The sequence below is a fragment of the Xiphophorus maculatus genome, chromosome 18 (assembly GCF_002775205.1).
Source record: "Xiphophorus maculatus strain JP 163 A chromosome 18, X_maculatus-5.0-male, whole genome shotgun sequence".
Taxonomy (NCBI): Eukaryota; Metazoa; Chordata; class Actinopteri; order Cyprinodontiformes; family Poeciliidae; genus Xiphophorus; species Xiphophorus maculatus.
The window spans coordinates 13,081,579-13,189,200 of record NC_036460.1 but is presented as its reverse complement, the minus strand read 5'-3'; the positions used below and the strand labels follow the sequence as shown (position 1 = coordinate 13,189,200).

Sequence of the window (107,622 nt, the reverse complement as noted above, 5' to 3'; positions counted from 1 at the left end):
TTTTCTGATTTAATTACCTCTGCTATGTTCATACTGATGTTTTCCCTACACCTTTTGTGTATATTTGTAAATATGTGTCAAGCCGTCCTGGATTAGGGGCAAGGATCTTGTTTTAAAGCTCTGTGTGGGAGTGTGTGTATGCAGGAGAAGGCGCATGCTTTAGAATGTGTGTTTGCGTGGTAAGCCCGACCGAGCAAAATACGGCCTGCTGTAAGCTCAGGCATGTGGGATTTGTGTGATTGGGTTTAGTTCATGCTGATAGGCGACGTCTTGGGCTCTGGATGACCAGACACTCCATGGACAACGCAGACTGCCCTGCTAAAAATACTAAGGTAAGACTTCACAGTCACCCTGACTGGACTCATTAGAAGCAGCTTCACCATTACCAGTTGTAAACTTGAAATTTGTTGCAGGACCTGATATGTTGTTTTTAAATTCGGCCTTCTTTTAAAACTGCATCTGAAATCACAACATGAAACTTGTTATTTAAAATATAAATTTTATCTGGATGTGTGTTTTTTTAAAGGGTTTATAGGTTTTAAAACTTAAGTATTTGTTTTTAGCTAATCTGAACGATTAGAGCGAGGTTACGTTTCACACTCTTAAGATCCGGCTCTGCCTGAGGGGTTGCGGGGTCTTCATGTTCTGTTGAAAATGCAATTCCTGGGCATTAAGCTGTTCATCTTCTAAGGAACTCCTGTCATAATTAACACAATGGCAGTCATAACCTTTCAACCTCCCCCAGGCTGGGCCTCTGCCGCTTTTCAAAGTGAATTCTCTGTAGCTCAACGCTTGAGATTTTTACCTCAGGAATCTTGCTAGAATGGAAATGTCAACCTAAGGTCACCGGGGTGTTATGATCTACTTAGAGCGGGAAAAGAATATGGCAGCGATTTGCAAGCAAATATTGTGTCTCATGCGAATAATAGGGTTAGGGTTTATGGTCACTCCAGCTCCAACAGTCACAATACTGCTCTAAGCTCTTAGTCTTGGCACCTTACGGAAAATTAAATTTCAATATTTGAAAACAACTATAACATTACATGTCAGTTTTCAAAGCCACCACTTTATATTTTTATGTCATATATTATTATGTTTTTCTACTTTTTTCAACAAAAATAGTCCCACCTACTTATCACAGATAAATCAGTGTCAGGTCTAAATACCTACTAGAGACAATTAAACAAATACAGGAAAGACAAGAGAGTTAGATTCTTTTATACTCGCGAGGAGAGCAGACAGAGAGATGTTTCCAGTTACAAATCTCCACCTACTCTGGAAACACATCTCCCGCTCCCTCTATTTTATTGATCTTTAGGAACCCTGCCACAAGGGGCGCTGCAACTCTATGGGGTGGGGTCAAAGCATTCTCACATGGTTGCAGCGCTAAATAACATTCACTTCTAGACACATGTTATCTATACTCTAGATCCCTTTTGCTCCAAGAACGGCGTTGAATAAGACACATTGCATAGCTTCAAAGCAACGGCTTTGTATCACAAAGAAGCACAGAGCAGAGTTTATTGTCAGGCCTGTAAAACTCTGCTGGGAGCAATTAACACCTCTGTCTTGTAGGAAGTCCTGCAGGGCAACAGCTGCTGAGAGTAGCTGTCACCCCTATTTCCCAGGGCAGTCTCAGGATAGAATCAAAGTTATTTAACACACAGAAACATTATCTAAATGTAACTACAAGGCTACATGATACAACAAATATTTGATAATTACTAAAAATACAATTTACCTAACAATCAGCCAATTAGCTGCTTCATCAGTACACACATGGTAAGACACTGGCTCTTATCTTTTAAGATATGTGGCAAAATGAATAAAGAGAACTCATTCTGCCTTAGAATTTATAACTGGAATATTCAATATTTGTGTGTAACTTCAGATTCACAGGAATTAAAGGTCTTCATGTTCCCAGTTTTAATAACTTTAAATACAGCGACTTAAAATGTAAGTGTCTGATCACTAGTTTCTGGCTATAATAATCTAATCTGTGAACTGACTCTTGATCATTCCTCTTTAGGTACAAAGATAATTATTTCAGTTTTGTTTCTGTTCAGGTAGAGAAGATTATGGCACATCCACGCATTGATTTTTTTTTCTAAGCATCTGTTCAGTGCTGTGTATCATCTGTGCAGTTATGATAGCTAATCTTATTACTTATTATAGCCTGAGCTAGCGGGAGCATGTATATATTAAAGAGGAGGAGCTCCAGGATTGACCCTTGCAGTGCCCCACGTGTGAATTGTCTCCGCTCCAATGAGAAGTTATTTATTAACACAAAGAAATCCCTGTTCTCTGGTTAAGATTCGAACCAGTCAAGTAGTGACCCGGCTCTCCAGTTGCTTCAACAATATATCGTTGTCAACCATGTCAAATTCTGCACTGAGGTCCAACAGAACCAGCACTGTGATTCTTCCACAGTCTGTATTTATGTGAATGTCATTGAACTCCTTGATAAGGGCAGCCTCAGTACTGTGGTGAGCACAGAAACCTGCATGTAATAACTTGAGATTTACATCTTTAATTGTTCTGATTTGCTCAGATGACCATTCTGCTGTTCCTTGGCATTTAAAAAAAAAAGTCCTTTATTTCTTTGTTTTGATTAGAACTGAGGACACAAAACAAAATCTCATCACTGAAATTGCTCTCTGGATGCATAATTTTATTGTGCTTGATGTATATTTATTCTGATTATTTTTCTGTATCATCTCTGAGCCTCTAGATTACTCCTGGCAGCTTTATTCATTGATTTGAATTTCAATCTGACATGTAAGCTCACACACTGAAGAGGTCAGAGGGACAAATGAATTCATGTCTTACAAGAATGGTTTTGCAAGCTGTGCAAGAATTGATAATGAAAAGGAGAAAGATTTCAGACAATTTTGTTATAATAAAGGCCAAAGGCCATATTGTGCTTTTCCTATGTTACCTAACTTCTCGTGCAACTACACCGTCAAGAGAATTAATCTCTGCTTCAGGGCAGGATGCTGTGAACTCCGCTTGCCACCGAAAATGTGTTTTCACATCTGCTTATCAGGCCTTTTCAATACAGAATGTACAAAAAAACCTGTTTTTCTTTTCCTCTGGGAGTAGTTTCCTCATAAAGTACTACCAGTTCCTTTGGCTTGTTAAGCGATGTTTGTGCAGATGTGGTGGCAGCGCTGCCTTTCAGACTCTCAACCATAGTTTTCTCCTCTCATCCCATCGTTGTTTATTTTACAATTGGCCCTAGCTTGGAATTGTATGATGTCAAGAACGCACAGGATGTTATAGAAGAAAACAAGGATTTTAATTATTAGGGTTCGGAAGACGTTTTGTCTTTCATGTATTTGTGCGTTCGGTGTGTACAGGCGTGTGGGCGTGTGTGTGTGTGTGTGTTTGTGTACTGAAATATTTTACATTTCAGCAGCTTTGCCACACATAAACAGAGCTCCTCGGACATAATTTTTAATGGTAGACGTTCAACATAGATAATCAAGTCTGACAAGTTGATTTAATGACACATAGTTTATCACTCCTTCATAAAGCCAGAAATGTCAGCTAGATGCAATGAAGAAAAGCACTTTTAAAAGCTTTGAACTTACTTCAACTTTTACTCAAATAGTCAAAGCTTCAGGTAAAAATGTTGAAAAATCAAACATTTTTCACATCAAACATAGCCACACCTATCGCATGGCCTGTTTTAAGTACTTTGTACAGACCCCACATAGAAAAGCAATTGCATATCAGGGTTTGTTTGACCATTCATCCGGAGTTCTGGGTTTTCTTTGATGTTGTCTTTTCTCCAGCTTTTTTACAGGATTTAATCTGAGATTACCACAAGAAGAAGGTTCATTTTGTATTTGTGTCGAAGAACTGAGTTTTTTCCGGTTTTTGAGAACAGACTCTAGCAGACTTTTAGCAAAAATGCTCTGGTATTTCAAATAACTAATGAAGCCATTTCCAGAAAAAAACAAACCCACAGTATTATATATCCTCCACTTTTCTTAATGGTGGGTAACAGGTGCTTTTACATATGTTTGTGCTATGTTTTATTACAACTTAAGAGTCTTTGCTGCAGTCTTAGTCTCATCAGGCCACGGATGCTGTCTATTCTATGCCCAGTAGAATAGACGTTAGTCCACATGTCTGCATTTGTGACAGAAGGACAGAGAGGGCTTTCTCTTGTCATGCATCCAAAAGACAAAACAGTCACCATTTGCATAGCCATTTTCAAAACATTTTTGCTGCGTACCTGCATTCTTTCAGTCTTGTACTGATGACTACTAGAGGTTAACACACCTCTGCTTAACCTGAATGATATTTTCTCATGTCTGTCCCAATTTAAAAGTGTAGCTGAAAGACTTTGGCAACTGAGTCATGTCATATTTCCAACCCAGGTATGGAATGGTATGGGTCATGGAATACGAATGAAATGTTCCAGTCAATTTAAGAAGATAAATTTAAAATTCATAAAATGCTTCAATTTATTTCATCAGAATCGTTAGGGGTGCCAATAAGTTTGTTTTTTTTCTCCTCCCAAAAATATTTACTCAAATTAAAGGAAATCATGTTTAAGATAAATGTACTGACTGTCAGATTGGAGGCAATCTTTGATAAGTCATGCTTTCATTATTGGATCCAAATCAAACAGAAAAAGGGAAAGTTGGCTCACAGTGCTGAAAAGTGTGCGTTAGTCTGAAGTCCAGACATTTTTTCAGGAAAGTCCCTGGGACTTGTCGAAACGGAGTGTGATAAGAGCGTTATCTTTCCACACCCTCTCCTTACGTCTGCAGTCCGCCCTGCAGGGCGTTATGTGTTTAATAAAGTTTTCATTTGTTGTCACACCACAGAAACATGGAACAGGCACCAACTGAGATCTGGTCGGGATTTTAGAGGAAATACTTTCTACTCGGGCACTCATTAAACATTTCACCAGCGACAATTCCCTCAGTCCCACCGTGTGATTGCAGACCTGAAGTCGTTTATGCAACATGGACATGCGTGACAGCCTGAACCCTGAGAGCAGAAGCTGTGTTTGGTAAAGTGCCGGCTTTCATGTCCTTGAGCTTTCCATAGATTATATCGCAGTCCAGATGGAAATGTTTTATGTTTACCTTCATGACATTTATTTCAATTTCTAAGGAAACTCAGAAAAGGACTTTATTAGAAAAAAAGCTTTGGGTGCAACTTGTGCTGAAATACTTGGGATCCTCATCATGTCCATAAGTGGCTAAGCTTTTTAATAAAGACACAATCCCCACATGGTTTCGCTTAAAGAACCGAAGCTCAGAGTAAAGAAGCAGTGAATATTTCACAGAAATAAAAATAAATCAGCTTTTCTTTCTCTCCCCTCCCATTAATCATGTTATGACCTCCACCCTTTATTGGAAACTGAGGCCCCAAAACAGTGGTATTGTCTTGTTCATAGAGGCGGTCCTTCAAGAAACAGTGACTTTTACTGTAAGTGTATTTTATTTGATCGACCAGCACAAAAATAGCAAGTAATTGAAAAAGTATAATAATAGAAGTTGTTTACATAGGTATCAATCTGAATTTACTGTAAGAGCCCTAAATAAAATCAAGGGCAACAAAATGGATCCAAGAGAAACGTAAAGACTACATAGAATCCCCAGTCATATGATTTACTCTCAGTATGGATGCAATGTTTGTGTTGGTCGAGTCGTGTTATGTCTTTGTTTTATTGCTTGTGAACATTCACAGAATGAACTTTGCCTCTGCTAACGTACTGAAGTTTATGACCCTGGAAGTGATGTTTTCTGCAGCTGCTAATTGAATCAGACTGATTGTCTCACCCTCTGTCCTTTGGTATGAAGGAGATGCTTGGGAATCTGCAGGCAGATGTAGCAATGCTGGCACTCTGAGGGGCATCTGCATGTCATCTGCTCAATTGTATTGGATATCATGTACCTTAGTAAATCTGGCTGAGGGGCTTTCACCTTAATGGTGCTTGGATATGTTTGTTTTTTTTTTCCTTAAAATGTGACATGAGATTTGAATGACATGTCCTGATCAAAATTAACAGCAAGGTGTTTGTACTTTATTACTGAAGGCCAATTTAATCTCATCCAGATTAATTGATTGACTGAGCAGTTTCGCTTTCAGAGGTTTTGCTCCAAAGAGAACAACTTCTCTCTTGTCAGTATTTAAAAGCAGAAACTACAGTCATACAGGTTGTTGTGTCTTTCAGCTGCAATTACATCAAAAGATGGTTCTACAAAGTACTGACATTCCTTGAGGTATAATTTATCATCTTTCCATGTCACAATTGCGTAACACATTGTGTTGGTCCATCACATGAAGTAGCAACAAGATAAAGTGCGTGGTTGCAACATAGCGACAAAAAGTTACGGATACATTTGCAAGGCACTAAATCTCTACTGATTGCTGATCCCACACACAAAACATTCCAAAGCTTCTCTGGATTACAGTCATAATTTTCAAGCTGTTACTCAAGTAGAAGAAAAATTCTCAATTTCCAGCAATAACCTGGAGGAGTGCAGTTACGGAGAACAAGTGTGGGGGGGATGATTTAGTCAGCCATGGTGCGTCTTCCCACCGCCTTGCACCAAATACGGTTCGAACCATAATTCCTGGAAGAAAACCTCCGACTATCTTTTTAAATTAGTTGGAAGATGCAGACTTTGATTTTATTTGGGTTAGTTTATTTCAAAAATCATTTCAAAGTCATTTTTAAATGAAAAAAATAACAATGGAATTAAAACATTGTCCAAAAGGCTCGAAATAATAATAAAAAAGTTTCACGTCCGAAGAGCAGGTGTGCGTGAGTAAATGTAAAGTGGATGGGAAAAAAAATAGGAATAGAGATCAAAGTATAACAGGTGGGAACAGGGAAAAAAGGAAAAACATGAAGGGGAAAAACAGAGGGTAGGGTCTCCAGAGTAGGGCTGGTGTCTAGTGTCTCTCTGTCTGCAGCGCCCTGAACATTGCCAAACATCTCCTTAAGGTTTGGGCTTCCCCTGTCTGCACTGTGAGACTCTGCTTTAATGTGAGCTCTGCCATGACCGTACCGTGTCAGAGCCACGCCACACTTCATGGCTTCTGTTTGTCTCATTACTCCATCAATCCAAGCATCTGATACTGTGATGTGCAGGTCTGTGCCTGCAGCACGCTCCTGCATTGTCTGAGTGCGTGCATCCATGCATCCATCCATCCATCTACGCATATGTCTAAGCTGCTGCGGGTCTCTGTATAAAGCATGCGTGTGTGTGTGTGTGTGAGTGTGTGTTCCAAGCCAGTGAGAGAGGGGCAACAAGGGAGGGAGTGGGAGGGAGGGTGAAATGAGAGAGGCAGGAGAGCTCAATGGGCAAACACGACGTCCTGATGAGCAAGTGAGGCTGTTTCTCTGGCAAGTTTTTGCCGTACCTCAGGATTCTTTAAGTTTTAAGTAGAAGTTGTTGCTGCTGCTCTTTGCACTTTACTACTTTTTTCTACAGATCCTTTCCTTTTCTTCTGTTTCCATCTTAAGGTAAAGTATGCATCTCAGTCAAGATGAAACAGTTTTTGTGTTATAAACTTTTTTTTTGTATATTTGCCATTTAGGGTGAAGTGTTTGAAAGAATGTCTAGTGTAGGGTTAGGATGAGATATTGGACGATTCAGAAACGGTGCAGTTCACTATGGGATTTCTATATTGTCTTGGAATGTTTACTCGCATATTTTATTTACGTATTTAAATAAAATACTTAAATATTTTTATTTAAATAACCATAAGAAACCGTTGCTTTGCTAACCATAAGAAACTGTGTTGGAAGGATTTTTCTGCTGTTAAAACTGGAAAAAACACATTTAATACCTATATAAATTATGCATGCTGTTTATTTATTTATTTAATAATTCATGAGATATGGGATACATGTTTCTTAGTCTGTCTCTTAGTTGCTTAGTTGGCAATGGCAGTTTAAATTTTTTCTGAAAAAGCTTTTTAAAATATTTGTTCTATTACGAATGAGCCAGTAAATCTTGATTGTAAACTAAAATAGTTTATTATGCAAATTGTCATTTGCATATTCAATCTCTAAAAAACTATATTTTTACCCTCTAACTTCTTGTGCTTTAAATAAAAATAAATATAGATATTATTTTGTTCCATTACAAATTGAGCAATCTTATTCAGAGTGGAAAAGACACTAAAACGTGTGTTAAAAGTTACATTTGCAGAATGATCAACTTAGTCAGGTAAAAATATAACTTTGTTTGAACACAGTTTTGTACACAATGTCTTCTTGTCTTTTTATTTTAACAGTTAAAAGTTATTTTTTTCCAACTACTTTTTAAAGTAGCTATTTATCAAATAAAATAGTTATTTTTATTTTGAGTTTAATAATACCAGTCAGTAGTAACACATAATAATGTCAATCATTTTGTCTATATCTAAAGTGCACTTTAGGTGTTTTTTTTCCTGTGAATCTAACATGCGGTGAAGTTTAAAAAACTGAATGATGTGTTTTCCAAGAATTGCATTTCCTAGTTTGTTTTTGTTATGCTGTGTCAGAAATGGTGCAGAGGCTGTATTCTCCATGCTTTCTCTATGACACACCTTTAATTACAAGAATGCTAAAAATAATTGTGCAACTGACATCTTACATGAAACTATGAAGAAAGCACAACGGTGGGTAAATTGACTTGTCAAAACACAATCCTCCTCAGTTTGTGTTTTTAGGACTAAGCAAATACTAAAACGGTGTGACAAAAGCTTTATTCTTCATATGATTACTATGATGAGCTGGCATGCTGCCGAGAGTCCACCCCATCTCTTTCCGAATATCCATTATGCACCAACGGAGCTGTTGGCTGACAAGGAATATGTGTAGATAGACAGATGTACTGTGCAAGCATTTTTCAGTTATATCCTGTCAGATAGAAAACTTCATTTCAAAGTTTGCTGAAGATTGAATGATGCAGATAAACTTTCTGTTTTGAATTATTTTGTTTTCTGTCTGTGTGTTGCAGTTTGCCCTACTGCCAAGTGTCTCAGAAGACGAGCTATTTGTGGAGAAGAGCCAAGATTGTTGCAACTTTTGCCTTCTCTACATTCTCCTCAAGCCAATTTCTCATCTTGAACACCCTTCTTTGCCTCTCTTGCTCAACAGACGCTCCAACATTCAATTGTCTCATACACGTCCATCTGCCCTCATTTCTATCATTTAGCATCCTTCCTCTTTTCCGTTTATCTTTTACCTGTCCCAAAAGGACAGATTTTATTCCCCACAGAACTGTCCTACACTGTCTCCACACCCTTCCCTAGCTCCCCTTATCCTTCTGGCCCCCTCATGGGCACCGTATCAGCCAACAGCGCCAGATTCCCTTCATCGTCACTGAGAAGCTCTCTCCACCCCTAACTGCTTTGCCAACATCTACACCAACACAGCCCAATGGAGACAAAGGATATGATGATGACTAGCATGTCAACAATGGACAAAGAGAACGGGGGAGAGCTGGACAAAGGGAGAGAGGAAATAGAGGGGCAAGAGGAGGAGACACAACAGGAAAATGGTAGATTGGTCCTGGCTGATGGTCTCGGAGATAGAGGACCAAAGAGCTTGACCTCTGGTTCCGGTCAGCAGGTGTCCAATGGCTACACAACCTCCACCCCTCAGAGCCCCAGAGAGGGATCGGCACCGGGATCAGCTGCAGGGGCAGGGCCCGGGCCCACAGGGGGAACTGGGTTAACGGGGCCGCTAGGAGGTCTGAGAACTCTGGTGGTCCAGCAGACCAGCTTAGAGAGGCCCAGAGAGACCTGGAGCAAGAAGATGGACTTTCTGTTGTCTGTGATCGGCTATGCTGTGGATCTTGGAAACGTCTGGCGATTCCCATACATTTGCTACCAGAATGGAGGAGGTGAGATTTCAAGAGATGTTTGGAAGATGAATAAAGGTCAGGTAGGAGGGTTAGTTGTGAAGTGAAAGGAAGAGGGAAGCATTTAAGCTTCCATGTAAAAGGTGAACGATTTCATATTGGAATGTAGACAGCACCACAGAAAACCTCTAGGTCAGATTAATGAATGGGCAGTTTTTCATTGGCAACATTTTTTTCACATAAATGGTACAAAAAAGAGAAAAAAAGAGCGTCATATGCTTAGTTGTTCATGAGTAACTTGTTTTGTGCCAAATCTCAGGAACAACAAAGGTAAGTTTGTGCTTCCACAAAGCCTGTGTTACCTAACTTGCTCTCTACTTCACCATTCACACCTAGCACCAAACGAGGCCTCCCTTTTTATTGAATTTGCAATAATAAAATCTTTGTAATTTCCTGTGTTCCATGCATATGTGCGTGCCACCAGCGAGGTAAGAGATCGAGACCGGGAGACACTTGATAGAGGCAACAGTATTAATTGTGCTTTTTATGAGCGCGCCCCAAGTTTCAGTGCCTCTCCATGCTTAATAACCTGTCTTCCAGGCAGCTGCTCAATCAACCCCTTATCTTCTCTTTCATGTCACAAAGAGGCTCTGAGCATGAAAGCACGCTCCGCCCTGTTGCACAAACTAAGTTTATGATCAGATAGCAGGGAAGGCGGCGTTAGATCTGTCCAAACATCTAATGTGCCTCTTCTCTGCACTGTGCTTGGCCCCGTAATATTTTTTATTTTTTTTTACTTTTGAAATTTCTTTGTATTACCAAATCCCAGTATTTATAATTTATTTATTCAGAAAAGTGAACAGTTGATACAGCTTATACCAAAGAAGACAAGAAACCTTTTTTTTTCTTGTTATCTGACATGAAATCAAACTAATTAAGCCTGTTAATATTACCAACGTTACTGTTATATGTTGCTAAATGTCTGAACAAAGTAACAAAATTATCTCTCTAATTGTTCTAATAATTAGCTAGTAGCTTATATGCACTAGCACTACTGGGCCTTTAAACAATTTGGGAAGATCCAGATGATGATCATATAGCTTTGGAAACGTCCTATAGCCAAATTCATAGCATATAGTTAAATGAGGGGGAAACTTAAATTATTTTAAGGAAGCACCTCTTGGTATGACTGTATGGATATATTCAAGAAATCATGCCATAAATGAGAACTGTGGATTGCCAAAACACTGCTTCATTGTTGGGTACAACATAAGATGCCACGTTAACTGCTAACAATAAAACCCTATGATGGCTTTCATATAGCTTAAAGGCACTGCTAGCAAATGTGCCTTGCCAAATGAGAGGGGGAAGAAAGAAATTAACCAACAACCCTTCGTTTGCAAAATAACTGCTTGACTTGAGCCACAGTTTTGACCATTGCCTTTAAAGAAAGTCTGTGATCCACCTCTGACTTTGAAGAAAGTTCAAACAAATTCTTCAAGAAATAATCTTTTATTTTTGATGATTTGTAAATGGAAATATCCTTAGTCATCCTAACATTAAGTTAGAAAAGTCTAACTTAATGTAATGCCTGTAGCCAGCAGGGCAAAGCACAGCCTTGACAGTTCACCAGTCCATCATAGGGCAATGCAGAGACAAACAGAACAATTATGGACACACACACTCAGACCTAAGGGTAACTTGTAGCGGCCAATTAAGCTAACACAGCTGAGGAAATCAACAATGATTTTCGTTTGATGAATATTCTTCTAACATTTTAGAAGAAAAAAATGTTAGAAGAACCTTATTCATTAGCAGAGATGGTATTTGAGAGAAACAAATAGTGAAATAATTGCTTGTCTAATAACTGCTTATCTATTTTTTTGGTTTCTGCATCTATTCCTCTTTCTTGTCTTTTCTTCCCTCCAGGTGCCTTTTTGCTGCCCTACCTGTTGATGGCTGTGTTTGGAGGAGTACCTCTCTTCTACATGGAGCTAGCGCTAGGCCAGTTCCACCGCAGCGGCTGCATCTCCATCTGGAAACACATCTGCCCCATCTTCAAAGGTAAATGAAGGCGCAGAGTTGCAGGTAGCAAACCACTCTGACATGAAGAGCTTGTAGAGTGAACACGAAGAACCGTGAGGGTGTGACGGACAGCCCGTTTAACCTCTTTGCCCCCCTTCGGTTTAATCCCTTGGTTCCTTGTATTTCTTGATAGATGTACCAACTCTCTGTTATGGAAATTGTCACATTTTCATGCCAAATGCCAAGTGCTTAGAAACAAGATAGTATGTAAATTTGTGTTGTTTGGAAATGCCACCCTGATAACCAAACACAGACTAGAATGAGTTTGAACACACTCATCTCTTTGGATGGACTTTGATTGACTGCTGTCACCTAATTAAACACTTTTTTTTACCTTATGATCTCTTCTAAAAACATTTTTCTCCACTCACTCAGGAATTGGCTTTGCCATCTGCATCATAGCCCTTTACATCGCCTTCTACTACAACACCATCATGGCCTGGGCCCTCTACTACCTACTGTCATCTTTTCGACCCACCCTGCCTTGGACCACCTGCACCAACAGCTGGAACACGGCCAACTGCAACCACTACTTGTCCTCGGACCACAATGTGTCCTGGTCCAACTCGTCCACGTCCCCCGCCGAGGAGTTCTATACGTAAGTGCATGTAAGTCAGATGTTGAGACGTGCAGAGAGAGAGCCAAGCATCAAGAATGGCGTCCAGAAAAGTGATGGCAGTGGTCTGTTTTGGTGTTTAGGAGTTCTGATAACATTACAAGCATTGAAGAAAAAAGAATTCAATTCCCTCTACCTTGCAGGAGGATGCTAACAGCATTTCAGTGTGGTATAATGATGATTACTTCAAGTCAGGGTTTTATTCCCCCCCCAAATGTTTCATTCAGATAAAGGTTTTGTCGATGTCTCTGCTGTGAATCTTCTCAGTCTTATCAGACTCTTGCTGCACTGCCTCCAAGGCCTTCCATCGAGGGAAACTCAAGCTTCGTTCACGGCTGACTTCTCCTAATGCGCGTTTCAAAGAAACAAATTCCTGAACTCCGTCTGGCGCCAGAATTTCCTGTTTTCAGCTTAAATCCCACAGCTGCATTATCATCCAAGTTCTGTGAGCTTAACCTGTGACCGGATGTCAACCTTACAGTTAATTTCAAACTCTTTTTTTTTTTCCACGAAGCACTTTTTTTCTCCTTGGCTTCTTGACATGAAGGGTTTGAGACTGCCAAGGCAGTCTGCTGTGCACTCAGATGAACTCTGTACTCATTGAGTTACTTTTCCTAGCCATCCATATTTGATTAATAACATATATTTCCACTTTCTGTCCTAAATGGTGACCTTTTGTACAGTCTTATTGTACTTTCTCTATTACATTTTCTCTCTTCAAACCTGTTGTCAGAGTTCCAAGAATCCCTGTCCTCACAGTTGTTTTTCCTCTCAGCTTCCTTCCTCCTAGCTCACAAGTTCTCCCATCTTTTGCGACTTCTTGCCAGGCGCCACGTGCTCCAGGTCCACCTGTCCCCAGGTCTGCACCAGCTGGGATCCATCAGCTGGCAGCTGGCCCTCTGCTTGCTCTTCATCTTCACCATCGTCTACTTCAGCATCTGGAAGGGAGTCAAGACGTCTGGAAAGGTAACGGACGGGGGCGCCTGCGTGGCTGATGGGGTTGTCAGTTAGAGTCGATGGATGCATGTGTGGATGGAGAAAGACGCAGAGAGAACGTGGAAACTCGTGTTATCACGTTACCCTTGTCATCATCCATCATCAGTCTGTTGAAAGCGAGCCCAACGTGTTGCAGTAAAGTCAACAGGTTTAGCCTTAAATTTTGAGAAATAATCACATGAAGTGCTGGCATTACAATAAGGTTCATTGGAAGTTGTATGGACTTGATTTTCCTTGTAGCCATTACTCTAATCCCTATTTATTATTTATTGATAATAAAAAAAGTGTATCTAATTCAATTAAGCTTAATTTAATTCAGAGTGTACCATTGTTTTTTTTTATTACTCCTGATGAGTCTACCTTATATAGTGTAGTAAGTGATCACAATCTACAAACACATAACAGCAGTTTTATAGAGAAAGAAATTCCTTTGTTTTCAGTATTTACACTGCTATGAAAGTAATTCCTGAGTATGAACAGATGGAGGTTGATCTGTCTATTTTGTTGCTTCCCATACACGTTAGGTAGTATGGGTGACTGCAACATTTCCCTATCTGGTTCTCCTGGTCCTTCTCATCCGAGGGGCCACGCTGCCAGGGGCGTGGAGGGGCGTCGTCTTCTATCTCAAACCCGATTGGGAGAAGCTGCTTAGCACGACGGTCAGCTGGATTTTCTATTTCGAGTTCTCGTCAAACTTGGAGTGCCTTTTTTCTGACTCTCCATTAATCAGCATGACTTACTTTTTAATTTCTTCAAAAGGTATGGATCGATGCGGCAGCTCAGATCTTCTTCTCCTTGGGTCCTGGCTTTGGTGTGCTGCTCGCCTTCGCCAGCTACAACCCTTTTCACAACAACTGCTACAAGTAAGAACCAAAATTCAGAGTTTACATAGGCTCGCCAAAGCAAACGCACCTCTGTTACAATGTGTAGTTTACATGACACAAGAAGGGGAAATTTTATCACTGAAAAAGAAACTATTCTGCTTCTGTAAAATAAATCAAATAAAAATAAAAAACTCATTGCAGTGAACTGATTGCATAAGTATGTTAAAACCTTACACTAATACTTTTTGGATAGATTTTTGTATTCAGTTCCAGCATTCAGTTATTTTTGGTGTTTTTTAGTCACAGACCATAAAAATTCTCCTACAAAGGTTTGGGAGACCTTATCCAGGCCTGGAGGTTTTGCTTTGAGGGAAAAGGCTTCTGCAGTGCAACCCAACTCCCTGATCTACACATGAAAATACAGGATGTTATTGTCACATGTACTGTGCAACTCATCCACTACCGGGCAGATATTGACTACCTTTCTATACTAGGATAAAATGTTAAATGCGGAAAAGCTTAATTATGCTCTCCCTATTGTCCATGAACAACAATTTAGCATTTTGGCAGCATTATGCTCATATTTAAGAGCTGCCTAAGTAGCATATCCTCTAAAATTACCAGTTCTTCACTAATAATAACTCTTTTTAAAACTTTGTTCTTTTATTTTTCTGTTAGAGATGCACTGGTCACGAGCTCGGTGAACTGCCTCACCAGCTTCCTGTCTGGTTTTGTCATCTTCACTGTTCTGGGGTACATGGCAGAGATGAGAAAGCAAAATGTGGACGATGTGGCGAAGGACGCAGGTAACATTGCAATCCACACAAAGGTTTTCTGCATTTATTTTCTCGCTGTTCACTCTCTCCTTATATTTACCCTCACGTCTCCTTTCAGGCCCCAGCTTGTTGTTCATCATTTATGCTGAAGCCATAGCCAACATGCCTGCTGCCACGTTCTTTGCCATCATCTTCTTCCTCATGATCATAATGTTGGGTCTGGACAGCACGGTCAGTCTGCTCATTACTCTATAAGCGGTCTGCTCTCCTTTCTGTTTTAACCCAATCTGTTGCTGCCTACATCCCAACTCCTGTGTGCTTCATCCAACTCCAAATAGAGATTTCATGCTTGCCTTGTTCTCCTTCCCCTTGCTTTTGAGAGGCTCAGGTAATCTTTTGTCCTCTCTTCCCTTCTGAATGATAGTCAATGAAAACAATGTGATATGAGTTTCATATCCCCGTTTTCTGCAGCCCATCTCCATGAGCCTTTGTTTGTTGGCTCTGAGGCGGCGAGCCAGCGACCCGCCTTGCTCTTATCATGAACTGATAATCAGTTTAGAATCAGCTCTGAGATACAGGAGTTTTATGAGGAGGATCAGGAGGATATTACTGCAGAACATGTCAGAGTATACAGATTCACATTGAACTGGCTTAAAATTTCATCTCATTCAGTCAGTCTGTACTTTGGATGTAGTGCCTTACAAAAGTCTTCATACCCCTTTTAACATCACAACCACAAATCTTAATGATTTTTTTTGGTTTGTTTTTTTGCGGCAAATCAACAAAAAGTAGTACATAATTGAGAAGTGGGAGGGAAGTTAAAAAACATTTACAATTTTCTAACTAGTAAAAATCTGAAAAGTGTAGCAGACATTTGTTTTCATCTTCCCTTGTACCAATATCACAAATAGAATGATGTGCTGCCAGTTCCCTTCAAAAGCCACTTAGTTATCTTTCTGTGATTTAATCTCCTCACTCCCTGTGTGTCCTCCTCTCTCCAGTTTGCAGGTTTGGAGGGCGTAATTACCGCCATGCTGGATGAGTTCCCTCATTTCCTAGCTAAGAGACGGGAGTGGTTTGTCCTTGGCCTTGTCTGTGTGTGCTACCTTGGGGCTCTGTCCACTCTCACATATGTAAGTTACTGACCTACATTTCCCACAGTTTAAAATCAAAATAATTATTCAGGTTATCATCTGTTGCTATCTACATGTGTAATGTTACACTAATAATTCAATGTTTTGATTAGTAAGGTCAGAAGATGATTAGTATCATGATACAAGGCTTCACCTCTTTGATAAATGTTTGTTTTTTTCCAGCAAGGAAATTAGAAAAACAAAAAAAATTGAAATTGATCTATTTTCTTGCACAGCCATGACTGCTAGAACCAATTTGATTTATTCTTCTCTATCCACTCCAAAATTAGTTGCCATATATGTGTTTGGGATCATTGCCCTCTTAGATCAACTAATATTCAATTGCCCAATATTCTATCCACTTTTTGCAAAGCAACAGTGCCACCACTAGCAAAGCAGCCCCACAGCATGATACTGCTCCTACTGTGACATTTACACAATAAATTCTGACTTGTGAGGCAAAGCCTTTTTCTTGAATAAATTGACTTGAATTGATTAATTTTATTGTACAATTTCATTCATTCATAACAGATGACAAGCATTTATGATAACCAGATGCATGTAGATTTTCTCACCAGAACTAGAATTTTAATGTTAATTTAGCACAACAGCTATTTTGTAATATGATTAGAATGGATACAATAAGATTGGATAATATTAGAACAATGTTTGTACTCCATGTTTTCTTAGAATGAATGACTGTGATACATGTTATTTAGCACAATATGCTGCAAATACCAATGAGCTGTATTTAGATCACAGCAGTGTTAATGATGTCTTTCTTCTTTCGCCCTGATTTCATAATCATAATTATGGGTGTCTGCTCTAATATTTCTGAATTTCTTTGTGATGCGTTCAGGGAGGAGCATTTGTGGTGAAGCTGTTTGAGGAGTACGCTACGGGTCCTGCCGTCATCACTGTAGTTCTGCTCGAAGTCATCGCTGTGTCCTGGTTCTATGGTGAGAGATCCCAGCTACAACAGAAATCCACTAAAATACTTGTGATAATATTTTTACCAAGTCTTTCCCAAACATTGCATTTCTGTTTCAATTTGATTACAGTGAAAGCACTGTACACTTGATATTTGTGGTTACAGGTTTGTATGCCTGTGTATGTCTACAGGTACCAACCGTTTCTGCAACGACATCCAGGTCATGCTCGGCTTCTATCCCGGTGGGTTCTGGAGGGTTTGCTGGGTGGCCATCTGTCCCTGCTTCCTTCTGGTCAGTGTTATACATTTAGTGAACCTCATGAGGCCTTTGTCAGAGAAAACTGTTCACGGGAAGGTTTTAATATGGTATCTCGTTTTGTTTATTTTGTTCCTACACAGTTCATCATCATCAGTTTCCTGGCGTTCCCTCCAGAGGTCAAGCTGTTCCACTACCAATACCCATCATGGACAACTGTCTTGGGCTACTGCATTGGAGTGTCCTCATTCATTTGTGTGCCTGCTTATATGGTCTACCACTTACTTAACTCTAAGGGAACATTCAAACAGGTACAAAATTAACTTGCAATATTTATCATTTTTGATTCTTGTGTTTGTCGTTGTCCGCAAGTTCTTATCCCATCACGCATCTTCTACTGATGTCGTTTCACTAACCAGTACGACTCAAGCAACAAGGAGCCGTTGCTCACTGTCAGGGTCTTCCCTCTGCTGTGAACACATGACTTGAGATCAAGATCAAAGGAGAAAGCGCAGACCAGGGATTAGAGAGAAAAAGCAGCGTCTAGATCAGACATATGCATCACGCACCCAACCACTCATTCACATTTTGCCGTAGATGTACAGCTTATCACGTTGCCAATGATAAAGTCAAAAAGATTAATAACCTTTCTCAATTCAGTCAAATTAATATTTGAGGTATTCGTGAGACAATTATTCAGATTTTTTATGTCTAATATCGACATCATGTTTAGAGTTGTGAGAGTGGACAGAGGGGAGAGGGACATCAAAGAGACTCACAGACAGACGTTCTCTGGCTGCTGTCCATTGGTGTCGGCTCACACAAAGGGCTCAACATAAGTCAACAAATAGGAGCTTGGCTTTGTGTGCAGACGCGTTGGAGGGAAAGAAGGCAGTGACCTTGTAGATCAGGAGGACAGACGAGTAAGACCAGGTTTAACTGTTTCTGCATTTGATTATTAAATTAAACACTGATTTAAAACAACAGCGTCAGTAATATTAGGCATTTTTGAGGGTTTATGGGCAAATTTAGTCTTAGTGTTGTACATACGTCACTAGTGACAATAGTTTACATTTTCACTGCCTTATAAACTCTAAAACCAGAAAGCTTACCACTCATTTCAACCGAAGCTTCTATTTTTGTTTTTAAACTGCATAAATCTAAGTGTTGTCCACAGCAACAGCGACAATGAACACTACTAGATATGGTCACCAGTGTTATTTTCCACAAGACAAAAACTGAAAATGAAATTATTTATAAGAATCTCTCTTAAGTTTGGGTTAAATTACTCATATTTTAGATTTTCACCTTTCTTACTTCCAGCAGCAGCTAGTTGTGCTGCATTACTATCACCAACTTGTACTTGTTCATCGGCAGATGTGACTTCACAATTTTATTTCTGTCCTGTCCTGGCAAGAATGTTAATAATATCTAAAGCAACAATGTTTCTTGTTTACAGCTTCATCATCACTTACAAGGGTGCAAATATAATAAAATTTCCCATTTCTCAAAATGCCATCCAGTTGAAGTCGGTATGAAGTTGGATGATGAAAATAGCATTGAAGAACCCTCACCACTTTAGATCATGTTTTGGGACTGAGTGCACCCAATAGTCAAAATTTAAACAGTGAGAGATAAACTGTTTGCATACACTGCAAGAGATAATTGCTACATATGCTACTCTTAAGAGCTAACATTATCTCAACAACATAGAAAAAAAATAGAAAAAAAATATAGTTATAAACTAATCTCTTTTCCTGGGAATCTAATGTTGTGTATCAAATGACCTCAATAACATAATGCAAAGTTGCAGCCTTTGTTACAGTGTGACGGCAGCAGAAAGAGTTCTTCTTGATTATTTTGCTTGTTTGTCTTTCCTTCCCCACAGCGCCTGTTGAAAAGCATCACTCCTCAGCCCAGCACCGACAACCACAGAGATTTATTTGTGACCAACGCAATCTGACCAAACCCATAGCACAAGACGGCTCAAATCCCAATTACCTGGAGCGCCCTCTTCTGCACATACTGAAAAACTACAGGGCAAGGGGGCTGTCTTTCATTGTTCTCGCATCTTTTCAAACATCTCTTTCCTGTCCCAGTGAGATCTAGAACCGAAACCTGCTTTGGTTCTCCATGCGGATTCGGTTCTCAAGGACATTTATGTTACTTTAAAACATACTTCTGAGTTTTGACGCTCTTTGCTTTGTGTCCCTTTCTTTAAAACACAAAAGCGATAAAGTAACACATTTTGTAAACTTTTAAGTATGATGACGTCATGTAGACATTAAAAACAGACTCTTAAACAAGGGATGCTGCTCAATTAGGGCAGGTCACATGCAAACACCACTTTCTATTCTCATTACTTATGACTGTAGTCTCATATAATGCTGTAAAGTTATCCATCCCAATATGTAGCAAAATTCAGGTATTTTTACATCTGTTGCTGAAGCCAAATATACAAGATTTGTTCTGTTGCTGTTTCATAGCTGTTGTTGTGTCATGCTGTGTTGACTGTCCGCCTGTGTTAATCTGATGGAATCTGGAGCGACCGGCAGACTTTTGCAATGAGGTCCCTACACTGTGAAGCACTGTGACATGAGTGCGTGCCTGTGTGTGTGTGTGTGTGTGTGTGCGTGTGGGTGCGTGTGTGCGTGTGTGTGTGAGTGTCTGTTTGCATGATGGACTGTTATACCATCCTGAGGAAAATGAATCACAGACAGGAAAACCAATCGTGTTCCCTCTGAGATGGCAATATGGGATAAATGTATTTATTTCTGAATGTGTCAGTGCTGTCACTTTGTCTCACCTCGCCCGCTGTTGCACCATCATGGGAAACGCTGCGGAAGGTCCTCATTTGATCTCAATGGTAGAAGCCAAATTTGGGTCAGAGCTAATACCATTACCATTATCGCACTCTGGAAAAAACAAAATAAAAATCAGCATTAAAGCTCTTTATTTTCTACCAAAAACTAAATAAAAATGTGTGCCTGCCTTCGTGTGTGTGTGTGTGTTTTTGGGCGTGTGTGTGCAGGAGCAGGACATAAAATTTGTGGAAGCACTGTACATCTACATGTGTAATTACTAGTCCTAATTGGTATTAGTGTAATTTATCGTGTGAAGACCTGCTTCCGCCTTCCATGGACGTGGAGCTGCATGTGCGTTCAGTGCTTGCGTGATTGTCAGAAGCACCTTTACGTGTGCCTGTCGTGGTGCGCGAGTGTGTGTAGGCGTGTGCGTGCGTGTGTGTGTGAGTGTCAGTGATGTGAACTCATGTTGTCTTGTTAAATGCCAAAATATCTCATGAAGAGCGTAATTCTCCCCTTCTTCCCTCTTTCTCTTGCTCGAGCCTATGTAAGATCTATGTATGTCAAACACGGCTGTACTGATAAAACATCTGTATAGAATGAAGATATATAAATATATGGGAAATAAAAAATAATAATAAAGATATATGGAAATTAACATCTGCTGCGTGTAAGTTTATTAACTTTTACATCTACAAGGTAAGTCTTGTCTTCTTTTTACTTGATTTTGAGGATCTGATATTCAGTAAATAATTCAAATAAAAAACAAATAGTTACATTTTAATTGAAGTGCATCACTTGCTTCCCCTATTTTGTTTACTAAGAAAACTGGGTTTTTGTGTCCTGCCATATTTATATCCATAGAACGTCGTAGTAAATAAAGTCCATTTACACTGTAATCAACTTTTGTAAAAGGAAATACATTTTTAAAGTTATTCTCATAAATCTGTTGCCACAAAATACATTATACAGAAATTCATGACTAAAAGGTTTGACATTCCTTTCTTTTAAAAATTCATCTTTGTGTTTATTTAGCTGGTCATGAAACTCATCATGTTGTTAATTATGGAATCTGTTGCAAAGAAGCCGATCGTGGTTGAAAATGAAATAAACTTACAGTTTAATAAATGGTTTTGAGATGTTCTCCCCATGCACATGTATGGGTTCTCTCCGGGAACTCCGGCTTCCTCCCACAGTGCAGAAACATGACTGTTATGTTAATTGAATTGATTGATGGCTATGAGATGGTTTCCTTATTGGCTCTTCTTTTCTGCTATCCACATCCTGGAAGGTTGGCAACAGACCCCTGAATCTTTGACATCTGATCATTAATGACAGCTTTGATTAGTGGAACATAAAACTGCCCAGAGATGGTCCAGGAATCTCCACTTTTAACTTGGATGTATCCAATCTTCCTTTTGAATTTCTCAGACAAGTTGCACACTCACTTTTTCTGCTCTATGTTGTGTGTTGCTCAAAGCTATGCTAAACTGGATCTTTGTTCACATGTGCTACTAATTCATATCAAACACAAGGTTGAAATATGACACTAATTCAGGAATTAACAGTCTATTTAAGAGTACATACAAATTTGTCTGTATTATATTGGCATAATAGACAAATCTACAAACCCTTTCTTTTAAATGACCATAGGTCAGATTTAAATAACTGGGAAATACAGCATTGCTTTGGTGAGATGATTGTAACAAAACCATAAATTGTATTTTAAACGTCTTGATTAGTGACAGGAATGAATTAACTTTATCGATTCCTTCATTTATTCCTTCTGATTCAAACAGTAAAAGCAGCATTGCCAGCTAAGTTCCCATAATTTTCAAACCAAAAGGTTACTAAATACAGATAAATGTTTCCAACTCTATGAAGTGGTGCTCATGAAGAGCAACATCTCTATTAACTCTTCCTATCAACTGTGTAATGACTAACAGTCCAGATTTGATGCACAACTGAGATGAGCCTTTGAAAAATAATTACAGCACGCCAATTTATCAAAAATCCAGCACAGTCTGTTATGACTCAACTAATTTACATGAAAATAGAGAGACGTAGCTGTGTGGAGTGAGCTGTTTTCCATTCAAAGGCTGCAGCTGAGCAGAAATCATCTGTTACTCTGAGCCTCTTTAAATCCTGGTTTTCCTGGCTTGCCAGGACAATCATAGTTCCCCTGCCAAACCGTGTGTGCCGCATTGTGCATCTGCACAAAACATGATAGTTCCTTGTCAACACTGATTAATCCAGTTACTGAGGTCTGCAATCAGCAGCTCCAGCAAGCAGCCTTATGTCCACATGCAGACAGAGAATACACTGTGGGGACCAAGCAGAAAAGACAGTAAGATTACACTGGTGCTGCAAGGACGATTGGTTATGAGTTCCAGGATAATGAAAGACACATATGCAGACAGGTTTTATGCAACCAAAAAAAAAGGAAATAGAACACAGACTGTTGAGACAGTTTTTCATATTTTATAAGATTACACATTATATCTCACTGGGATCTGATTGGGATTTAATGTGACAGACAAACACAAAGTATAAATGAAAAATGAAAGATGACTGTTGCATCTGTCTACAATTGTTTTTTCTCTGATACCCCTAAATGAAATACAGATCAAACCTTCAGAATGCCTTCAAAATTGGAGCATCCTGAGCTCAACCCATCAACCCAATTCAGAAAGCGTGTGGCACAAACACATGGCCATCCAAGTGTAGTGATGGTCCTGATAAGGAAAATATTAATTAGAGAAGCTCATGTTAACTAAGGTGGAATTGTGGAGATTTGCAATTCAGGTGGGAAAATGTGTTTGAAGGATATCTTCAAACACATTTGTGCATTCCACAATTCTAACCTTGATTTAAGGATGAAACAGCAAGAAGAAGGTCATAGTCCATGTTTGCTGTGTGCCAAGTCATTTAGGGTTAAGAAGTAAGGAGTTCTTAAAAATAAGGAATAAAGAAACAGGAATAAGAAGTTCTTATTTCATCTTCTAAGAATAAGGAGTTCTTAGAAGATGAAACCAAATAGAGAAACTCTATTGCGTATATAGAAAATGCTACGTGAGACAGAAGGTTAACCTTGCACCTGATCCTGACGCGCTCCATCTGATCTGGGATTTAGGGTGAGTGGGTGAAGCACATCCCCGTTTCTTTGTCAATTCCATAAAATTGAAAAAAAAAATACTTTGAACTTTGTGGTTGGAACAAGAGAAATGTGATCCATCACTTTCGCAGGCCATTGAAAGCTTAAGCTTTCAAAGTACTTACTCTGTATTTCCACACACCAGCAGTTTGTTCAGTTTGGTTTGAAATGAAAATCCATGTATGTTCTGTGGTTCAATTGCACCAAACGGAGTTGTGTATTTTGGGGATACTTCCTAAAGGTGTGTGTGGGCGTGGGCGCACGTGTGTGTGTGTGTATGGCCGTGCTTTATTGTGGCAATTTCCTCTGAACTCCCTTTCCCTCTGCCTTGCCTTATCATTCCAGATCTATATTAAACAGCGACAGCTCAGGATGCGTATCCCTCCACCTCTGTTGTTCCTGTCATCTCAGCATCTGCCCAGCTGCCTGTCTGCCAGCTCCCCCCTCACTATCAGCCGTCTATCTGGACCCCCAGCTCATTTCATCTCTCCTTCTCGTTCTCATATCTTCTTATTTTCCTCTTTCTCATATTCATATGGTCAACCAGACCCTGAGCTCTCTGCCCAGGTCCATCTATGGAGACACTCTCTTGCTCACTCTCACTCGTGCACAGCTGTGGTTGCTTTTAGTTTGGCAATTTCCTCGCAGGATCATTTCAGAAGAGATAACCTTTACACTTGCAAGAGCTTGCATTGACTTTCCACTTCTCGGAGGGACGATGAGTTTGACATATCTTTCAACTCCATTTTTGCCGTCCTTTCCCCACAAAATCCTTGTGAATATCCTTGACAACGATACACAGGGTCACCCCTTTTCATTTTCCAGAAGAATCCTGACATTTACCTCTGTAAGTTACTCTGTCTGTCTTCACACGTCTCCATTTTTGTCCCCCCTGCACCACGCCTCTCTGCTGATGTTCTGATACCATCGCTGCCTCTGAAGAACAGGAAATGAAACTCTTTTTTTACCTCCAATCTGCCGCTCCCAACTCTTTATCACACAGAAACCTTGATTCCCTGCAAAGACTGCTTCTCCCTCCCCTAATGAACTAATTTTGCACGAAGGGAGAATACCATCTTATCTCTGTAGACCGAGCCCTCCTTTTTGCAGCGAGACACTCACTCCTTTCTCCGCCACTTGCTACTCTTCTTCTCTCCTAAGTTCAGTATTGTCTTGCATTCAGCTCCAAGCATCTTTGTATCAACTCCTAGGAAAGGTGGTCGATGGTGTTCAGCTTTAGTTTTCCATCACACATCACCTTCTTCCACCCATTTCCTGTATCCCCTACAGTGTTTATCCTGAAATACAAATAGAAACTCCTATGGCTTTTATTAAACTATGTTAACTTTTCAAGAAAAGCGCTGATTTGTGAAGTCCTTAAGAGACTAAATGAACCGGCTGGCTGCTTCTCTGATTAGTGCTTCCATTGTGGACATTGTTTTATCATCTAACCCTGTTTTAAATTTCTCTATAACTTACTTCCTGACCTGTCAGATGTGTTCGTTTCTTTTCATGATGCTGTTTGTTCACTAATGTCCTCTTACAAACCTCTGAGGCCGTCACAGAACAGATGTTGTATTCTGAGATCAAACTAAGCATAGGTGAACTCTCTGTAAGTACTAACTAAGTGTCTTCTGGATTCAGTTGATCTCACGGATTTTTCTTTGGATACATCAACGTATCGGCTGAGTACAAATGCATACACGTCCGACTTGAATCATTTCCTTTTCTCTTTCCTATTATCCACTAATGTAAGTTGGTAAATCACATCAAAATAAAATACATTGAGGTTGCAGTTGTGACAGGAGAAAATATTAAGAAGTGAAAGGGTGTGAAAACATTTGCAAAGAACTGTATACTGGAATCCATACAGTTCCTTGTTGCCTACCATGGCTCTGGCTTTTCATGAGCTCATATCCCCCCCTGATGGTTTTACGGGGAATTAGGTTCAGAATGTGTCTCTATTCTCGGCTGTTCTTCATCTCTTCACTGGGTGGGGGTGAACTAGCGCCACCTTCAGCATAATACAGTATTGTTCTACAGAGTGTGAGGGTGAAAGGGGTGAACAAGTGAATGTAGTGTGAAGCAATTTGGGGTCATCTGGACTTGATAAAGTGTTATTTAAGAACAGGCTATTTAGCACTACTGTTGAATATTCTGTGGATAAAACAGGCAAAGTCACGATTGCTGACACTTCTGGTAAAAATAAACAAAAAAGTATGCACATGCTTGGATTTTGCTGGACAGAACAAATAAATGGAATAATAAATTAAAGGGAGTATTATGTAAAATCAACTTCTATATCATGTTATAATGTTATTCCCTCATCAAAAAACATACCTGAGGTGTTGCTTTGATTCTTTCATTCATGTTTGAGAAACCCAAATATATTTTTCATGTAGGACCATGTTGTTTTGGATGGCATTAGTAAATTTGATTATCATTTGAACACTGTATTTTGCATTCACTCTGGATATTTTACTAGTGTTAAAATGTGTTTGATGTTGTGACACAAGTGTGAAAAAAAAGAATCTGTAAGAGAACAAATACTTTTTCGCAGTCCGGCATTTATACCACTAGGTGACATTATGTTTCTGGTTACTGGTTAAGCTATATTTTAAAGTCCCTCTGTTGCATTTCTCTAATAGAAATAGTTGTTTGAATTGCAAATAACTGTGAAGTCAGTTATCTGCATAAAACTGTTCTTTCTTATTAAAATAAACCACCAGAGGGTAGCTTTCTGATATTTGATTTGAACTCAGTTTTAACTGCTGTGGGCGGAGATGTTGTCAGAATGTGAAAACACACACAGTCTCACACACACTGTTGTGTGATCCAGTCTCAGGAGGGGAGCGGAGCTTTAATTACCAGGAGGATTGTGTTTAGTCCTATTGTCTTTACCTTCACAGAGAGACAGAATCATCCTCACTGATCCTAACCTTGTTTTCTCCAACACGCTCTCACTTTTTCAGCCTCTTTGTTTGTTGTGGGAATCTGTCTGCAGATAATCTATTCTTCCCTTCATCCCAGTTTGCTATCTCAAAGACTAGGCTACTTTCTTGACATAAATGTTTTTTTCTCCATGCGCCGATGGCTAGGTCAGTGGCTATAACACAGAACCAAACACATCTTGTGTGACATTTTGATGCAATCAAAAACATCTAAAAGTGGAGCTACAAACACATCTGCTGGATTTCACACATTTTAAATAGACCACACTGCTGGATTGGATGTGGGACGTGGGGGTTGTTGGGAACAACACATCATTTATTACATTGTGACTTCATTCGCAGTTATTTTTATCATGTGCTTTCCATGTTTTGTATATATCTCTCACTTTCCTGCTCATTTATATTCAATAATTCTGAGAGCAGTGAAGTCGTTGCTGCCTATTAATCATGTAATTCAATTTTCTTTTATTCTTGCTTGTCTGTTGAGCCTTTAACACCAGGGCTTATTAGAGGATTGATGCAAATGCAAGGAACATAAAAAAAAGGGGAGGAGGAGAGGGAGTGCCCCAAACAGAATCATGGGAGAGGAGGAGGAGAAAGACAAGGGAGAGGATGAGAAGGCAGTGACCCAAATAAATGGAATGAAGAGTTTCAGAATGAGTCTCCTGTCCTCAGTGCCACACCCAGTCAGGCCTCCCTCCTGTCTGCTGACAACGCTGCTCCCATTCTCTGAATTTTTGGGAATAAGTCAATCAGAGGGAAATATTTGGGTTGTCCCTGTAAGAACAGCGACCATGGGCAGAACTAAAGAGCTAATCCTTTGATTTTATGTTGTAGATTAAGGTTTTTAAGGCTCTTTAAAATGTAAAGCTCTATTATTTTCTCCCATCTATCTTGTCCTCTCCTCTTCCTGACCTTTTCCTGACTCCACCATCCCCTATCATTGGACTATTACCCCTCCCCCTCTTAAATTCACACCCATCGTTCTCCTCCTCCTCTCATCTCCCACAGGAGGGGTGGTTAAATGCAACACACCATGATGTGAGGCCAGGCATTCTTCTTTAGCAGATTTTATACCATAGAAACAGACTCTCAGATGGATTATTTATGATTCGTAGTCATATAATCACATAATCACACACACGCACACAAATATAGACTATAGTTTAAGAACAATTTCAATTCAAATACAATAATGATCTATTTTTAACATTTTTTTGCTACTGATCTCTGCACAGTGACTGAATGTGTGTGTAAGCATTCCTCAAAGTGATATTACCACGTTTGACAGCGGGTGAGTTCTGCGCATGCTCTTAATACCGGTCTAATTTGTTAAGCTGGCGGTAAGCAGAGAACAACAGACGCTAATTTCTGTCAAAATAAAAGCATAAATTAAAATCTTCAAATTTCTATTATAGCGTGGCGTTATCATGGTAATAAAAGTCAGGCTAATTATTAAAGAAATAATAGGAAATAAGAGTATCTAATGACATTCTCAACCCTGAAGCACAGCAGTGAGTGATTGCACGGATGCAATCACTGACTATAACATTGTAGCTGTAGTTTTCAACAAAAGGGCTTCCATTTCACTTCTCTTCTTTGTTTAATTTCATTTCACAAAAAACTGGTAATTTGGTAACAATCAGTCTGAGTTCAAAGAAGATTATTATTAACAAACAATGTTTAAACATCTATTTTTATCCTGTTCATTATGAACTGTTGATTGTACAGATGTTTTCTACTTATATTTGAATAACAAAGATTGACAAACATATTTATGTCTATAAGAGAAAAATGTACCTTTAACTGATTGTATGTAATATGATTTCTAAAATATGTTGGATTTTAAATCCAACAAATTTGGATTTAAAATCCAATAAATTTCAATTATTAATTAAACAGTATTGATCGTTTAATTAACATCGAGAATCAACAGGATTTTTCTTATTGACTGTTAAATCTGCTTTAGTACCAAATATTGCTAGAAATAGGGTTTGTTCATAAGTGTCTGAAATTTAATTTGAAAGAATCCATACCGGAAACGGACAATTGCACTGTTGTACTTTACTCCAATAGGCAGCTAAGCAACCTCCAGAGAAATAACATCAGGAGCTCCTTTTTTTACTGTAGTTCCTCCCTGAAATAATGTCTTGTGTCCCGGGTTTCTAGTCTCTGAGGTGACCGGGATCAGCAGCAGCAGGGATGGCGCTGGTCACCGTCCAGCGGTCACCGACACCGAGCACCACCTCCAGTCCGTGTGTTTCTGTAAGTACATGTCATCTGGATTGACATTAGTGTCAGTTAGTCCCAGCAGTTAGCCCCGCTACTCCCAGTTTGTTGGTCATGTACATGGGTGGCTAGCTTTTATAGCTGCCGGTATTTTACTGTAACATTAAAGGAAACAGTGGCAGTCATCCCGCAGGACTAGGAGTTTGAACTTTAAGTTGTTTAGCTTTAGCACAGAAGGCAGACTAGGGTTTATAAGTATATTAAAAAGTTATTTTTTAAAACTTAGCTATTCATCGTTAGCATTATGTGGCTGATTCACTTCCTCCACTAGATGGGGTGGTGTCAGAGAAGTCTGTCTTAACAATAGTGGTTTTAAACTACTATTATTAAGACAAATAATAGCTGCTCAAGCTGCTCTTATGCTGTAAAAGTATATGTTATTTTTTGGCCATATTAGCTTTCTTTGTGTTTCGTCGTATTGACTTTACTGGTAAAAAGCTGCCACTGAAAGGTTGTGTGTCAGTAGAGCAATAGAGAGGAGGGTCGCTGCCCCGGAAAGCAGGTTACTGGTTCAGTCTTGTCAGTCTCTGTTGGAGGCTGTGAGGCCGTCCCGTTATCCGCTCTGACACACTCAGCAGGCTCTCCAGCCTCCTGGCAGATCTAGTATAAATGTGCTGGTGTGGCTCTTCTCTCATGATTGTAACAAACTGTAAAATGCTGAAGAGGCAGCGCAAATCTGAAGGGCCTTACTGTAAGTTTATTTAAAGATTTATTTATTTGGTGATGGAGAAAACCATCATTAGATGCTTCATGAGTGACTGGAGTCGAGCTTATTACAATGGTTGTCCCACTGATCCGTTAAACCCAACACACACACACGCACACACACGCAACATGAGACAGTGGCTAAAACAATAAGTAAGAAGAGTAATAGCTCTGTCCTAGTAGTGCACTACTTAAATATTCAATTCACAGCGCAAAGACTGAGTCTAATTTCTAAGTGTGAACTGTTCCTATCCCTGCCCCTCACCCTGACCTCCGGCACTTAATTTGAACATTTAAAATATTCCACTGAGAAGTGGGATGGTCCTTGAAGAAACATACACCGTTGGTTCTCACTGATAAACATACTAAGTTATATATCCCTGTGTTTGGCATGTAAACAGTTATCAATCCTGCAGCAAACACTGTTTTGCACATTAAAGATGCACTAAACCCCACATACCAAATTATCCATTTAATGGACTTTTAGCATTTAGCTTTTTAGCAATGTATTAATATTTACATAATAGCAAGAAACATATAAATACATCATGGGACACGCATATTCAAAAATAGTAAGCTTTATGTATACAAATTTCAAAACATATTTGGAAATACAGTCCGTCCCGTTATCCGGCCTGTTTGATAAAACAATATTTTAGTTTTATCCAAACGTATTGATAAAACTGACTGCATCTGTACTTTTGTGTGTCAATATCTATTATGCTTTCTATATTTATTTTTTACTTGCAATGTGTCAGAACACATATTAAATCGTCTTTGTATAAATTTTGTATTTAGATTTGCATGCATCAAATGTTATGACCAATAACCAATAACTGTTATTAAGACCATAACTAATTTAATGTTAAAACATGTTAAATTGAAAAGTTTATTTTTGCCATTTCTATAGCTGATAACAAATGACTTATATTGTAACATTGCAAGCTACACATTAAACTAATTGCATACAGTTTCTCAATTATAATGGCTCATACCCTGCAGCCATTCCCCCTTCTTTACAGAACTAATTGGAATGCACTATTCCTTAGAAACTTAGGGTTAAAGGTTAAGAGATAAAATGGTATCCGGCTTAAGAGTAGCAATGCAGACACTAGAGAAAAACAGCACCCTAAGACAAATAAATGCATGTCATGCAGAGTTGATAAGATGCTAGAAATTGTGTTGCTTAAACTAAAACTTTAAAGATGAATGAATAAATGAATAAAAACATATTAAAATATGCCGTAGTGCAATTCTTGAGCTGGAACAGGACATTCAATATTTTGGATAAATTTAGTGTTGACAAGGCAATTCCTGTTTTGCAGACTAATGGAGTTGAACCAACATGTTAATAACATGCTAAATGTTATTAACATGAATGTACTAACATTTCCTTCATGTTATTATATGAAGAGAGTAGAAGAAAGTGGTGTGAAGATTCTTGTTTACCCCAAATGTTCTCAGCTTCCTGTTGTTTATGTCTGGAAAATATCAGGCATGGGCGAAGACCGATAACACGTTGATCTAAAGGAACGGGTGTAATATGAGTATTTCAGCAAAAGCTGCTCTTAATGGCATTGGGTCAAGCTTAACTTAATGTTTTTTTGGTGAATACAGATTTCAAAAGTGAGACACTGAGGCAGTGAAGTGGTTGTATATGGAGGGTACCAGCTGCTTGTCATGAGACCCATTTCTGTTTGGGAGCAGCCATGTGAGCGCTCTTGTGAGGTGTCTGCTGCTGCAAGGGAAGGACGAGGCCGAAACTGTCAGGAGGAAAGTTGTCTGTTAAGCACTTCAGGGCTGACTCTGATTAGTCTTTTCAGTAGTTTTCATTAAAAATGTAGCTAAAAAGGCATAAAATGTTTAAATCTTTATTTAGATTTTATATGAACCCAAAACTCTATTTCACACCGTGTTTCCATTTATTCTGGCCTGATCCCTGTTTAAACCAGATAGTTTGTCTGAGATATGACAGATTATGACCCCCTGATCTAACCAAAATGACTGATAGAAAATCTCTAACATTGACCAATCAACCAAATTCTTAGTTGATTGCTCTGTTTCTTCATCCGGAAGCAGTTGGCTATGAATCGAGCCAACATTAGTATCTTTACTGATGGAGGTGAAAAGCGGACTGCACAGTGGTGCAGTTGGTAGAACTGTTGCCTTGCAGCAAGATGATCCTGGATCCTGGTTCCCAGCCCGGGGTCTTTCTGCATGGAGTTTGCATGTTCTCCCTGTGCATGCGGGGGTTCTCTCCGGGCACTCCGGCTTCCTCCCACAGTCCAAAAACATGACAGTTAGGTTAATTGGTCTAAATTCTCCCTAGGTGTGAATGTGTGTGTGCATGACTGTGTGTCCTGTCTGTTTCTGTGTTGCCCTGCGACAGACTGGCGACCTGTCCAGGGTGTACCCCACTTCTCGCCCAGAACGTTAGCTGGAGATAGGAACCACTCCACCCGACCCCTCTAAGGGACAAGGGTGTACAGAAAATGGATGAATGGAGGTGAAAATCTTCTCATTGGCTGTATGACCACTCCCTACTCATGTGCTCACACCTAGTTTCTAATGGGATATAGTCTTAAACCTACGTATATTACAGGTGTATGAAGCCATTTCAGTGTCATGTGTGAGTATGATTAGCCTATAGCGGTGTTATATATGCCTATAATCTGCTGAGAAGGCATTTCCTCAGGTGTGTTTGAACAGGATGCATCTGCTCCACTTCCTGCTGTGTATTCTGTTTGGAGCTCAGTTTGCTGATGCAGGGATCACCGTTCAGGTTGCTACCTCTTCCAGGCCAGCTCACATCTGCAGCAGCACACACAAGAACGGATAAAATCGAAGCTTCGGCTCTTCCTGACCCCACCCACAGCTGCATCCAGCTTCCTCCATCTTCTTATCTCCATTATTATCGTCTTTACTTTGTTTTCCTCCCCGTCTTGTGATTGAGATGGGTTTTTCACAGCTAAAAATGTCTCTTATTATGTTCGCTTTGGCCTGGTCGGAGTTGGCAAATTGATGCCATAAAGAGAAAGTTGTCAGATTTTTATTTTTTTTTTGGAGGGATTACTGAAGCAGGATGGGATTAAAGCTGTGCTGGTTGCAGTGGTGGGGGGAGGGATGATTGCGTTTTGGAGAAGGAGGCAGTGCATGGTGTGGGGGTGCAGGGATGCTCAGCCTGTAAACGTCACTTAAAATACCAGCCTGGCTCTGTTTTATCTGATGGAACGCTCCATGCTGACACTCCACTCTTGCTGCCACCCACTCTAACTCTTGTTTATTCAAGAATAATTGCATCTTGACAGAGCACGTGATGGAAACATGTCACCTAAATGTTTTTATTCATGACGATTCTGTTTGTTCAGAAAAACTGCTTCTGATAGCCTAACATGAGGAGATGGAAGCCCTGCATAAATATTTCTATATGCTTATTCCTCTGCAGGAGTCGGGGAGTGCAGAGGATGACCGCCGCTCCCAGCCCAGGAGGTGAGAACATTCCCTGTTTGATCAGGTCATTGGGTGGAAATGGTCCGGTTCCTAGAGGAACATCCTGTTAAAAAGCTGCAACTGCACGCTGTCACCACTAGGGGGAGACTGCACATCAGCATTAATCTGTTTTTTTTCTTTTTAAGGGTTTCACTACATTATTACCATCATTATTATTTAATTGTAGTTTTATTATTCACTTATAGACCAAGTTTCATTTAAGTTATTCAAGACCACAATGTTGCACTTGGGGTGTATCAAATGATGTGTCAATCAATTACACACTTTGATTGGGGATAACATTATGAACTCTTTGCTGTGGAATCCTTTAGACACTTGAATGTGCAGGAGATCCTTTAAATCCTGTAGGGTTTCAAGTTGGGACAGCTGTCTGTTGAACCCTTTATTCCAGCTTGGTTTGGTTGGGATCGGTGAACATTGGAGGCCAACTCACAACTTCAAACTTGTATTATGCAGACCATGCCTGGGTTATTTCTGCATTGCGTCAATGCGAATTGTCCTCCTCAGAGGAGCCATCACAGAAATCTGCTTCCACCCTGACTGGTGTGTGGTTATGCAGACTGTATCCTACACCAGTGGTAGTTTCTCCTGTCTGTTGGATCGAACAACACCGGCCAGTCCTCACTCCCCTTGTGCATTACTTACCCTTGATCCGGCTGCTGGTCAACGTCTTACTTTCAGGAGACACTGACTAATGGTCAGATGAGAAACATCCCACAACGCTGTAGCTTTGGAGATGTTCTGAGCCAGTTATCGAACCATCGCAATTCTTCTTACTGTGTCTGGTTTTCCTGTTTCTAACACATTAGTTTTGAGAATAAAATGTTTACTGGATCTCTAACCCACCAACAGGTGCAAAAGTGAAGAGGTCGCCAGTGTTATTCAATTCACATATTCGTTATATTGTTCTTTCTGATTCAGGTTTACTTGGTTTAATTTTAGGAAAAACCAACCAAATGTGTTTTTGTTTTCATAATCTGAACTCAATGTGTTTATTTTGTCTATATATAGAACAAAATTTGCAAGAGTTTTGTAAAGCATAATTTTCATTTCAGATTTGTTCCAAAGGAACAGTGAGACCTTAGTTTCTGTTATTCGTGCAAAGACAAATGGTGCCTTTGTAGGCATCTTTCGTAAATATTTGGTTGGCCTACCAACGCCACAGCCTGTGGTTGATTTGCATAATACAACGTCACAGTTGTGGCAGAGTTGATTTGCTTTTTGACGTGCGCAGCTAGATGGTCATAAGAGACTAGGATGTCAACACTGTTGTTCTTTTGTTTTGTTGCCCTGGGTGGCTCTGATGTTGCAGGGTCACGGCCCTCTTTAGATCTGTTTGGACGTTACTTTGACTTTTTTTTTTTCTCTTTATTTGCTCAACATCCTTTTAGTAGTTTTTGTGCAAATGTGATATTTTTCATCAATGACCAGGTTTATCATGGTTGCTGATCGCCCTGGAGTCGGTGCTTTGGGAGATTCTAGCAACAGTCATTAAAGAGGGAGTGGAACATGAAAGGCATTGCAGCCTATCCTGGACTTTGTAAGGGGCTTTTGTAGACTGAGCTAACAGCTGAAGTGCTGTCTTCATAATCTAGATTTATCTTTTCCCTGTCTCATGCTTTCATGGTTACTAACTCATTTATTTTTACTGTAGTTATCATTCCAGGTATTGTTGAATATAAAATACTGTAAGACAGCAAAACTCTAAATGCTGAACTCAGTTTAACATCTTGGTTGTGAAAGCCTTCAGGTTAAACACTGGTTTGGGGACAAAGTTTCTGTCCAGTCTGCAGGTTGTAAACAACAAACTGAACTAAACAAATTATATCAGCTCTCTTCAAAAATACAGCAAGCTGCAGAAAAATGTATTTCAGGACTGCTGTGAGCCCAGAATCTGCAAGATTTAGTGCTACGAGTTTAACTTAGACAGAAACAGATATGTTTTGATTATATTTTTTACTACTAATGCTTTTTTATCCCTCTCAGGTTAGAACTGTTTATAGTACAGAGCATGAGTGAAATGCATTAGTAAGGAGCCTGCTGAGGCTCCCTTTTCCTTGCATGCTGGAAGGAGAGCTTCCAGTCACATGCTCTGTCATACCTCAGAGTTAATGTACACTAACTGTCAGAGCCGGGAATTGTTCATTCTGCACGCATGCATCAGACTGACGAAAGAATGATATTAAGCAGCATTGGGAATTTACTCCTTATACAATGCAGAGATGTAGGAGAAAAACTGTTTACATAACTGGAGTTTTCTCCTGCTGTATGAAGCACTGCATATAAAGCCCCTCCTCCACCCAGTGCTGTACACTGCAGATCAGCTGGCTTAAAAAAAAGCGATTGCTACACCATTTTTCTGCCTCAGAAGAAGTGGTAAATTAGCATTCTGTTGGGAAAAGCTCAGGCAATCATGGTGGAGGTAAAGTTCATAATGTAGTACATCACCTTAGCACCTTAGTCTACTTTTGCTCTATACCAAACAAAGCAGGAAAAAGGTGTGTTACTGAATGTACACTGAATGTATATTAGTGTGTATGCTATATATTGTTTTTCTAATCCTGAAATTGTAATAATAATTTTTAATAAGTTATTCTATGTTTTCTTAATTCTTGTATAAATATTGGGGGGAAAACACAGTGAGATTTGTTTACATACCACCCCATGCATTTACACAAACACACACATTTAATTTGATTAATATAGAAGTTTAAACATTTCAATTTTTAGATTTTATTTTCCAGCAACGTTCTTCTAAGGATCAGAATTGATACAAATTGACACAGTTGTTAAAGAAGTGTATTCCCTGTAGTGCATATACTGTAGAACTCAATGTGGGATTATTGCTGACATAACTCCTTTCTTTAACATGCCCTGATAGCCGTTAGAACCCCATGTGGTCTCAATTATTGGTTGGTTATTGAACTCATACCTTTGGCGAGTGTATTCAAGCACTCTCACACACACACACACAACCCCACACACAAGGCCCCCACTTCACACTGTAAAGTATTTTACAATTTGGCTCAGTTACCCAGCTCCACATTTCAGATTCACTTTAGCGAAGAGCAGGGTTCAGCCAGAGGTCTTGCTGTGTGACCTCTGATGTGTATTACATAAGAACTTGGGTCCAATTAGCTGCACAGGCCCCACCTAGCATCAATGGTGCATGCCAGTAGGGCCTGCTGAGACCAAGGGGGACCTTCCCCCTGCAGTGCAGAGTTGTTGTTTTGTTGTCTCTTTTTCTCTCTCTCTTACTCAGGCAGCTACTGAGTCACTCTTGCACTGCCTGTCTTGGTGTCAATGTCTCTTTTGCACACAGACACACTCAAACAGCTGTCTCTCCCCCCCTGCACCACACCATTGAAGTATAGCGTTGCTGCAGTGCAATAATGAATCGCTCACACACACATGTAGAGACATATACTGCTGCTGCCTCAGGGCTGATACTGTCAAGGACAGAGTTGGCAAAAAGGTGTTTTTTTAATTCAAAGTACTGCAACCATTTTCTTTTTGCTGAGTAAACATTTAAACGAACAGTGGGAGCAGCTAATGAATCGAATCGAGTTTTTCTGAATCCTCACCTTCCTGAGGATAAACTGCTGCAGGGATGTGCCCAAAGCACATCAGATTGTCTGATTTGAATGCTGGGATTTCCTGAAAATTACCTTTTCAAATTTTTGTGTGTATGCATATTTATGACCCTTTAGCATTGCAACAATAAAGTAAGCCACTTATTTAGATTTTTTTTAAGGCTAAGTAAAGTAGTTAATGTGTTTTCTGAGATTTACACAGAAATCATTTATTGGCTCATTTGTCAGGTTTACATGCCTAAAAAAATCTTTTAAATATTGCAGTTGCCATCTACTGCAGCAATGTGTGGGGTGATCTGATACCTCACGCATGAATTGCATCAGTAATATCTAACTTGTTTAGTAAATCAGTAATATCTAACTTGTTTAGTAAACGGTTCCTAAGGTGATATGTAAGCCAAAAATACATGCTCCTCCAAGCTCCACCTTGTCTATTAGCCTTCCTTCACTCTGGGTGCCCGTTGTGTCCATGCTGCGCAGCATTTCACGTCATCATATTGTTTGATTAGTTCTGTTTGCCCACAGCAATAATCAGGGTTTGTTTGAGATATTTAGCCTGAAGCATCAAGAGGCTCTTACTTTAACTATAGCAAACAAACCTGATTCATTGTGACAGCACTTAGTCATAGGTACTTGCCTAACAAGTCTTTGTATTGTTCTGTATCCATGTTATGGGAGTCGTCCAGCAGCCAGGTGCGCACAGGCAGAGCAGGTTAGTCGGGCCAAGAGTTTAAAGAGGCTGCTGCCGGAACAAGAAGAGCAAGCAGCACTAACGAACACTCTGACAGAGGAAAGCTTCTTAAATACCCGCTGCTCCTGTGCAGACATGCCTGTTTGGGTTTAAAGGTTTTCCTCTGTCATTTGCAGCTTTCTGTCTTCCTTTAGTGCACCTGCTGTTTAACACGGAACCCTCCCGCCAATATTGTCCACACTAGCAATTTTGCATTAAGTCCAGCACCTTGCAAAAGTATTCATACCCCTAGATTTGTTTCCCCTCTGTAACCATGAACTTCACTGTATTTTGTAGGAATAATAACCATAAGCCTGTGGTTTTGTATATTTAAAGACTGAAAAATTTGCACATATTTCTTTGAAACATAGGCTAATCTGTGACAGATTGAGTGCAACGAACAGTGGGAGCAGCTAATGAATCGAATCGAGTTTTTCTGAATCCTCACCTTCCTGAGGATAAACTGCTGCAGGGATGTGCCCAAAGCACATCAGATTGTCTGATTTGAATGCTGGGATTTCCTGAAAATTACCTTTTCAAATTTTTGTGTGTATGCATATTTATGACCCTTTAGCATTGCAACAATAAAGTAAGCCACTTATTTAGATTTTTTTTAAGGCTAAGTAAAGTAGTTAATGTGTTTTCTGAGATTTACACAGAAATCATTTATTGGCTCATTTGTCAGGTTTACATGCCTAAAAAAATCTTTTAAATATTGCAGTTGCCATCTACTGCAGCAATGTGTGGGGTGATCTGATACCTCACGCATGAATTGCATCAGTAATATCTAACTTGTTTAGTAAATCAGTAATATCTAACTTGTTTAGTAAACGGTTCCTAAGGTGATATGTAAGCCAAAAATACATGCTCCTCCAAGCTCCACCTTGTCTATTAGCCTTCCTTCACTCTGGGTGCCCGTTGTGTCCATGCTGCGCAGCATTTCACGTCATCATATTGTTTGATTAGTTCTGTTTGCCCACAGCAATAATCAGGGTTTGTTTGAGATATTTAGCCTGAAGCATCAAGAGGCTCTTACTTTAACTATAGCAAACAAACCTGATTCATTGTGACAGCACTTAGTCATAGGTACTTGCCTAACAAGTCTTTGTATTGTTCTGTATCCATGTTATGGGAGTCGTCCAGCAGCCAGGTGCGCACAGGCAGAGCAGGTTAGTCGGGCCAAGAGTTTAAAGAGGCTGCTGCCGGAACAAGAAGAGCAAGCAGCACTAACGAACACTCTGACAGAGGAAAGCTTCTTAAATACCCGCTGCTCCTGTGCAGACATGCCTGTTTGGGTTTAAAGGTTTTCCTCTGTCATTTGCAGCTTTCTGTCTTCCTTTAGTGCACCTGCTGTTTAACACGGAACCCTCCCGCCAATATTGTCCACACTAGCAATTTTGCATTAAGTCCAGCACCTTGCAAAAGTATTCATACCCCTAGATTTGTTTCCCCTCTGTAACCATGAACTTCACTGTATTTTGTAGGAATAATAACCATAAGCCTGTGGTTTTGTATATTTAAAGACTGAAAAATTTGCACATATTTCTTTGAAACATAGGCTAATCTGTGACAGATTGAGTGCTGTTTGTTAACATCAGTTTCAAATCTTGTTAGTCTCTGTTGAATTTACACTTAACTTCAATTTTACCTCTGACTGTATGTTTAGTGCCATTCTGCACGGGTGGGCAATCCTGGTCCTCGAGGGCCGGTGTCCTGCAACTCTTAGATGTCTCCCTGGTCCAACATACTTCAATGAAATAGCTGAATCACCTCGTAAGTGCAGTCAAGTTTTCCAGAGTCCTGCTAATGACTTCATTATTTGACTCAGGTGAGTTGTGAAGTAGAGATGCATCTAAAAGTTGCAGGACACCGACCCTCAAGGCCTGGAGGTGCCCCCCCATCAGGTTTTCTTCCATTTTGCCACCAACTTTGGCCAGCTTCACTGTCCCTGCCGAATTAACCACAGCCACAACTTTCTCCCATATGTTCCTAATGTTCCCCATCAGACTTCTGAAGCCTCCACAGATCAGCTGTATTTACACTTAAGATAAAATCACACACATGTTCACTTTGATTAAACTACAGAACCCAACTCTACCTTCCTCCTATGGTCCCAAAACATGCATGCTAGCTTAATTGGTTAAGTTGCATGCTTGTATTTGTCATTTATTGACCTTCCTTTTGTTTTGTGTTTTTTTTTTTTTTCAACTGGTGAGTCTTTTTCATTGGGCCGCCTTGAGAGCTTACTGGTTCTCCAAGGTTAAGAGCCCACATCACAAGTGGATGGGATAAGTAGCTGGTGAATATTTAAACTAAATGTGTTGCAGTCTAAGCCATTGTGTGGTTTGTTTTTCATCTGCTGGACTCATTTTATGAGCATTTGAAATCATAATTGCTGTTTCAGCACATTTTTTTTTTATCACAGCACCTTAAAAACCTTTTGTAGTTTAGATTATGAATCTATATAAATGAAAGGGGAGTGTGTTTATAGTATAACACAGTGCCAACAGTAGCTTATCTTCAGCTTGGGGGTTATGCTAAACATCTGGCATCAATCACGGACTTATCAAGCAGCAGAATGCTGGAGATTCCACACACACACGCACACCCACACGCACACAAGTTGACCAGAATGCCTCTGCCCTTTCCCTGGAAGTGACAAAAGGGAAACGCACTGCGAAAGGCGGTTGTGCAACTGGCCTGAGGCTCAGCTAAACACCACAGCACGCTCTCATGTTACCAGTCCTCAGAAAAATAAGTTTCCACTGTGCTGGTAAATTTGATGACACTAAACAAGACCGCATGACAAGAACACTTAATGTCTGTTTGTGTGTTCAGCCCGCTGCTTGAAGTTTGTCTCAGACCCAATGTGTGACAGCAGCATTTTCTGATGGGAAGCAAAGCGCAGCAGGTGTAGCTGGATTCTTTTTATCTGTGGCGTAAGCACACCAGCACATTGTTACCAGTAGATTTAATATTTTGCTAAAATATCTATGCTAGTGCATCATGGAAACATTTGTAATGATTATAGCACTGTTGTTAGTTGGTGTTTATCTGACTTCAATGGAAGTAATAAAGTCAATGAATAATCCCGCCCTTTAACTTTATAGTAGCATTTTATAATGATGGATTCTGTCATTTATTATTTTGGTGTTGTAAAGTAACTTCCTGGTCATGACAAAATCACTTGGTGCTATTTACTGCATCAACAATGTATCATCATATCTAGGCGTGATTTCCATGTGTTCCATAAGTCATGTAGAAAACAAAACGTCAATGACTACTGAAAATATCGCACTGAGTAAAATTAGAAGCTTGTGTTAACATAAGAAGGCAAAAACACAATTGTTCATTCACCCAGACCTCACAGAAAACTATAACAGTATCCTGGAAAGCACCAACTCCTGAGCCAAAGATTTTCTCGGTAGATCAGAAAACTATTAGCATTCCTAACAGTGATCCGTTTCATTGGGTCAGACTTCTGATGGATAACTTCTCCGACGGATTATTTGCAAACTTGAGCTTCTCCCTCAGTGTTCTGAAGCCCAGCTCCACCAGCTAGTCAACAGGTCATATGCTGCAGATGGTTTTAGTTTACAGTTTAGGACACTTGGCACACATTGGTGTGAAAATAATGAAGCCTGGGGTTTTACTGTGTTTCCAGATTGCTGTCAGCTTACATAAAACCACACATGCTGGCATGCCTGTGGAAAATAAAATGTTGAATTGGCCATAAAAGGAGACCAAACATTACATCTCATGGAGTATCTCAGTTTATATGTGAGGCAACTATGATGTAGGGGTCTATCGGTCCAAGACACGTTCTCCAACTCCAGTTCTTCTCCTCTTCATCCAGGATTGCACATGCTCACTGCTGCAGTGGCTCAATAAGTTGAGTCTGTTTCTCATTTGTTCTCTTTCCTTATGCAACCAAACCACAAGGTTTGTGTGTTATGAGAAATGGGTGGAGGGGCAATTGAAGTCCGACTGCAACCTCAACAACCCATGTGGATTTAATTCACTATATTACATTATCATAATTATAATTACACTCCAAATTGACTCCCTCTGTTACCAAGCCACTTGATCAGCTGAGTGACTGTTGGCAACATCATCACATAAAGGATTTGTACTTACTCAATAGCTAACATATCCCTTATTATTATTTTTTTTTACTTTTTGTTTGAAGCACAGTTTTTCTAAAGTGAGGATGTTTTGTTTTTTTCAAATCTGAAAAGTATGGTGTGCAATTGTATTTATCCTATTTACTCTGATAGTCCTAAATAAAATTCAGATTCAACGTATTCATTTGAAAGAATCTATCAGGGTTATGTTAGCAAGGAATATACCAAGCTTTCAGCATCCCACTGAGCATTTTTCAATCCATCATCAGAAAATAAAAATATAAACACAGGGTTTTGGCAAAGTTTTTGAAGAGCCAGTTCTGCCCCTGCTGTCTTTAAATATACATTTTCTGTAGTCACAAAACTTACTTGATGCATTAGGGGGAAAAGGGTATAACTTTTTTTGAGGATTTATTAAAATTTAGCTTTATTGTAAAGTTGCTAACATCTGTAATTTTAGGATTTTTGAATGAGTACTTTCCATATTTATTAAAGTAATATAAAGACTTGCTGAAAAACTAAAGCACCTACTGTAGTTCACCGCTGAAAAACAAATAGCATAATAAAAACTTGTTAGGATTAGTGTCAATCTGTTTTAGAATTTTGCATTCCAAAACTGTTGTTTATAATTTAAGCCTTTATAAAAAAGAAATTCATCATTTACGCTTAGAAGTTAATGAAAGACATGGTATTGGAGCCAATATCAGGGGTTTACGAAAAAAAATGATAAACGAAAACTGTTAGAGCCTATAAGAGATTGCAATAAATTCAGACCTACAATAAAATGGTTTAAAATAAAATACGTTTGTGTTGGAATGGCCAAAGTCAAAGTCCTGAACCCAAACCACTCCAGTCTTTTGGCACTTTAATAAACTATAGATCAGCAACAATGGGACATGTGGTAAACTAAAACTACCCAGCTTTTCTCCAAACAAAGTATTCCTGATACCTACACAGTGAATCAAAGAGGAGGAACTAGACGGTATAATACAGCTCAAGCGAAAGCAGCAAGTTTGCGATTGTTTCGTGAAGAGCTGTTTTGCTGTATCAGTTGTCCATGCTGAGTTCCTACTGGGTGTGGGCGGGGCTTCCTCTTTCGTCTCCTCATTGGCTCCTCGTTTTTCCCAAAAGCACATGTGCGATGCTCCGCCTCCTTTCCCCTCCTCTCTGACTTCCCTGCTGAGAGTAGACTCAACCAAGTCATATGTCTCAGTACTGTATAAGGTGACGGAGTTTCTGATGTAACAGAAATGAAGTATGTCGACAAAACGCCTCAGAAGTCAGTTTAATATTGAACTTTTTTTTTTTTTTTTGTGGAAATGATGGACAACCAGACTCAACTTTCGGCGACAAGGAGACACAGCGCAACATATAGTCTCCCTGTTTAATTTATTGCAACAGAGTTTACGACTTTTCTTTTTTTTTCGGTACTGGTTTCGGGGAAGATTTCGCCACTTTCACAAGAAAACTCCACTCGCTTGAACTCTTGGGTCGTGGGAGCACATGACTGTGAAAGAGGAGCAGAAGCTTTTCCTCCGACCGAGAGCACCTGACGCCTCTTCTCCTCCTCTCCTTGACCCGTCCCTCCACCCTCCAGCCACCGACATGACCCTCGGAACGATGTCCGGCTCTGAGAGCTCTTCGGCGGTCAGCTTTTGCTCCTGCTGCGGGGCGAAGATGGTGCCCTACTTTAACGACGACGCCGTGGTCTCCAAAAATCAGATCAACCAGTTGTAAGTTCAATCAGAGGCAAGACTGTATATCGTCCCCTATAGATGGAAAGTGGTCAAGTTAAATGAATTAAATTAAACTGAACAATTAATTGTTTAATGTACTACTTAGATTTAAATCAATTTAGATTTGGATAGTTTTAAAATAAAGGCTGACTTTTTTTTCCCTTATTGATTTTGACACAATGAGCTGTTACATATAACAGTTTTGCAATATGAGAGCAGTCTATTTCCTGATGATGTAGTAGCTTTTACTCATCGCTGAGCTTCCTTTTGACCTAACAAAGACATATTGGTGCTTCCCAGGTCTAATGAATCATCCAACCTGTTGAAGGAATTCAAACATACTTAACAAAACATGGATGTTTTGTGACTAATAATGTACTTTTTATAAGCAGTCATCATCTGATTGCCACATCAAGAGATTATCAGGGGCATTTTCTGCTCCTCAGCTCTTTGTTTGGCTTTGGGTGGAGGATATCGTTTGATCTTGAAACTTGCAGTAGTTGTTAAATGGAGATTAAGGTCCAGTCTTGCTCAACCTGTGACTCACTGTTTGATACTGTATTGTGGAGACTAAAATCATCTGGAGAGCATCTCACTCAGTGAAATCCTAATAGACTAAAGTCACAGACTTGGAACATTTGAAACAACTTTGGCTCAGTCTAGAGCAGCTGTAGGTTTATCTTCAATCCTGCTGTGTCTGCAGAGGTCAGTGTTTGTTTTAGTTGGAGATATGTAGGAAATGATTTAGTTGATTTGTACATGTGGTCTGCCCTTCAGAACAGATCAAAGGCTAGCATGTTCTAACATTTCCAAACACTCGTGCAGTGCTGGCTCTGATAAGCCTTGCAAAGTTGGAGAACCACAAATGAATCAATAGAAATCAATAAAAATGATTAGTGTGGCAGTTTTTTATCAGTACCAACTTGTTTCAGGTGTATGCTATGGGGCTTTGAGTAGCCTTTTGCAGTTACTTGCATGGAATCGATGCAATGCAATCGTGTGTCACGGTTGCATTGTTTTTCAGCTGTTTAGCTCATGGCGGTGTGGTGGTTGAGAAAATTGGACATTTAACGTTTATTGGGGCTGCAACCGCTTTTTAGGGAAAGTTTTTTTCTCTAAATGCAAGTTTGCTTAAGGACGTTTATGGGAAGACGCTGGTGCAAGACACACCATGTACTGGCAGTCACATGTTTGCAAAGCAACAGCAGATGTGAGAATTTAAAGTGTGTTTGGTCCAAATATTCTGTTTGTTTTTATGTCAGAAATACTTTACGTTGCACTGAAGATACTGTATGTTTTTGTTTAGAAATTAGAGACGGTTTTGTGATGTTGTTGGATGTTTCTAGTGAAGTCTACACTCTGTCCACCTGCTGCAGTTCTTACCTGTTCTATATTCCTTGTTTAACCTACAGGAATAAAAGCACTAAAGTCGCATGCTCAACTTCGGAAACTGCTGACGTTGATGACGTACTCAAAACCTGAGTTATTAGGCGGAATAATGTTCAAGCAGCACCTTAATTGGTAATTATAATTCCAGGGTCTGTCCCTGGAGTTAAGTGTTACCTGTGATTCCTTTGCATCCGGAGTGTCACTATTATCCTGCCAATTTTAGAAATACCCATGAAACCTTTCTTCCGCTTCACCTGTGGGGTAGTGTTACTGTGCGCAGCTTGCAAGGTAAACAGAAAAGCCTCAATGAGGAAGTTCAGGAAATATTCTGAGGAATTTCAGCCACTGGTTAAAGGTTCCATTGCTTGATCCTCTTTGTCTGTTCCGACAACGCGTGTGACGCATCACAGGCTGTAGAGTCTGTGGACCTTTTAGATTTTCTGATTTTCTTCACCGTGTCGAGCAAAAATCAGTGTTTGTGTTGCAAGCTAACAGTTAATGGAAGCTATTTTTAGTTTGACCTGGTTTGACAACTCTCCCTTTATCACCCATGTCTTCTCCTGTACCCACTTCTCTCTATCTCCTGTTGATGTTTAACTAACATTAACTGATGTTGATGTTTTTTTCAGTCCTCCTTTTTTAGTTACTTGGACAATACATATAATTTTATTTATTTATCTTCCTGTCCTTGTGCATGTTACATATTCTCCATTAGGCAGGCACCTCTTGTCTTTGCTATGGGTTGTATTTGCCTCGGGTTCAAACTCATAAGGCCATAGCAGGGCCTGCCACCGTATAGAGCCAGGCCCTATATATATCCCGCTCTCGCCTCTCCACAGTGACTAATATGGGCAGGAGCAGGAGGAGGGGGTCACCCAGTTATCTGCCCACTATGCGGTGTGGTCCTTACATAGTGAGGATTGTGTCTGGCCGTTGCCCTAACAAGCCTGCCGCCTCACTTCGGTCCAGAGTCGGGGTTGGTTAAAAGCCAAACGCATGACCCGCTCATTCTGGACTGACTGGGTCTTCTTTCTTAATCCTCCACCCTGCAAAGCCCGCTGCTGCTTTACATGCTGCATATGTCCAGAGCATTTTCAATGAACTTGGTGCCCTCTTCTCATCCCCTGGATGACTGGCTTTTGACTGAGCAGGAGACCTTGGGATATTCTCACATTGGGATAAAAAATACTGTAGGGCAAAAACTAACAATTATTTTAGTAAATGTTTATTCCATTAATTGATCAGATAAAAAAAAAGCGCATTCTGCAGATTTTACAATTTTACATTTAACCACTTAAGCCTTTCTTTACAGTGTTGAAACACATAGAAAGAGGCAAATAAATATTTCAATTCCTTTTTTAAATAAACACCAGATGACTCTAAACACAGGCAACTTGAGGAGTTGTGTGTAGAATATGTTTACAGACAGTTTTTTTTTCTTAAATCCAGAATTAATCTAATTCAAAAAAGGCTCCAACATGTAGATTTGTTGTACAGTTTTTTATTTCTGCTGAGTATGTTTTTTTTTTTTAAATGTCAATTTTTTGAGTCTGCATGCTTAAGTTAATGATGAATCGATTACTAAATTAATTACTGATTATTTCAACAAACAATTCATGACAGTTCATCATGATAAATTTCCAAACAGACCAATTGATATTTTTGCAAGTCTATTAAATATGTATTACATTTCTTTCAGCCAGCTGGCCAGCAGTGAGCAACAACATAGAGAGGGGGACTTTTTAGCTTTAATGTTTTGTTTTTTTTTGAGCCTTGAAACTGCAAGTTTTAAATAACTATCAAATTTTTATCCTTCATTTGAGTTGTGGGTACATAATTCAGTCCCACTTATATGAAAGTGGAGATGAACACCGTTTACAGAAGTTATTCTAGTAATCCGCAATTATCAAACAAGTTATTGTTCTTTATCTTTGTGCCATCTCCATGTGTCCACACAGTCAAATTCATGTTCCTCTCAGTCTGCAGCATGAAAACAATCTCAGTGCTGAAGTGCATCGGTGCGCCTCCGCTGCTGTGTCACAGAGAGGCTTCTCTGTACAGTAAGGCGACTGCTCTGATGAATACAGTCTATCAATAGCTGGGACTTTTAAAGGGCTGCTCTATTTTTAACCCTTCATTCGAGAGTCTGTCACAGCCGTCACTTCTCCAAGCATCCAGCTTACGTTTCGCTTTCTTTGTTTCTTTCTGCAGGTGTAAAAACGTATGTATGCGCCTCCATGGGAGATTTTCAGGGAGAGCAGGAGTGTTGCATTACAAAAGACATTGCCCCATAGCCCAGTTTATACGCGGCCGACGCCAAGTACAGTACATTAGTCAGGAGCGGGACCGCAGCGGGAGATAATACAGTAGGGGCAGGAAAAGGACGGAAGATAAAAAGTGGGACAAACTTGCAGGAAGTAAAGGAAAATATGAGAGAGGAGAGAGAGAGAGAGGAAACAGCTGGGTCAAGGGTGGGTGGGTTACGGGAAATGAGCTCAGCACAAAGCTGTGGTTTTTTTCCGATGTGTCTGTTGTCTCCAGATTATCACCAAACTCAGGAAGGTTTACTGGATGGAAGAGAAATGAAATGGATGTCAGGAAGTTGAATTGACTACATCACCATTCTTATTTTTTATTTGGGGGGCAGGAGTAAAGTGACATAAACCTGATGGCTTGCATGTGGTTCATTGAGTGCGTCATCGCAGCCAAAGGCTAAATGTTTTATTCGTCACTGTGTTTTACTGTCAAATAAATCCTCCTAAACACGTCACAAGAAGCACGCCAAATATCTTGACTTGATGTCATCACCTACAACCGATGACACCTGCTGAACTGCGCTTTATGCATGTGTGGTCTCATTAGTTCCTACACCTGGAGGCTACGAAACCGTTTTTTTGTTTTTTTTTTATTCCAAGTGGAACCGGTCTGTCTGCTCCATCAATCAGTTTGTGCTCTTGCTACAGTAGCAAGCAGTATGGAGAGAGAGCTGCAGGGTAAACTCTAATCACATTTGACGTGTTGAAAATGTCGTCACCGCTGGTTGAGTCGCTAAAATATTCAGCAAATAACTGGAAAGGAAGTCTGTTTCTAGTGAAGTCAAGTTTATTTGTGCTGCACATTTCAGCAACAAGTGTGCTGACAGTTCCAAGTGCTTTACATCATAAAAACATAATACAGTTACAATTATGAAACAAGAAATTGATGTTACATTTTGTTCAAAATCATCAAGTTTCTGCAGAAAAGATGACGGTTTAGCTGGTTAGCATGGATGAGGCTGCTCGAGTATCTGTAGAATCAGAACGGCAGCTTGTTGTTATAGAATCTGTTTGAAACTCCAAAAAAGTCAATATTGTAAAGACGGTTCCATCCATCACTTTCTCTGAGGTAAAGCTAGAATGCCAGGAATGCTGCGTCTGCCGGCCAGATTGTAACATCTTACTCAACATCTATAATGCAGGATTATTGGTCCTGTCTATACTATAAGCACGAAAAGGCCTGTTTTATAGGTGTGATGGAGTGACTCATGCATTCCCAACATGCTGTTTTAAGTTTAGTGTAAAACCCTCACCTCACTTTATGATGTGTCCTTCTCAGCGAAGTGACCTCAGTCACACTTAATAAGATTAGAGAAGAACCAAACCCGGTTTCATTCAAGCCCACTCTTATCTTGTGGAGGAGGGCTCTTTCTTGCGCCGTCTTCCCTCCTGGACCCCTGCTCTCCTCCCAGTCTTCCTCCCCTCCCGTCCCTCCCTACTGGCAGCTGTTAGCGCCGTTAGACTCTGTCAGTGTAATCCAGCTGTGTGGAGGAGCAGGGAACATTGTGTTCTGAGTTCACGTTGGGGCTCGGTTCTTGTTTTGCCAGCATCGGCGTGACGATGCTGGGATTTTGGGAGGCACGGCCCACAGGGCTGAATGGCGCATTGTGACCCGTGACAAAACCGGCCCTATTACAGGTCCCCAGCTCACGCTTGTTTTTTTGTGAAGCTAAGGACAGCATGTGTGGAGGATTACAAACGTGATCTTTAATGGTTACTTAGATTTCACCTCAGATCTGTAATGTGATTAGATCGAGTGGCGTTTCAGCTTCCTGTCCTTGTCTCATTTTTCTTCGTTCTGTTCTGTTCTGTTCCAGCATCAGTGAGAGTTTCCTCACAGTGAAAGGTGCAGCCCTCTTCCTCCCCAGGGGGAAAAGCCCTACGTCCAACTCTGCACCTCGTATCAGCCAGCGCAGGAACAAACATACGGGTACAAACTTGTGCACACACACACACATGCGCGCACACCCCCAACACACAAACACACACGAAACACAGCTGCAGTTTCTTCAGATAACTGAACTCATTTGAAAGAGTTTACATCTATTTTCTGCTTGTTGTATGTGGCAGGGTTCATAAGTGTTCTTGAAATCCTTGAAAATACTTGAATTTCAATGAGATGTTTTCAAGGTTTGGAAAGTTCTTGTTTCTGTATAAAGTACTTGCAAGTGCTTGATATTCAAGCTGCACAGTCTTGTAATAAAGTGCAGTCTAATGTTTGGTTTTAACTTTAAACAGTGTTTTACAGACTTGGTCTTTTAATCAGATATTTTTTAGAGATCTTTTGTAACTCTTTGTATATTGTGTTTAAGCATTTAATTTGTTTCTGCGTAGAAATAGACTAATATGTAGAAGACTCTGTTGTGAATTTCTTCCTCAGAGGAACTGACACATTGTCATGGGTTTTATGTTTCTCTTTGTTTTCTAATCCTTGGATTAGTATCCAAAGTAAACTGAAACCAAAGCTAATTGTCTAAAATTTTCTTTTTTTCATCCTCCAGGAGACCTCCAGAAACATCTTCAGACCATGTTTACTGTGCTGCGGCCTGAGGACACCATCCGACTGGTCAGTAACATGCCACATCAAACCACCTCAAAACCAAACATCCCAGCACTGCGGCAGGTTGACAGTATGATCAGTCACAACGTACGTCAGTGCCGGGTTTCACTTCTTTGTTGGGTGCCATAAAGAACTGAAACTTGGCTTGGGTGTAAACCAAACGTAAGAAAAGACAATGCTTGGAGAAAAGAAGGGTAGTACATTTACTTGTCCTTCACACCGTAAAAGATGGTACAAACCTTATAGTGCAGTTTAAAATGCGCCTCTAAGCCAGTGTTATGTATGAAATCAAAACAGAAACAACTTGTTTCTCATGTCTTGGTTACTGTTTTCCATCTGTCCTCGCAGGCAGTGCGTCTGGAGAGCGCCTACCCTCAGGTGACCCGCTACATGGTGGTGGTCTCCACCAACGGCAGGCAGGATACAGAGGAGAGCATCGTGCTCGGCATAGACTTCGTCTCCTCGGATAGGTCAGTACCATGGCAACAGTATACCACTATGGTTTTAGTGTTAGGGCAACAGCTCAGCAGAGACTTCAGCTCGTTTTGAGGGCACAGCTCTGTTTTCCATCTGTCTGTGCTTGTTTACATTGGACTTTCCTCCTGTACCCATAAAGCACCAGTTTTTAGTTATAAATTTGATGCTGCCCATCAGACTAACCAGTGATGTGTTTATTGATGTCTCCCTGCAGCTGCTGCACGGTGGGGCTGGTTTTACCTCTGTGGAGCGACACTCTGATTCACTTGGACGGAGACGGGTAAGTCGCCACACCTACGCCATGCTTCCTGTCTCTGCCCCCCTCTTCCCCCAGGTTCAGCCCACTGACTGCTAAGGACTGTGTTTTAACTTGCAGGTCTTACTTGAAGCTCTTCTGCTTACATGGCGTCTTGTCTTATAATCTGTTAATTCTGTGTCTCTGCAGAGGCTTTAGTGTGTCAACGGTGAACAGGGTTCATGTCTTCAAGCCGGTGTCTGTCCAAGCCATGTGGTGAGTAACTTCTGTCTCTAAATACTTGATGTCTTCGGAACACACTGTGCTGCCCTTTTTGACTTTGACCTCCTTCAGTTTTTTCTTATCTTCCTTCTTCTTTTTGGTCTTGCTGTTTCTCAGTTTCCCACTCTTCTCTCGTACACATGCCAGTGCAGACTCCTCATTTCCTCATGTTGTTATCCCTCTGCTCTTCCTTCTTCCTTCAACATCCTCTCATTGAACCCCCAGCTCAGCACAGTACAGCCATGTCTCCGGACAAAGCTTTGATCATTCTGGTGTCGAAACATTAAACATTTGTACTCCGTCTTGAGGCTCATGGGGAAATCTTCCTCTTTTTGTTGCCGCCAGGTCCGCCCTGCAGTCGCTGCACAAAGCTTGCGAGGTGGCTCGCTGCCACAACTATTACCCAGGGAGCCTGTTCCTGACCTGGGTCAGCTACTACCAGAGCAGAGTCTCTTCCAGCCAGTTTTGTGTCAACGAATGGAATGCCATGCAGGATGTAGAGTCGCACCGTGCCAACTCACCCATCCTCTTCACAGACCTGTGAGTGGAACAGAAGCATAGACTCTGAAATCTGAAATAGATTCACAGAAACAAAAAGTTTTTTTCTCCTAATGACTATATTATACTTTGCGGAAGTGGTTATATAGCTTGAATGTTTTGTGAATTTGTCACATTACAACAGACAGAAAAACAGTTAAGTGGTCCATGGTAGCTCTGGAGGAGCTTCAGAGATTCCACAGCTCAGGTGTGAGAATCTGATGACAGTTAATTGCATAAAAAATGTGCAGATTTTCCATTTAACCACGTAGGGATCAGAATGCCTTATTGTTATTGTACCGAAGCACAACAAAATTCACTTACTTTATTAGCCATTATTTTTAACATTAACATGTGAGAAACTCATTTCTTTCCGTTTGACTTAAAATCAATACTATGTAGGGCTGATCTGCTGATTATCTTTTGGATTAAGTGATTAATAAATGGATAGCAAAAGTTATTTAATAAGAGATTGTCTGAACCAGGTGATGCTAAAACTGTCACTTAATGAGTTCTGTGTTGAACATATTTACATCTTGAATGTAAAATGTAAATATTGTTTGTACTATTTTTTTTTGTTCTTTCAGCAATTGACCTTTTTTGAGTCTGTAAGCTCCAGTTAATGATTAATTGATTTAATTAGTTGACCATTGTTTCAACAATCCTTTCATCACAATTAATCATTTCAGCACTAATTGGGTGAGCTTTTAATTTTAAATGCACACCACACTTTTCAGAAAGAAAGGATTCATGTTTTTTTAGCACATAAATCCTATTACACTAAGTTCTGGTCGTAATACAATAAAACGTAGAAAGATCCGTGGACGTTCTGTAATGTAGGAGTTTCCTCTGTGAACTTATGAAATATGCTGCTTTGACAACAGAAAATGTGGGAGCTATCATTAGAGTGGCGGTGTGAACTCTGACCCCGACACGTGTAAATGCATTGCAGAGGCACTTTTTAGGAGAACATGATTAGGCTTCAAGGAAAGATGGGGGAGTTTCTCTGTAGCTGGATGATGCTTTCCTGACAGGTAGAAAGTTCAGATCTTTATTATGCATGACACTGGCCATAAAACAGTTTTCTAAAGAAAGAAACCTTAGAAAGTAAAGGGCACTAAAGAAATGATGCCCCATGTCTTTGCTAACAGCAGGGAATTTCCCGTCCGAGCTGCTGGAGTCACACGCCCTGCCACCGAGTCGCAGCGTCTCTCTCAACTCACAGACCCTCAAGTGTTGAAAATAGCTGAGCCATTCGCTGGCTCGATTTACTTTTGGAAAAAATGAAATCCAGACGGACCCTCTGGAAGGTAGACAGGGAACGGACAGAGGCAGGTGACAGGCAGAGCTTAATTAGTTTGGCTGGTTACTTTCAAACCTGACAATAAAAAAAGTGTGTGTTTACCACCTACCTGACCAGAAACACTCGACGCCCTTCGCCTTTGGCAAAGGCGTGCTTGCCCTTGAATGATCGTGTCGTAAATGTCACACGTGCACTTTATGAGTCTCCGTCTGATTTTTTTTTTTTTTTTTCTGTGGAGGCGGCTGCCAATGCTCCACGGGCTGCCAGTGTTTGTTGACACATCAGCTGGTTTCCCGGTAAAATCTGGGGAGGTTTGTTTTTGTCTTCGACACACACGTTTTACTGTTATTACCTGGAGGCCTCTTATCTAGCTTCAGTTCAAGGAAGCAGTATAAAATTTCCACACTTCAATAGAACCACTCCTTGTATCGTCACTTACCGGACACACTCTCTAACTGGGTTTGTTTTTGTTCCTCACACTGTTTCCATGCTCAGCTAATAGCCAGACACTGTTAGAACCTTTGCAGTCTTGTCAGGGCTTGTTCAGAGGTTAAAGATTCACTGGACGTTAGTCGCTTTAGCTTTATTTATTAATAAGCTATTTATATATTTGTGATTCTTGCAAACACACAAGCTGTCCTATGGGATGTTAAATGAGGAATTCATACTTAAAAAGTTAAAACAAAGTAAAAAGGAAAACATAAGAGGAAGCACACATAGATGAGCTGAGCCGTTTCTATCTCCAGAGACGTAATTAGGCTACTTGTTGGTATCATCAGCGCGGCGTCCAGAGGCTAAACGTGTCTCCTGGCAGAGCGGACAGAAACAGACGTTCTCAACAAGACGGCTTTGTTTTGGATCTGCCGGCGGGTCGCACTTTCCTGATTCTGTTCCTTCTGCGTTTCTGAGAACCGGACAAAGTGGCGATTCTCTTTTGGGACAACGGCCCTCATTATGGCCGTGAAAATAAATGAATGAACAAGCAGAAGGCAATGGGTCACTGTTGTGACCCAGAAGGTGGATCTCTTTCTGTGTTTTTTTTTTTTTTCTTTGGTGGTTTAACATAAGGATTTGCATGATGTGTGCAGGCCTACAGAGAGGGAACGCACAGAGAGGCTGATCAAGATGCGCCTGAGAGAAATCATGATGCAGAAAGACCTGGAGAACGTCACCAGCAAGGAGGTAGGAAAGCTTTAGGTTTTAGCTGCAGAATTTATTTATTAAAGTACCTGACTAGTAATGACACCTTGTGTTAATAATCTCATCTGATGTTTGCACTAGATTTTATTTGTAGGAATCAAAGAATTTGGGGCTAAAAAAATAAAAACGATGGGTCATTTTTCCTCCACATCTCCTTTATGCATTACTTTGTCTTTAAATAAAAATGACATGCATTATAGACCAAGTTTATCTTGAATATCATTTCCTAACTTTATTGTTTTTATTTTTGCTTTTCCCAGATCCGAACAGAGCTGGAGATGCAGATGGCGTGCAACCTGAGGGAGTTTAAGGAGTTCATAGACAACGAGATGATTGTCATCCTGGGACAGATGGACAGTCCTACGGAAATCTTTGATCACGTCTTCCTGGTGAGATTCCAGAAGCCTTGATGAATATTGGACTTTATTCCAGGTTATAAGACTGACACTCTGTCCTGGAATGTGTTATTCAAGGTCCTTACTGTCTGAAAAATGTCAATTTTATCAAGTTTTATATGAATCCCTGATATTAGGTAAAAAAATAACTACTATCTACTGAAACTTGACCTGAGGAACATGTGGGAACCTGATTATTTTGTACAGTTTTGCTGGGAACTGACTGATGCCGTTCCATGTCTCTGCAGGGTTCTGAGTGGAACGCCTCCAACCTGGAGGAGCTGCAGAACAGCGGGTAAGAGACCGGTCTCTTCTAACCTAATTAAGGCATTTTACAACTGTAATTAGTTGAGAAAAAACACACACTGTCACTCAATTTTAATAACTGAAGAGAGAACATTTTCTAGAGCAAATGAGCAAATTCACGGCAGTAATTAAATCTTATGAGAGCACCAAACTCTAAGTGCTTCTCTTTGGAGAGCTTTGCTTCAAATGTTTTGTTCCCGTATTAAACAGATCGGTTCCTTCCTCTTGGTGTTTTTATTTATTTTTTGTATTTTTTGGGTTTAAATTGATCGTCCTCTCCGTCTCTCTCTAATGCAGCGTGCGCTACATCCTGAATGTGACCAGGGAAATCGACAACTTTTTCCCTGGAATGTTTGAATACCACAACATCAGAGTTTATGACGAGGAGGCCACCAATCTGCTGGAATACTGGAACGAAACGTACAAGTTCATCACCAAAGCCAAGTAGGGGTCCGAACAAGATGACTCGTAAACGTGTGGTAGAGTGGGTCTCTAAAGCTGCTTCTGACCACAGGAAAGCTGGAGCCAAGTGTCTGGTCCACTGTAAGATGGGTGTGAGCCGCTCTGCCTCCACGGTCATCGCCTACGCCATGAAGGAGTACAGCTGGGATCTGGACACGGCCTTCGACTACGTGAAGGAGAGACGCACCGTCACCAAGCCCAACCCGTCCTTCATGAAGCAGCTGGAGGAGTATCAGGGAATCCTGCTGGCCAGGTAGTCATTACAGCGTCCAAACCTTCACTCTGCTGTTTATTCATCCATCGAGACATTTTTCCCACAAGTGAAATAATCTACCAATAGAAAAAGAACTTTTTCATCAATATTATGGAATTATTGACTCAAAACCAGCTCATATATCTTGCTGAAAAGTTACTTGTGAGTTAGTTTTATATCATTTCAAGTGTACTAGAAGCAGACCAAAATTACTTCATATGATTTGGGGGTTTTGCAGTTGGGATACGTGTCTTAAATTTCATTCATAATTGTTTTAAAAAGTCTTAAATGTGAGTTGGTGAAGCCTCCAGAAACCCTTTCATCATGTTTATCTTTCTTTCCTGCATCCGTCCATCCTCTTGCTTCTATATTTCTACTTTAAACACTGATCAACTCTTGTTTGTGTTTTCCTCCAAAGCAAACAGAGGCACAACAAGCTGTGGCGTTCCCACTCTGACAGCGACCTATCAGATCGCCCCGACTCCATGTGCAAGCCTTCATCTCCGATGCTGCTCCGCGCCGACTCTCACAACAACAACACCACCTCCTCCCCCTCCTTGCATCACTTCCTGGGCGTGGCTGTCCTGCAGGCCCTCGGCGCTGAACCCAACGCCAAATCCCGCAGCGCCGATCTGCACGCGCTCTCCAACGGCGTCGGGGACTCGCCGCTCCAGGAGGGACCCCGGCTTCCTCTCCCCAGACCCCGAGCAGCCACTGTCATTCCGGAGGAGAAGCTGGACAGCTGGGCGAGCGTTGCCGTTACCGTGCCAGTGCCTCTGCCGCATCCGCCGCCTTCACTCCACATCTTGCCTCCGACCCCTGAGCTCCACCGCCGAGCTCCGCCCACCCTCCTGTCTGATTCAGAAAAAGGCAAACCTGTTGAGCCGTCCCTCAGCTTCCCGGAGACCCGCAGCTCAGAGGAAATCTCTGCTCTCATTCGGGGTTCCGGCGACTCTGACGCACTCCATGAATCTCCGTCAGACTCCAGCGGCGAACAGACCCTGCTCTGCCCCGCCACTGCCCACCCTCTACCTCTCGCTCTGAACGACGACAACAACAACCCCAGCGAACCGCAAACAAGAAGCACCTCGGACAGTTCGCCCAATCACAGCCCTTCTGACGACTCGTCCAATCACAGCTCTGAAAGCATCGACTTCTTCAGCGCCAGGGAGAAGTTTGTGGGTTTGGCTCAGGAACCGGAGCAGCCACAGCAGAGGTCGGCACCGGTGCAGGAGGGGGATGCAGAGGTCAAAGGTGAAGAGGAGCTGGAGGATGGGAGCAGTCAGGTGGGAAGCGTTCTGTCTTTAAACAAAATGGTCCTATTTATAAAAAGTGTGTTGATGAGAATCAACCACTTTATTAAGAGGTGTGTGTGTGTGACTGTAAATATTTCATGCAAATCATACATTAGTGTGTGTGAGATATTTCTACATTTGGATTTCATGCTGACTCAGCAGCAGAGAAAAGTCTGTTCCTGTTCCCTCTGCTTCCCAGCAGCCTCGGCTCAGCTGGTTGTTCCAGTTGACTTTTTACTGCTCTGTTTTTCATAAACAGAGCAGTCAAGAGGCAGCATTTAGCACAGCGACACCTGCTGGAAAGCAGAGGAACAGTCAGCACTAACCTGTCAGTAAATTACAGTCATAATCGTGTTGTTGGTTGTAAATCTGCTTTATTTTTAGCTGGACCACATCAGAGGTGTTTATTACCATATCTTTCAAAAGTATTCATAGGAGTTTTACTTTATCACGTTTTGTCATGAAACTTTGGCACTTTTTTTATTTGTTACCCGTTCCACTGGTGCTGGACTCCGGTTTTGCTCTATACTTCACTTCCTGCTTTCTGAGCGGCCTGCGGGTTCACGTCATCCAAAACGAGACCGAGGTTTTTAGACAAACCAAATGGGACTTCTAAGTCACACACAGTTTACTGAGCTGACTTCAGTTTTGTCATTGGATTTTATTTGGGAGTATCAGAGAAAAGAGGAACTGAATAGAAATTTAATTGGGAGAAATGTGTGAAGTGTAACATTTTGCTTGCAGTGGAACTGAAGCGTTTTTTTCTCTTCGTCTCTTTATGTCTCTGCAGTCCGAGGACGGCTTTGACCAAACCCATCTCTATCACCATGACAACGGGATATCAGTCCGCCACATTGTCATTGAGATTGAAGCCATATCACACTCCGCCTTTTCTCCTTCATCCTCAACATCATCATCATCATCACTCCCTTCGTCCGCTCTTAGCTCCCAGCCCATCCAGCAGGACCACCAGGCGGTACCTGAACCCCCACTGCTCCCGCTCAGCTCCTCGCCTCCGTCCTCTCCATCCTGGTTGCCGAGCGACCGGCAAGCGGGGTCGGTTCGCCGTGCCACCAAGCAGCTGGAGCAGAAGCTGAGGCTGGAGCTGGAGCAGGCGGTGGCCCAGCGCTCGCCACTGCAATCACCCGGCGCTGAAACGCCTCCAGTCCGGTCGGCGCCGAGCTCCCTGACCTCAGAGCTTCCTCCTCTGCTGGACCCCCGGGACCTAGCGGAGCAGACACTCACTCAGGAAGAGAACATGGCCAAAGAAACAGAGGAGCCCAACAACTGTCCTGATGCGCACATCAGCCGAGTTCCTGCTGACATCATGCTGACATCATCACTGACCTCCACTGCTGAGTTACAATCATCTTTACATACCTCAGCCCGGTCCAGCAGGCTGGACCAGCCGCACGGCCAAAGCACACAACGTCCAGCTGCTTTGAACCTGGACGGAGTGACGGTGGAGGAGACTGAGACGGATGGCTGTCCTCAGGACGGCTGTGGACGGCGGTGTGGACCGGGCTGCGACGCCCAGAGCAGACTGACCAGGAGCAGCCGGGAGTTGGAGCGCATCCAGCGGACACTGCGAGAGCTGCAGGCGTTCCTGCAGGATGGAGTGGGACGGGATGGACTAACGGACACGATGGACACCAAATCAGGACGTCCCAAAGGTTCTGAGGCAGCGAGACAGCGGCGGAAAGAGAAAGCAGAGAGCAGGGGTCTCAGCGCGCCGCCCAGCTGGCAGAGAACCCTGGAGCTGGAGGCCCGCATGCGGCAGGCAGGCCTCACGCCGCCGTCCCTCATGAAGAGATCGGCATCTCTGGCCAAGCTGGACTGCCTGGAGCTGTCCGCTAACGACCTTTGCGACCTGGACCTGACACCACCCTCCTCCTCATTGTCGTCGTCCTGCCAGGACTCGTCCCACCCAGACGACAGCTGGAAGAAGCAGAAAGTTCTCTCTCTCAATCCGTTCCCCGTTGACTCGCCTTTGCCCCCGTCCCACTCGTCCTCCTCTAGAGACAGCGAGGGGGCGGAGACAGACGGACTCAGCAGCAGCACGTCTCCGTCCTCTCAGCAGGGGAAGGGACACTCGTCGAGACGCCGCAAAGCGTCCGCAGAGCGAAGACGAGCCGTCGCTCTGCTCTACAACACCATGTGACCTCCTGGAGCATGTGTGTGTGTGAATGAAGATTGTGTGTGGGGTGTATGAGGTAGAAATGATGCATGTAAACCACTGGATGATTTAACTGGAGCACAGTAATATTATATGAATGTGCAAACTATAAAACTGAAGTAGTGCAAACTTTGCACTCCGTCATGTTTGTTTATGTTTGTTTTGTTTTTTTAAGGAGAGTCTGTTTTCATTGTGAGACCCTTGCTGCCGGGTCAAAGTTTATAAAACTGCAACCGGAGTTGCTTTTTTTCACAACATGCACTTTACCACATTGGTGAGTTTTGTGTCTTTTATTTGAAATCCGTTTCTTACGCTGGGAAAGCTTGTTTTGCACTGTTCTCAGTAGACTTGTCTCTGTGGTTTTGGACTTGTCTTTACTCAGATTTTTAATTAAACCAGGACAAAGCTGACATGTTTGTTTTCTCTTTTTTTTAATTCTTTGCCTTTTTTAAAGAAAAAAATGAAAACATTTATTTTTTATGTAAAAAGAAATAAATGATTTTGTATATTTTTCATCTCCTGTCCAAATACAGAATCTCCAATAACTTCTAAAGAAAGAGAAATTATATGAATGCAGTGCATCAGCACCCCCTGCTGGTCAAGGTGATAATATACAGCATTAGAAAAATATAAAACTGCTGATAATACAGGTTAAAATGTTAGATTCTTGACATTTAACACAGACTTGGGCGGTTCAGCCTTTTATCCTAGCTGATTTTCTCTGCTTGTTATTTTTACCCACATATAACTATGTCTTTGAACACACCACCAGGGTCTCTTCTGGGAATTGTTGAGCACAGCTTATTTCAGGCTGACATTTCCCCCACTGCTTCATGTGGGTAATTAAACACTCAGAAGTAGGCCACTGGGGGCACTGCTGAGATACGCGCTGGCAAAAGAAACCTCACATTAAAAGACTTAAAAAGTCATTAAAATCAGATAACTGTGGCAAGGAGTCTGACATTTTCTACAAAGGTTTGATTGTTGAAAGTACTGTGTGAAAAAAGTTGGATTAAATGAATGATGACGAGGATTAGGATTTATGCTTGTATAATTAACCACCTCAGCTGGAAGAGTGTTGTCCTCCTTTTTTGAAAGATTTATATCTTTCGTCACAATTTTTGTTACTTGTGAAATAATCTGAACTCTGCTTTTCATTTGTCCAATGCTTCCTTAAACTTTATCAATGAAGAATTCCCAAGTCTTCAAGAGGAAGTCACTCCAACCCGTTTCTCTATTCCGAAACATTTGGCGTTTATGTTAGCCCTCTGAAAACCAAGATATGCCAGTTTTCATTTAGGACTACTCTAGTTTTCAAGTTTAGAAAATAGTGTCATTATGTTTACGTTCATTAATATCTCCCTATAATCTTCATAATAGACACGTGCCGCGTTAGTGGCCTGATTAAGGCGCCTTTATGCACAATAACCCAATATGATGGAGCAGCCACAAAAAGGCCTAGTAAAAGTATTTTAACCACTGAAATATGTTATTGTGAAGTTAGAGTATAAAACTTCTGTTTTTTTCCCTCTCTGATTATATGTGACCAATCCAAAGTAGAACAGAATTGTGAGGTGGAAAGAAAATTACATGACTTTTTGTTTTAAATATAGCAAAAAATCTGAGTGGTCTTTATGTGTATTCAGCCTTCTCTGCTATGGGAACAATAAAATAAAGCAAAAATACCCAGCCCAGCTGTTCATAACAAAAACTTGGCTAAGCTGAACACATACTCATGTTAGGATGGAAGTTCAGATTTAAATTGCATTGAGAATGTGTGGTAAGAGTTGGAAATCGATGCTCACAGAAGCTCTTTTTTTCAGTCTGTGCTGTTGGCTCATTACAGAAAACACATGGAAGGCTTTGTGACTAAATGCAAGACAATATTTCTACAAGCTATAGATGAGAAGCCTTAGAGTTTAAGACTCAGTTTCAGAGGAGATGCTTTGTGATTACTCCAGTTATACAACATTCACATTATATCCTTTCCCAGGATATTGTCCTGCTGTCTACTTTTTAAATAATACATAATAAAATGAAACATACGCAAAAGACCTGAGAGCTTTTAGCTTTCTCTGGATGTCGGAATTCTTAGGCTCTGGCAAAATTGCCTGACCTAATCTGTATCTAACATTACAAACACACAGGGAAACATGGCTTCCTTGACATGGCAAATTACTGAAAACGTTCAGGGATGTGGAAAATGTCAGTAAAACGTCGAGGATTGAGGTCATTGGAGGAGGCGGTGCATGAGACTTATCGTTTCTCTGCGTACTGATGCTTTCAGCTTTTCTACTTAACAGGCAGGCATCTTGTTTTATTCTGGTGGCTTTTTACAAATTCAATTCACACCCCAGCGTGTGCACGACGCTGAGGTTATCCACAAAGTGGGGCGAGGGGAGAAATGACTGCTGATTCACTCCATGTTGCCTTTTTCCTGCGCTGAGTGGTGCTTCTTGGAGGGTTTTACAGTCTCTAAGCTCTCCTCGTTTTTTCTTCTTCTTCTTCTTGCCGAGCCTAAAATAACTACAGTCAAAGCCCCCCTCGGATCCGGCTGAGGCGCCGGGAATCCGTGTCACAGGGAAGATGATGGAGGTGGCAGCTGCTAAAAACAGATCAGCTCCGTCTTTTGCTGACTGACTGCTGCTTTGCCTATCTCGTGAGAAATGAAGTGCTTTTATCGCCGTCATTTTGACTGAGAGAAACCTGGAAAACTTGGGGAAAGGTGGAGGGATTTGGAGCATTTCAAAGCTTGCCTAGAAGTCAGAGAGATTTGTTGTTTTTTTTTAAACAGTCACTCACAGACTCCAGTTCCAAAAGGTGTTTCTTTATTTGAATCATCAGAATCCACTTTGCAGGTTACATCTTGAAAACATTTCGATGCATTGGTGTTCAGCAACGACTGTTTTTACAAAGTAAAAAAAAAAATTAAATCCTTTTAACACAAAGAAGATCTACTGTAATTAGAGACAGGAGGAAATCTCAGTTTGTGCTGATATTGTAGTGGTAAACAGTTTCAGAGAAATGATCTTAAAAGAATCCTCCGCATTGCATTTTGATTGGCTAGTTCCTCACAACATTTGGATTGGCCTGAGCCTTGCAACATCAAGTTACTTACAATTATTTGCAAACATTCATTTATTTTTGGAGCCTTTTTAAAAAATTTTATTTTTTTTAACGTCAGCTCACTCGTACCGCATGTCCAGAGCTCCGACTCAGGCTCAGGTCACAAAGCAAGGAACCCCTCTCATGGATGCACATCATGCTGAAGTATTGTTTAATCAGTTTATACGAGTGAGCGAAGAGAAATACAGAAAAAAATAATAATCTGTTCTTGTGAGTATAAATTTCTTCCAATAACATATCTAGTCCACAGACAGCTTACAGAACAATAACATTGGTCCTTTATTAGTTTCAGTACACTTATTCTCATACAGTGGAGCTGCTGCGCCTCCTGCAGCCGCGTCCTACATCTAAAACCTAAAGTGGCCCGACTTTGCTTTGTGCTCAAACTCATCAAAAAACCACCATTAACAGTCTTATATGTGATCCGCCAGCAAAGCTAAGTACAGTACGTGTTGACTTTATGGAAATTAAAAGCAAGTAAATAAGCGTACCTGCATGTTATTTTTGAATATTTGGAAACTTGAGAACTTTCTCATGGTTTGTTGACATTCATCTCACTTCTAACAACACAAGCCTTACTTGTCAATTTTTTTTTCCATTTTTAAGTCTGAAAATTAAATGGTTCAGTGGCAGCAAGGCTCAAGGTGTGTGTACGTGTGTGTGTGTGTTGGTAATGCTGGAGCAGAAACACTACAGAGGGAGCACAGATGACCCTGCTGCAAAGAAAACTGGTATTATTGGTTGTAAACTGGCACTGCTCAACAAGGTACCATGTGGTGCCGCTGAGAGGAAAAAAAGTGTCCCAGCTGCCATCTTCATCACTGAGCGGCTTCAGGGGAAAGGTCTGACGAAGGCGAAGGGAGAAAAGAGAAGGATTTGATTGTTTCACTAAGATGATTCAGGCAGTTAGAGTGTGCTTAAAGTTTCCCAGGTGGCCATTTGTTCCCTCTTATCCCAACGTGTCCTCAGTTCAGACCCTTCCCCACCATCGCCGCCGGCAACGAGGCTCTCACTTCTCCATCAGGGACAGCTGGATGATTCGCTGAAGCTCCTCTTCCTCCTGCCGCCGCCGGAGGTCCACCTCCTCCTGCTCCCGGGCCGAGATCTCCATGGCGATGCGCAGCTGCTCGTCATAGGTGCAGCTGGGCGGCTGCTTTTTCGAGGGGGTGGAGCAGAGGCTGGAAGCGGGGCGGGGCTTGTGCTGAGGCGTCCTGGGCAACATGGAGGGAACAGCGGATCAACATATGGGGACATATTTTGATCAAAGCGCAATAGACTAACTACTATCTTAGAGCAAACTGGCAGCAAACAACAATAACTGCAATCCAAAAACAAAAATGTAACTACAATTTTGGCAAGATTAAGTTTAAACATTGTGATATCAGATGAGAAGTCCTGAAGCAAAGAGAAAATTCATAATTAATAAGTTTCAGATATTTAAAATGACCATTTAGAAAATATTAATCTAACTATTTTAAAGTATTTTTCTCTTTTGATGCGACAACTCAACACGAGGCAACAAGCACCAGGAAGTCAGGAGGACTTTTAAAAACCAGACCCCTCAACAACTCATCAGAAGAAACCCAAGAAGAAGACAGATGTGTAAGCATCACAACCTTTGATTGGCTGTCTTACGTTTTAGTCTGGAAATTGGAGGAAATGTGAAAATTCTGTTATTCTGTTGGTCTGAAACTGGATAAAAGAAATAAAAATCAGGATTTTTCTATATGTGGTTTCACAAAAATCTGACAGAATCTCAAATGCCACCAAACCAATAATATCATTCACATTGCTGAACCTTCCTTCAGGCTATGCTTTTATTATTATCAATAAAAATATAATTGTTTTTAATAGTATGCCTGGTTTGTTTAGTTCATGACTAATATTTCAATTCAGTAGATACATGTAAATGATTTGATTTGTCACAATTTTACATTTTGATTTATAGATTTTTTCCATTAACCTTTAATGAAATGTTGAGGAAAACTACAAAACTGACATCTGATCATTATTTGGAAAGTAAAATAATTTCAATAATCTTAAATAGATTATTGAAATGTTTGCATAGACTATGTGATTGGTTCACTTAATCACTATGCGATATTATAATTCAATATAGCTCTGGTAGTCATAATAATGATGATGTAATAGTGGATCAAATGTACAGTGCCAAACTTTGATATATCCTCAAGTGGGCGGAATATGAAGAGATTTTCTGAAGCCCTATGTTTACATTCTGTTCAAAATTGTGTTTCTTCAAAGAACAGGTGATGACGCCAATTTCAGTATCATCAGAATCTAAAATCTGATTCATTTTAAAAGCTAGACTATTAAACAGAAGCCAGTGAAAGGGTTGAGTGAAAGCACAGGAGCCTGAGCATTCAGCTCCACACAGGAACGACTGATAAGGACAACAGACTAAAGTCAACTGCAGGAAACTCTCATCCCTCTCTCCCAAACACACTCTCCCAGCAGCGCTGTGCAGATAGGAGATGAGAGAAGAATAGCAGGATGGATAAGATAATAGAAAAGGGGAGGAGAGCAGCAGAATAGAGGATGTGAGTCAAAGATGGAAGGAAGGAGCTGCAGTAGGGAGGAAAACACACAATGGTGCCTCGGAAGATAGTGAGGAAAAACAAAACGCGACAGAGGAGAGGATGTGAGATGCGGGGGTACAGCAGGATATTTCGCCTGCATGCTGACAGACGTGGAGATTTACATTGTTTTTGTTGAAGGATTTCAGCTGTTTTGAAGATGAAAGCTTCTGTCCTGTTCTGTCCCATTTTCTATTATTCACCCAGGCTTTGATTTGACTTCTGCCACTCCTATTATGAGAGGGTTTGCTGAAAGACATAGATGTTGATGGTGTTGAATTTTATCATATTTGAGAATCACAAAACCGAAACATATTGAAAATATTAGATCGAAGTAAATAACAATAGCCTGAATGTTGTTTTTACAAATGTCTACTTGTATCACAAAGAGAGTCTGTGATGCCACGTCTCTCTAAAACACACAGAGCAGCCCATATACAGGTGAAGCGCTGTGAAATAATATGTAGAGCATTTAAACAACAAACAATGATGATGATGTCAAAATGATATGAAGAAAGATGTGCATTTAAAAAAAAAAAATCCTCTAAGGTTACAGTTTAACATCCCAGTCATGCCTTGTTCTTAAAAAAAGACTACGTCTCTTGTTTCCTCTCAGCTACTCATCCCTTTTGGATTTTGTTTTTCTTCAACTACCAAATGCAGTATTAAGTTTTCAACAACCCAACCTTGCTCTCACTGTTTCAGAAAGTTAAAGGTTGCTCTCTGTTCAGCTCCATGTCTTCCATCTTCACTGTAATTTTGGTCATGGGCTCAGGTCTGCCTCTCTCCCCTCTTTCAATCCTTATATTAACCATCATTTCTGGTCCCAGCAGAACTACTTCCCATTTTTGCAAATTTTAGCTCTTTGAGTCTCTGCTTTTTAAAAGTGGTCATTTGGTGGACAGGTAGGCAGGACTTGCCAAAGATCGCTTTTAAATATTGCCGGTGCCGGTTTTTTATGTCTCCAAACTAATGAATATTTCTCCTAATTTCATCCTGTTTTCTTGATAAATCTGTCAGTAAATGTTTGATTTCTGAGCTCAAGTTGGAGCTGAACACTAAACTCTTAATACTAAATACAGACACCTAGTGGGAGCCACAAGTTTAAACACTATTAATAAAATTAAAGGTTTTGCAAATTTATGAATTCCTCTTCCTCCATGTGGTCCTACTGCCATCTGTAGAAATATACAGATTCTCTGTCAGAAACAACCAATCAGAGCCAGGAAAAAGGTCTTGGTGTTGTCAGTCATACTCTTGTACGCGCTGCTCAACATACTAATGAAAAAGAAACAACTTACCATTACAGGAAAACTGTTTATTGGTGGCCATTGAAACTAAGCTGAGGATTCATGGAAATCTTTGGTGTGAGGAGCTAGCTGTAGCATAGCAGAGAGCAAGCAGGAGGGTGTGTCCGACATGTACACAAGCATGATTGACAGCACTAAGACCCTGCTCCTGGCTCTTAATGGTTGTTTTTGACTGGGACTGATGGCAGTAGGACCACAGGGAAGAAGCTGAGGAGCTTGATTTGTCTCATGTTATACTGTCAGGACATAGTGACAGTTTCAACAAATACATAAAATAAATATTGCCTGTAAAGGTTATACTGCAGTGAAATAAAAGCAAATCTTTTTTTCTTACCTCTCTACACGACTTGGGTCACAGGATAGGGGGTGTGCTCCTGGCTTGCTATTGGTCAGCGCTTCCCAGATAGTCACCTAGAAACAAAGAGGAGGCAGAACAGAAAGTCAGATTGCGGATGCTGTGAACAAAGAGATGGAGGGATTTTTGGAAAGGGTTAATTCTTTCCTGTGGGCATTTTCCCAATCAATCCCCACTAAAGCACCATGCACACACAACATATGTACACACACACCCAAAGCATAAAGGCAGCCAGCTGGCTTGATTTTGACTCATAAACTGAGAGTAAACTAGATCAATCCTGCCTCTAGTTCTTTGGTACACACACTATTAATGAACCACAGGATGTGGCAAATTTAACCCTTAGTTCTAAACAAACTTTGCTGCTGCAAATCAAAATAACTCTTCATCAGCTCATCTTAACGTAAGCACTGCGGTTTAAAACTCAGTTTCCTAGTGTAGAAAAATGTACACAAATTCTACATAAAAGATGTAAGTATCATCCCGTTTTAATATTCCAGCTGTTATTAAAGGACTGATCATATTATTGAACAGGAACTGAGAAGTCTCTGAAAGCACGGCGCCAAACCTCCGCTGTTCAAACGTTCTCTCATCCTCTCAGCTTTGTTTCTCACCTACAGAAACACATCAGAGGATGTTCTCTGACCTGCCTCCCTGAGACTATTTATATCCCTGCACCCCAGAAGAAAACCGGCGACTATCAGGAGCAGGATCTTCAGGATTTAAGCACAGGCCTCTCCTTAGGCAGCTGGAAATGTAAAGCCTCTTGGTTCCATACCGCAAAGGCAATTTATGTTGCTTATTGATTTCACTTCGCTGTGATTGTTTGTATTTTGAAACCGAGTGCTATTTGTGTACTCAAGCACACACAAATATTAGAGTCTTCATTGACTTATTGCTGAATTTATTCCTGTAATTTTAAGATGGGGAAACAATCTCCGTCATGACTGATTATGTGCTATCAGTCTGCAGATACATACAATACTTCAACCGTGTTATTTTTTTCCAAACATACAGCAGGGATTATATTTTTAAATGAGAAAAAGAGAAAAAAAACACCTAGTTAAACATTACAGCGGTCCTATTTATTTCACAGGAAATAGTAGTCCAAGATGATGAGCAAAAGCTTATAAAAGATCAAATCATAACTAACATAACACAGCCTCTCCAATATGTTGCCACCATGAGTTGCACAATTTTAAAAATTCCAATTGCTCTAAAATTTCAGTTTCTGTGAAAAAGTAGAGAATCTCCCATCCCTCTTTCTGCCAAACAGTTTTAGTGGAAAGTCGGTTTTGCTTATCTAAAATTCAGCTTGTTATGTGGATGAATGAATCTCACAAATATGAGTGTGCCATATTTTACATTTCAAATAACTTTGTACCCCTACTGATTATTTATCGGTTATAAATTACATATAAACATTGTTTCAATGGCTCAAATACATTAGGTTGATCTATGTTTGCATATATGTCGACACATATGTAGAAGTACATCTCAAAAAATTAGAATATAGTGAAAAGTTCATTATTTTCTGTCACTCATATTAAACTCATATTATATAGATTTATTACACAAAAAGTAAAATTCACACATACCGTGTATATGGCTGCAGAAGTTAGTTTTCTAACATCAGTGCAACAAAACAGACAGTGTTCTAAAAACATGGCCATCAGGGTGCGCTATTTTGCTTGCTACTTCAGGAAAATCATTGTAATACTGTTCAGGAGAATTGACTTCCACCTTTAAACATCAAACATGTAATTTATGACACTGCTTAGTTTTTGAATCTAATGTTGACTATGTTTTTTGACGGGGATAATTTGCTCATGCAAAGAAAAATATTTCTTTGGTCTGACACTTTAATTCTATGGTATACTTTCTTACTGTTGCTGCTGCCTTCTTTGAACACTGCAATAATAGTATTCATTTGATTGCTATGCCCTCCCTTAGCTTTGAACAACAAAAGTATGTCAAGTTGTGCCACTTATACATTTTATAAGCCTGTGATAGAGACAAAGTGGAAAGATATGTAGTTCTTAAAGGGATGGTGAGTAAGGGGTCAGAGTTGGAGATAAGCAAACATTAAAAAAAGAATCAAGGATATAATTGTTTAAAGTTCGGATTTTTATGGACTGGATCTGAAGTGGCTCCACTGCCACAGTGTTGTCTGCAAAGCTCCATTAGTTTTTTGTTTTTTTTTTCTACAGGAGGATAAATGAACTGCAGTCACAGCAGTATATAGCTCATACTTTTAGCAGTAAATGGCAGGACAGGTGAAACATCATATCATGTAGTTAAAACACGTAAACCCCACAACATCAGTGAAACTGCTAAATTTACAGAAGAAGCAATGAATCAGCATATTTCCATTTGGCAAAAAAAACAAACAAAAAAAACTGTACAAGGACTAAATTTGATATAGAGGAATGTAATATGGGATAGCTAAAGACGTATTCCTTCCAGCGTTACCGCCAGAAACCTCAAGGAATTCGCAGCGGGATCACCTGATCATATTCGGATCCGGCCTCCAGCAGACTCTGCTGTATAGCAAACTGCAGTAAGTCTTCTTCCTCCTCCCTCATGCTATCTCTCTGTTTGCCTCCTAGCATGGTGTATCCAGGCGGAGGCTCAAACACACACGGGGGAATCTCTCCTGCTCGGCACGACACTGTTCCACAAGAGGAGAGTGGGGGGAAGGGGGCAGAGGTCAAGAGATGAGAAATGTTATCAGACTTTAAAGGACACTGAAGGAGAAGAACAGGAAAAGGAAAAACAGATGAATATATTCCTAAGCCAAACATGGAGAGCTCAAAAGTTAATAAAGGTTGGAGTATTTGTTTTCTCTTTCATGTACCGCACTTCCGGCACATCACAGGACAACTGCTAACTCAGAGTGCTTTCATATGAGGAGCCGTATGAGACGATAACATCGGGGATCCTCAAAGAGCCGTCGTCAAATTAATTATTCCGCTGCCCGGCACAGATGCAGATTTACACAGTGCTGATGAGGTTCTGATTGAATAAAAGCAGGACATGATCCAGCAACACAAAGCACAAATCTGTCCAGTAAAATCTAGTGGTAAAAAGAGCTCCCATCTTCCTCATCAGTTACACTTCGTCCTGCAAATAGCTCCGGTCTAGGAGGCTCCAGAGGAGGATGCAAGAGAGATGAAAGACTTGATTGTTAATTTTTGCAAGAGTATTCATAGCCTTACATTTTTTCACAGTTTATTACTCAGAGATCTTACTGTATTTTACTGGGATTTTATATGATTAAGAAACACAAAGTAGGGCATAATTGGGCTAATTTCACCAATTCTTCTCAGCTTCAGTTCAACTCCCCACAATCCTGCACTGCATCACTACAATTGTCATATGACCAAACAAAATAGCACATGATGAACCTCTTCCCATAGCCCCCCAGAAACAAACAGCAACAAGACGGAAATAAATAGCGGTTGTTAAAATCGGCCCAGTTTTATTTAGATATAAATGTTATCTAAATAAACTCCCTATTATTATTTAAAAAAACCAGCTGTCCTGTCAAACACAAAACACGGGTCAGAGATTAACTTTTGATCAAATTTATGGCAGGGTTAGGTTATAAAACAACATTGCAAGCTTTGAATATCACATAGAGAACTGTTGGATCTATCATCTGAAAACAGACATGGACAAAACTGCAAACCTGTTTAGAAAGCCTCTGCTGCTACCAGCTAAGCTGACAGGCAAGGAGAATATTAACTGAAGGAATCAACCGTAGTTACTCTGGAGGAGCAGCAGAGATGACAACTCACTGATGGTGCACTCCACAAAATCTGACAAAGAAAGCCATCTAACCGTTTACCACAAGCCATGTTGCGAATGAGGCAAATATGAAAGAAAAGGAGTTGTTTAGGCCTAACTGCAAAACAGTATTTGTGTTGTTTAAACTAACACTCCACATCACCCTGAACACACCATTTTTAGGGGTGAAACATGGCTTAAGCAGAATCCTACTGTGGGAAGTGGGAAGCTGATAAGAAAGCTAGTTGGAGCTAAAACAAGCAAACCCTGGAGGAAAATCTCAGAGGCTGCAGAAGGCTAAATCCAACTGAGCTTGAGCTATTTTGCAAAAATGTGTTGCAATTCAGCATGCCACACTTTTCAGATTTTTATTCATAAAAATACTGTTAGTCTAGGATAAATAAAAATCCCTTGCTGTTTTTTTACCAAATGTGAATATTTTGAGTAGTGACAATATCAGTGGTTGACACTTTGATATTTACTTGTGGAGCTAGAGCTGGAGACGCTGGAGGAGTCGCTGCCTGGAGACGGAGTGTCTGTCCTCGGGGCGTCCCTCTGGCCATCCCCTTCCACTCCGATTTCGTTGTCTGGACGGAGGCCGGCCCCCTCCTCGCAGCCGTTCAGGTTGCTGAAGGTGATCCTGGCGTTTAGTATGTGGTACAGGGGGATTTCTGCAGGGGGGAGAACATTTTATCCATCAGCTTCCCCTCTCAGATCATTTTGTCCATTCCATCTCATCTGTTCATTAAATATTCATCACCCTCTCTCCCCCGCTCAGTTTAAGCAACCAACATTTTAACCCCCCCTCCCTCCTCCTGTTCCTTCATTCAGACGTCTAACTCATTCTGCGCTCACCGATCTTGACCGGGAAACCAGGCGGCAGCCGCAGAGTGATGAAGTCACGCAGCTTGGCGAACAGAGCGTTGGAGATGGCCATGAGATCGATGATGGGCACCACTTGTTCCGCCAGGGACAGAGGATGGGTCTCGCACAGCCACAACTTGGCTTTAAACCTAAAACACAACAACACACACCTGTTTACACTGACACTCCTGGCAAACAGAAACAGAGGAAACCATCCGAATCTGACTTGTGCATAATTAAAGCAATTTAGATGTTGGGATCAGCCCATTGTTTGGGCAGAGATACAAAAAGACATTGATCACATCCACTAATAGGAGCTGTCCACGAGCTGCTGAGTCATGTTCAAAGCCAGGCCAATCAATTGTTAGACTCTAATTTGTGCGATAATGAACACAGAACTGAGAGGCAGCTCTGCCTCCTCCAAGAATTAATCTCATCATGTCCTGTCACTTTTTATTTAGCAGCGATGAGGAATGTAAACGACATCGGAAGAGGACCAACAGCCCAGCAGACGCAGGAGGACTGTTCACAAAGCTGCTTCTATTTTCCTCTTTTCTTGTTCCTGATTGCACATTTTTCTTAAGATTCCCCTCCAACCCCCGGAGATACTGCAATATTCTTCCACTTCATGTTTTATTTTGTGTTTTTAATATAGTGGAGTGACAACAAGGTCCTTTGAGTCATCCATCTCAACCTGCTGGAGACGGAGCGCCTAAATGCCTGACTGCACCAGCTCCGCAAAGCGCCAACACTGTGGTATCTATAAATATGCGTCTTTGGTTCTCTCTGTTATCTGTCATCCACCTCAGGATTGTTGTGGTCAGCTGCTACGAGCGACTCGTTTTATACCGGCCATCATACTGTCAGCTCTGGCACTTTGCAGAGAGCGGCTTGGCCCGCCTGTTTGTGTTCCTGTCAGTCTGGCTCACCTCTGGGTCTTGGTGGTGAGCTGGCACGGGCGGCCGATGTCCCTCAGCATCTGCTGCGTCGAGCTGGGGTTGAAGTACTCCTCGGCCGTCAGGGCGGCGGGGTTTGTCACCACCGGGGATGACATCTGTGTCACCAGAGCCTGGAGAAAGTACAGAAGAAATACACAGTGAAGCCAAGTCCTCACGAATCGAAAGAAATTGCTCAAAGTTCACAAAATTATTTGGCTTTTCTAAACTTACTTCATGTGCTTTTTGTTCCTGATGTTTGTTTCCCTGCAGTGACACACACACACACACACAAAAAGAGTTTGGACACTACTCAGAATGTGGCAGAGCAAAAGGTGAAGTTTACATTCAGATTATTATTTGTGTAGAACTTGATCAGTGATAGACTCACAGCCAAAAAGACAACATTTATCTTTAGTATTTTTAAGCATCTTTACCAAGGTTGTCAATTTGTGTGGAGAATGAGGTATATTGTTTTAGAGAAAAAATATATTTTATAATGTAAAAGTTCATAGTGCTGACCCTTAATCGGTGGGTAGCATAAGACAGCATAAAACAAAATAGATTTGACTGGCTGATAATTGTTATTCCACATCTATGCCATATTCCAATATTTTCATCCCCGAGTCTCTTTGTTCAGCTCAGCGGATCATGGAGATCCTAGAAAACATCTCCTGATGTCAGATGAGCGTCTCTCTGGTCATTGCTGTAAAAGACTTTTGTATTTGGTTCATTTCCTAGAAGATGGTTTGACTAAATCATATAAGTACACGCCTGTTTAACATGAAGCCTTTTAGTGGTCAGATTATTGTCTTCTCACTTCAATAAACATCATATGAAAAAAAGCTATTTGAAAGGCAATGATGGGACATCCTCAACAGCTTAATGAAAGCTTCACAGGGAAGCAAAAACTAAAGAGGAAGTTTCTCATGTCAGGTTTTACTGAAGCTCTGGATCATTTAGAGCTCTAACGGTGATTTTCATCTCTGCAAAGTGGCTTTGATGCCACTTTAAATTTCAGGATTAAGAACGCCACTGTACATCTACATAAGAGATTTAAAGCTGCTCAAAATATCTGCAGAACAAACATCAAAGTGGGGGGGAAAAAAGCTTTTGAGTGGCGTCAGGGGAGAAGCGGGAGAGTGGAAAGCAGTAGCGACGAAAAATGAGTGGGAGATTACAGAGAGTGTAAGGAGGGAGGTGTGAGTCATAGAATCTCTCAAAGTGAAACAAATTAAAAAGCATGATCAATATTTCAGAGCAGGCTGCACGAGGGCTCTCTAGTCCACAACGCTGGGATTTTACACCCCGCCTGTCCATCCACAGACAGGAAGATGGAGGGGACGGTGAAACTACAGGGGATCATTTATTCCCGACAATAAAAATCTCATCAAACATGAGAGACACAAGAACAGAGAAAATGCTGGATGGCATGCACTCACCACATTGTTAGAGCTCATGTGTTGTTCTGCAATCCCGAGGAAGTTCTGCAGTGGAGTCCTGCTGCCTGCAAAGGGACAAACAACAGTTCAAACAAATTCAAAAGCAAAAAAAAAAAACAAAACAAAACAAAAAAACTCTTCTTTTATAACAATGAGAAGAAGCCTGGGGCTCATTATCTCCACCGCAGCTGCCCAGAAAGTTATTTTCCTCTATACTGGATGAATAGTAGAAGAGGCTACTTTAGCCATCATGAGGAGGCTTTAAAGCAGCACAGAGAGAGTAGAGTAAATCTGAAGTGCTGTCGTTGATTCCGGCGATCTGAGCTCAACACGTCCAATGATGAGCAGAAAGGGGAGGAAACCTTTATATCTGCTCCGTTCAGGAGTCATCCTCTCAAGCTGATCCTGTCCTGTTCTACATGTATTAAAGAAAATACCGTTAACCGAATGATCCTTATGATCAAAAGGTAGACCGTGCTTTTATACTGAGTTCAAAGATAGAAACAGTCGATCCATAGGAAAATTTATTCAGCCTCCATTTTCAAATGGCGTTGAGATAATAAGCAGCCAGTTTTGCAACTTTGTGTAACACTTGCAGCCTTCACTTGGCACCCACGTGTCCTCTTATAAAACAGACAGAAAGCATCGTTTATGGGGAATATTCACATCCTTACCATATGAAACATGTTTCACAAGTGCAAGTTTCCTGTGTAATATATGCAGTCTGAGCAAAACACAGTGAGTTAGTGGAGAAAATCCACTTAAGCAAGGAGAAAAAAAGAGAGTTTTTTTCACTAAACCAAGGAAGAATATTTTGAATCTCTTCTTTCAGTAGAGACAGGAACCCTGCAAGCTCCTGCTGCACCACGTAAATGTAAATGTTATAAAAGTGGTGCATTTTAAAATTGATTGTTGTAAAAATTACAAAACACGTGTGATTTAAAAATCCAAATCTAGATGAGATGGGGTCTGCCACTTAAAGAACTTTGGTGTAGAGAAACTGGTTGGACCAAACTCTTACTACTCTAGTAATCTAAGACAGCATGCAATAAATTAGTAACTGGTTTTATTTATACAACCACAAGAATTGGAAGGACAGCATTTCATTTGTAGCTGCAGTCCTAGGCAGAACATCTATATGAAAATTGCCAGTAAGTTGCAGGTTTGCATGATTAATAGTCCTTAAGTTTGTTTTAAAGAAGGCATAAAGTATCTTTTACGGACAAAGATGGCCCTGAAAAGTCAAGCACTTTCACAAATTACAAATTACAGTTTAGGCCTGAGATTTTCAATTAAAATGTAAAACATTCCCGGTCATATATATCTAACATTTGCCCACTTAAATAGAAATTATAACTTTATGTTTGAGAAAATCTGCAACACTTTACTGAAAAGGTGAAAGCTAAGTCGCAGACAGGATGTTGTATATTTGCCATGCTGCTTTGAAAGCCGGAGGAGGCGACTTTGTCAGAAGTGAAGCAGAGGTGAGACAAACCTTTGGTCATTCCAGAATGCAGACTTTACATTTTGTGAAATTTTAGAGACACTGTGAAGTCATTGAACTGGTTCTGATAACACTTTCCTCCTCCTGCATAGCAGCAGAATGCAGGTGAGGATGTGACCTGGGAGACCAGGATCAACCTTCACATCCTCTTCTTTCAGAGGAGCGTGGGGCAGCTGATCTCCGCTGACAGTCTCCCTCCTGGGAGGGAAGCTGGCTAATCTTGTTTGATTAATGATCTGAACCAGAAAATGAACGAAACGCAGCCTCAGAGAGAACATTGCAACCTGTTAGGCTGTGTCTCTGAGTGATCTTATTGAGCCCAGCAGCTTATCGGCAGGTCTTTCATCAGGGATGTCACTGCGGCTATGGCTGGGGGTTACACTGGTGAAGCCATAATATTGAAGGCAGTCAGCTGCTGGGGTTTACTGTGCTGTAATCCTCACAATGAGTTAGTTACCTTTCGTCTTGTTCTTGTTCTGATCTGTCAGATGGTCAGTTCTGGTCCTGGTGATCAGCTCAACATTGGATGCTGCATAGACCTGAGGGGAGATAGGCAGCATTAGAAAATATTTAACCTAATAACGGTGTTTCTAATTGTGTATTTTGAATAGTCAAACAGGATTTTATCATTATTAACTGCTAAAAAATTAAGGGTATATTCACACCTGACAGTCTGGTAGTTCAATTAGGAATAAAATTGCAACATTTGGTGCAATATGCGTTCAAACTGCACCCTATCAAACAAACCAAATTCTTCTTCTTCTTCTTAAAAAAAACTGTTTTCCCCACTCGCCTGTGGTGGCGCTGCACCAAGAACCACTGAAGGAAACAACATAAAGACCTCTGAAGAAGACAAGTAAAACATCGCTCTTCACAAAATGTAAACAAACATGGAGTGACATCAGATTTGAATGGTTGTATTATTTCTCTTTTGTTGTCAGTAAAAGATCCCTCTAGCATTAGACTCCTGGGTTTGCTTTGGATTTATTGACCCAGAATGCACTGCACTATAGTCCACTTCCTGCTTTTGGATTGGTCTCCGGTCTGCTTGGCATTCACATATCCATTCAAACTGTGCCAGAGTTCTCTGAAACCGAACTGAGAACTAGGTCTGTTGAGTTTGCGATTCTTGTCTGCATTAGAGTTCGATTACGCGTTCACACCTCCCCCCAAAAAAACAGACGTTCAGGACAAAAACTACAATTTGATTAAACCAGACCAAACAGGGCTGGTGTGGAAGCACCATAAATTAAAAGATGAGAAGATCCTGTCTCTGACTCAGAGTCAGAAACCATTGTTCAAAGCGAAAGATAATAGTGTGTTCAGCAGCAGAAGTTGCCTGTTTCCATTTGGGACTCTAAATCAATGATGCTGAAAAAGAAGCAATTTTCAAGCATCAGGACTTTAAAGTGTTTTTAAAGCACCATCGGCAGATGGTCCAGGGCATCTGACATGACTATCAGTTCCTCCAGGGAGGTCAAAAGAATAACAAAAAACAAAAGGGTTCAAGGTAATGCCTTTGTTTTTTCAGGGCCATCTGGAGTTTTATGTGCTCATAAAATTTCATGTGGATTCCTCCCCTTCATTTGAGGGTAACAAATTTGTCTAACTCTTAAATACCGAGATGGTCAAGTAACTTTTGGAAGTCTTCACTGTGGGTTAATGAGGACTTTGATACCATGAGACTGAGCATCAGGTCAGAAGCGGTGAGAGGAAGGTGAGCTGTCTACGCAGCTGTCACTCATACCTTGGCCTCATATCCATTCACTGTCTCCATCTTCTCGCTCCTCCAGCCCAGGATGCCAGTCTTGTTCCTGCAACAGAATCCAAATAAGTTTCCTGTGACCTTAAAGTTAAGCTCATAGCTACATGAAGAAATAGTAAAAAAAAAAAGAAAAAAAAAAGAACACACCTGTATAATTTATACAGAAATTAATTATGCAACAGTGAGAAGGATTATTCTCAAGTTTAATAACATTTAAGGCAGAGCAGCTTCAGTCAGATGCTTTTTCAAGCTCCCTGTACTGCAGCCACTACCCCATTGGTGAGAGATGCAGCTTGAAAATATTGCCTCCACTGTTCCTGTTTGCCGTCAGTGAAAATCAGCAGCTCACTGTGCAATTAAGAAACCTGTTGAGAAGCTAGTGAGGCATTTCTCATCTTCATCTGCTTAGTCCCTGTGGATCCAAGCAGAGGTTTCAAGGATGGTTATCCCCTTCATCATTATTCCTCACATCTGCAGTAATAGCATAAACACAAGAATATTTAGATAATAAAAATAGCAGCTAATGTCAGTAATAAGAATAGAAATGTTAATGTATCAGTTAGCCAACTGCTGTGGTCCTAACCTATTCAAAGCTTTTCCATTAGCAGCCCTCTTAAGTCAGCTCACTACTTTCCCACTTAGTATTCAATTCCCCCACAGGACCATCTGTAGTATTTTCAAAAGAATATATTTAGTCCTGTGTTTGTAAAGATTCACAGCTTATGATACAACCACAAACCTGGAGTCGCTTTGGTAGTTAGTGAATTCATACTAACAAGTTAAGGAGGACAAAATTAGCAATTCATAATCAAACATGCTGTGCCAAAACTAAAAACAAGACACTGGTATAAGAACAATCTATCTATTAGCTCTAAAATATTGATGTAATTTACTTTTCAGAGTTTTAGATTTTTTATTCTGATGATTTAAAGGTTTTATTTTTCACCTTAGCCTGCATTACGTCATATCTAGGTTAGGTAGCAGTTCACGTATCATTTTTACAAAACTCCAACAAAAGGGGTACAAACTGGAGATGTGGTAAAACAGACAGCGTCAGCCATCATGTGATGCAAATTGATTCTCCTTCATGCAACTTGTTTAAAAAAAAAAGAGACTAAATATGTCATGTTTTCATTGTGCCCTTTAAAGCTACCGGGTTTTTAAACATAGATATAATATTCATTTTAGTGAATTATCAGACTGGGACTCAGTTACGACAAATGCCTAATTAACTGGAATTGGTAACAAGGACAAAAAAATCCTCGGTGGATCATCCCTGCTTTACAGACCTTGTATAAAGACACAAAACAAGAAAGCAAAATGTTCATTCTCCTCAAGGATCCTTTGTTGTTTTGAATAATTTTTAAACTTGTTCCTATTGTGTTCTCTGTTTTGTCCTCGTTCAGTTACTCATTCTGTGTCGGGAGAGAAAAGAAAATGCCATGCATACCTCCAAATGTCCCTTTTATTTTAGAAAAGTAGAAGCTAAAGTTGAAGAAGGAGAGATGTGACCTCTTTGAACTTCTGTAAATTTACTTAAAGCCTGAAACCAGAAAACTGCAGCGCTGTAGTTTGTGTGCGTGACTGACTGAAGATAAATAAACTCCAGAGGTAGATGCCCTGTCTGGGCTGCTTTGACAAAGTGGTTCACTCTGAAGGATCATAAACAGATTATTGGCATGTAGACAGGAGTGCTGACTGTGGAAAATGCAGAGAGGTGACTCTAAGGTGGAAGTCTGACAGGGAGACGATTACCCTTTGCCTGCTCACTTCACCGAGCCGTACTCTCTGTCCTTCTGCTCACTTACTGTTTATCTCTTAACATTTACTCTTCCTCTCTTTCCATAATTCACCCAAATGTCTCTTTCTTCCCTCTTTCCCCCAAAAGAACCATTTCTTTCTGTCTACATATTGCACTTCTATAACTTTCCGTATCCCATTCATTCACTGTCCCTTTCTAAACTAATTATTTATGATGAATTATTTTTTTTAGCTCCACATGTGTGCGGTTGTCTCCACTTCCTGGCAGTGCTGCTGCTTCTGTTTTTCTTGCGTTTTGCCAAATGCATTTTGACGGCTACCAGAGAATGTGCTGAACTTGCTCCCTTCAGCCGTGTCTCACAGTGCAGGAGAAAGTAAACCAGTAGCACCGACAGAAACATTTTATTGTAACAACAAAGGTAATGGTTTTACCAAGGCCATTGTTTTATGAACGAGTAATTCATCAGTACGGTTGAGGCTAACTTTGACAATGTTTACTTTGCAGGTACAAAGGTACTGAGTGCATACTCGCTCTGGTTCTGACCTCTCAAAGGCGATGTTTCGGGTGTCCAGCTGAGTGGTCACCACCGGCGCGGACAGCCTGGCTGCGACCTGCTCATCGCTGGGCTGCGTCGCACCCAGAAGGCCCAGTCCAGCGCAGGTGCCCTTGCAGGCACCGGCTTTCCCCCTGCCAGGAGAGAGCGCCGTAAGAGATGAGACGCACAAGGTCTCGCAGAACACCAGCTGTCTGTCGTGGTCCACCTCCATCACCTCTGCACTGGAGTCTGAGAAATAGGAAGAGAAAAATGGGAAGAATTTCAGACAGAAACACAGAAGAGAGGCACTTGTGCTGAAAGACACAAAGATGGCAAAGGGATTAAGTCTGATGTCAACAGATTACAGACATTGTTACAGAATCAAAAAGAAAGGCTAGAAAAAAAGCATCTATGTTTGCAGCTCGTGCAACAAAGAAACAGAACATCAAGACAAAAATATAGACTTACAGTATTTAGGTGTGAGAAATTCATGTCAACTTCCACAGTTTGGAATAATTGTTTATTCCAACAGTTATCAACACTAAATGTTAACATTGCTGACACAAATCCAGTTGTCTTTCAAAAGCCATGTGGGACAGGATCAGCAAGTTAAAAGTACTGAGGGGCAACAGAAATTAAATTTCAATTTCAAGAAATGCTAAATAAATTTATTGTAAATCTTACATTTTTTTTCCTACTTAAAAATTTACACTAAGTAGGATTTTTGTGGAAATGGGATATGTAAATCATATGTCTTAAGCATAAAAAAGGGTCTTTCATGTTTCCAATTCAACCCAGATTTATTTCTAACACTCATTAAAACAACACACAGGACCAAGGAGCATCACACAACATAAAACATTAAATGCTTACTTATGAAAAGAGAGGCATTAATTTCTTATCCCATGTGCCTCATTTCTACTTAGCAGTAGAAGTGAGCGGTGTCTCTGCCCGTCACTGCTTGTGACAGGCAGAGACATTCTAATGTGTCATGTGCGTTGTCGTTAAGCAAGGCGCTCTATCTGGCAACTGGAAAATTATCACTTTGAAGAACGAATACCACTGCTTTGCAAAGTGCTAAAAATCCAGACAAGAGGGAGGTCCTCAAACCAATATTCAAACTAGCAACCTTTTGGTTGAAGGGATGGAAAGCTTGCTAACCTTGGCCCCTGAAAATGAAGCTCCGGTTGCCTCTCTGCCAGGTCATCTGCTCAAACCCCATCAGGGTGGTGTCCACTCGGAGACACTGTCCACTCTTCCACACTCTGTAGGTGTCACTGGGGCAGATACGAGAGACCAGGGGCACTGTGGACAAACACAACATCTTAACCAAACAGTAGTATTTGTCATGACTATGTCCAACATTTCAGACAACAATTCTTGTTTTGTTTTTTTTTGCAAGTGTTGCCATTAGGGTAATTATTGGCCTCAGTCATCCATTAAATCCTCTTTACTTGTTCAGCAATGATACCATATGCATACAAAAGCATTCAATTAGTCTATGGGCCAGTGTTATTCATCTCAACAGGAAGAAATGCGCATAAACATGTCATGGGAATAATATATGAGAAATTGGTTAGAAACATTCAGAGATGCAAAAAAGCTAAAACTCACCCCAGCTTGTAAACTCCCATTTCATCTCCACATAGAAATCCTGTGCCTGGACAGGGAGCAGAGGAGGAGAGATGGACATTATGGATGAAGAACAAAACGAGGAGAATAGTAATGAAGAGTAAAAACTATGCAGTTGGGCTGCTTCAGTGTGTAAGCCAAGGATGGTGAGGAAGACTGGCAGAGAAGCCGAGTGTGTTTGTGGAGGGTGTTAATAATAGAACTGATGGATGGAGAGGCCGATGATGTGGGTGAGGGCAGCAGCAGGTAAAGAACGCTGGGATGTTTGTGTACTGAAGAGTCATTTTAAAAGTGTCAGGGTGTTTTGTCTGCTGTGTGAGGATGCTTTAGTGAGAGCATCATTAGGCATGTGCCTGCGTGTGTGTGATTGTGTGATAGGGAGCCAGCTGGATCAGATACAGAGACAGACTGTGTGAAGGCAGTTCTCTGCATCTCTGCCACTGCTTTGCGCGGCACAAACAGGATGATCTGCTGGTGCACCAGTACTACCATCAACCTATCATCTTCCGGCACAGGTCACTTGAGCTTTGTAAGAAATGCTCCTGTGCCTTTAATCATGCCAGTGCTTACTCCTCCCGGGTCTGAGATGAGTCAGATCACCTCGGGACACACTGCCGTGTAACATGGAGACATAATCCTTTGTGTTCCCCTCGCTGAATAGTAAACAAAGTTATAAATACCATCAAAAAGAATATTTTATCCTAAAATGAAGACATATCTGCATTTCAAATGACAGCTGAGTAAAACCTGACTTTTTATGCAACTGTAGATGGATTATCTTCTAAGCGGCATGCACATTTATTTCTATATAATTGTATGTGTGTGTGTGAGTGTGTGTGTGTGTGTGTGTGTGTGTCCGTGCTCCTTAGAGATTTTGTGCTAATGTGTGTGCGTGCGTGTAAAATCCCACTTGGCGTAGTCTCTCCAGCAGGACGGGGATGCCCGCCAGCCTCTTGGCAGTCCTCTGGTAGTCACGGTAACGCAGCACGAGACGCACCAGCTCCGGGTCCCTCGTGCTCACCGCCTCTTGAAGAACTGGAGAATGGAGGTGGGTGGGGTGGAACAGACAGTAAAACATTCAGACCTTATTCAAAATTTATGTGAGCGAGCAATTTAAGGATGCAGCGGGAACTGCTGAACGTGAAGTAGGCCAAAGGAGAAGATGGTTGGCCCAATTACTGCCACGTATCCATCTATCATCAGAATGACACTTTACAAATAGCTGATCAAAGACTAGAGAATACTCCTCCCTTTGCTTCCTTTTCAGATAATTGATTTAAACTCAGCCCCCCCCCCACACACACACAAGTCCACAGAGGGTTTGCGTCTCATAATCTGTCAATGAACCAAAGGATCCAATACACCTAATGATCCAATCCTTAGGTGTACTGTAAGTTATAAATGTATCGGCGTGTATTGGAGTTATAAACACCCTCAAAAAGATGGTGTCCAGTCTTCAGGGATTTCTGTACTCTAAAACCACAAGTTAAAGAGGCAGTATTATTTTCCAGGCACATAGTGTCATTTTTTAGCACAATCAAGTAACTATGTTAATATCATCTGTCATAACAATGCTGTATACTTCAAACATAACTTAAAAGAAATTTGACTTTGCAATTTAAACCCTCGAAATCGGGCCTTTGTCCCTTTAAGAAGCTTCTGCTCTTTCCGACACTCTGCCTACAGCACCTCATCACAGTGTTTCTCCATTAAGCCTTTAATATTTTTTAGGAGCATTTGCACTAAGAAGTAGTTTGTATGATGAGCTCAACAGATGCGCAGTTCCACCAGGTGTTTGCTAATTGCTGCTGCCACTAGTCTTAAGGAAGAGCAAAGGCTTTGCTTCACTGAACTGCCTCCATAACTCTAATGGAGACAGAGAAAACAGCACAAAACCTTATATAAAACCAGAGTGGAGAACAGGACTGAAGTTTAATGCTGTTTTAAAATGTAAAGACTCGCCCACCCCTAAAAAAAGTAATAGGTAATTTCTCTGTTCTGTGCATAAAATCCTTATTTATTTGGCAACTTATGTCAAGTGAGGAGAAACATGTTGTGGAGCATGTTGTGGACGCTCTAAAGCTGAGATTCACTCAGTAAGCCACATGGAAACAAGATCACTGCCGTAAACTAGGGGGTATCTGACGATTGGCAGTAGGTGCTTCCTGAATAATAAACCCTGAATTCCCCAGGGACCTGAAGGAACTGCTTAACAAGAAAAAGCACCTTCAGGGTGGCAGAGTGAATTATTGCAGAGTGTACAAAAACATCTCAAATACAAAGTCAAGATAAGAAACAAAGCGCAGTACAGGAAATACTAGGGAGGGTTAGGGTTAGGGTTATATAAGATATGTGTGGTCAGGGAGGAAGAACATCACAGGCTTCAAGTAGAAGGAGGATTAGATAGATAAAGTGTCGGGAGCGCTAATGAACTAAACATGTTCTTCATTAGCTTTAGTAGAGGAACAAGCTAAGTATCCTCTTCTCCTGCCCTTCACCCGCAGCTTCCCTGTCACACCTCAATGGACTAATGTCAAGTCTCAGTTCTGGAACTTAGTGCTGTTGCTCCACCTTCAACTCCATCTCCATGAGACGCTCTTGCCTTCCTTTGTTTTGGTTACAAAGGAAGGGGAACAGTATGGAACTAAAGCTTATAAAGTTTGCTCCAATATTTTTTAACTGAAAAATATTAAGCTGAAAAGAAACTTGAAACTGACAAAAAAAAAATCTAAATATTTTCAGATTAAAGTTTTTTTTTCAGTTTCAAAGAAAAAAGAATTGGATCAAGCTTCATGGCCCCAATTTAGCTCCACATAGAGGCAGCTGGAGTGATTAAACCCAACAGAGACTGTAGGTCCAGATGGTATTGGGGGGGAAAAAGTTCTTTGCTTTAGTCTGACCCAGAAGAAGGTTCTGATGCAGCAGAATGCATCCTTTTGTGTTCTGATATATAAGAAATCTCCTTCATTCGTCTGGAGATTCTGAAGTTACTTTACATGAGGCCCATCTCAGCAAATCAGAGACAGCTGTTATGTCAGAGGCCATCACACATCTGCTTCAATCATCTTATCATGAATGTACACAAAATAAAGTAAATGACTGTATGTTAGGACAATGTCAAGCACTATTTCTATGATAATGAGTGCAGTGAGGTGGTGGATGCTAATAAATATGTCAGTGTTCATTGGTAGGAGAGTAAACAGGAGCTACAAGAGGAAAACCCATCACAAGGAGAAACAGAGCAGAGTGTGTCTCTTAAGGAAACTTAGTTCCTTGAGCTTGTACAGCAAGATGTTGACTTTCCTCTGTAAATCTTCCATCATCTGTTGGGGCAGCAGCATCAGAGTCAGTGTTAAAATAAAAACTCAATAAGTTAGTAAAGAAGGCTGGTTCTGTTCTGGGGACTGCTCTGGAAACTCAAGTGATGCTTTTTGCTATAAAAAAAAGAGGATTCTTCATAAGAACATAATGAACAACCATGAACATCGTCTTCATTAAAACTGTCATACATACAACAGGCTGCTTCTGATCCCCTGCAACAAGGAGACGCTGCTGCAGGCTGCCCTTCCTGCCCACGTCTACAACCTCATGTAATGATTCTTAAAGGAACTTAGATCATGACAGCTCCTACAATGTGTATTATCTTTCATAGTATTATTGAATTAAGCCATGAACAATTTTGTAAAATTTGCAGATTTTGTATAACTTTACTGAGAGACATGGAAGAGTACAAGATTATTTAGACAATTAAAGCCATAAATAAGATTTTTTTAAAATGCTCATTTAAATGATCATGTTTTAGTTCATGTTGCACCTCTGCATACTGAAATCTTTGTTTATAGGGTTAAGGAATAAAACAAGAAGATTCCTGGGGAAAAGTGGACTGAGATGAAAGCAATGATAGCTAATTAAAAAAAAGCATATTTATCCTAAACCTGTTTCAGGTGTAAAAGTTTTAATTTAGTTGTTCCACAAACTCACCTCAATTCTAAATATTGATAAAACTCCCCCAAAGGTAGTGAGAGTAAAAAATCCACAAGAATAGAAGTTTAAAACTGACCAAGACTTGAATATCTGTAAAGCACTTTAAAATGCATCTTTACAAACGCTCCAACCTTTACATCAGGCTGTTTCTTTTCCTATTTTGTAGCCCTCAGATGTAAATGTAAAGTAGCTTCAACTATAAATCATCAGTAACTGTTTCTTGTGTAACTCAGGTCATCCTCATCCATTTACCTCCATTCATATTTCAGGCTTTAACAAGTGATTCATTTGAAGCTGCAGAAATCTTGAACAGGCATGTGATGAAACAGTGGTAATTTCAAGGTTAAAATATTAATGATTTCACACTCCCACATCCTGCTATTGCCAGATGTCCATACCACAATTCTGCAGAGCCAGCAGAGAAGAGCTGCCTGACAGAGTCTGCCTAAAGAGCAAGTGTGACTGAAAAAAAGTGCATAGAGCGGCAAAACGAGTGATGATAATAATATTACATACATTCAATTCAATCACATTTAATTAGGCAAGATGATCATTTCTGTTTTTTGTTCATACAGGAAGTATAAGCCTTTAACATTTTTAAGTAATAAAGGGAACAAGAAACTTATGAAGAATTTTGTCAACTGCATTGTAAAAGACACTTTCATTGTTGTCAATGTCATTTTTCTTTATACAGCAGACTTATAATTACATCAACATTGATATTTCATTGAACAAAATGCACCTCACAGCACATTTACCTTAAAACAGATTCCAGCCTCCCAAGGGCCAATCTCTGTGTACAAAAGCTTATGCATAATGTACAATATGTGCATTAAGGCAAACAAAGGAAATTTTCAACACACACACACACACATGCACACTCACCGGTCCAGCCATTACGGTTCTCCTTGCTAACGTCAGCTCCGTGCTGCAGCAGGACCCTGGCACAATCCAGGTGGCCCAAAGTGACAGCCAGGTGGAGAGGAGTCCGTCCACGAGGGTCAAGAGACTCTACATCCGTCTAGATGGGTGGAGGCAAGAACAAGAGGGGTGGAATAAGGAGGAGCAGATGTGAGCGTAAGGGCTGACAGAGAACGTTTAGATTTATAGTTAACCATTGTCGTACAAAAGGAAGAAATGCATGAGGAATGACAGACAGACAGAACAAAACAAGACTGTGAGCTATGGTAGCCAATGTCTCACTACCTTAACAAATACATTTAACTATGTTTCACTGGACATTAACACTGCATGGTTTCCTTTAGTAAAAAAAATATAGACAAGACTGTTTATCAGGCCGAAACTCCTCATTATTGTCTATAAACCACAAAACAATCTGAAATGTTTTTCCTAAGTCACAAATTTCAGAAATCAGAAGTTCAAACTTTCACTTATCAATGTTCCAAAAACAGCTAAATTGATCTTTGAGGCTTCTTTTGATTTCTTAACTCTCTATAATAGAACATAAAAAAGCTGAAATTACAAGGTTATACTAGAGAACACACACTTAATTACTTTTCTGAATCCCCTTTGGTTCACTTCCAGCATTAAGTATTCTTGGATACAGATTAACTGCATCTGATCAACCATAGTAATATTTAGCTGCTCAAGTCGCACTTTCCAGACATTTGTTCATTTGTGTTGTTTAGCTTCAGCCATAGTTTGCACATAAGAATGATCTCATTGGCCAAAATGTCAGTCTGAAGTAAAGTACAAACTCACAGCAACATGTCTGGACTGTGGCATGGAAGAGACAGTCAACAATAGTTAGAGAAAAAAAGTCCAACAGTGACATTAAACAAAATTGGATGTTTTTCCATAATGATAAAAAGAAAGGTCAAGGTGGATGGTAATAGGCTTACAGGAACAATAAGGGACATGATGGAGTTTCCATTTGCTACTTATTGTGTTGTATATGTGAAAACAATTTCTTGTAGTCCTCGCTTTGTCTGCACTAAGAAAAAAGGTCAGAAGCCTTTAATTCTAAGGAAAAATATTGGTCTGATTAAAATCTCCCAAATTGATGTGGGAGGATGTGTTGTGGTTTGATTAGGCTAAACTTTTGTCCACAATTGTGTGACCCACTAACAAAAGAATGACCCAGAATGAAGCATGGTGATGGCCGTATCATGCTTCTGCTTACTTTTCTCCAGTGAGCATTGTAGTTTAAGAGAAAGTTATAGAAATTAATGAACAAATACCAACTGATATCAACATTAAACTGGTTAGCTAGGAAGCTAAAAACCAACAATGTTTTGTTTTTCAGAAGAAGACCAGGATAATCTCTGGGGTCACCAGCAGCACAGTTATTGGTGTGGACTATGTGGATTTTACTATAAATATAAATATTTGACAATTGTGTTGTAGTAACTTTTGCAATTACTGTTTCTGACTTATGACTTTTTTCAGGTTTTCTGATGATCTATTTATTTATTTATTTATTTATTTTACTTGAAGCCATTTTAGATTAGATGTATGCCGCCACCATGAGCAAGACTCAGAAGAGATGTATCTCAATGAGACCTTTTTGAATTCAATTCTCGTGGTCCTGTTGGTGTACATCATAAAATCCTGGTTAACAGGCTTTTTGTTTTACTAGTTATAAAACAAAACATTTTCCTCAATGATCCTAGATTTGCTGTAAGTAGAGTAAGTAAGTAGAGTTTTTAATGGTCACAATATTCTGGGGAATGGCTGATCCAAGGTCAGTTCTGTTCATCCTAAGGGCTCGACTCTAATTAAGGTTTACTTTTTGAGATAAGCATTTTCCAGCATCAGCAATATAACCCAGGCTAAAAGGAAAAATCAGTCTACATAATGATACTAATACTAAGTACTTCAGGAGAACACGAGAAAGTGCGAACATATGCTAATTTTGGGGGAATTTTTAAAATCAACAGATCAAACAAGATAAGTCGGCATGAGGAAGCTGGTTTGATGAATGACAGTGTAACAGAAACACTCAGCAATCAGTAACTGCATTCTTCTGTTTTGCTTCTTTGCAAGGGAAATAAGGAGAACCACAATGATATACAGTAAACAAGAATACATGAGCACAGAACGATGCTCACAAACACACAATAAGCACATGCTCTTAAGCTGTAATATCTTGGATCATGTTACAATAACTGAATTTAGTGAGAGAAACATAATATCACAGTGTATGTCAATGGATGAAGCTATCTCCATTACACTGCTACCTCGTAATCTTTGGCTAACCGTGTGCTCGGTCATTTGAACGAAATAAAAAAGGAGAAAAGAAAAAGACACTAATCAAAAACAGAAAGATTTCCACTGCAGTAGGCTGTGCCCATCAGCAATACATACAGAATAGCACCTAAGGGACGGAGATGAAGAAAATAAATGGGACAACGTAATGAGGGAGTCCCCCAGGAGCTATGGAGACAGGGGAATGGATGCAGACACAAAGCAACTAAAGCAACACAACAAGTCTCTGATAGAAAGTAAGGGGTCTGTTGATTATTAGTTGGTATTAGTTTAATGTACAAACACAAAAGTAAGCATTTAAAACCTAAAAGGAACAAACCCCTCCCCCCAAATGGGTAATTTCTTTTACCTACAATGTCCTTCCTAAGGTTTATGTGTGTGTAATGCTTTAGATTACCAGCTTTACCATTTTTTTTTTGGAGTACTGCTCAGTTTCAGCTAAGGGTGAGCAAATAACATACAGGACAGAGGTAGAGTATTAGAAAGAAGCTAATAAGCGAGAGCCAAACAGGAGCATATGGCAAGGTGAAAGGAGGTGGAAAGGAGAGAGAAAGTGACGGCGGCTGGGTTGTTTCAGAGAAAGCAGAGGTTGTTGAAGGAGACAGTTCAGATAAAGCACAGAGAGTTGCCAGAAAGCAGTATGTACCATGTTCCTTCTTTCAATAAAGAAGGAAGAATGGGAATATACACTGTTTCATAAGACTCGTCATATTATTTATTCTACAGCATTTCGCATTGATGGATTATGCTACAAGGCCGCTTAAATGGCATGGCTAGTTTAAGCAGCCATGATAAATGGGTCTCTCCAGTGTCATTCAGTGTAGATTAAACTCTTAGTCCTTTTATGTACCTCATTCAAACTCTGAGCGAGTTAACTCAAAACATCCCAAAAGGCTTGCTGAAGATTTCCTGGACTCAATTACTGTTGGGCTTGCACTTGTTTATGCCTTTATTTGGGTTGATTTCTTTGACCCAGCCACCTCTCCATTTTCAGGCCTCCAATGACCCGTAACCAACACAGAAGAGAAAAAACAAACTCCTACACTCAATTTTTCAAAGTAACACAAGTCACAATGTGAGAGATATGCTGCGATGACACCTCCAAGGAGTATCTGCAAACAGCAGCAGCCTGAAACTGCACCCTCGGTTGTTGTTCGTGTTGTCCGGCTTACTCATGCTTCTAGCACATGTAGCAGAGCTAACAGAGCTAAAAGAGAGAGGTACTCTCATTTAGCCCATTCTACACCAAACTAACTTTAATACAAAAGTCATCTATAAAAATGAAGACCATGTTTTGCCATGTGGTTTTGACACAGAAGGTAGCTTTCAAAGATATTCCATTTAAATTTCTGGTAATTTAATTGGGTAAAAATCCCTGACATAATGCTATTCCATCAACTTACATAAATGTTAATCAATAGTTATAATATTTTCAGCCTCTTTGAGCATTCTTCTCTCCTCAAATTAAATTCAAAATGTACTTTTAATAAACCAAGTTGTGATGATTACTGATATAAAAACCGGTCCAGCACATACCCATGAAAGTTTTGCATTATTAAAGTACCCTCCAGAAGAATATTTTTCTACAGAGAAAATCATAATAAAAACATGAAGAAATGTCAGTTTTTACACTTTCAACAGAATACCATAATAACACTTTTACAAACTCTGTCAAAAGATGCATTTGCAGACCCAAAACACTGTTTATCCAGAAACCTATTTTCCTGCATCTTTTATTTACCTCGGCTGTTTGTATGTGAGCGTTTTAACTGGGGAATAGGGTCAATAAGTCAGCAGAAATGAGCGGTAACTCCACAAGCTGAAGCAGTGAGCATCAAACTCTCACTTGCAGCTCGGGAAAGATGATCACATTGTGAACTTAACAGCCATGGTTTTCACTTGTGAAGTATATATTCACACATTGGTCAGTTCCTCTTTTGACACAGGCGGATTTAAATTTAAAAAATACATCTTAAACCATTTTAAATTGGTAGTATTGGTTAAAATGTTGAAAACATTTAATCAATCCAACATCCTTGATGAAATGCAATGTCTGCATTTTTGCAGACATTGCTGCAAAAATGACTAATAGCATTTTTCTCTTAGTCTAGGGCAGTGGCGTCCAAAGTCTTTTTGCAAGCAGCTAAAAGAGGGAAACATTATTTATTCCTATCACCACAACCTTAACAATATATCAATTACCATGTATTCCGTAGCCTGATCACAGAAATGAGGGCCACCTGGTGTTTTGTAGTCTGCCCCCCAGTAGCCATTTAACGATCTGCAGTTTTTAGTTCCTCTGGTTTTTGGCACTTTAGGCAGGCAAAACAAAATGACTCAGAAGGATCACTTAAGCCAACTAAAAGGAAACGTTTTTCCAGCACTACACCCTGACCTGCAGACATACTGACATAATAACTCATTCAGATGGGAACAATGTTAAGTTGAAAAACAGAACATGCAGTTCATTAAATCATGATGAAGAACTCTCCTCCTCTCACATTAACAAGATAGGAACTCTCAGGAGGCAATACAGTTGTTTACAACTAATGGGCCGTGCACTCTGTCGACAGTCTTCTCTTTCTGTTTCTTTTAAACAAACACACACAACCATGCACAGACAGAGTTTCGCTGGCCCCATTTCACTTGTGCGATTCAGGTTTCAAAGTGGAAACATGATGTCATTCCTGATAATCTCTTAGTTTCCACTCACCAGTAAAATTGACAGTGTGTGGGGATAAACTACGTACTTTCACAGAGTAAAGCAGAATACCTCTCCTTTGGTTTTGTCGAACTAATTCACGGCTTCCCAAGTTAAATATAAACCTGGAGTAGCAGTGTGTACCACAGACTGATAGAGAAGCGTTTCTAACATATTTCACGCAGAGAGTAAATTGATCACTTGGTCAATAATGTCCCACATTCTAACTTGCCATATAAAGATAAGGTGGAACAAATAACCTTATCTCAGCCTTGTCTTAATAAGTTATAGCAGTGAGACAAGAGGCTCTCCAGACTTTGTTTTACTGCAGATTTTATGACTTGCTGTAAGAGATGAAACAATTTTCTTTTATGTTTCCAGGAAGTCACATGAGTTTCTGGCTCTGGCAGAATGGTAATTAAACATCCTCATTATTAGATGCAGTTAGTTTTAGTCATCTATAGGAAAATAATATTGAAGGCTTAAACAATAACCACGTAAACAGAAAGAATGGACAACAATATACTAGTCACTCACAGATTACATGACGAAAAGAGGGTTGCTCTAACAAACATACACTAGTATTCCTTAGAAAATTTCTTATCACATAGATAAATTGTAATAAAACATTACAGAACACCAATAATGACAGTGAAAAATGATAATCTGTGAAGAGATAAATCTCTTTGTTATATCTACGCTTTCAACGGATAAAATGATTAGACAGCATAGGATAAATTTACAGTGCTATACCGATAATACTGTGTTACATCTAAGGACAAATCTTGATGAATCCAATCAGTTAGGTAGACAACAGACATAAAAACCGGAATGACTTTGAATGCTCTGCTTTTAAATTCAGATGAGATGGGAGCCTCTAAAACACAAACTACTTAGTCGCTTGTTTCTGACGGCGTTTATTTGGGCTCCAGTAATGAAGTAAAAAAATTGGGTGTCATTTTTTAAAAGGTCGTGTTGTTTAAACTCCATGTGAAGTAAGTTTCTAATACTTCCTTTTTTCACTGCCATAATACTTCCAAAATAAGAAATATTCTGTCCCGAGTGATGAAGAAAAATTTGTACATGCATTTGTTACTTCAAGGCTGCACTTTTGTAATACTAGAAAGTGCAAAAAAAAAAGTTCTCTGTGTAGCCAGAACACTGCAGAAAGAATTCAGAAGAAAATTAAATAGACATATTCTCAGTTTTTATCCTCTCTTCTTTGGCTCCTTGTTAAATCCAGAATCAGAGCTACAATTCTCCTTGAAAATAAAGCTTATAATAATCAGAGTACTGGTTGTAATGTGGCGAGTTCTGCATGGCTTAAAAAAAAATTACAAAAATGATGATATTCTATAGGTGTTGGAAATTCCAAGTCAAAGTCTAAAAAGAAATCGGATTGAGGTAATGTGGTCGGAGTTAGACACCGACCTGGCCCTGTTGTGTCAACAGCTTTTTCTCTTATTAATTAATATTATCTTTTGAAAATTGCATTTTTCTCTTTGGTAATTAAAGGCTGGGTGCAATCAAGCAACAGAAAGGTGAAGCAGTGTTAAATTTCATATTAGCATTTTGCTCAAACCAATGTAAGGCAAAAGAATAGATGTAAATCTTGTGCCAGTTTTTTCACCCATGAGTCTTTTGTATTTCCACAAGTTCGATTATACAAATTAAAACTACTGATGTGTGAACATCTCTCCGGGCCAGAGTCTCAGAGCTGCAGGAGTGTTTTTGGCTCACTTTGGCTTCGTACTATTGAGGGACTGCTGACACAATTTCCAGGATTCCGATGAGAAGCAAATTATTTATCAAATAGAGCATTTAGTCTGGTTCACACTGTTCTGGTAATGTCTTTATTGATGTTCTGTGGTATGTTATTACAATTTGAGTGGTCTGACTGCCAATACCTTTGAAGTACAGAATAAATTAGAAATAAATCACCCTCAAGGCTTATTGACACCCCTTGAATATATGTGTAAAAATCCTGCAAAATCAACTTTAATTGTTATGAAGTAGTGTTACACGTCACAATTTCTTTGTACATCCATTGTATCAGATAAAAAAGTGTCAGAAACCCCCCCATAAAAATGATTGTTTTATCAAACTTTCCTGTGGCACCCTTATTGGTATCATTAATTAAATTTTTATTTTTGATTAATTTTTGCTCCTGTGATCATTAAATTAGGAATCCATGGTTAACTCTTTCCCATGGGTATAAATGCCTGAAAAAGTACCAGCAGCCCTTGAAGTTCAGATTTCTGTGTAAGTCACTGAGATTCTGTATAACAGACCAAGACAAAGTGCATCATTATGAGGTAGGAGGAAAACGATGGCATGTTTTGAAAAGGTGAAAAATGAACCCATGTATTAATAATTGCCCTGTGCTAAACTTCTTGTGGTTTTAAAGTGAAAAAATTACTAAAAAGTTCAAGAGGTGTACTAAATCTTGCAACGTACTGAAGCTATGACATGACAGAAGCCAATCACTTGTAGCAATTCTTAGTAACAAAACAAAAACAAGACAAAAACATATCATCCAAGCTGGTCAGTTTTGTGCTGACGTTTGGTCAGAAAATTCCTTTGCAAAAGTAGCCCCTTATCCACATTTACAGTCAGATAAATAGTTGAAACATATAAAATCCACCATGAACAGCAGAAGGAAGATGGTAACAGGGATAAAAGGAAAATATCTCCAAAACTCACAGGCTGGAGAAATGCAGCAAAGAGGTGCATCTTGGGATCATCAGCTGCCTTTCATTTTAAAGCTTTTAACACATCTCCAGAAATGCCAATCGTAGCAGAGGGATCTGTACATTTAGCAGCAAACAGGACTGAGTGAGTTAAGCCAGCAGAAGGCATCGGGATTATTGTTATTAATCATATTCATTTTATATATAATTTTTGTTTCAGGGATTTTTTTTAGCTGTCTTTATACTTCCTTTCTGTTATAATTATTCCTAATCTCACCATTCATTCACTCTTCATTCTTGCTTTGCTTTCTCTACTTTTTCCACAGTTACATAATTTGAGTCTTTTCCATGGCCTACATCATCTTGTAGAAGTATCCAAAACAACTCCTTGTTTCTTCATCAGTGGTCCCGCTCTCTGCCTCATTTGTTCCTGCCCTCCCCCAATTGTGAGCTCACTGGGGGTTGCATTATTGATGGCATCTCTATCTGTGGCATCTGCTCCTTCTTCCACTCCTCCTCCTCCTCCAGCCTCTGTTCTCTCCCTCCTCTCTCCTGCTCAGCGTGTGCTGCGCCTGATGCAGCTTGGCAGGTACTTAGACCGACATCAATCTTTCATAAAAAACACAACACACATGTATGTAAAAAATGTGCTTATACACACAGCAGCCTTCCCAAATGTTTGTGCATGGGGCGCATAAGAGACACATCAGGAGGTGGTGCTATAAAAATAACTTGTTCCTCCTTCTCCTGCCTTCCTTTTCACCTCTTAATGCCCATCCTGATGGGAGGTAGACAAACGCTGGACTGCAGTTAAATGCTAATCACTGCTTTTAGATGAAAAGGACAGTACTAAACCTACGTCAACAATGACTGAGGGAGAACAGAACAAACGGTGATGATACACCAGGCGAAGAACAAAACCTCTTGAAACGTCTGACATTCAACTTTACACAGCCGCAATGCATCTCCGCTCGCACAAAGGCATTCAAGGCCCGAAAATTGAAACAGCGGAGGAACAAAAAGAAAGACCAAACCATCAAGTGAAAACACTGACCTACATTGCGGCATATTTAATGTTTCTGTTTCTCACTGCACTTCATCTGTTTAGCATCAGAGCCAGTTTCGGCTGACAGCTCAACAGACAGATGGCGAGATAAAAAAGAGGAGCGGAGAGAAGGATGAAGACGGCACTACGATGCGGATTGACCCGACGGAACGGCAGTGGGAGCGAGGAGGAAGACGATGGTTTTCTGAAGGGTGATGACACCTGTTTAGCGCACTGTGCCGACACCTCTCATCATAAAACCACGGAAGGCTGACTCTCATAGTATAAACAGTTTATTTAAATAGTGCAGGTAGATTATGTGTTTAATTACATAACATAGCCTCTTTAAGGTAAACAGCACAGCTGTTGACTTCTTTGTGTATGCCAATGAGATGAATTAGATAAAAACCAAATGATCCAGCAAGACACAGTTGCAGTGAGTCTGGGCTGATAATGAAATCAAAGGGTCATCCTTTTCTAGGACAGTCTGCTTCTGACTTGTCAAGTTCAAGAACCTCCTGAAGCTTAAATGGGTGGTAACAACACAATTAGCATTTCCCCTTGAACACGACGAGAGAGGCTGCTCAACGAATCCATATGTTTAGAAATGTCACAGTATTGATTTGCCTTCCATATTCAATAACACTTTTGAAAACTGCTTGTCTGTTTTAACATAAATACGCTGTAGACATTGCCTTCTGCTGAATTTAAGCTGGTGGAAAATGTCAGGAACCACATTTTTGTAGAATGCATAAAAATAAAAATAAAATGAAAGAGTGCAAGTTATAGAAAAAAATGAAAAATGTACTTAAAAATTTAAAGATATTTTTGTGTAAGGTTTTGGAGTTAAAGCTCACTACATTTCTGTCAAAATTTGATTAAAGTATTAAATGTGCAATGAAACCAATAAAACCAACTATGGTGAGTCTTTTAAGTTTAATTCATTGTCTGCCAGAAGTCTGCCATGATAATGTCAACATTAAAATGTAAAATGTACCAGAAAGGTTACTTTTTGAGAGATAATGTTACTGCTGTTTTTCATTTCACATCCTTGCAATTACTTCACTTAACATGTTCCATCACTTCAAATCCAAATATTTTTTTTCCAGAACAAAATCAATCTGTCTTTCACTGGACTTTTTGTACCAACCATCCATCGAGTCCTTGTGTGAAAAGTTTTTCTTACAGTTGTGCCTGGCATATTTCACACTTCTGGCAGATGTAATTGTAAAGTAATGTTTAAATTTTACCAAAATGTTCTATTATTGTGAAGAATTGGACATTTGTTGCAATGAATGAAATTAGTAGTACAGACTTTTAACTTTTTCAATGGAAAATAAACTCTTTTGAAAATAAGATAATTAAAATGAAATTATATATAAGAATTAATAATTCACTATTGTTATTTATTATGAATACCTTATTATAATCAACCATTAACAGACATGAACTGATTAACAGAAGTTCATGGGCATGAAGTGGTTTGTTTACGACAAATGTAAGTGAGATACAATGAAAATGCAACTTAAGTATATCTTGGTAAATGGATGAATGGACTCAGCATCAACTGTAAAATATTATCAAAACCAAAACTAGCCACTAATCTTTCCATAAAATCCCCAACTATTGGCACTGCTTTGTTACTGAAATATGTGTTGAAATGTATGACGTTTTAGACTTGAAGTGTCTTTAGAAGAAGGAGGTTGTGCCTACCTTTGATTTATTTTAAGATTGATGTAGACATGATGGCTTCCTTAGTGCAATGTCTAAATATGGTGTTCAACATTTTCAAATCTTTGCGATAGGATATCGCAACGTACAAAGCTACTGTATTCACTAAACTCAGGATGTTCATAACGAAGCATCACAAATGGCAATACAGCAGTATTGAAAGAAATCACCTTAAAGATTAGCTGGACATGTTTTGGACTTTCGACATTTTGGAAACAAGCATCTATCAAACTGTACTTGTCATTCCTTTTTAAAACAATTTCCTTTAATCTCCTCATAGTCTACTTTAAGTGTTGTTTTTGTTTGTGTCTCCATAGCAATTAATCTGAATCCAGCTGTGTAGCAGACACAGCTGACAGCTAACATCCTTCTTTCCCAATGCCTAATTAAAAATCTGATGCAGTAATGAGAGTAGTAGCTGCTATCATCACCCATCTCCTACATCTGCAGGAGATAAAACATCACATGGGATAGATGAAATTACATTAAATTACTTGTTACTCTTTAGTCATTAAGTACATGGGCGTAAAATGGTTTCTTGATGGGTTAGAAATTAAAGTAGGATGGTATGAAATGGTAGTGGATGGGTATTAAATGAAAACATGACTTGGCGGCAGTGTGCAGTGCCCCAGAGCCAACTAAAGCCCTCAAACGTCTTAAAACCTTTCACGTAAAACCTCCATCATCACGTTTGGAAGTGAAGAAACTCAACTACAGAAACCAAACAGATTTTGACAAGAAATTGTTTACATTGCCTCCTTTTTTTCTTCCTTGTAATCTTTCACCATCATTTCTATCAGGTAATGTTTCAAACTCCGCAACTACCTCCAAAATTAAAGACCTCTAAGTTCATTTCTGAACCGATTCATTTACAAGAACATAACAAAAAGTCTGAACTGGTATAAAATATTATGCTCAACAAACCATTGAATATTAAGTTTTATAAAGCTTCATCCATACATTATCTTCCACTTATGCTCCTATAGGCATCCTGATCAGAAGTCTGAACCTCTGATTTCTTTTGATATGAGCAGATGCTTTACAACAAGCCTCCTTCAGATTTACATACTTGGAGAAAAAAACCCTAATATTTCAGTATATTTATGTGCAAGTCAGGTACATACATGCACAAAGACACCTGCAGCTGTATTTGCATCAAAAGGTGACACAAGGTAGCTAAATATAAACACATGCTACTTTGAGGGGGAACAGAGACTCATGGATGGAAGGAACCGGACTCTGCACACCGCTATTGTTAAGTTTCTGAAGATAAGCCAAACTGTCGTCTAAGCAGCTCAAAGTTTGATCCCAGTTTATATTAGGACACGTGCACCTATGCTGAGCAGCAGCTGCAAGTCCAAATAAAGTCTTATGTCTGTGTTGTCTTATATAACAAAAAACAGACACCAAAGTAGAGTACACCAGGAAAAGTTCAGAGAGATGAGGTTCTGACCTCAAGTCCTGCCTTTAAATGACTGAATCCCACAGCAGATTATTGTTTATGAAATTTTATTTTTTGTGTTAAAAAATGCTGGTGACAAAATCTGTTCCGTTCAAGCTCTCATGCAATAGCATCCTTGCTTTGTTGTGTAGAAATCTGACTGAGATTTCATTGAAGTGAGAAAAAAAAGTCGAGTAGGGAATGAATGAATGGATCCTCACAAGAAAACGATGGATAGGAAGAATTGGGGGGGAAATGCAAGAAAAACTAAATACATGTGACATAGAGACAGACGAAGAACAGAAAGTGGAGATGTTTGAAGACAGGTGCATGCAGAACTCAAGTGGTTGACAGAGTCATTCAGGACTGGAGTGAAAGCAATGAAAATGTAAGGCTAAATTATGGCCCTGTTCCCTTGAGCCAGCAGCACGGAGAGGGATTTTATAGCGCTGATCTAACATCGACTTCATGCTGAAGATGTCATAATTAAGGAACACAGAATGAAGGGTAGAAATGGGGGTCAAACAGAGACGCGGGCAGGAAACAACACTTGAGAAAACTTCATGTCATTTCCTGGTTTTGCCCTTAGACAGACCATCATTACTCAAATAGTCTTGTTCTCTATCAATTAGATGGTTCTATTTCTAGATTAAAATAGAATCTGCTCATGGCTGAGGGACTGTGGTTACTTCCTTTAACATTCTGTCTTTTCTCCAGTCTATATTACGTATTACTCTAAAGTTTTTTTATCGCTCCCTGGTTTAGTTTGTCTGTTCCCTCTTCACTTCTTGGAATTCATTGCTTCTCACTTGCTAAATATGTTATTTTCTCCCTCCCTCTACAGTTTGTTTTCCTTCCTTCCTGGTTTTATATTTTCTCTGTGCTTAACTGTGTGACTGTATTTATTATTCCATTCCTCCTGCTACCAGTTTTTGTTCAGACTACAGACATGTATTACTGTTTCCGATCTTACTTGTTTACTTAGCTACATCAAAAGTCAAGCACTCAACACAATATTATAAGGATTTGTCATGTTAGGCCAAAAATATGACTTTCTCTAAGATGTCTTGTTGATGACTGGCAGGCTAGATATGTGTGTGAAGTTTCTGTAAGCACATCCCATAGGCCATAAAATGATTAGAGTCTACTGCAACCCATTGACAAGTACAACACTGGTTACCATAGAGACTGAACACCAAAAGGTGGACGGACATTGCTGTTCAATGATTTTAACTAATTTGTGTATAGATGTTGCTCTCTTCCCAAGTTCTGTTAGATCTCCTTCACCCGAAAGAAAACCTTAGATAATAAATAGTATCTTGACAAGATAAATAAATTTTGTTTCATCAAATATTTTTTTCAAATATATATTTGAAAAAGTTACTTGTTACCAGTTTCTCTTTAAGTCACTCTTTATATTTTGAACCTGATAAAATGGTAGCATTGTAATCAGGTAAGAAAATGTCTTCAAGGAAAACTTGCTATGAAGTAGATAAAAAACTAGTTTAGTTTATTGTTTGTTTGTTTTTGGACAAACAAACAATTCTGGTCATAAGCTTAAATCTGAGGTCTATGGCTATTAAACATGACAGGCCCAACAAGTGCTCTAACCAAAAACAACCCAAGGCAAATTTAAAGAAAACTCTGAAATTTTCTGGGAAAATTTTACAGTATGGCTGCTCCTGGTATTGATGTCTAATCTTATCATCTTTTGTCCAGCCATGAGGACTTCCACAGCTGTCTCCTTATCCTCATCTTCAGACATTCTCTTGTCTGAATAAGATCATTAACACCCACAACTTTCTGTCCATTATAATGTTGAGTCAATAGTTTTCTCTGACCTGTCTGACATGAACCTGCTGAAGCAACAAGTTGAACAGTCTAGTATTTTCAAGTGTGACAGGACAGGAGTCACAATAAGATTTTATAAGGCTGAACTTAGAAAATAAAGTGTGAAATGTTTTCCTGTCATTTCCTGTCAACACTATAAAACAAACACTATACTCCTCTTGTTTTCTTCCTTTTTTGGAAGAAAATAAGAAAAAAAGCACAGTTATGTTTCTGTTAACATGATATGCCAAGGTTTTAAAAGGTTAGGATTTTGTTTATGTTTTCCATCATATAATTTCAACAGTATTGTATTTTTTGTTAGATACACAGCAGAAAGAGAACTGAGTATTTTTCAAACTGTGTTTTGCGCTCCCCCTGTCCCACTTGTTGCAGCACAGTGGTAGTTGCTCATAAAGAATACAAAGACATACTTTGGAAACTAAAGGAGCACCAGCCTTTACTCATAATTAAGGTAAAACATTTTATTAAACAACAGACCGGTAAAAGCTACTTTTGATTTCTGAAAAGCAGCTGACAGCAGACCCTACCTCTGCCAATAGGCTAACTAATTACCAGCTAATAAAAACTTTTTATATTCCCAATGCATAAAAATGTTCTCATTCATAAGGACTATTGTTTTTGCTGATAGTGACTTTCAACTTATTCTAACTACTTGTGTGAGTCATGACTGAAATAGAACGTATCTTTGATGTCCAGTGTATTGTTAGGATTTGCCAGAAGCTTTTAACTTTTTAGAAGGTCATTGAATGGTTGACCCTTCTAAGTCTCACCCAATGACAGGTACACCTTGAACAAGTTTCCAGTACATCACAGAGCACTACACATACCCAAATATTAAGCTGTTTATTTTTGATAAAAGTTCAAAAAATATTTAGGTTATTTAAATATTAATCGTGTTTCCACCTCAGAGAGGACGGTTCAATTCTATCTTTTCCCAGTTGAATACAAGGTTGAACGGTCTCTAACACAGTTTTTTACAAGCTCGGATATAATACCAAATATAATCAATAATTTTACTCTTCTGAATAACATGTTCATGTTTTGCATGAAACAAAGTATAAGCTGATAGTCACAGCATCCAGTCACTGGGCTTTTCAAATCAAACAATCAGAAACACTGCTGGATATTTCATATACATGAAAGTTGCAAATTGAAATGAATATGTAGAGCCATCATTTAAGTAGATCTTGGACATGAAGTTCTGAAACAGAGAGATCTGTATATTACTTTTTACCCAGAGAGCCATGCAACCATGCTTGGTTCATTGTTTGTTATCAACTGAGAGCCACTAAAGCTATCAGAGAATAAGAACTATGATGAAACAGATACACATTATTGCCTTCATAACTTAGCTTGTCAGAAAACAACTGTAAAGTGACATCTTAATACGTGCTGTGTAATGTGATGTCATGGACGGTTTCAAAGCACACTCTGTCATTATAATAAATTGATGCACTTGATCTGCTTCTCTCTCCAGTCTCTCTGTTTTTGTGTCAGAGCGGTTCATAACATCTGCCTTTCCTCTCCCTAAAAGTGGGTCAAAAACTTACTTTAGTTTGGAAAGTATGTCAAATGATGGGATGAGCCCTTTGTTTCTCCACTAACAGAATGTAGAATAAGATTCTAAATGTTTTAGTTATGGTATATCTGATGTATAAACTTGATTTGATCAGGCTGGCAGTACTTAATACTCTCTTTCTGAGACAAAGCCAGAAAGATGACAAAGCCAGAACCTGAACACAGGAAGTAAAACTCACAGTTAATTGAAGAAAATCTGACCAATTGTTAGATTTTGTTTTGAAAATTGTACTTTAGTTTGTCAGCATTGCAGATACTATTACAAGACAAAATTCCATTTAACATGAATAAAATGGCCACTTTTATGTTACATTCCTTTCACATATTTCCTTGATATGTTTAGTCAAGGATTTATTTCTCTCTGTAATCATTAAAATTGACTTAAACTTTGATTCAATGGTCAGCTCCTGGTGATTTTCTCATTGTCTTTGAAGGACATATTCTTATCTCAGACTGAAAGTAAAAAATAGCATCTTTAAAAAGCAGGTCTTTAAAATGTGTGATAGTAATGTTTTCTGGAGGGTAAAAGCAAAAGTCAGATAAATGATCATAATTGGTTTATAAAGTTACGAGATTAATTGATTAACTCTACCATGGTGTAGTTTAATTTATTGCTTCACATATTACTTCTTTTTCTTTTTCTTATTTTAAAGGAATCGTTAGAGGTAACATAAAAGTTGCTAGTGATTTCTTAAGTTTGAGCATGCTTTTTTTTCACAACTTGATAGTTTTGACACAACTTCACTAATGAATGTGGAAATTGCTGCATATGGAGATAAACATTAATGTAGTCTAGCCATCCCAATGTTTGTATCTCATCCAGTTGACCTCCTTGGTAACAAACATAGTAGGTTACTGTGAAATGTAGGTCGGTGGCCCATATTAGTATAGTTGGAGATTTCTCAATCTAAACATGGAAATCTAAGTCTAGCTCAGTCCATGTCATGCAGTGTCCTGGTTAACTACAGCACGAAAGGTCAACTAAGCGTCAGTAAAACTTTGAGAAATGACATATTGTCCTGATTTACTTATTTGAGTATATAATAATTTATATTTACTAAACATTATTATAGAACCAAACTCATATTCTCATTTTTTTTCTATTCCAGTTCATGGAGTTTACTATGACTAAATTTGTTTCCTTGTGTTGTAAAACTATATTTAAATTGATATAAGCCAATGACATACCAGTTCTCCGAAACACTAATTTGCATCTGCCAGTATCTGTGTGTGGTTTTCCAGGGTTTTTTTTTTTTTTTTTTTTTTTTTCAAAGATTAAAGCTTGAATTTGGGGAGTATTATGTTTACTGTCCCAGATCATTTCACCACTCACAGTTTACTGAAAAGTACATGAATGATCAATGATTTCTGAAATCTGATGTTTATGATATGGTAATTTTATGTTTAGTCTCATCTATGAGCTTTTAATGCTCATAGATGAGACATGCATTTGAAATGTTTAAACATGCAAAAGAACTCTTTCTACTTCACAGTTAAAATGGAAATGCAAATGTGAATGCACAACCTGACGTAGAAAGTCAAACAGAGAAAACAGGATGGTGAAAAGAGACAAAGCTTTCATTCATGACTTACTGTATTTCACACCCTACTGCCTTACTGAATAGAGGGTATTTGTACCTAGATTAAAAAATAAGATATGTTTAGCAGTTTTTGCATTTTAATATGCAGTAGTCTGGATTTTCTTGTTTTTTGGATGACTCCATGTTGTTCCAGACAATCCCCATGACACATGATGTGGACAGCACATTGCTAGCTGCTCATAACTGATGAGAAGATGGAAACAGCTAATTACGAGCCTGCGGAGTTGGGATGCCCAGGAGCTGACATGAAAAAAACAAAAACAAAAAGAAATTCATCCCCCCAAAAACTAAACAAAAAGAAAGAACAAAATCTTTTGAGACTTTCTATACTTTTTCCGTTTTGGTGTTGAAACATTGAGCAGTTTTTTTTAAGTTGCTTCAAAAACAAAAATACAAGCTACAGTTTTACGGTTCCCAAAAGGAGCTTGAAACTATGACTTTTACCATTCAGTTCAGTAAATTACCATGGCCTTGGAATTACCAATTACCTTGGATGCTTTTCATTGTAATCAATAATCTAACCAATTAAAGTTTTACTTCAGTAATAACCCACACATATATAAAGCGTTACTTGGAATTATGGCATCTCATTATGAAAATTTTGAGAAAGCATACAATGAATAATTCTTCGTTGGATTTACTGGATGTCACTGCCCCACACCACAGCCTGTAGCTTTCACTGCGAAGGTATACTTAAATTTCCATGCACCAGCAAAACAGACTGACAGTTCTTAGTTCACTCAATTGACTTTACTGAAAACACTTGATGCTTTTCCCAAAAATACTACACCTGTGGAACAATAACTGCAAATTTATGAATTTACATTTGAATTATGGTGCTAATACAATGCTGGTAAACTAGAGAAAGATTTTCTCTGGTGGTTGGCAGAACCTAGAACCACATACTTGAAGTTCTTTTTAAAAAATAATTGGATCTCACAATGACCTCAAAAATGGTAAACATAAATGTTCTGGTGGTGATAGGTATGGAGTTCTGCATGCTACAACTTTTCATCCATTATCTAAACATATTTACCCTCGGAAGGTAGGGAGGGGTGCTCCAGGGGTCATCAAGTAAGAGGCGAGGTACATCCTAGACAGGTCACCAGTCCATCGCATGGCAACTTTACAGCTTGTTTTTGTATTAATGAGAGTAATCGTGTTTTCCTAACCCTAACCAGTTTTCTAGTGCTTTATGTCAATAGTAGCAACTAAAATCAGAAAGTCTTTTAAAAACAAAGTAGCTTCATAAAGTTTTAGATCCAGCACAATATGAGCACAATATGAACCTGCCTTTTATTGATTTACAGTACAGAAACCTTCCAATCACTAAAGACCAACTTTGTTGTCTATCTAATTTAATACCATATACAGTAATTTCTAAGCACATTAATGGTAAAGAAAAATACAATACAATGAAGAGAAAAAAATTCATATACCAGGACACAAAATGGCGCCGGTTCAGCTGGCTGCTTGCAGTTGCAGCTCCCGTCGTATGTGTGTTAATCTGTGTCTGCTTTTTATATTGACAGTATGTCATACTTTATTCTTATTTTATCTTGTCTACATTGCTACCCAGTAGTGGTTGTTGTGTGTCTTGTCTCTATGCTCTATGCTGCTGTAACTGCAAAATAATTTCCCTGCTGGGATGAATAAAGTAATTCTATTCTATTCTATTCTATTCTATTCTATTCTATTCTATTCTATTCTATTCAAATAATATGACACACAAGGTTTAGTCCAGAATGTGTGTGAACGCAAAAGCTCAAAAGAAAAATGTTTTCAAGTTGATAAAATCCATTGACTGCCCATTTATATATAAGGGTATATCTCACCTTTAACTAGCAATTATCACGAAATCCAGTAAGATATTATTTTAAACCTGTAGCTGAAAATTACTGTGACACACAATGCAGGTCACATCAAGATTACCAGAGGATGAATAACTGCCTTTTACAGAAACATAATTTCTGAAGTTTGATATTCATTAAAATTACATAATGAATGAATGCCTTGTTTGGTGGATATCTATGAAGTTGCACCCCCTTAAAAAGAAAATGCAAGCAGAAAGAATGTAATGCTATTTCTTGGTCACGAATACTTGATCAACTTTCGTTCAGGCTCCATGGTAACCAACTGTTGTACAGTCTCCCCTGTTCATTCGCTCCTTTGGATTTTAGCTCTGACACCTACCACAGCATCAAATTACAGATTTTACAACAGACATACTTTGTTGCCTTGTTGCCTGGATAGAATAATGTTAGCATTCAGCACCACACATGTCCAGTTGGATCCCAAGATGTTGTTAACGAGTTATCGTCTTAGACTACTTTCACAATGTAGAACGTAATTAAAATATTTATGCAAAAATCTTATCTTTCGTCTGTTACCAATATAATTTTTACGTGACAACCAAGTGACATTTGGATCTGATAAGCATTGATGCATATTCAAATTATGTTATTCATCATGGAGTGCAAATAAAGAAACAAATCAGAGACCTAGAACTCTGTACAAAGGTGTGAGTGTGAAGTAATGAAATGAAACAGAAGTCACAGCATCTGCCGTGCTTGTTTTGTTCGTTGCATTTGATCCTCCTACCTCTTTCAGTGGAAAATTGTGAGGTGAAAGGTGGATTAAAGGTAACGCGCCCTTTCAGGTTGGTTTGACCTAAATCAGTTACATGTTAAATTTAGGACCACATATTTAAAAAAAAAAAAAAAGATTTATCCTGTTTGGATTGTAATAAAACAAAATTACATTTGGAAAAACTGTTTTACGCAGGTCAATCCTCAACCACACCCTACTCATGCTTGTTTCCCCCTTACCCTCTATAATCAAAGCCCCAGCTGTCTGCCTTCTGAGCAGTTGTCTTTGAAGAACTTTCTCCAGAGCAAGCCCTCTGTGATCTTTCATCCAACACCAAAGTTTATCTTTACCTTCATCAAAAACTGAACAAAAAACCCTGCAGTGTTGTGCGCAGCCATTCTCCAACTAAGGTGTACATAAACATTCTTAAAGACCATATAAAGTATTTACATGGACTTCCATTATGACGGAACTACCTTTCTATGAAGAGGTTTTGCATCCACTCCCCCGTCAAAACCCCGGAAGCAACTACATAAATGTAATTTAATGGACCTCTTGGCAACTTCTGTTTCAGGATATTTGTGGAATATCATCAAATTTCACGAATAAGAAAAGAAAAGAAATGAAAAGTATGGCAAAAAGAAAAATTGTAAGTCTGACATACAATGAAAAACCCTTGTGATAATGGTTTCAGGTTCAAGATGCATTGGTTAGAAATAAAAATCTTCTAGGGTTCATGTGGATCTGTCATAAAAAACATTCAAGAGCACCCACCCAAGTCTTCGAAGGTGCTGTTTTCTCATAGTGAGCTGAACATTTCAATTAAAGAAATTCAATAAAAAATCAAATGCATACACTCCCAAAAACAAATCCAACTCTGGTGGATTCACATGATGAAAAAGCAAAAGTCAACTGATCTGAGTTCTTCTCAGTACATTCATTTGTATTTTCCAGTGTTTGTTTTTTATGTTTTTTTGTTTTTTTTTACTTCATGTATTACTGAGACGCATCCAGGAAAAACAAGTTACTTAGTAGCTGAGTTGAGAGAAGGATAAGACCAGACTGGAATCAAAGTCCAATGTAATATAATCTACGTCAAAAGCTTCTCGTCCACCACAGTGTTTACAAAGACCAGCTAAAATCACCCCAAGTCTTAATGCTTCCTCTGATGTCATCCAATCAAATACACACAAAGCAAAACTAGCACGTTTTTTTTTCTCAGTCAAAACTTTGTCATTCGTGAACTCCTCCTAGAAATTCTTGCTTCATTACACGTGTGTGTTTTCTTAGTCAGTGCACGTTTCTTGGTGAATCAACAGCAACTGCTACAAAACATATTTCACTGAACAAAATCTTTTTTAGCACTAACTTCTACATCAGAGATTTTAGTCAATCGTCTACCTGGCATTCTATGCATTTTCAAAAATCTGTTTGATATAGATATGAATTCCAAGTGTTCTCCTTAGTCACTGTGACTGTAATCTTAAGCAACAGAGTTACATGTTTATCATAGTTTCAAGCAGCTGTGGTGTAAATGAAGAAGCTTCTTGGTATAGGATTTTGAGCACAAAATGTAAAAAATGTGTGCAGACATAGGTAAGTGTGCATAAGTGTGTGTGGGTAAATGCACCTGAACACGTAATAAAGTGTCCTGTCTTCATAATGCTGAGCCCTAAAACCTGCAGTGCATCTCATGTGTAATAGGTAAGTGCTTCAGTGCATTTAGAAAAAAACAAAAATCCCAAGCAAGTGTGCTCTTGATTAGCCTCCCTCTGGCTCTCACAACCAAAATAGTGTAATTCTTATATCTGCCGTGCTCTGCTTATTGACTCCAAGGACAATTCTGACAGTAACATAAGCCACACATAGGGAAATAAATGTACTATTTTATGGCATTTTATTGCTCATATGCGTTGTGCTGGCTGGCAACTGTTCGCCCACATTATCCATCAGCATCTGCATTGTTTCACCCACTCGCCAGTGGTCTGGATGCTGGTGGGAAGGTGGAGAGCCTGCACAGTTTGGAGTAGACGCGGCAATAATGCTGCTTGTATGCACACAAATAAAGACCCACTGACTGTGACATACACACACCCACACACGCCTTTACATAGTGGAACACCATCCAGCGCCACTCAGAATTTTTGTCCGGGGGTTGGAGGGAGCAAAAAAAAAAAAAAAAAGTCGAAATACAACTTCTGCATTTTAAAAAGACAAGCAGGGTGGATATTTCAAACATCAGTAGCGTATATTGGCATCTAATGCATATTGGAACATTGTATGAATGAATTCCAGTTTCACAAACTATATAGTCTACAAGTGTCTCCCTCCACCCTACTGATAATAATTAACTGCGCTAATATTGGCCAGGTTCCTCACATGGAACGCTCCACGACTGGCGTGAAAACCACCACCCCTTTACAGCAATGTAAAATCATACATTGGGGAGAGAAAATTGATACAGGGCCATGTCTGAGAGGTAGAATAGGAGGGCTTTGATCGCTCTTTTCGATCTCACCTGCTCGCTGGTAGCCAGCTCCTTCTCCAGCTGACGGTGCTTGTTGTGCCACACCAGATAGTGGACAGGATAACGACTCTCCTCCAGAGTTTTCTTTGCAGAAATCATCCTCGGATCATAGTTTGCCCCCTCTTCTTTGTTTATTCCTCGGCAGTTCGCAAAAATACTTTGTTGTGAAATTACCCCTACATAGTCGTGCCCACCATCCTTCATCGACGGTGATGCCCAAAGGCGTGTAACCTTACGCGTCAGGAGTAAGCGAACCGACACTCGCTCGCCTTGAAATAAAGTGAAATTTTCAATAATATGTAAAGATAATGAAAAAAAAGATAACACTCCTGTCTTGATTGTCTCAGCAGATTAAAATAATACACCTTGAGTTCTTCTCGACTCGTTCCTCCACTCCTTTGCCGTTCTCTCTCCTCTTCCTCCTCTAACACATCTAACCTCCGCCTCTCCTCCCATCCGGTGGTGGTGACTGAGAAAGATGCACTGACAAGCCGCAATAAAAAATGTGCTCAACCTCAGCCAATCCGCTGTCGGGGATGTGAGTAAAACACATGACTAAAGGACTATAAGAAGAAATTAAAATCACAAATTGCCCGTTTTTAAAATTAAATGCACAACCCATTTGTTGCCCATTTTTGTATTATTATTTGTGAATGTGCTGCACTTTTCATTTATTAAGTTAAAACAACAAAAACGCGATAGTTAGTGTGTTTTATTTACTAGTAATGATGTCACATGTATGGATTGATGAATCTGTTTTGAACATATGGATGACAAAACAGGACTACATCCAGTTATAAACTTACAAAATATTTAGT

The 107,622-nt window shown here is 39.8% G+C and overlaps 3 protein-coding genes across 6 annotated transcripts; 2 read left to right on the top strand and 1 right to left on the bottom strand.

The window, feature by feature from the left end:
* The first annotated feature begins 4,819 nt into the window (after positions 1–4,819).
* On the top strand, positions 4,820–20,895 carry slc6a4 (solute carrier family 6 member 4). 2 transcript variants are annotated; one of them, XM_023351555.1, is made up of 14 exons: positions 4,820–5,029; positions 8,982–9,869; positions 11,757–11,891; positions 12,288–12,510; positions 13,356–13,494; positions 14,049–14,183; positions 14,284–14,387; positions 15,027–15,154; positions 15,243–15,355; positions 16,126–16,257; positions 17,117–17,216; positions 17,380–17,480; positions 17,588–17,755; positions 19,333–20,895. In XM_023351555.1, exons 2-14 carry the CDS (start codon positions 9,404–9,406, stop codon positions 19,405–19,407), a joined length of 2,019 nt encoding a protein of 672 aa, XP_023207323.1. In that variant the 5' UTR covers positions 4,820–5,029; positions 8,982–9,403; the 3' UTR covers positions 19,408–20,895. The 2 variants fall into 2 exon arrangements, with proteins under 2 accessions (XP_023207323.1, XP_005808013.2); XM_005807956.3 differs by lacking the exon at positions 4,820–5,029 and adding an exon at positions 7,323–7,498.
* A 7,551-nt stretch (positions 20,896–28,446) lies between these two features.
* On the top strand, positions 28,447–58,635 carry ssh2 (slingshot protein phosphatase 2). 2 transcript variants are annotated; one of them, XM_005807955.2, is made up of 15 exons: positions 28,447–28,618; positions 32,793–32,836; positions 48,562–48,674; positions 49,246–49,310; positions 49,653–49,774; positions 49,996–50,061; positions 50,227–50,292; positions 50,644–50,838; positions 53,227–53,320; positions 53,599–53,727; positions 53,982–54,028; positions 54,337–54,483; positions 54,554–54,754; positions 55,173–56,040; positions 56,840–58,635. In XM_005807955.2, the coding sequence occupies exons 1-15, from the start codon at positions 28,556–28,558 to the stop codon at positions 58,208–58,210; spliced, it is 3,591 nt and encodes a 1,196-aa protein (XP_005808012.1). In that variant the 5' UTR covers positions 28,447–28,555; the 3' UTR covers positions 58,211–58,635. The 2 variants fall into 2 exon arrangements, with proteins under 2 accessions (XP_005808012.1, XP_023207517.1); XM_023351749.1 differs by lacking the exons at positions 28,447–28,618; positions 32,793–32,836 and adding an exon at positions 42,501–43,037.
* Positions 58,636–61,036: 2,401 nt separating this feature from the next.
* ankrd13b (ankyrin repeat domain 13B) lies at positions 61,037–107,268 on the bottom strand. Of its 2 annotated transcripts, XM_023352067.1 has the most exons (17): positions 106,796–107,268; positions 84,708–84,843; positions 80,749–80,873; positions 79,821–79,866; positions 79,368–79,511; positions 78,215–78,455; positions 75,892–75,958; positions 74,602–74,683; positions 72,641–72,705; positions 71,433–71,465; positions 71,193–71,332; positions 70,255–70,412; positions 69,882–70,070; positions 68,118–68,281; positions 65,590–65,666; positions 64,071–64,194; positions 62,388–62,562 (listed from the first exon to the last, which is right to left on the bottom strand). In XM_023352067.1, the coding sequence occupies exons 1-17, from the start codon at positions 107,006–107,008 to the stop codon at positions 62,482–62,484; spliced, it is 2,085 nt and encodes a 694-aa protein (XP_023207835.1). In that variant the 5' UTR covers positions 107,009–107,268; the 3' UTR covers positions 62,388–62,481. The 2 variants fall into 2 exon arrangements, with proteins under 2 accessions (XP_005808004.2, XP_023207835.1); XM_005807947.3 differs by lacking the exon at positions 64,071–64,194 and having other exon boundaries at positions 61,037–62,562.
* Positions 107,269–107,622: the final 354 nt, after the last annotated feature.

Coding starts and splice junctions, on each gene's coding strand:
- ankrd13b (XM_023352067.1), bottom strand. CDS start 107,008: ATGAAGGATGGTGGGCACGACTATGTAGGGGTAATTTCACAACAAAGT. Junction 84,844..106,795: donor AGCTGGCTACCAGCGAGCAG/GTGAGATCGAAA, acceptor CCACCCATCTAG/ACGGATGTAGAGTCTCTTGA. Junction 68,282..69,881: donor CTCCAGCTCTAGCTCCACAA/GTAAATATCAAA, acceptor CTTGTGGAACAG/TGTCGTGCCGAGCAGGAGAG.
- slc6a4 (XM_023351555.1), top strand. CDS start 9,404: ATGGAGACAAAGGATATGATGATGACTAGCATGTCAACAATGGACAAA. Junction 14,388..15,026: donor TTTCACAACAACTGCTACAA/GTAAGAACCAAA, acceptor TTTTTCTGTTAG/AGATGCACTGGTCACGAGCT. Junction 17,217..17,379: donor CGCTGTGTCCTGGTTCTATG/GTGAGAGATCCC, acceptor GTATGTCTACAG/GTACCAACCGTTTCTGCAAC.
- ssh2 (XM_023351749.1), top strand. CDS start 42,808: ATGACTGTGAAAGAGGAGCAGAAGCTTTTCCTCCGACCGAGAGCACCT. Junction 54,755..55,172: donor CAGGGAATCCTGCTGGCCAG/GTAGTCATTACA, acceptor TTTCCTCCAAAG/CAAACAGAGGCACAACAAGC. Junction 56,041..56,839: donor TGGAGGATGGGAGCAGTCAG/GTGGGAAGCGTT, acceptor ATGTCTCTGCAG/TCCGAGGACGGCTTTGACCA.